Source organism: Tetrao urogallus, assembly GCF_951394365.1.
Source record: "Tetrao urogallus genome assembly, chromosome: 1".
Taxonomy (NCBI): Eukaryota; Metazoa; Chordata; class Aves; order Galliformes; family Phasianidae; genus Tetrao; species Tetrao urogallus.
Genome location: NC_136813.1, coordinates 116,259,238 through 116,403,416, shown reverse-complemented (window position 1 = coordinate 116,403,416; position 144,179 = coordinate 116,259,238). Strand labels below are relative to the sequence as shown.

Sequence of the window (144,179 nt, the reverse complement as noted above, 5' to 3'; positions counted from 1 at the left end):
ACAAAGGCTCTTCTGAAGCCTAGGTAAACTACAACAAGTCTTTCCTTCATCCACCAGGTAGGTCACTTGATCACAGGAGATCAGGTTGGTCAAGCAGGCTCTGCCTTTCATGAACCCATGCTGGCTGGGCTTGATCCCCTGGTTGTCCTGCAAATGCCATGTGATCCCATTCAAGATGTAACCCTCCCTGGCACGTAGATTCATCTGATAGGGCTATAGTTCCTTGGATCTCCTTATGACCCTTCTTGTAGATGGGAGTCATTTTGTCAAGCCTCCAGTCCTCTAGAACCTCTCTGGTTGACCAGGAACTGTGATGGTGGAAAGTGCCTTGACAATCACCTCTGCCTTCTCACTCAGCATACTCAAATGGATCCCTTTTAGCCCCATGGACTTGTGACAGTCCAGGTGGAGTAGTAGGTCTCTAAACGTTTCCATCTGAATGTTGGCTTATTCTGCTCTGCACCCCAGACTTCCAGATCAGAAGGATCCTTCCATCAGAATATCAGGATAACAAGATATCAGGATAAATGGTCCTACAATTAAAGACAGATGTAAAGAAGGCATTGAGAACCTCAGCCTTTCCCTTATCTTCAGTGGTCATGTTCCCTGCCACATCCAGTAAAGAATGGAGATTTTCCTCAGCCCTCCTCTTACAGTTAATATATTTATATTAAAAATTTTTTTTCTCTTATACTACAGTAGCTCAGCCTGCTCCTGCACCTCAAAGACTTTCTCCCTGTGGAGTGTTCAGCCTTCCTGGACCCTTTTCTGTTTGGGGCAAAGTCCCAAGGGGCCGTCTCTGTCAATATCCTGAATAGTTCCAAGTCCACCCTCCTGAAGGATAAGGTAGTAGTTTTTCTGACCCCCTTCCTGACTTCACCAAAATAGAATTTACCATTCCCTTCTAGCCATCTTAGAGCCCCTAAGATATCAATAGTGTACAGCACCACTTCGATAGGCAGTGGTACATTTTGCATTATTTTTAGGAAAAACAGGTTTCCAATATTTCATCCCCAGCTTCTCAAGCAGAATCAAGGATCAGGTTGACTGATTGCCCACGATCATGTCCAGATGGATTTTAATTGTCTCCAAGAATGGCAATTCCACTGCATCTCTGTGCAATCTACTCCAGTGTTCAGTCATAATTGCAAGAAAAAAAAGAACCTGTTTCCTGATACTCAGTATATCCTCCTGTGTTTCAGTTTGTGCCAATTTTCTCTTGTCCTGTCACTGGACACCACTGAAAACAGCCTGGTTCTGTCTTCTGCAAAACATTTCTCATATATTTTTGCACAAAAATAAGATACCTACTTGAGCCTTCTCCTTTCTAGACTAAAGTTCCAGCTCTCTCAGTCTTTCCATATAGGATAAATTCTCCAGTTCCTTAATCAACTCTGTGTTCCTTCACTGAACTCTCTCCAATATCTGCATATCTCTCCTGGTTGTAACCCAGAATTGAATACAACAGTCCAGATGTGGCCTTATCAAATCACCTCCTTCATCCTGATGGTAAGACTCCTAATGCAGTCCAGAAAATGATTATTTTTCTTTGCTACAGGGGTATGTTGCTGTGCATAAACTTGCAGTTTAAAGTCTGTCCAAGGGACAAGACCGAAGACATGAAAATCTACACTGTTCCTATGAGGGGTACATCTAGAAGACAAGCTATCAACATTGTAGGTACATAGTTCACTCAGAGTACATGACCAGAGACAAGACTGGATAGAGTTTCACCTACAACATAGCTCACACAAGAATTGAAGGCCTAGGTCTAATATTAAATAGATATCCTGGTCTCATGTACAGAGGGTGAAGGATTAGGTCCTAAGTTAAGGTGATCAGGTACACTGCACCTATTGGCACACTCAGACTCTGACAGAAAGCATCAATATGAATCCTGCCTAAAATTACCACTCAGATAAAATTTGGCTTTGACTACATTTGTCCTGTTCTTAGAGGACTGTAGACAGTACATACAGAGAACCAAAACACAGATCACAATTATAAGTAAGATTTTCAGGCTGCATCCACCAAAAATGTTAAAAAGTTTTCAGCCTAGTTACATACAACAGCGGGAAGCTGGAAATTAAATGTTACCTAGGTAAAAAATGTGAATTAGCTTCAGATATAGATAAAATCAAAGAGATCGATCCACTGAGACATGACTAAGAAGGTCGATGTTGACTTATGCCAGCCATCTAAGCCAGAGAAAACAGTTGAGACAAGAGTTCCTCCAGGTAAACACATTAATGAATATCCAATACTGTAAAAGACTGATCCTGAGTTGCGTGTTATAAACCAGGTGACCTCAAAGAACACAAAAACACCAGTGAGTGAGTGTTCTGTTCACCCAAGTCCAGGGTGCTGGCCACAACTTATACTGCAGAGTCTGACTGCTGGGTTTGCTGTACAGAGCATGTATATGCATGTGCATGTCAGAAACCTTAGGATAAAACCTTCTGTCCAGCTGTCACACTCATTTTAATATATTAGTAGATTTATTTTAGATACTATGTCACTTGATGATATTGTTTTCTTCTTGTGACTGCCTTGTCCCTGAATTACCCCATGACAGAAACTGTAATCATTTTTTTAGTGCACCTGTACTGTTTATCCTCTTACTGGTATTTAGCATCTGTTTGGTATGATCATACACATCTGTGTCTTTCTAGTTTTCAGTCTGTCACAGCCATCTTCCTGCTTCTTACCAGATATATATACAAGATCGGAGATTGGATTCCTGAGTGGCAATGTGTTGGAGGAGACAAATGGCACAGTGCAATTCAGCATGCAGAGATACAGAAGCATTTCTATTTCTATCCCAACAGTTGTCTTTGAAAGTCTTGACAGTCAAGACCATTAATTTTCCATAGTATAGTCAGTATAAGAACAGACTTATAAATATTTTCTGAAATTTGTTCTCAGCCTCTTAAGGTAGACTTGAAGAAAGCATTATGTTCAGTCATCATAAGAACACTGGCAGGAAAGTCTGATGCATTTCTTTGGAAGGCGTTAACAGAAACACTCCTTGAAAAGGGTAAACTGATGCTCCTGAGGAGTTCACTGAGCCAGAATGGATAGACAAAAGATAGAGATCTCTCTCCTCTTGGAGAGGTCGCGAACATGAAAATTCTTTGATCCCATGATAAAATCCTGGCGGTGTTCCTATTTTTCTTCACACAGGAAGATTTGTAGGCTAGACTTCATCGCAGTCCTTGTAAGTAGAAGAAATATTTTGCTTATTCCATCATTGATCTATAGATATTTCCACCATGAGAGGACACCATTCATACAGGAATCAGCTAGTTTCTGATCATTACTTAATGGCCACAGGGGAACCATACTGCTTCAAGCAGTATCTATCTGCTCCTGCACGGAGACCTTTGAGATTCTACCTGGCTGGTGCTTAAGGAGAGATGAATACAGTATTATCACATGAAAAGCAAAACAATTTTGACAGGTCTACAACACTGTTCTTGCCAGGAAAAAACAACTAAGTCAGATAAGTAACTTCTAGGAAGAGCTACAAGAATGCCATCTAACTCCCGCTCCCACACTATCCTTTAGAAAATACAACAGAATACTCCTTTGGATGTAGGATGGACTATTTTCTAGCAGAGTTTGATGCTGGACCCTAGCAGCAGTACCAGATGAGGAAAAGAAGGCTGTACTTTTAACAAATACATGGTTTGGGGGTTTTTTTGTTTGTTTTTGTTTATTTGTTTGTTTTTGTTTGTTTTGGTTTTTTTTTTGTAAAAGAGTATGAAAGGGCTGTACGAAAATTAGGCAGGAGGGAAGTTGAGGGAAATAAATGCAGGATGGGTGGATGGGTGAGTTTCAGAAATTCAAGTGTTTATTAGCAAAGCTTAGTGATGGCAGAAAGAGGAGAGATTCACTGCTTCTGCTTTTATTTACAAAAGATGCCTCAGGCTGAATTCTGAAACTAATGCTGAGAAGCAGGCTACAGAAATGAAAATAGTTACTTCCTGGATAGGCTGGGTTGGCTGGATACAGCACCTCCTGAAATCATATTCTATATATTTCTGCAAAAAAGTACATTTTTTTCTAATACAGATGAGAGCAGAAAGATTCCTTCTGTATGTGATCTAGTGGGAGATATGATGTATCCTGGTATCATAGAGGTTTTATGTGCTGTTGATAGTGGCAGCCAATTCTGGTACTTCTTCAAATGACTGTGCAAACACACCACTGAACTTTGGACAGGGCACCCATCTGACAGTGCTTGGTAAGTCTCCTTTGTATGTTTATTTGTTACTCTAGGATAAAACTGACTCATTTTTTTCCTGCTTTGTGCCTGTCATTTCCTTCACCTCCTCAAAATACTTTGCTTTGAAACAGGTGGGAATATCATACTGAAGAAATTCAGTTGGTGCTCTGATTATAGCTGTTACTTACGTAGTCTTATAGCTGGTTGAATCAAAAGGATGACTTGTCTTCAATAAACTCCTTTTCACAAGAATGCCTTTATGGGTCAAAGTTACAAGGCACGAAGAAAAGAGGCCTTTTTGAAATCACCTACTAAACAATTTAATGATCCTCTATAATTTACATAAAAATCTTAGCATTTTTTGTTCACCTAGGAAGGAAACTTGAATTGATTTCTCTTTCACATAAACTCGGACTATGAAAAGCATCACAGTAATTTGGATTTTGGCTTATAATATTTTAGAAACAAGTGTTTTCAAAAAATGTTAACAGTGCTTAAACACTGCCCTTTAAGTTTAGAGCAGATATCGAGAGGACTGTTACAAGACAGGAAATGCCATTTACAGTGTATATTTGAAATTAAAGAAAGACAGAAACACTACTTAGAAGAATTCTGTCTTCCAGCTGTTTTTGTTTCAACCACTATTTCCTACTTTAGTCAAGCATGTTTAAGTTATTCTCTGTACAGTGAGCAGGATGATCAATCGTACAGCTGCAGCTAATATTTTCAGAACTATTTTTTTGCTATACTTGCACTTATAATTGTAAAAGGTGTTCCTAGGTTTTTGGGTATTTTTTTCTTCTGAGAGTATCAAAGCTGTATGAAAAAATAAAGTAGGGGAAAAAAAGAAAAAGAGAAACACAAACAGGAAAGTATGTGTGAGAAAGCCCGTAGAAGAAAGAACAAGATGAGGAGAATTTATTGAGTTGTTCTGATTCTTGAAGTAAAACCCATTAACTGGAGATAAGGGCACTAATACTCTGTTCAGGAGTTGAAAGATAGATTAGTGATCTCCTGTGATCATATTTCAAAGATGTCAGAAGTTTCAGAGGGGAGAAGAAGAAATGGGAAGTTTATGGAGTCTTCTCTATTCTCAACTGTTCAAACTCTCACATTTCAATGGATGGTGCACACTGTCTTATTATATTTTCCCACTCAACTTCAGACAGTTCAACTTCAGACCTCAGTGATTACAATGAGTGATAAGTGGAGGCTGACAGCAAAACTGAGTGTGTCTGCTGTTTCTTTTTCACCCTACTTGACACAGGTTTTTGTTAACACATGCCATAGGTACTGATCTTTCTGTGAAAGCTACCTTTTGCACATTCAAAGAATCATTTCCCAAGGAACATGTGTGATACAATTTTTTTTCTGGTGGCTCTGACAAGACTTTACATTGAAAATTCCACATGGTTTTAGTTCATCATCACTTAAAGTATCGAAAGTCAGTGTTTTCATAAATCTCTTGCTTAAAAACAGGCTTTTTTGTATGTTCATGGAAAAGAGGATTCTTTAAAAGAAAAAATGCTTTTGTAGTTACACTTGAAAGAAAGAGGAGAAAATGTACTAAAGGTCTACAAGGAAAGGATGGACAGAATCTTCCCAATGGTCTGAATATTTCAATGCTCAAATATCATGCTTTATATCCTGCGGCTTGTGCATCTCCTTCAAAGGTAGCTCTTCTTTGTATGGGGGAACTACAATATAGAAAATTTGTGCCAACACGAAGGATGAAGACAAGGACCTCAGACATTTTCATGTGAAGGTCAGCAACAATACCATATTTTGAAAAAGAAATACGATTCACTTTTCTAGGTAAGAAAAAAATGTGCATTGGAAAATTTTATATTAGGAGTTTCAGGAAAGACAGACCAAGGAAGATGCAGTTAGCAGAGATTCCAAAGAAGAAGGGGACAAATTAAACAATTCATTTTACTAGATTTCCCATGGAAAAGGATGTTTTTATATTTAATCTGTTATGATAATAAATCTGTAGAAAGTAAGCAAGATTAATATAAGACATTGGAATCAGAATAGTGAGATGGCATCAAAGAAGAGAGCTGAAGCCAGATAAGATGTTCTGGAAGAATGCATATTTCATCTACAATGCAGAACCCCTAGAGACTTCACATAATATTCTGGTTGTCTTCTGCTAGAAATAAATGATACTCCTGACCAAATCTTTTCCCCAAATTAGATTGCCTCCAGAATGAACCAATCCTTCTTATTCCTATGTTATTCCTATCTCCCATTGTCATATCTGGATAGAATGTGTGTCCATGGGACTGGGAGCAGTGTACTTCTACGCAAAAGTAATTGGCAAAAGATACGGAGGCTGGAGGGAAAGAAAGAGAGAGCATGTCCAGAAGGTGTATGGATCTTACATTATGTACTTTTATTCCTAAAACATGTGAGGATATATCAGTGTCAAAATGCAGTGGTAGACAATGGAGTTTTTTATTGATGACAGACACATGAGTAGTCATTTTTACGCTTTCATCCAAATCATCATTAGAACAAAATGCAGAATATTTAATGATGAGGTACCAAAAAGATAGCTGATAGACCTTCTTTTCAGTACATCTTTGGGTACTACTTGACTACGGGACAAAAAGAAAAAAAGTCAAATTTGAAGTTTTAACATGTTGATCACTGGACAGGAGTGAGCAGTTTTGATATTACACTGTGAGGCTGTGTTCTGTTAATATCCAGTATTTTGGAGAAGGAACGAAAGTAATAGTTCTGGGTAAGTGGGACTCATGAGAAGTGTGTGTTTTGTTGTGCAAGGGGAAGGTTCTAGGGCTGTAACAGTGATAACTAAGGATCTCTCCTTACTTATTTATAATATATAATATTAATAATATATAATATTTAATTATTTAATTTAATATATAATATTGAATTATTTAATTATTTATTTATGATTTATGATATAATATCCTCTATAATATATATAATATATAATTCAGAGGATTCAGATGAAGGATCCTCTCTTCAGAATTTTTATTATTTATGCTCTATAGTTAGCAGAGACTAGAATGGAATATAAAAACTCAGTTGGTATGGAATACGAAGAGAATGCAGTATAAAAGTAATTCCAACTCTTTCTGGAACGCAGAAAGATGGATATGATATATAAGAACATTTGGTGAAAATGGCTGTATTTTATTAAGCTCACCAAAAATATCCTGATGAACCTTATGCTCACATATAAGCTTACAGAGTGGTTTTAGTGGACCTTGATTAGACTGAATAAGGGACATATTTTTGAGTGGGCATTTTAAAGTGTTAATTCTGGAGTAGTACTGCAGTTAAGAGTTTTGTGTAAGAAAGAAAGAAATATACCAAATACTAGAGAGTTCCTTTAAGATTCTGAAATGAAAAGTGGGAATTTTTGGTGGGAATTTAATCATCAAAATCTGGTGATCCTCACTTGGATTCCCTTGAAGAGCACAGAAAGAAAAGAGACAGGCAACACAACACGTTTAATAATAGGTAAGAAGAGGGGCATGACCGAATGAACCTACTGTGCTCTGGCTCTTCTAAAAGCACACTAAGAAAACCAGTTAAAAGATACAGGTAGTGTGCTAACTAGAAACAGTTTGAGAGAAAGTGACCTGCACGTTCACCTACAGGAAAACTGGGAAAATGCAATTTTTCTCAAATTAGGCAATCTAATGCTGACCCTGGACTGTACCATTTGATCCAGAGAACAAAAACAAGTATCCAAACATTGAAATGCTGCTTTCATTGAAATGAGTGATTAATCTTCAATAATTTTCACTATTTGCAATATTTCACTTCTTATTTTCAATCAGACATCTATTTGCACTACTTAGATTTGTTGATGTTATTTTTACAATGTCCGGCTGTCCATCTGCTGTCTGGCTATTAAGATTTCATAAGGATTCCTATCAGACAGATGGGGAAAGAGGAAAAAAGAAGAAAGAAATAGTTAAATGAATCTGAGAAAGTAAATCAGAAACAATTGAAAATGCTAAAAAGAGAGAGAGAGATAATTCTGTAATATCATCCACAGGGACATAAGAAAAGGTAAATGGTTTATGTCACAAAAAATTTCTACAGCAGGGGAAATTTTACATACATATACACACAAAACCAAAATCATCCAAGTATTTACACTTTCAGATACAGACAAGTAGACTTTGGGTTTACAATTTAACCCTGTTTTTCTCTGATCTGTATTCTTTTCCATACTGACATCAATTGCAAGGAAAAGTAAGAGAAAGTTTTAATAGAAAAGATGGAGCTGAGGAATCCTGTGAGATGGGAATGAGAAGCACAGTTAAAAGCTTATCGGCTTTTCTTCATGATATAACAAACTTCGATACATATATATACATTTGCATCTAATTAAGACACAAAGGATATAGTCCTCTTTTTTATTTCCAGGATGAGAGGAAGTACAATCACCATTGCAGAATTGAGCCTTCACAATTTAAATCCATATTTTACTCAGTAGATGGTAAAGGAAGATTTATTCATAGAATCATAGAATGTCTTGGGTTGGAAGGGTCCTCAAGGATCATTAGGTTCCAACCTGCCTGCCACAGGCAGGACTGTCAACCGCTAATCAAGTAGTAGATCAGGTGCCCAAGGTCCGATTTAATCTGGCCTTGAATGACTCCAGGGACAGGGCACCCACAGCCATTCTGGATAACCTGTTCCAGCACCTCACCAGCCTCTCTGACTTACCCCTGACATCTAATCTAAATCTTCCCTCCTTTCATTTAAAACCATTCCCCCTTGACCTATAACTATCTACCTGCCATCTTCTATGTCATTGATAAAAATGTTAAAGAGTACTGGTCCCAAGACAGACCCTGGGGAACATCATTTGTCACCAGCTTCCACCTCGACGTAAAGCCATTGACCACAACCTTCTGATTGAAACCTTCTAAACAATTTCGTATCCATCAAATAGCCCACCCTTCAAATCTATATCTCTACATTCTTTCATATTACATTTACTTTTTTTTTTTTTAAATATCACTGCATCTTGTTATTTTGCTCTACATATGAGCAATACTTTGTGACATAAATTAAACTGCCTGACATGCCTTTGACCAAAGAAAGAACCCCCTCTCCCCACCCCTCCACCCCTCCAAAAAAAACAACAATCACATTCACTCATGGATCTTCTGAGAAATTGTACTTTAAAACTAGGTAGATTATTGGTCTGTGGGACTCAATTCATTTGCTTGATTGTTTCTTTTTATTCTTAAAACTGTAGGACAAGGATGGCTTAAGGTGAAACCAGGCAAGACATTTCAGAAAAGTCTTCACTCAAAACCCAAGAAAAAGAGAATACACAGACATAAAAAGACTCAATACATGGTGAAATCAAAGGATGAGTTTGGATCCTACTCATCGTTTATCTTAGCGCAAAAGAAAAGAGAATTAAATTCTTTTTTTTTTTTTCCAATTAGCAGCTCAGCTTTATTAACTTTGGCAATCTGGACAGTATCCAGAAAAAAAGTTTCATACATGCTCTGCACATTAACATTTTGAATACTTGAGCCACATTCTATTCAAATTTTGTATTGATTTTCATTCAAATGGCACATATAGCACAGCGTATTTAGTATACACTATGCAAATATACTATAATCAAATGCATATATAACTGTCTTTCAGCCTGAAGTCCATGAACTTGCATACTCAGCTCTATAGTTCTTATTTAATCTTGAATTTGACGTCTAGCTTCCAGTAAAAATACTTCTGCAAAAACAAATTAACAAACAAAACCCACCATAGTTAGTTTTTTGTTAGTTAAATCATTAATGGAGGCTATGAGCTACAGTGCTTTCCATTTCAGGGAAGGATAATGAAAAAATCATACCACCGACTGTGGCCATCTTTTCACCGTCAAAGCAAGAGATTCAACAGAAGAAGAAGGCCACTCTGGTATGCCTGGCCTCCGGTTTCTACCCTGATCACCTCAATTTAGTCTGGAAGGTGAATGGCAACAAGAGGACAGAAGGAGTGGGAACAGATGAGATTTCCACATCAAATGGGAGCACTTACGCATTGACCAGCAGACTGAGAATCTCAGCCCAAGAGTGGTTCAACCCTCTGAACCGTTTTGAGTGTATTGCTGAATTTTTTCACGATGAACAGAAATCAATACATAAATTCATCCGTGGTGATACTGGTGAGTAAGACATATACAGAGTTCATTCTTTGTAGGCTCCTTCCTCCAGGGCAATTAGTCATTATTTCAAGTATGTTTCTTGGAAGTCTAGCACATTTAACTAGATCTGTCAGTAACTAAAAAATTGAGAGCAATCAACAGAATCTGATCATGTTTTTCTCCAAATTGGCTTAAAGCCCTATCACTCTCATTCCCTCACACACCCTCTATTATAAAAGGAATTGAATAAGCACAATGAAAGATGTTCTGTTTAATATCTGAACTCAATTAATAATTCCTCTTTCTTTCTTTCTGCATTTAGGCTGTTATATCTTCAGAGGTAAGTTAAGGCATTCATTTTTTTTCCCTTCTCGACAACTGATCTGTTCATTTATGCAAAAAATGCTCACTGAAAGATGAGTCTTCAGTACAAGTGTCTAGACAACTACTGTGCTTTTTTTCCCTGTCATATACTTCCATTTATACTTGTGCACACAGATGCAGGTACAAGTATATACATATACATTTATGTTCTTATGTATGAATGTGTGAACATTCAACTTTTGTCTGCTCTCATGAAACCTTCCATGAGACTGAAAGCCCAAACTGAACATTTTAGTGTAAAATATCACTGAGAGCAACAAAGTTATATATAACATGAAGATGAGTGCTGATTTTCTAGTGAGAATTAGGTCACCTGACTTAACTAAGTCATTCCGCAGCATGGTGTCTCCTTGGATATTTAGATACAGAATTAGAATAAATGATATTCCTATGTGAAAGACTCCAATCCAATTTCATTTGATGTCCCCGCCCAAATTCTCTTTATTTGGACAATTTCCCAATCAGTTCCACCACTATGAATGTAATAATAATAATAATAATAATAATAATAATAACAACAACAACAATATAGAATACAGTAATAACCTTGTCCAGGAAATTTCCCAAAGAAATGTTTACTCTTTATTTTTATTTTTCTCCATTTCAGAAAACTATCAAAGAAGTGCTACAGCTGGCAAGTTGTATACATAATGCTCATTTTCAAGAGCTTTTTGTATGGGATATTTGTAATGGGGATGATGCTTTGGTACAAGGTGAGGATAGAAGTTCTTCCACTCTGTACATATTTATCATAAATCATTCTAACTGTACCTGAGAAAACTTTGACAAAAGAGAGGTCTTGCAACTGATATTTATATAAATCTATCTTTCTCTCTTTAACACGATTGAATATCTCATTAATTTTAAAAGAAAAAGCTAGCAAGGATGAAGGGAAAGGGCTTAGGGCTTTAGGAAAAAATAAGGAAATACGACAGGGAGTTATTGCAAAAGACAATTAAGTATTATCAAAATGTATGGTCTCTTAAAAGACAAGAAAAAATGAAAAATAGAAATGTGAAACAACACTTAAGAAAAATAAGAAAGAAAAAAGAAAGGAAAAGAAAAGAAAAGAAAAGAAAAGAAAAGAAAAGAAAAGAAAAAGAAAAGAAAAGAAAAGAAAAGAAAAGAAAAGAAAGAAAAGAAAAGAAAGAAGAAAAGAAAAGAAAAGAAAAGAAAAGAAAAGAAAAGAAAAGAAAAGAAAAGAAAAGAAAAGAAAAAGAAAAGAAAAGAAAAGAAAGAAAAGAAAAGAAGAAAAGAAAGGAAAGGAAAGGAAAGGAAAGGAAAGGAAAGGAAAGGAAAGGAAAGGAAAGGAAAGGAAAGGAAAGGAATGGAAAGGAAAGGAAAGAAAGGAAAGGAAAGGAAAAGGATAAGGAAAAGGAAAGGAAAAGGAAAGGAAAGGAAAGGAAAGGAAAGGAAAGGAAAGGAAAGGAAAGGAAAGGAAAGGAAAGGAAAGGAAAGGAAAGGAAAGGAAAGGAAAGGAAAGGAAAGGAAAGGAAAAGGAAAGGAAAGGAAAGGAAAGAAAGGAAAGGAAAGGAAAGGAAAGGAAAGGAAGGAAAGGAAAAGGAAAGGAAAGGAAAGGGAAAGGAAAGGAAAGGAAAGGAAAGGAAAGGAAAGGAAAGGAAAGGAAAGGAAAGGAAAGGAAGAGGAAAGGAAAGGAAAGGAAAGGAAAAGCAGAAGAGAATTTAATTTATAAGGGAAGAAGAAGGGAAAATATAAGTGGTTCTCTAAAGCTATATTTATAAGCACCATTGATTTGTTGTTGGAATCAATTCTTTCCCTTCCCTTCCCTTCCCTTCCCTTCCCTTCCTTCCCTTCCCTTCCTTCCTTCCCTTCCCTTCCCTTCCCTTCCCTTCCCTTCCCTTCCCTTCCCTTCCTTCCCTTCCCTTCCCTTCCCTTCCCTCCTTCCCTTCCCTGCCCTGCCCTGCCCTGCCCTGCCCTGCCCTCCCCTTCCCTAAACCTGTTATATGAATACAGATGAAATAATCATCTTCCACCTAGATACGTTATGAATTCTAAATCCTTTTGGAAAAAATATTTTTGTTGCAAATAAAATATTCTAGTTCTTCTATTTGTAACAAGAATTGAAACACCAGTAGACTGACCTGTGGAAAAGTCATTTCTTCCTTTCTCACTCAAAGATTCACTTATATAACAAATCACTGCTTGTATTTCAGCGTTCTCAACGGCTTATCCTTAATTTCTTGTTCTTTTCCTTCTTTTTTCAGAAAATGTACTAGATACGCTTTGCCCTGAAGAGGAGGATAGATAATACGCAAGTAGAAAGCCTCAAGTCTTCATATAAACGTTCTGATTTGCTCAGGAACCAATAAAACTATATGGCAAATCTCAACCTATTAAGCTTCCTTTCAAATTATCTTCTGATAAAAGTCTATCCTTAATAAGGCTTTCTGTTTTTCCTATAAAAGCTATGATAGCACAACAGAAATGTTTGATTTCTGCTGTTCTCTAAGAACAGAATGGGTACAATTGACTCTACAATTGGTGGTGTATAAAAGCAGTACATCTGTGCTTTCAGAGATGAAAACTTGGTACTCCAACCAGGTCCTCATGACACATTTTAAAATGAATATGGCATTATAGAAGGAAAAGGAAATCTTCATATCCTCACTATGTGGAGGGAGAGAGAGAGGGTGCAGGGAGAAAGAAGTCAGATGGGGAGGGAGGAGGAGAGAAAAACAGGGAGGGAGAGGAAGAAGAAGGCAGAAGAAAGAGGTAAAGGGAGCAGGAAGAGAGAGAGATGAATGGGGATGGTGAGGGAGAGGGAGAGGGAGGGCGAGGAGGAGAGAGGAAGAGGAGGGAGAAAGGGGGAGAAGGATGGTAGGGCAGGGAGGGTTAAGAGAGAGATAGGTGGAAAGAAATGAAGAGGGAAGGGTGAGATGGATAGTAGAAGGGTGAGGGGAGTGGATGGAGAAGAAGGTTGAGAGTAAGAAAGTGAGTGCTGTCCCAAACAATAAATAATGAAAATAAGCAAGTATTATTTTCAAAGATAAACCACAATACCCTCCTCCCTTCCTGGACAGTATATAGACTTGCAAACATTTAAAAAATACTGTCTTTTCTAACGGCATTAAACATATCAAACCAAACCATTGTGCTGCACATTGTCACAGTGTGTACCTGTAGGAATGGAGAGAACAGAAAAATGGAAGTAGAACATAATTCTCAAGAATATGAGATTATTTTCCTTGAAAAAGTTAAATCATGTTTATTGTTTTTAAAATGAAAGACTGAAAGTAGGAGGAGAGGAGATTAAAATAACAACTGGGAAGACCTGTAGGTGTCAAGATTAAATTGGAAATATATGTCAAGGAGATTATTGCGAAGAATAAACAGTAAATCCAAGAGATTATTAATCTTTGAGAGTGCCTCTGCAGATCTTTCATCCACTTTGCATCTCATTAAAATATTAGCTTGTGGCACAACTTACACAATTAGTGATTCAGAAGAACCTCGCTTGGAAATAAATGGAAAACAATGATACATTTTATTCATAGATACGTCATAAATAGGTACAGGAGTAGTGCAGGCCAATAGATAGGAGTACTGGTAGAATTTTGGAAGCAGAACAATTGTGAAAGTAAAAGCGAGGCAAAATGTATAGGAGACAAAGAGATCCTGAGGGGATAGCCAGAGTCTTCAAGGAGAAAATATAGCCAGGTAAAGTATCTCTGAAGGCCTCTGCAGAAAATGTTGCTACAGGATCATCATAGAAGGGTTTGGATTGGAAAAGACCTTGAAGGTTGTATAGTTCTGATCCCTCCCTTTCATGCGTAGGTAGGGGTACCCTCAAATCTCAAAGCTCTGTTCAACCCAGAGATGAACAATTCCAGGGATGGAGAATCCACAACTTCTTTGAACAACATGTTCAAGTGCCTTACCATCTTCATAGTAAACAGTTTCTTGCTAACATCTAATCTAAATCTCCCCTCTTTTAGTTTAAAACCAATACCCTTTGTCCCATCGCTATCAGACAGTAAAAAGTCAGTCTCCCTCCTATTTATAATCTCCCTTCAAGTATCAGAAGGTCACTATGAAGTCTCCCAGGAGCCTTCTCTTCTCCAGGCTAAAAAAGCCCACCTCCCTCAGCCTGTCTTCATAAGTGAGGTGCTCCAGCCCTCTGACAATTTTTGTGACCTTCCCTTGGGGCCAACATCATGATGATCTTTTTATGTTGCGGTATGGAGTAGGGGGGAAGAATCCCCTCCTTCAACCTGCTAACTGCAGTTCTTCTGATACAACCCAGGATATGGCTGGTTTTCTGAGGTGTAAGAACATGTTGCCAGTTTACACTGAGTTTTTCATCAACCCACACCCACAAGTCCATCACCTCAGAGCAGATGGTTGTGCCTCAATGAGCTTGAAAACCTCTTTAAGTGAACAGCAGTTGAGTTTTAGCTAAAACAGGATGTGGTTTGACATTTACTCAAAAAGATACTTTGATAACTCATTGGCCTCTCTTACCACAGCAACACCCCAACCTCTCAGGATGAGGCATAAGGGAGCAGCTGTCAGTTCACCACATTACAGTTGAACAGAAATAGCGACGTATATGAGTCTTACGAAAGCCAATGGGGTTTTTTGTCTTGTTATCACACAATCTTGTTGTTGAAGTCTGCAGATGGCTTTTGCATGCGCAGCTGCTGTTCCTGTTGTGCAACAACCACAAAAAAACAAAGACTTGTGTTGCTGATCAGCTTTTTTTCTTTTTTTGATGTGATTTCTAGGTGTCTCAGAACAACAAAACAAGATAGACTTGATGAAAATTTTGATGGAAAAAGACTACAGGAGATGTTTCGATAAATATTACTGTTCAAAATTGATTTAATTCAAAAGTTATATCATATTCCTCAAGGCTTTGTCCAGGTGAATTCTGAATACCAAGGACAGAGATTTGGTGATGATCTCTCTGAGAAACTTCCTCCAGTGCTGAAGCACCATCGAGGGGAAATATTTTTTCCTTACATCTAATGAATTTCTCTTACAGCATGTTGTTCCTACTGCCCTTTCATTGTGTCCCTCCAAAACTTCAACTCTCTTTGTATTAAGGTCACAGTTAGCTACCCTTTAGTCTACTCCTCTCCAAGCTGACCAAAATTAACTGCCTAAGCATACCTTCTCATTCCTTGAGCATATCTTCTTTTCTAGCTCCTAGATCATTTTAGTTCAGGTGACCTCTCTTCAATTTGTTGATATTTCTCTTGTACTGGGACTGTGGCAGGGTAAGTTGGTGTACATGGAAAGTGGATATAGCTTTGAGATATATCTTGCAAATATCACATTGTGACAGTTGACAGATAATCGTTTGCCCTACAGCACTTACAGTATAATTTAACAAAATTCAGACTGATACAAGAACAACATCAGAATGTGGATGCTGTGTCTATATTTATTTAATGGCTGCATTCTACATAGGTCGTGCTGGAAATAATGCCATCTGTTTATTTCCAAGGAAATTACAACAAATACAAAAAGCACAATAACAATAATTCAGCTACAAAGCACTATTTTTCAGCAAAGACACCACCATCAGCTATGCATTTTCTCTGTGATAAAAAAGAGTTTGCATGCTTTACTTATATAAATCTGCACCAGCAGAGGTGACCCAATGTTTCACAGCTGTCACAAGGATATTGTTGCTAGCAAAAAGATCCCATGACAGTCCAACTTTCACTGTGTTAACATACACTGTTTGGTCTTCTTAATAGATTAATAGGTCCCTTCCAACCCAAACCAGTCTAGGACTCTATGAATGTTAACAGGTGCAATTTTTTTCCTAATGAAGGAATTCAGTTCCATACTGTTGCTTCATATGCAATTCCATGTCAGATATCATTTTGTCAGACTGCCCCTCTGCTGCCATTTGTGACAGGGAAAAAAATATAACAGAACATAGGCAGGAAGGTTTAACTTCCTAATTTTCACTCTGATGTAGTGGAACAACATATTAAAAAAGGAAAAATTATTTTCAGAGTAGTCATTGTACATCCTTTATTTAAGCCCTTCAAAAACTACAGACTGGAAAGAGAATATTCTTATTGTTTATTTCAGGACTATCAAATTATGCAGTTGGATTTTAAAGTATATCACAAGACCTTTGCTTGGTGCTTTCTTGCTTGTAAAAATTTAGGAATACATCATTGAACGCTTACACCTCAACAGCAATAAACAGCGTGAAGGACACAGGGAGAGGGGTACTGCTTTAGGATCCTTAACAAGAAAGACACTGATTGGTATTTGTGTGTGATTCTACATTGTGCATGTATGAAACATTCCATCAAGAAATCACACAGTAAATGAAATCACATTCTGCTTGCTCCTCCTTCTACTTTTTTTGTCTTCAAAATACAGATGTTTAAGACTTGCTCAAAATAAAAGAGAACTTTGAGAACTTGCGAGAGGAAACGTCACAAGGTTGCCAGAAATGTGCTCACAACTCATCCATGGATGGAAGGGGTAAACTAAATGGACAGAGATTGTCTTACAGCTTATCAGGCTGCAGCAAAGACATAGGTATGAGGCACAAACGGACAGATGTAGCATGTATAAAACTGATGCTTCATGCAGAAGAAGTCTGGACTGTGTAAGCAATTTCTGAATAAAAATATATATCAGTGCTTGATATCAGGACAACCTTTCCAGGCACAGTGAGTATCATTGTATGTCTGGATTTGATTGACAAACTTTAAGGGTTGTTACAACTAGTAGAGGATGAACTGCTGATCAGAAAAGAGGAATTCAGCAATGAAACGGAACCTGCTTGACCTCTCTTGGACCAGCTCCTCAGCAGCCTATGTTTTGTGAGTAGCCACTTGACCTACACACCATGACCCTGTGCTGAAGCTACTCCCTTCTGAGGGAAGGTACTGGAGAGGAGTTTATGTACAGAAAGCAAGTGACTTTGAAGTGTTGTGTCCAAACTTGAGGCACAGAAATAGGTAGCTGAATGGTTCTTCTTCACAGACATGATATCTAAACGAAAGTATTCCTGGCTTAACCGCTTAGCTTCGTATCCAGTGTGAATATCACCCTTATTTTCCTGATTTGGTCCGAACGAATAATAGATTAACTGCAGTCCCTTCCCTGGCTGCTGCAGATACCAGTACATATTATTGTGATTGTCATTTTGACTGCATCCCAGAGTAGCACTCTCATCCTCTTTCACAACCAGACTTGAGTTTTGTGTTATCTTAGCTCCTGAGAGACAAAGCAAAAGGAACACAAACAAAAGTTAGAAAGCAGACTACATTCTCCCCCCAGCAGAACAGGCATGATGTCTCAGCTGATGCCTTACTTGCTCCAAAGAAGTACAAGACCAAGCACCAAAATGTCCACGTTCTCATTTCTGACTGAGAAAGCAGAGAGCATGCCTCGGTAAGGAACTTACTTATGTAGGTCTGTTTCCATTTCCCTTAAGCCAATAGCAACGACCTCTGCAGCAGCCAGATCTGTGCTGAAAAGCAATCTTCTTCCTGTGTGAAATTTCAAGCAAACACTTGTTTTGTTTTGTTTTTAAATGCCTTTTGAAAATGTACAGAAACTTTCAAACTGACACAGATGGAAAATACTCAGACAGGATAGCATCAAACATGGAAACTACCTTTTCATTTAATCTTGTATATTTTATTTTTACTTTCTGGTATTTTCTTTCCAGAATTGAAATATTTTAGTGCAACCAGTTTAAGACTGTTGTTCTTTTACTGCTTGTATGTTTTTTTTTAATATACTGAGCAGTGCCCCAGCCATTTCTGTTGCTCTACGTTCTTATGGCTGTTTAATGCCATCTTCCTACAGATTCTGATGGACTTAAAGGAACAGCAAAATGTATTTTCAACATCCACTGAATATCTTGAGTACAGTATAGGAAAAAACAGCTATTTTATGTGCAGATTAAATACATATGCTACAATTACCAGAGATGGCAACCATGATCTTGTTTATGGATTGCTTTATAAGGACCCATTAGCAGCCTGGGCACACACTAAAAATGAAAGAAATTTAGGTTGTTCTTGAAGAAAACATCTGACAACTTCTTTTCCTTTAGTTGTCTTAGCATTATCAGTATTCACTATAAGCCTAACTCCTATGACTGTTGCACAGCGGCCTCTAACACAATCTTTTAACCTGGTTTAAGAAGACCAATCACAGTCTAATCTTGGTATTTTGGATCCATAGTGGAGTAATCACAGCGGTCCTATTTGCCATCTACGGCTGTAAAATGAGGCCCCAGAGACTAATGCCATAAGTAAATATCCTAACATTGAACTTTTTTTTTTTTTTTTTGTGAAAAGATACCATCTGGTGGAATTAATGGAAGTTCACAGTAATTCTTTTAAGCCATTTTTTCCTATTTTAGCATGGTCAGAACTACATGGAAAAGGAGCAGGGACTATTACACCAGACAGAAGCATCTTTAAACTTGCCACTATGAAATTTTGAAAGTCTGGACTCAAAAATACAAAAGTTCTCTTTCTCCATAGGATAAATCTCAGAGCTGATATTAAGAATCTGATTTCACAAAGTCACAGTAACACAGATGAGGGTGCTAGTGTGTGAAATAGCTGATGAGGTACCTGTCTTGTGGGGGGGAGATATGCTGTAAAAGCATCCTAAGGTCAAGATATCTAGCCTGGAAAGAGAAATCTCTTTGTACTCAGAATGTTGGTCTGAGTTTATGTGGGTCGGGAGCTAGAGTGGTGATTTGCAGAAATGTAACAGGTGAAATCCAAGGAGAATATCTAAATTCAAATACCACATTGTCATTCTTTCAAGCCACATTCTGAATCCAGATAACTTAACTCTCTAGTATGCTTTGTGTTGTAAGATACCCCAAAGAGACTAATGGCAAATGTTTTCCTGCTCTATAAAAAAATAGAAAAACTTAGAGTCTTGTCTTTTTACGACTCTACATAGCAGTAATACTTAAGTATTTAATAGAGAGTAAAAGAATTTTGAGAAAAATCTGATTCACAATACCCTGTCACATAACAGCAGGTGAATAAAGTGAACAAGGGGCAGAAACAAACCTCATTCACTAATTCTGCAGTGAGCATTTTTACTTCTAAGCCTTTAAGCATAAGTGTGGACTTTTGGAAGGAGAGACCTCGTCACCTAAGACCGGCAGAGTTTGTAGGAGGCTGACCCTCTTATGTCCCCCAAGAAACAAGACATCTACATGACAAATACAGCCAGTCTTAATACACAAAACTGCCTACCATTTTCAAGGCTTAGACTGTTCTGAGTATGGATATAGTCAAAAACATATTTGTCAGGATCTTCTTACCAGACTTAGGGAAATACGTCACGAAATAAGGATCAGGAAATCATCCATTTTAAGTAATCATTTTTTGTTTTTATTGCAAGCATGTTTTCAGTTCTATTTCAGGTAAAATCTACTCTTTTCAACTGAGGTAGCACCAAGAGTGTCTCACAATTGACGTTTGAACATTAACCTGCTCTACATGTGGAAACAGAGGCATTAGAAAAGCATCTAGGCAGAGAGGTGAATAAAGACCTTCCTGTGCACTGATTTCATGAGTCTTCAAGTATGAAGTGCTTTCTTATAGTGATATAAGTGTATTACTATGAGCCATTCTGAGACACAGTTGAAGTGCTTCTGACACTAAAATCCCTAACGACCTTAGGAATAGCGCATTGTTCAGAAGAGTCATAGAAGTACAGCAATGGGTGGTTGTGAACTTTCACATATTCTTGCTATTAGTAGTAGAGGTTTTAGGTCTTCAGCATTTTTAGTCAGGCCCACTCACAAAGGTATTTCACTGAGGGTTCTTCCAAACTAAAAAGGTTGAATGCAAATAGTTAGTAGCACAAACACGACAGGAAAAGAGTAGTGTAGCTTCCTAAGCCTGAGGTAGTGTTTATCTCAGGCATGTCGGATATAATAAGTAAGAGTATTCAGATTTTGCCAACTAAATGTAATTATATTTTAATAAATGACTGTGAATTTCAATAAATTTAATATTAAAATAATGTAGATTTCCTTTAATATATAACTACATACACCTGTCTACATACAAATACAAGCATAAATGTATGCTCAAATAAGAGATATATAAATTATTTTATTAAAAGGGAATAGACAAATTAACACATACTATCATTATACATTTTTATACTGTTTTTTACCTTATGAAGCAAAATTACATTCTTAGCACAGTGCCAAGTAACTGAAGTCCAAATCAGTGATACATATATAGGGGCATGACTCATTCACTTTAAGGCTCCTTCACAGCTTAGATAGGTTTGATCTGTCCTTCACCCACTAGTGATGCAAGGTTTCAAAGTTCTTTCCATTCCTATGAAGTAGAGACAATTAATTTCCATTTATTCTAGGACATATTTGCACTGTTAATGTTCAGTGATGACATCTAAATTTTGTACAATCCTTGATGCATCCCATAATAAGTCTCACACCCATTTAGGCCATAACATTCAGTCTACAAAGTGATCCAAAGAACCTATTTATTCATCTGAATGCCTTTCATTTCTGGACAGTTGTTTAACCACTCCCTTTTAAGGAGCAGCCAAATGAGATCGCTCTGATCTGCAGTAAGGTTTACTGTGTTTCCCCATGTTTCACTTTTCCTCTGCAATACGTGTTTGTGGAGATGAGCCTTTAATCACTATCATAAGAGCATCTATATAAACAAATAAAATTAGAACTTATATTTATAGATTGGGGTATTTTGTGTATTCTGCTGTCAACGGTTTATGGGCTGGTCCGGCCCAGTTCCGTGACCAGCAGGGCGGAGGGATCTGCGGATCCGCGCCTCTGGGAAAGGGGAAGCAGGGGACCCCAAAATACTTGAAAACAACAGCACTAATCTGAGGTGGAACAAATGATTTTACTAAATATAGTATTAGTAAAATACAATGAGAGAGAGAGAGAGAATCTGTTTGAATTGTATAGACCTCACCACAATGCTGGGGTGAGAAGTGCAGTCCAGTTGAGTGACTGAAGTACAGACGGCAAAGTGCAGATGGCGAAGCGCAGGCAGCGAAGCGCAGATAGCGAAGCGCAGACAGCGAAGCGCAGGCGAAGAAGAAGGATCAGGTGACCTTGCATGGAGTTATATCCCCTTGCTGACCGCAAAGCCTCCTGGGGAAATGCAGTTCTTCTCCGTCGGACGAACATTCGGCAGATATCAAACCCCACCCCCAGTGCATTACATGATGTTATGGTGTGGAATACTGATGACCAAAAATCATAAAACCATGACATTCCACCCCTTATTCTACATCACTACATCATGCTTAACACATGGGATTACAGACTGCACTCCCCCAACATCAAATTCCCTTGTGGTACACACTGAACATCCCCGTTTTTCTGCATCACCCACCAGGTGGACCCAGGTCCCTGGGCAAAGACAGTTCCGCGAAGAGGTTTGCCCTTCCCAGAAGCAGGAAAAACCCAAACTGCTTTTCCTAACATGTTCTTTACATGTACTACAGGGACCTTATCTCCCTCTACAATATGTAGGGAGCTGGATTGGGTAGGACCATCTCGACTGATTGATCCTCTGGTGTTAACCAGCCAGGTGGCTTCTGCCAAATGCTTCTCCCAGTGTTTAAATGTTCCGCCACCCATTGCTTTCAACATGGTTTTTAACAACCCGTTGTAGCGTTCGATCTTACCAGAGGCTGGTGCATGATAGGGGATATGATAAATCCACTCGATGCCATGTTCTCTGGCCCAAGTATCCACAAGTGAATTTTTAAAATGAGTCCCATTATCTGACTCAATTCTTTCCGGGGTGCCATGTCGCCACAGGATTTGCCTCTCCAGACCTAATATGGTGTTTCGGGCGGTAGCATGGGGTACTGCATATGTTTCGAGCCACCCGGTTGTTGCCTCCACCATGGTGAGCACATAATGCTTACCATTGCGAGATCGTGGCAAAGTGATATAATCAACCTGCCATGCCTCCCCATATTTGTACTTTTGCCATCGCCCTTCCTCCCAGAGAGGTTTCATCCTCTTAGCTTGTTTAATTGTGGCGCATGTATCACAGTCATGAATGATTTGTACAATGGCATCCATAGTTAAGTCCACCCCTCGGTCTCTGGCCCATTTGTATGTTGCGTCTCTCCCTTGATGACCTGAGGTCTCATGGGCCCACCGAGCTAAAAATAACTCACCCTTGTTCTGCCAGTCCAGGTCTATTTGAGCCACCTCAATTCTGGCAGCTTGGTCTACCTGATGGTTATTTCGCTGATCTTCTGTAGCTCTACTCTTGGGCACATGAGCATCTACATGACGCACCTTTATAACCATATTTTTTGTTCGGGTAGCAATATCTTTCCATAGGTCAGCAGCCCAAATAGGCTTGCCCTTTCTTTGCCAATTATTTTGCTCCCACTGCTGTAACCACCCCCATAAGGCATTTGCTACCATCCATGAATCAGTGTAGAGATAGAGCATTGGCCACCTCTCCCGTTCAGCGACATCTAAGGCCAGTTGGACAGCCTTTACCTCTGCAAATTGGCTTGATTCTCCTTTCCCTTCGGTGGCCTCTGCAACTTGTCGCGTGGGGCTCCACACAGCAGATTTCCATCTGCGATGCTTTCCCACAATACGACACGATCCATCTGTGAACAGGGCATATTTCTTTTCATTCTCTGGTAATTCATTGTATGGTGGGGCTTCTTTAGCACGAGATACATCTTCTGCTGGTGGTGTTCCAAACTTTTTACCTTCAGGCCAGTCCATGATGACTTCTAGGATTCCTGGACGGCTGAGGTTCCCCATCCGTGCTCGTTGTGTAATCAGTGCAACCCACTTACTCCAAGTGGCATCAGTAGCATGATGGGTGGAAGGAACCTTTCCCTTGAACATCCAGTTCAGCACTGGCAGTCGAGGTGCCAGAAGGAGCTGTGTTTCAGTACCGACTACTTCGGAAGCAGCCCGAACCCCTTCATACGCAGCTAAGATCTCCTTTTCAGTTGGAGTGTAGCCCTCCTCCGATCCCCTGTAGGCTCGACTCCAGAATCCCAAGGGTCGGCCTCGGGTCTCTCCTAAGGCTCTTTGCCACAAACTCCAAGTGGGGCCTTTCTCTCCAGCAGCAGTGTAGAGGATGTTCTTCACATCCTGTTCCATCCGTACTGGCCCCAGGGCCACAGCACGGGCTATCTCTTGTTTAATCTGCTCAAAAGCCTGCTGCTGCTCAGGACCCCACACAAAATCATTCTTCTTCCGTGTCACCTGATAAAGTGGGCTTACAATGAGGCTGTAGTTTGGAACATGCATTCTCCAAAAACCCACTACACCCAGAAACGATTGTGTCTCTTTCTTATTAGTGGGGGGAGACATGGCAGTGATTTTGTTGATCACATCTGTCGGGATGTGACGACGGCCATCTTGCCACTTTATGCCTAGGAACTGAATCTCCTGGGCAGATCCTTTCACTTTGCTTCGCTTAATAGCAAAACCAGCACGGAGAAGGATCTGGATTATTTGCTCTCCTTTCTCAAAAACTTCCTTTGCTGTGTTGCCCCACACAATGATGTCATCAATGTACTGTAAGTGCTCAGGAGCACCTCCCTGTTCCAGTGCAGCTTGGATCAACCCATGGCAAATGGTTGGACTATGTTTCCACCCCTGGGGCAAACGGTTCCAGGTATACTGAATGCCCCTCCATGTGAAAGCAAACTGTGGCCTACATTCTTTGGCCAAAGGAATGGAGAAAAAGGCGTTAGCAATGTCAATGGTGGCATACCACTTAGCTGCTTTTGACTCCAGTTCGTATTGGAGTTCTAACATATCTGGCACAGCAGCACTCAATGAGGGTGTAACTTCATTCAGGCCACGGTAGTCCACCGTCAGCCTCCATTCTCCACTGGCTTTACGCACTGGCCATATGGGGCTGTTAAAAGGCGAGTGAGTTTTGCTGATCACTCCCTGATTCTCTAATTGATGAATTAACTTCTGAATGGGGAGCAAGGAATCCCTGTTGGTGCGATACTGCCGTCTGTGCACCGTTTTTGTAGCTATCGGTACCTGTTGCTCTTCCACTTGTAGCAACCCCACAACAGATGGATCTTCTGATAGGCCAGGCAAAACAGATAACTGCTTAACACCTGTGTCTACAGCAGCTATTCCAAAGGCCCATTGATACCCTTTGGGATCCTTAAAATATCCCCTTCTGAGGTAATCAATACCAAGTATACATGGAGCCTCTGGGCCAGTCACAATAGGGTGCTTTTGCCAGTCTCTACCAGTGAGGCTGATTTCGGCCTCCAACATAGTCAGTTCTTGGGAACCTCCTGTCACCCCATGAATATAAATTGATTCTGTCCCTTGGTGACTCGAGGGCATTAGAGTGCACTGTGCACCAGTATCCACCAGGGCCCTATATTTTAGTGATTCTGATGTGCCAGGCCATCTAATCCACACAGTCCAATAAACTCTATTATCCCTTTCCCCCCCCTGGCTGGGGGCAGGGCCCCTCTATTTGTTACCTCCGTTGTCTGCAGCAACTGGAGCAATCACCTTTCTGGAGAAGTTCACCTTGGTGGTTGATTTGTCTTGTAATTCTTTTACCCGTGCTTGAAGTGCTGGAGTAGGTTGCTTATGCCACTTCTTCATATCTTCTCCATGGTTGCGTAGGTAATGCCACAAGGCAAAACGTGACGTGGTCTTACTGTTGTCACTTGTTCGAGCAGGAGGACGTCTTCTTTTGATAGCTGAGACGTTGGATGACACTGACTGGGAGGAAATCAAGTTGATTAGCCCCTCAAGTAGGCTGTTTTGGGAATTCTGTTCCTCATTGGATGTATCTGTTACCACCATGTATTCATCGGCATCAGGCACGATTGATAGTTTACCTATTATATCTTCTTGTTTGTTCTCCATTCTGTCCAGCTTTTCAGCTACTTTTTCAATGGCTGAAACACAAGCTCGTAGAGGGCTTAAATGTAACTCAAAGTCTTGAAGTTTATTAAGCAACTCATTTATAAGGGGTCTTCTTTCCCCTCTGCCATACATAGCTGCAAATGTACTGGCGTACCTTTCTGGTGCAGTCTTTGTGAATGTACGCCACATGTTTGGTGTACACCTGGCTCTCTCGGGATCATGCTCTTGGTCTGGCTCATCAGGAATGAAATCGGGGCTATGTAGTGTTTCCACCACAGCACATTCTCTCAAATAACGGATGCCTTCTTCCATATCAGCCCATTTCTTCTTCTCAGGCATCAGATCGTCTTTGAAGGGGTATCTTTCTTTTACAGCTAACAACATCCGCTTCCAGAGGGTGAAGGCCTGGTTCTGGCATGTACTAATACCTCTGTCAATGGCTGAGTCCCTAGCAATGCCACCCAGTTGGCGAGCTTCTCTACTATCTAGCCACACACTGTTGGCCCCATTGTCCCAGCATCGAAGTAACCAAGTAGCAATAGGCTCATTTGGGTGGCGTGAGAAGTCTTTTCTCAGACTTCGAATTTCATTCATTTTCAGAGATCGATCAACAAAGGTAACAATATCTTGCTCACCTCTTGCTCTTCCAGGACTTCTTGCCCTTGTAGGTGTTGGTGACCGTGGTCTTACTGAGGGCCCCTCCCCTGGACTCAGAGGTGCTTCTCTTGGCCCTCGGAGCCACTCCTCTGGACCTCTTTCCTCCTCTTTTTTCTCTTCTAACTGAGTCGAGATTCGCTTTGTTTTCCGTCCTCTTACAGGGGCAACTGACATCGATTGTGGTGCCTCCTGTGGTTGATCAGGTTGGTCAGTTCCAATGCTCTCATCCTCCAGTTCAGCTTGGAGCTTGTTTCGTTCGATTATGACAGTATCTAGCTCAGATTGGAGGGTGTGTTGTTGAGATTGAAGATTGTCGAGCTTGGATTGCAGGGAGTCTCTCTCAATTCGGAGGGCATCTCTCTCAGATCGGAGGTTTTTCCTCTGGAGCAGGAGACTCTCTCGCTCATTTTGAACTTTTTCCCTGAGACTCTCCCTTTCAATTTCAGAAGCTCTCTCTCTCTCCAGGATAGTATTGAATAAGGCCCGATAAGCATTAGCCAGGCCCCAAATCATATGTGCCTCCTCAGAACTGCCCAAGCCGCAACATTCCTGCCTTAAATAGCTGTTTAGACTCTCGGGGTCTTTCAGGTGTTCTGGAGTAAAGTTCCATGAGACTGAAGATTTCCATCTGTCTAAAGTCTTTCCCAGACCTCTCCACACTCCCTGCCACTCAGTATTCTCTGGTTTTGGGGAGGACATGCTCAAAATATAATAAATACTAATACTGAGCGAAATGATGAGCAATACATTCAGGGAGATTAGTAATGCGACTAGGTGTTCATTCAGAAACTGCATTACAGGCTGAAAGGTGAGACTGGAAACCTTAAAAAATCCCAGTCCTGTAAAATTGACAGCTGTCTCCGGAATTGTAAGCCACATTGTACGAACGTGCCAGGTCCATATTTCCACCCATGTTTTCAATTGATTGTATATGCCGATTGCTCCATAGAGCAAGGTGGCCAGCTTAATTAATGCCCAGTATGTTTTGAGCATTAGGAAAGAAGAGGCAGCAGCGTGCAGCCCTTTAAGAGTCAGTTTCACTACAGAAAGCATTTTTTTTTTTTTTTTTTTTTTTCTTTTTTTTACAGAGGCAAGATAGTAAAGCTCAGAGTTTACAAATATCCTACGATACTGGCAGTCCGCCTGGAGTTCTCAAGGTCACGTTTTCAGAGAGTAGTGGTAAAACAGATAAGCTTTCCCAACGGAACTCTCCGAGAGCAGAGAGTCTAAACAGCTAGAAAGCAACTGTTGCCCGCATTCTCCACCAAAAATGTCAACGGTTTATGGGCTGGTCCGGCCCAGTTCCGTGACCAGCAGGGCGGAGGGATCTGCGGATCCGCGCCTCTGGGAAAGGGGAAGCAGGGGACCCCAAAATACTTGAAAACAACAGCACTAATCTGAGGTGGAACAAATGATTTTACTAAATATAGTATTAGTAAAATACAATGAGAGAGAGAGAGAGAATCTGTTTGAATTGTATAGACCTCACCACAATGCTGGGGTGAGAAGTGCAGTCCAGTTGAGTGACTGAAGTACAGACGGCAAAGTGCAGATGGCGAAGCGCAGGCAGCGAAGCGCAGATAGCGAAGCGCAGACAGCGAAGCGCAGGCGAAGAAGAAGGATCAGGTGACCTTGCATGGAGTTATATCCCCTTGCTGACCGCAAAGCCTCCTGGGGAAATGCAGTTCTTCTCCGTCGGACGAACATTCGGCAGATATCAAACCCCACCCCCAGTGCATTACATGATGTTATGGTGTGGAATACTGATGACCAAAAATCATAAAACCATGACACTGCTATGCTGGTGTGGAAATGAAAATGCTATGCAAAGAATGAGTTTTATATCTTTGTTATCTATTCACAGATTAACCTAAAGACACAGTTCAGTGTTACAGTGACCTCTATCAAACCTTGCGCCATCACTGAATATGATATTTGCGCCATTCCCCCAGTAGCATTCTCTTCTATTGAAATAATCAGAATGTTACTTGGCTATACAAAGAGGCAGAACAATTTATTAACAATAGAAAACTGGCACACACAAACACAGCAAAGTTACTTGTTACCCATACCAGTAGCACAGCAATTTGACAGATCAGTACAATGGGAAATGGTGTTTCACCAGCAGTGTGATGACAAAGGATTGGCACAATAGAAAGGTGCTATAAAGGAAGGGAAAAAAACGCTTACCCACATCAGAAGATACCAGGTTTGCAGGAAAAAAACTCTACCATGAAAGGGTCTCTTTCTAAATGTGTTTCACATGTGTTCTCAGGGCTGACCTGGTCTTATCCCCAGGTTCTCAATCAGTGGTTCAGGCCATGATTCAACAGTTCCCATACAAGTAGGAAGAGGATCTGGGTCAGTCAGTAGCCCACTAATCATTAGGAATGAGACAAAGGAAGAGTGGGAATCTGTGATTGAAAGTGGTAGGAAAAAGGGTTCACTCCATTTGATGACACCTTCTCTGAAGTCTGTCCAGTTCTGCCATGAAACTATATTTTCAGTTCCTCGTGTGTTAGAATCACTATAGCTTGGAATGCAAGACACACAGTGTACACAGAATTTCACATTCTCCAATTACAAAACTTCAGGTATTCTTCCCTGTTCTTAGCATGGGTGATGTGGCTCCCATTCTCCTGGTCTTTCTCCTTCCCAACTGCATGAGACATCCAAACAGAAAGTGAAGGAAAAGTTACATTTAGTCTACTTGTAATACTACAGATTGATTCAGTAAAAATATCCGCATGTCTTTCACTTAAGCAATACCTAACATTCAGAAAATACTGATTTCAAGCATGTTTGCTATCACTGAAGTCAATGATAACTTCCATTGCAGTGGAAGCAATGGAAGCTTAATTCTTGTGTAAGTAAAGAAGTATGACACTATTCCCTCATCCAAGTCACTAATGAATATATTGAAGTGTATTGCTCCTGTACCAACCCTTGAAGGACTCCACTAGATACAGGCCTCCAACTAGACTCTCTCCCATTGATCACAACTCTCTGGCTTCTTTCTTTCAGCCAGTTCACAGTCCACCTCATTACCCCATTGTCCAGACCACAATTTCTCTGTTGAGCTGCAAGGATGCTGTGGGAGACAGTATCACTTGCTTTAATAAAATCAAGATAGACCACATCCACTGCTTCAACATCATCTATCCACATGATTACATCTTCATAAAAGGCTATCAGGTTTTCAAGCATGACTTCCCTTTGGTGAAGTAGTACTGCCCCTAATGACCCTCTTATCCTTGATATGCCTAGAAATAAGTTGTTTCATCACCTTTCCAGGGATGGAGGTGGGACTGACCAGCCTGTATTACCTGGGTCCTCCTTGTTGCCCTTTTTGAACACTGGAGTGTGCTTTTCTCCAGTCCTCAGGCACCTCTTCTGTTCCCTACAACTCACAAAAGATAATGGACAATGGCCTAGAAAGACTTCCAACAGTTCCCTCAGCACCTGCAGGTGCATCCCATCAGGACTCATGGATTTATGGATGGCCAGATTGCTTAATTTGTTCCTAACCCAGTCCTCATCAACCGAGGCAAACTCCTCCTTGATCCTGACTTCCTCCGGGGCCTCAGGGGAATGGGGCTCTTCAGAACAGCCTCTGGCAGTATAGACAAAGAAGGCATTCAATAACTCTGCCTTCTGTGTATCTTCTGTCACCAGGTCACCCACCTCATTCATCAGTAGGACTACACTGCCTCTAGCATTAGTTTTATCTGCAATATATTTGAAGAAGCCTTTTCAGTTGTCTTGGCCCCTCTTGCAAGGTTTAATTCTAAGGAGGACTTAGCTTTCCTACTGCCTCCCTACATCCTCTGACAACAGTCTTATATTCATCCCATGTGTCCAGCCCCTCCTTCCATGATCTGTAGGCTCTCCTCCTCTACTTGAGTTTGCCCAGAAGTTCCCTGTTTAATCATGGAGGTCTCCCGCTTCCAGAGTCTTAGTGCTCTGTAGTCATCCAGAAACAACACAAGTTGGCATTAAGAATAGAATCTAAGTCAGCTGTAGAAAAGGGGTCTCTTGGCCCATCTGGAAATACTTTGAAACTAAAATCCAGAATAAAGTCTACCAAGGCCCAAAGAAAAGTCTTCCATGGAGGCAAGAGGTGCCAACAGAAGCCACTCTGATCAGGCTCCTTTTCAGAAGGTAACTACTCTGTTCCTGAACAAATAAATGACTGCTAACCAAGAACCCCACTAAAGTTCATAGTTCCTCCAAAACTGCCAGCTCATCCTTCAGTAGTTGTCTGCTAATGTGTACAAACAACAGACCTGGAGGGAAGAAATACAAGACAAACAGATAAAGCACCATGTTCAAACATCCATTAAGACAAACAGGCTTATTAGACCATCAATTCTGTCTAGTATTCTTCTTTACAGCCTACCTGAGGAGGATTTTGGAGGAACTGGCTTTGGATATGTTCCAGGGCAGGTTAATAAACTTTCTGAACTTAGACATGCATCAGTCATGTAGAGCATTGCTGAAGGGCACAGTGTAGAGCAGCATGCTTCACTGCAGTCGCAGCTGTGCAAATTGTTCATCCGACAAGTAAGGGGAGGGTGCTAGTCCATTAGGCTCTGCTCCTATCTGTGAGCAAAACAACTGTAAAAGAGCAGAAGACACTGATGAAAGGATTTGGTCATGACGAAGTTTATCCCAGGCATTCATGGTAGGGGTTCACATACCTTTCCAAAATGCGTACCAACATCAGATCTAATGATCACTTGTTTGGCTTAGAGAACAGCAGTAGGAAACATGATAATGCAGACGTAATGTGTCTAGATAGAATGAGTCACTGCAAAAAAGAGAAGGCCATGACTATCTGCAAAATTTGCATTTTTATTGAGTTCTTACCAATGCAGATTGCTCAACACTACTGCCAGCTGGGCTAGAGACCATCTATTCATCCATAAGTTAGCAGTGATTGTGGAAAGACAATTTTGGGTTTCTCATTTCTCTCTTCAGCTCCTGAGCCTAAAAACTCCCCTACAAGATACCATTTTTTCTTTCCCGTACTCTATGCTCCATGAACTCATGTGTCATTCTTGCAGAAAGGCTATCAACATTTTCTCTGAGCATACCAGTATCATCACAAATGTTGCCAAAGCAAGCTTCAAAATTAGTAATGAAGACAACGTCCTCTTTGGGCACCTCAATACAGAAAGGACATTGAAGTGCTGAAGCAGGTCCAAAGAAGGTCCACAAGGCTTGTGAAGGGCTTGGAGAATATGCCCTATGAGGAGCAATGAAGGAACTGGGGCTGTTTAGTTGGTGGAAGAGAAAGCTGAGGGAAGACCTTAATTGCTCTCTTCCAATATCTGAAAGGTGCTGACAGCGAGAGTGGGATTGGTCTCTTCTCACTGGTGACAGGACGAGGGGAAATGGCCTCAAGTTGCACCAGGGAAGGTTTAGGTTGGATATCAGGAAAAACTTCTATATAGAAAGGGTTGTTAAGCACTGGAATAGGCTCCCCAGGGAGGTGGTTGAGCCATCATCCCTGAATGCATTTAAAAACTGCTTGGATGTGGTGCTCAGGGACATGACTTAGTGGAGAGTTGTTAGAGTTAGGGTAGTATGGTTAGGTTGTGGTTGGACTTGATGATCTTTAAGGTCTTTTCCAGCCTGAGCAATTCTATGAGTCTACACAACTTCTTCCCTGATTATTTTTTTTTCCTCCTGGTTTTTCTCATACAAAGCCTGGAAAAAAAACCCAAAACACTCACTAGCTCAATAGCCAGTTTAATACATGCTATAGAGGCACTTTTTCACTTCAAATACATTCTAGTGTTTCTGATACAGAGCTGTGTTATAGCTCTCTTGAATAAGAATGCCTCACACTGAAAGAAGTACACTTCACCCCACATGTTTGTTTTAGAACTGAACATCACCTTGCTCTTAGCCAACTCACATATTTTTTGGTTGTTGTTTAAAGCAGATATCTCTGCTATCTTACTGGATTTAGGAGTAGAATCCAGCTGCCCTTTGTTATGATAGAAGAGGAAAAATATGATGGTTCCAGCATTAGCTGAGTGCTTTAGATTATATGGCAGGGACATATAACAGATCAGATTTCTAGTCCTAGATCTCTTGGTTATTGAAATGCTTAGTCTAGAGTTCTTCACACCTTCCTTTAGCAATCTGTACACTACTTAGCTGAAAAGGCCAAATGCTAACATCATTACAATGTTTTAACATTTCACAGAATCAGAGAATATCCCAAGCTGGAAGAGGTCATTGAGTACAACTCCCAGTTCCACATAGGGCCACCCAAAAATCAACAGGAGGACACTGAATTATGAGAAATTTCTCATTTCTCAGTGGTCCTTGGCACGTTTAAATGCTAAGAAGCAATGTCACTTATTTCCACTGAGTGGCACTGTTAGGAAACAAAAACCAAAGCGAAGCCCTCTAGACACAACGCGTGATTTTCGAAAGCACTCCTTAAGTTACGTGTGATTTTACATCCACAGTGAACTAAAAGTCTACTTGAAGGAACTGGAAAGATCTTTTGAAGGAACAAGAAAATTTTAGATCTTCCCAGTATTATCTTTAGCCTCTCTGAAATGCAGACTTAAGCATAAGCAAAAAAAATATTACCCACTCTCAAAGAATTCTATTTGACATTATTTTCCTTGAGACCTAGCTCCAAAGTATGAGGGCTGAGCTAGAAGTAAAATAATAAAATATTTTATTATTTTGAGCCATGATATCAGAGGCAGATATCTGTGGTACAACTGTAGATTTTGAACCTTCCCATCAATATTCCATCACATTTTGCTGCTGTGCGGCAGACAGCAGCAGACACAGTGTGTCTGACACAAAAGTGCATATGAAACGAAGGTGTGTCATTGAATACCTCCATGTGGAAAAAACTGTACTCATTAACATTCATTGAAGCTTGTTAAACGTTTCTGGACACTTAACAGTGGGTGATAGTAAAATGAGGTAATGGGTAGTGTGTTTCAGCAGTGGCAACAGTGACATGTAAAACAAGCCATGTTCCAGACGGCCATGTACAGCTGGCACAGAGTTTAATGAGCACAGCATGCAGGCTCTTATCATCACAGATAAAAATGTATAGCTAGTATTGGTGAACATGTAGAAAAATAGTGTTTTGTAGCTGAGAATTTGCCCTACCAAACTGTATTATTGCACTCTTTTGTGCTGTTACAGTTTCCATCGAGGTATTTCTGTTGGAGTGATCCATGTATTCTCCCTTTGTTTGTCTTTAATTGTTTTTCCTATCTTTTATCACAGATCTGTGTTCTTTCTGATTACAGCCTGGACTCCTTTAGCAAGCACTCGGAAGATAAGCAGGAGATCTGACAAGATTACAATAGATAATTCCCCCAGCATGATGAACAGAGTTGGGTGTTCATTCCTACTGCTGCCTCCAGAATGCCTACCCACCTTCAGCAGTAGCACCACCTAATTTATAGGAGATTTGCTGCTGTTATTGCTGTTGTTTTCCATTTATACTTTGGTTAAAACTGGATTATATTTCTCCCCAGTGTTTAGCAGATTTAACAAACAATGAAATTTCAGCAATTTCTGCAAGTATTCTAAGCTGAGATTTACTTTCTTGGATTTCTGACTTTTTTTTTCCTACTTGTATTTTCAGTGGGAAGAGTACAGTTTTAGTCACAGACTGCAAGAACAAGACGTAGTGAAAATCCATAGTTATTATGAGATCCTCAATATTATATAACTCAGATAAATGATAAGGAGAGAAAAAAGGAGAAAAAAGGTTGTCTGTCTTGGCAGAAGCTTTGTACTCTTCTGCGGCTGAAATGTTTGTGGAGCCACAACCTTAAAAGCAGTTCCCATTTTGTACTAAGGTGATTTTAAACATCTTTTTAATAAACATAACATGGCTTCTGAGCATGCTCATCTTTTAATGGCATGTGGGATGAGTGAAGAGAGAAATTCACAATGTTTTCTGTCAAGATGTTTCCATGCCTTCCAATCAAATAGTCATTCAATGGGGAAGAAATTGGAACCAAGATGCAAGTGAGCAGACAAATTAGCAGGCTACACACTTGTACTATTCATAAAATAATTTGTCTATACTAGCTTTACGTATGTGACATACATTTCCTTCTCTGAAGGACTTCTGAAACAAATAAGCTAAATGGAGTGTCTCATGCTAAGCAAAATGAACTGTTTTAAGCTTAATATCTTCCTTTTTTTTTCTCTCAGGAAAATATATATATATATTCCAATACAAACTGGATTTGTGGTCCTCCATCCCTTTTCAGTTCTTCAGCCAAAAGTGAAACTGAGACTGTAGCCATTTATATAATTCCATACTGTAACTTGAAGCAGGCTCCAGAGACCTTGTACTGTGATGTAGATTTGCACAAGCTACATAGTTTGGGATCCAAAGAAAAGCAGTAATTTGGTACATTCTCTTACAGAGCATGAGTTCTATTGACCCTTCAGCTTCTTGAGAGTGTTAAGCTTTCTATGCTCAGACTCTCAACTCTAGTGATCTATTTTCCTTATTATGAACAGGGCTTCCAAGAAAATGTTCCATGTTATGGGACTTTTTCAGCTGGGCAATTTTGGTTAAATCCCAACACGTTTTAAAAAAGTGATTTTCCCATCTGTCTGTATATCTCTTTTTCCATTTGTTCTGCTTGAGCATAATCATGTGACAGAAGACAGAGCTTTTAGGTATCTCAGGCAGCTTTCTGGAGTCATTTTTCTTATTACTAACAACCTGAATCTAGCACAGATCAGTTCTAAGTATGAAATACTTCCAAACTTTGTCTATGCTATTTCAACCAGAATTTGTAGTCTCTATAATTCAGAAACTCAGCAGAAATTAGAAATCTCATGCTTGGTCAAGGATCAGGGACACCGTACACCTCCAAAGGGAAAACACAACTAAATCCAGCTGAACTTAGAAACATGCATCAACAGACAGAACATCAGCAGATAGAAAAGTCTAATCTCAACTGCTTGAGAGAATACAGAGAAGACTGCAGCTGCAGCAAATACTTCTTAAAATATATATCTATACATTCATATCTTCTAGGGAATTCATAAAGTGTCAGAGTTCGGCCTAGCCCAGCCCAATTCCTTGACTAATGGAGTGGAGACCTACACCCCAGGAGAAGGAGAAGGGAAAAAGGAGAAAAGGAGCCTAAAAACAAAACAGTGACAACAAGCTAAGGGAGAAAACTAATACTAAACTAAACTAAATACGATAGTAGAATGTAGAGATAACACAATATAATACAGTGTAATTGGAATTGAAGCTAATAAATCAAATGAGTGAGTGTCCAAAACCAAAGGTCTTACTCTAATGCTGAAAACAAGATGGGTAGGGAAAACACACCGCAGAGATAAGAAGTAAAAGAAGGGCAATCTTGTGACTCACAACAGTTTTATCTTTCTCTCCAAGTGGAAAACTGAAACAGAACTGCAGAGCAATGTAGTCTTTCTCTTCTGAGAACCAGGTACCCAGAAATACTGACCACCCATGGAACTGAAGCTTTAACTCATTCACTCCAATGCACTGCATGATGTTATGATGTGAAATACCAATAACAAAAATAAAACCATGACATGAGGCTTTAGTAGCAGCACGCACAAGCTATAGATAGATAGATAGACAGATAGATAGACAGATACATAGATAGATAGATCTGTCACACAACTGCATGTTTCTGTTCCTGAGCTATAACTGGTGGGCTTTTTAGTTATTTAATTATTTTCTTCCATTTTCAGCTTCAGAATCCCTGTAGAGTCTCATGTCCTTATGAACTTGAAATTAATTTACTAGGTCTGGGCATTCAAGTAAAAAGCCAGCAGGCAGTATTGAACTCACCCAGCTGGACTGAAAATCTATACAGAACTAAATAAGTATACCCGAAGTGCCCAGCCCTAGCACTGAACTAGGCTGATTGCATAATCAACCACTAGGTCTCAGTGGACAGGCATGAGTCTAGCTCTTTCTTCATCCTTGAGACTGATACATGTACTTAACAACAGTAGTAATAAAAAACACAAGCACATGCACATTTAGCTGATGTAGATTGTTGTTATTTTTTTCTTCCATCTCAAGTTTAACTTCACTTCCATTGAAGTTCAGGAAAAAATGCTCTAGGCAGAAATGAGTGACGGTAGAGAAGGATCAAAGCAGGGAACGTCTGCTCTGTAAGCAGAAACATGCCACTTCTTTCAAGGGAAAACTGAAACCCTTAAGATGTCTCCTTCTTCATAGAAAATCTCATAGTTTGTGATAAAAATTAAAAAAACATCGAAATTAATGCCTGACTACTAATGGCTATCAAGAGCCAGTATGATTCCAAAGCTGCAGCTTCTTCTCTTTTACACTTCATCTTCCAGTCTGCTTATACTTTTAAGCTTCTCTAAATTCTTTACTTGAGTACTATTAATTTTCTGTAAGTTTCCCTCCTTTCCACACTGGGCTTACTTAAGGAGAAAGTACATTTGTGCATCACCAAAGAAAGCAACAAACAAAACAAGGTCATAAATATATGATATCCAGAAAAATATAGTAAGGTTTAAGTTTACACCTACCAAATCTGATCTGTATGATTCTTTTTTAGAAATATGTGAAGGAAAATTGAGATATTTTAAAATCCTGATAAACCTGCCCCTGAAAACAACGTTCTTAAGGCAGAACTTATTCACTGAAAATAGTTCTGCTTCAAAACTGCTTATAAAATCTATTTTCTCATGTATCCTTCTTACTCTTTACTCTGCCTGCCCTTCTGTTTGCTGTTCCCAGCTCCTTCCTCTCCTCATTCCTTCCATTTCTTTCCCTGTCTTTTATGATTGCTCTGCATATATGTTGCGTTCTCTGTCTCTATCTTCCACCTCTCTCACTCTCATTCTCCTTTTTCTCCCTTTTTTCTTTTGAAAATCAATTCCCCATGAATTAGAGTCACCCCTCCCTTTTATCCTTCTCAGCTATTCAGCAAGGCTCTTTTTTATTTCTCTTTGGCTAATGAGATCTGCCCTGCACATTCCATCTCTTTTCAGGATTCAACATGTCTTGCACAGTGAGGAAATTATTTTGAGATGGAATGTGATTTTTTATTCTGACCATTGTTTTAATAAGTGCATCTTCTTATTTTGATATTATGATATCTGCTTTTCTGTCTGGATATTTATGTCTCAATATTTTGTGGAATTCTATGCCCATAGAATGAATGTCTGATTATTCACATGATTCTCTGTACTGTCACTCTCCAAAGATTTCTTATCATGTATCTCTATCAGAAAAAAACTGATCAGTAAAAAATGAGGATGTAGTTTTGAGCATCTGAATTTTATTTGTTTATAAATTATACACATGTACTATTGAAGTACTAACCTTTTCTTCCAGTATCTTGTGCAATCCCTGGGAAGCATGCATCCCTCTTTGGAGACTACAGGTCTGTGTTACACAGTCTCATAGTTGCAAAAGTTATGCTAGTTTTGTCACACTTAAGATTGAGCTGAGAATCTGAAAGACCTAAAGGGATGGAGAGCTTTTGTTTCTCTATTTCTGCCAGTGTCTGGACTGTGATCATTTACATTTTAGAGAAGAGTGGGCTGTTCAGGCTTTGTTGACGTGAGTTAATAATCTGCCCAGTAGAGGAAAGTTTAATAAGGTGGAAATGTTTTCAAACGTATAAATGTATGCACTGTAGCATCAAAGAGAAGATATTTATACACTTCCTTAAAGTTAATCCCTAGTAAAGGATGGGCTGTCATCTTCCCTTCCAGGAAATGAGATTTTAAACAGAATTACTGGCCATTTCATGTGTGTCTGTGCCTCTGTGGCACAGGAAACTTTGCTCAGACTTCACCACTCAGAACTTTTTCATGCTTGGCTTTCCTTTCAAAAGATGGGGGTTGAGGAAGGTGTGTGTGTGGGGGGGAATATTGCATTACTATAAAGGGGAGAAAGTGTTTCTGTGAACATAGTCAGTTGCCTATCTTCCTAACCCCAGTGCAATCTCACTGTTTCTTTCTAATGGATGGATACTACTCCTCATAGTACTAAAATAAGGAAGCTGTGAAAAAAATTACTATCAAACTGAGTAAAGGCCAGATTCTGAGAGGAGCTGATTACCTGTATTTACTCATGAAGTCAATTTCTTTTAGAATCTGGATGGGGGTGGGGAGTGGAGTTGGAAGTAAAAGGAAGTAGTAACTTGTGTCAAGAACCTCACTCCTCTTTCCTGCCCTCAAGAGCATTAAGAAAGAATAGTAGAATCATTGAATCATTAAGGTTGAAAAAAACCTCTAAGATCATCTAGTCCAATTATTAACCCATCACCACCATATCCACTAAGCCATGTCCCTCAGTAACAGATCTATACAATTACTGAATACCTCCTGGGACACTGACTCCACCACTGCTCTGAGCAGACTGTTCCAATAACTCACCACTCTTTCTGAGAAGAAAATTTTCCAAATATCCAATCTGAACCTCCCCTGGCACAACTTGATGCCATTCTCTCTTGTCCTGTCTCAAGTTGTCTGGGAAAAGAGGTGATCCCCACCTCACCACCACTTCCTTTCATGCAGTTGTAGGGAGCTATAAGGTTTCCCCTGAGCCTTCTCTTCCCCAGACAATCCCAGTTCCCTCACCAGCTTCACTGCTCTTCTCTCAACATGCTCCAGGACCTCAGTGTCTCTCTTGTAGTGAGCAGCCCAAAACTCAACACAGTACTCAAGGTTCTCAAGGTGTGGCCTTACTAGAGCTGATTACAGGGGTAGTAGTGCTGACTACATTATTTCTGATGGCAGCCAAGATGCCAATTGGCCTTCTTGGCCACCTGAGCACACTGCTGGATCATGTTTTGCTGACTGTCAACTAACAACACCAGATCCTTTTCCTTCATGCTGCTTGCCAGGCACTCTGCCCCTAACCTTCACGGGTTGGTTGTGACCAAAATGCATAACCTGGCACTTGGTCTTGTTAAAGCTTATACAACTGGCCTCACACTGATCCAGCCTATCCAGATCTCTCTGTACGGCCTTCCTATCATGAGGCGGATTGACACTTCCTCCTAGTTCCTTGTCACCTACAAACTTACTGAGGGTACACTCAATCCTTTCATCCAAATTATCAATAAAGATTAAAAAGAGTCAGCCCCAGAAACCACTAGTGACTAATTGCCAGCTGAATTTAACTCCACTCATCACCACCCTCTGGGCCTGGCCATTCAGCTAGTTTTTTACGCAGTGAGGAGTGAGCTCAAGCCACAGACTTCCAGCTTCTGCAGGAGAATACTGTGGGGAACAAAGTCAAATGCTTTACTAAAAAGATAGATAGAGTAGAAAGTAGTAGAAAGGTAGATTATACCCACAGGCTTTCTCTCATCTACCAGGCAGGTTACCTGGTCACAGAAGGAGATCAGTTTGGACAAATATGACCTGCCTTTCATAAACCCATATAGGCTAAGCCTGATCCCCTTGTTGTCCTGTACATGCCACATAATCACACTCAAGATGATACACTCCATGACCTTCCCCAATACAGAGGTCAGACTGACAGGTCTGTAATTTCCTGGATCCTCCTTCAGACCTATCTTGTAGATGTGTGTTACATTAGTAAGCACTGTCTGTGACCTCTCCAGTTAAGCAGGACCTCTGATAGATGGTGGAAAATGTCTTGGCTATCACTTTCACCAGCTTCCTCAGTACCCTCATGTGGATTCCATCTGGTCCCAGAGACTTGTGATGGTCTAGGTGCAGTAGAAGGCCATTAGCTGTTTTCTCCTGAATTGTGGGGGTTGATTTACCTCACCATCACTGTCTTCCATCTTAGGGGGCTGAGTAGCTTGAGGATAACTGGCCTGTCTATAAAAGACAGAAGTAAAGAAAGCATTGATGACTCCAGCCTTTTCCTCAGTGATAATATTCCCTGCCTCATTCAGAAATGACAAGAGCTTTTCCTTGGCCTTACTCTTTCTATTGACATTGTTATACTCTTTCTGGGTATCCTGACCCTTCTTCCAAAAACTGCAAATTCTTTTTTTTTTTTTTTCCCCAGGAGAAATTATACCAATCTATGATGATGTAGGTACTTATGCATATATTCCCATACATGAAACTGCTAGACAAGACTGCAAAGTGTAGAAACTCTCTAGTTTTTTGAAGAGAGAAATGTGGCACTATCTTCAGACAGTTTCCTTTCTAAGCAGAATCTTATATTTTTTTCCATTCAGCAGGGTGGCCAAAGTACTTTTGTATGCATCCCAGTGTTTTATACTTAAGAAAATGACATAATTGCTTGTATTGTGTCAGATTGTATTGTATGCAATATTTAAAATAGCCCATATTTCAAATAAAAAGGAATCTACTTTTGAAGAAGAACCACAAAATTCCACTCTGTTTTATCACAGAAAATCTGTGAAATTGTAAGGCTCAGATTTTTGTGGATTTTTCATTCAGTCTACACTTTCACTGTTGCTTATGACACTAAACTTCTGCCACTTTTTAACTTACTGTGAAAGTAACTCTAGGTACAAACAGAGGGTTTTACCCTGTTCCTGGTCCTCCAGTCTTTTTCCAGATTCAGCCCAGTGATCGAATGGTTGAACTTGATGTCCTTAGAGGTCTTAAACTAACCTAAGTGATTCTATGATACACAGTTCTGAATAGGTAGACGCTTGCTTATATTCTTGCACTAAAAGGAGGCAAGAGTGGCACAGAAAGTTGCTTCCAGTCTATTATTTTCATATTTAAAGCTGAGGTTCTGCCCGCTATTGGAGATATCCATTATTAAGGGCACAGCCAGAAATTAAACAGAATGGAGGCTTTTTAGTATCTAGAAATAAGGAAGCACTTAGCCTATGTGAAATTTGGTCTTTAGTGCTCAGAAACTCATTATAGTATGGAGATACATATAACTGTAAGCGAGGGCTCCATAGAACAACAGCAGATGCTATACTGCAACACTGATTTCAGCAAAGCCTTCAGCAACCAGCCACGAATCAGTAACTCATACTGCTACTTATGTTCTGCCTCAGTGTATCGTCCAGCACGAAGCTGGCATTCACACTGAGCAGCAAAGTTATCGCAACCTGGCATCCCCACGGAAAGCTTCACTGCAGAAAGACGCACAGTGGGAACGGCCCAGCCCGCAGCTCCGAGGCTCGGTGGAGGGAGGACCTATCCGGGGTCTGTCCGGAAGACGCCGGGTGAGGGGCCGAGGAAGGGTCCGCAAACAACCGCAGCATGAATCGAGGGTGGAACCCAGTGCCGCGGGTATGAAAGGAGAGTGGCTGAGCACCCTCGGAAGTCCTGGCTACAGGAGCACACTCGGGAGAGTCCGAGATGGCGGCAGTATGTGGGGGGGGACTGGTGGTGGCAGCGGTGCCGTGACAGTACCGGCTGCTGCCACCTCGGCGTACGCCGTCCCCCTTTACAATCGCGTAGCGCACTAAACTGGGCCTTCCCAAAGGAAGGCAGCTTGAGGGGGAAGAGCGCGGAGAGAGGAGGAGGGGCACGTCAGCGGTAGCCAGGAGAGGGCGGGGGTTGGGAAGGAGAGGCTGAATCTTGGAGAAAGGGAGAGCAGCGGATACTGGTAAGCAGGATAAAGACACAGAGGGAAAGGGAATCTGCGCGGGGAGAGGGAGAAGTATTCCCAGAGAAGGGCTAGGAGAAAGGCACAAGGATTGGGGCTGCTCGCAGGTGTCGGACTTCTTAAAAACATCTGTCGGCCGTGCCTGGGGCCAAGGGACAAAGCGGCAACGGGAGCGGAGCAGGAACAACCCAGTACCGGCCTACAGAGATGGTGTGATTTACACGGTGAAAATGGTCTTTGTCTAACTTTTCTGATGTCAGGAAGCAGCTCTTTACAGATCTGGCGGGAAGGGCTTCTGTGAAAACTGCTCGAGTAATCCTAGGGTGTAAAGAGGATGTCGCTGTAGTCCTACCGAGGATATTGTGGCGGGTGAGCAGGCCAGCGGCAAAGGACTTGAGATTGGCGGAAGAGATCGGAGGAAGAGAGCTGTATGGCCGGGTCTGTGCTGTTCGAGGGGGAGAAGGGGTGGGGTGAGAGAGCAAACGAGGTACTAAAGAATGTGATTAGAACTCCTAAAATTGTAAGGCTTTTTTTTCCTGGTATTTGCTTATTGAAAACTGTGTTACTGGAGCACGGATTGTCCAGAGAGACCCTCCCCCAAGCTCATTTCTCATGTCTGTTGCCGTGTGCAGGCAAGGAGAGAAAAGCTGGATGTTTCTGTGCTCACGGAAAGTGCTTTCAAAATCAGATACTTTTCAAACACGCATGGTTGATTTGGTCTCATTCTGCGTGGTTTTGTTGCTCTGGTTGTTTTCTCCTTCTCTATTTTGTTTAAGAGCCATAATTAAATTCTGCCTTAGAAGACTTTGAATCAGGGAGGCAGGGATAGATTTATACTGGTATAGATTTCTGATTATAGTGGATCAACATAGGGAAGGCTTTGTGGCCTTTTCTGTGGATAGCATTGTTTAATTATTCTTGTGGGAGACAATAGGCTGTTTGTGTCAGAGGAAAGCCATTCTACTCTATTCTTCAAGATGCTGAAAAGTTACTACTTCTCATATTAAACTGTGGTGTGGGAAGGACTGTTGCTGTGTTAGGTAATTTAAATTTGCCTTTTGTGAAATGATTTCACTGTCTCTGAAGTCTCATTTGCTGTTACCATACTCATTTGGTTGAAGAGAGGACTTAAATTTCACCTGCCTCCCCAACAAGTTACAGAAATAAGAAATTCAAGATGGTGAAGCATATCTCCCAAGGGGCACTGTCCATTAATAATGATATCAACTCACACAGATTGATAAGGAAGGAGAGTGGCAGGGTAAGTGGAAAGAACAAAATCAAGTCAGGGGAAAAGAATAGTTGCTACCAGGCATATTTGTTGCAGATAGAAGTGCTGCCTCAGCTGGGACATGCAAGGGAGATTCCCCTCTTCCTTGCAGTGTAGTTACTAATCATAAATACACAGTCTGGATTTGGATGCATGTCTTGTTTAGTCACAGCGGATCCACCTGCCCTGAGCCACTAATATAAGATCACATAACTGTTTTTAGGGCTTTCTTCATTCCCAGTTTGAGATCACTCCAATGCTGAGGTGTTTTGAAGTAAAAAAAAAAAAAAAAAAAAAAAAAAAAAAAATACAGCCCACATTGTCAGTTCAGTTTGTTTTGCTAGCCTCATGTAATTGCAGGTGACTGCATCCATTCCTGTATCATCTTTTGCATGTACATGCTCTTAGTCAAATTACGTGTGCAGATTCTTATTCCTTCTTATATATGGATAGCTCTATAATCCCTAGGTGTTCTTATCCTCTGTTCTGAGTTCTCTTTTATTTGACTTACTCTTTTAGTGGAACACAGAATATTAGGCATGGCTGTGTGTTTACTAGTAAAGACCACTACTCAAGGAACTGGAGCTTGTGTAAAGCAGGATTGTTTCCTCTCTAATCACTGAAACCATGCAGAAAGACTTGCTCTATTGCTTTGTTCTGAGGTCCTCAGCTCTTCCAAGCTATTAACTTCGATAAGAACACCTTGGGTTATAGAGACTGTTTTTAGAGGGGATTAGTTAAGGAATGTCTTTTCTTTTGCCCAAGGCTGTTACATTTTCAGCTTCTATATTTCACTTCCAGGCTGACCCACTGATATGGTATAAATGCTTTTTTGGGGAAAGGAAATTAGTGGTCCTAAGGAGACAGCAGCTTACTTACAGTATGCACTGCTTCTGGAAGCTGCCAGCATACATATCTAACAAGATAGCTGATACCTCAGCTGTCTGATAATTGTCTTACATAGGCATAAAGCCTATACAGATTCACTGTGTACATTTCACTGTGCTCAGGTGTACCTGTTTTCCTTCTTCTCTGCTGTGATACTACATATGCCATGTGGAGAATGAAAATCATATGAGATTGCTATGGTTTCTCCCCTCTCACCCCGTGTATGTCCATTAAGAAAGTGTTGCTTTGTGGCCAGCTCATCCTCCCTTGAATTTCTATGAGACTTACACATACTCTTCCCCTGGCCTCAGGAATGCTTCCCTCTGCAGGTCTGCTCCTGCTAAAACCTGCTTTTCCTTGTTAGGCATTTATTATTCCTTAGTAGCTCCTGTGGGAAAGATTCTCCTAAAGTCACTGAAAATCAGTGCAAAGAACCTTTGGCATACTGTTTACATTTCATGGTTTATTTCTCATTTCTATTGCCATATTTACATATGGTTATTGTACGCATATGCAATAGAAGATACAAGAAGTAGAAACTGGTAAGTATGGTCAAGCTAAATGTATATAGTGATTTAAGAACCAAAAAGGGTAACAATATATACATAACGGGCACTATTGTGAACAGTATTTGTGAAGAATATTCCAGAGAGGGTGCTTTCTTTCATAAACACATAATGAGGTTTTTTCTTTCTTTTTTTTTTTTTTTTTTTTTTTTTTTTTTTTTTTTTTTCCCAGAAATCCAAAAGATTTTTCTGTGAAGAAAAAAGCTGGTTAAAGCTTTAGGAAGAAACTGAGGAGTCTGCTATAATTTTGTCAGTATTTTCTTTTATATATTTTTCTTAAACATTCTTTAATATTATGCTACTATTATGTCTTACTGTTTCATGTCAGGAAGCTTTATATCACCTTACAGCAATGCAGCTAACATACTTTTCTAGCTGCTAACTCTACAAATTCAGCAAGTTTTCAAGTCTTTACAACCTTATTAACAAGCTTCTCCCTGTTGAGACTTGTGCCAGACATCCCTCTTCTCTCCGTATTTGTTCTCTTTGGCAGTGTCATGAACTTTGGGGGATCTGTAAGAGTATAAATTGGAAGAATTTAGCAAGTAATTCTGTAGATGTGCAGCAGAAAACTAGCTTTCTGCTAAGTGCTTACAATTGAGCAAGGTAAGCAGACTCTCAAAAGAATAAAAACTTAATTACGTCAAGCTACACGTGAGGAGTAAATCTGCTGAGTAAGAAAATGCCATTTTATATTACTACTCTTGTGTTCAATTTACACTTGGAATTTTATATTTAACAAAAAAACAAACTATGCTAGCACTTTCTTCTGAGAAACGTGTTGTGCTTTGAAATATTCTTCTGCCATCAGGAACAGAATTTTTTAAATGCACTACTGATGTTTTAAGTTACTTTGCCATTTTGGGTTTGGCTTTTGTTCATGTGTATTTTATTTTTAAAGTATTTATTTTATGAAGGGACTGGCACGTGGTTATTTGTGTGTGTGCTGATCATTTTTGTTTGTTTATTTGTTTATAATACAAAATGCTGTATTTTGTCCTAAGAAAAAAGAGAAGTATCCATGGAGCAGGCTAATGCTCCTGTCAGGAGCTGATATTTGATGACTGTTTGGGAGCTCTGGAGCTTCCCAAGCTTTTGAGCTTGGGAATCAAGCTTACTTTATAAGTTTTCCATGCTTCCAAAAGCTTCTGTATTATGCTACTCAGGGCTTATTTGCCAAGAAAATGGTTGTTCAGTTGTTTCATGTGCACATGTGTACACACATGCATATGTACATTTGCCCATGTGCATGCACATGCACAGCTGCGCTTAAGAGGAGAATAAAAGTGCTACCTTGGGACTAGAGAGGTTGCTGGATAGAGTCAGCCTCTGCAGTCTGAAAACTGATGCCTTACATATGAAGGCTAGATCCTTAAGGCCTTGATTCACCTTAGGATGGAAATTCTTGCCTGTCCAGACCTGTGGATCAAAGCATCCATGACTTCATTTTCAGACAGTCTTTATTTTGTTTTGTTTCCCCAGGCTTACCATGTTAATGATTCCTCTGCTGATTCTGGAGTTTCTAAGTGCAGCTTTTCTCTGTGTCACGTCTGTGGAAAATATTCTGTATGTTTAAATCATATAATTAAACCCTAGAAGGAGAGACAGAGGATTACTATCTTTTTTTTGTTTTAGTAAGCTTTTGATTTTTGAAAGGTAAAGCGTGGCATACTGGTGTACCTCCAAGTTCTGTAAAGCTTTCAAATCTCCCTAAATGACACAATTTCTCTCCCACTTAATATAAAACACACACACGATATGAATGTATTTGGCCCAGTTGACCACTTCAGAGGCACTGTGTAGGATGGAGATGCATGTGTGAGGCTCTTAGCATCACACAACAGGTTCTCACAGATCCTGAGGATTCCTACAAATGGAACCAGGTTTCCTTGGCAGAACTGTTTTTTTTTTTTTTTTGTCCTAATTGTTCTTTAAGAGGAAGATGGATTGTCACAAGGGATATCATTGCAGACATTTCTAGACAGATTTTGAATTGAAGTTATTCAATTTGGAAATTCAAGCTTTAGACTGTTTATAAAAACTGAAATTTCCAAATGTTCTTTTACTCACAGCTGAGCTCAGTTTAATCTCAATAAACGTTTCTTAGTACAGAAATACTTTGTACTAAGGAAGATACTTGGAATTACTTCTTTTGGGCTTTAAGCCAGGAAGGATTGCTGCTGGAAATACAGCAAGATTGGAATGCTTTCTTGCAGTTTTCTCCCAGATAATTCCTTCCCTTGCTCATGCCCGTTCTTTGAGCTAGTGCCAGCAGCAATGGGAATGCAAATGTACTGGCATTTTCACTTTTCAGTGACTTTACTAATCCCATTTGGAGCATGTGTTGCTCATAAAAGGGCCATCATTGTAGTATCAGGAATTTTGTTGAGGAATGTTTAATTATTTACTAGTACAGGAAGTACCTTGCTGGCCTTCTCCTCTAGTACCTCCCCAAACATACTTTGGGTCTTAGTAGTGTAGCATGATTTGATAACAAATTGTGTTGACCTAAGTATAAATTAGTGGTCTGTTCAGATCTAACTGATAAACAGAGACTTGACAGAGGGCATTTTCTGTAGTTTGCATGTGTCCTAGTGTTGTGTTCTGCTGGGGCATACAAATCTGGGAGTCGGATGCTGAAAAGTAATTAGTTTTCTTTTTGTGCCTTACTATAGCATCGTTTTGCTCAGGGCCTTAGGCTATTTACCAAGAAGCCGTTTTTTGAAACAGCATTATGGGAATGATGCATACCTTGTGCTCTTTGTTTCAGTCAAAAGTCCTTCAAAAGTTGACTGAATGAATTATGTTGACAGTTGCTTGTTTCTTACGGATAATTTTACTGAACTAGAATTTGCTCTGAATGCTGCAGGTTCCTGCAATTCAGGAACCAAAATAGTGGCTAAGTACGTACTGCTTGGAGAGACAGATTTAAGAATTGTTACCTATATACTTTTTATTTTAAAACCCTTATTACCCCTGCAAGAGTGTGTGTCAAGGTGAAGGTAAGGTGTAAAGCAAATTAATTAGTCTTTGGAAGCAGACTAAAAATAAAATATTCAATTATTTGAAAGAATTGAATTGCCCGAAGTAGGTGATTTAAGCTAAAGCATGTTTTTCTTCTATCTTTGTTAAAACAGCAGCTGAACAACCCTAATTGAAAGGGTCAGAATTGAGTTGTTACACCTGTCTTCTTTTCTAGGCTGATCGTGTATGCAGTGCACTGTATACAAAACTATAGTGTACAATAGCATTATAAAATATTGTAGGGAAATTAATAAGAGTGTTAAGGAGGAACTTGCCCTGAAACCTCAGAAAATTCTTTTAAATGAACCTTTAGAAGGTCATTTTAAAAAAAGCAATTCTTTTTGTCCTCCATATAGTAGGAGATCAGCCAAATGCTATTTTTCTGGTGCCTCTGAACCTGCGCAATTTGCATTTGATCGTTTGAACTTCTGTGCTAGGGCACTGATGAACTGCAAGCTCAGTGGAGAGCAACAGAAATGATTATACAACTGTAGGGATTTTTTTTTTCTACGTTATTAAAAAGTACTAGCTTAATGACTGGAAAGGTCTTGTTCCACTGTATCTGTAATACCTTAATACCTGGGAGATAACTTATAGGATCCCAGTATGATGGTAGAGTAATATGGCTCTCTCAAATTGCCCAAAGTAGATGATTTCTAGTTCAGTATTAAGGTATGTTTTCTTCCATCAGAGAAGTAGTTGAAGGCCTACTGCTTATGTCATTTAAAAACAAAACAAGAACAACCACTCCCCGCCCCCCCTCCACCCCCCCCCCCCAAAAAAAAAAAAAACAAAAAACAAACAAAACAAAACAAAAAACAAACAAAAAAAAAAAAAACAAAAAAAAACCCCAAACCATAACAAAGCTCAAATGTACACAAGGAACACACAGAAAAGAGTCTTGCTTTTGACTGTTGGCAGTAGACCAGAAGTCATAAAATAAAGATGCCCTTTCCCTCTGTTTGGTTATTCTTATCATAATCTCTCCAGCAATTGGAGAGGGAGACAGCCTTGCTGTCAAAAACGCATCTGGGATCTGCTGTTCTACAAGAGAGAACTTGAGACCAGTACCTGAGGAGAGGAAGTGGTGTATTGTCCTTGCTTCGTTTCAAGTGTAATCGTTTGGTTTTGATGTTGCACTTGATTGTATTAAGAGTAATGAGTCCTGATATCAATTTAAATAAGGCTTTGAGACAGAGAGGAGCCAGGATGAGCTCTGAGGTCTATATTTTACTCCTTTCTTCTCTGTCAGTAAAAATAGTACAGCCATGCCTTCCCTTTTCCTCTTATATTTTTTTTCTATTCTTGTGAGGTATTAGTGACACATAATGCTCCTGTTTCTTGAGGCTGGAAACAATGAACTGGAAATGTAGGATGGAGGAGGAGGAGAGAAGGACCTGACAATAGACTTTATTGCTCTGCCAGTGGCAAGTTTAGATTTTTGGTGGGGCTCTCTAACCTGCCTTCAAGGCACATCACTCCCTGTGGTGTTTCACTCAACTCAGCAAATTGTTCCACCCAGTCATTCACTTTCAGGTCATCTCCATCTTCTTTGCAACATAGATCTCTTCTTCAGGCTGCCACTTCTGCCTCACTGCCCTCTCATCTGTCTCCTAAACAAGAGCTGACTTTGGGCAACCAGATATATAAAATCAGAAAAGGAGCCTTGTCTGAGCCTTGAATTGTCATTAGTCTATACTGCTGTCCTGCAATAAATATCTGCATATCATTTACAGAAGATTTAATCTAAAAAAATAGTGTTAAAGTAAGATGTTTTTGAACTTAAATGGGACATCTATATTCTATGTTCTCTTTGCTGGTTTCAGTCATTTTAACATGTGAGACCAAAGTTACATGGGAGAAGTGAGGACAGAGTCTGAATGAACATTCTGGATAAGGGAGCTGGAACAGGAGAGAGAAAAACTGGAGAAATCAGCTATTTTCTTAGGCCCAGAATAAGTTCTAGTTTCATAATCCCTGACTTTGCGCTCTTATTTTGCCTACAGGGATTGCTACCAAGACAGCTTTTTGATTGCGTATTACATCCTCATCCAAAAATGGTTAGTTGTAGATTGAAGTTAGTCTTGGTGTGCAGTTCTGGGGACAATGTCCAGTATAACATAGGCTTACTGTGCAGTGTTTTGATTCCTAATAACAATGTGGAGCTATTCATACTACTGGTGGAAAAGACCAAATCCTGTCTTGGCAAATAGTGGTCATATACAAGCCATTTTCTCTCTGTGTGTTTCCTAGTTTTGTGTGTGTGTTTCCACATCCTACACTGTAATTCACATTCTGCAGCTAAAGCCTATGAATTGTATAGCCTGTTGTTGCAGAAAACAAAATGTAAGTGAATTAACATGAGTGAAGATAATATTTATTTCCTAGGTCCATGCTTACAGATCTAAAATTAGAGAACTTACCTTTGCAATAGGAGATGAAGGGGTATAATTGGATAAAAGCCAGACAGCAATTGCGTGGAGTGGGACTAGAGAGAGAGGTTTGGACTGTAAGATGAGAGCACCATAAAGAAAAAGTGATGTGAATATGTTTCACTGTTACTTGTGCCTTGCAGTGTTTTACAAAGGAGCATTCTGTGTTTACTTCTCCTAACAGGAATAAAACCAGTGATGATAAATAATGCTCATATTTAAATAATTTGTATAAGTAAAAGTAGCCTGTGTCTGGAAATGCTTGCAGACAACAGTTTGAGATCCAGGCTGTTTCACACCCCAAGGCCACAAGACAGATTAAAAAGAAAAAAAAAGTTACAGTTAACCCTTAAATCATAAAGTATGTTATCTGAAAACTCAAAGCTGCATTTTTGGAGCCAGAAGGGAGAGATTTCTAGGTTTATAGAAAGACCAGCACTTAGATGAGGATGTTTTAATATTAGTTATTTTTGTAGTCATTTTCGAAAGGCCGTTTTCTCTTGTGGAATGGACGTGAATTTCAATGTTCAGGAAATTCCCATAGAACTTGAACTCCCTTTTTTTTTTTTTTTTTTTTTTTTTTTTAGCACCTATCAGTGATGATGGTGTCTCCTAATGGACAACATACACTTGATTACTGCAGAAATGAATAGTGTGCATTTTCTGCCTATGCCAAATATCCTTGCTGTAAAGCCCTCATATATTGAAATCAGAGGTGAAAACAGTAAACACATTTTAAAATTATTTGCTGTAGATTTAAAATATATATATATATATATATATATAAAAATCTTTACTATTGAAAACTTTTGTCCACAAAGATTAGTTTGAGTAAAAAAAAAAAAAAAAAAAAAAATTCTCTGTTTGTTTGCTGTTTCCCTCCAGTATATATTTTAAATATGCATGCATAGATCTTGGTTTATATATAGCTTTATGTGGCATGCTTGGGAATATTCTTAACTGAAGATTGGAAAGAGCATTAAGATAAAATACCCGTTTTCTTAGTGTTGTAAGCTTTCATTGTCCATGTCTCACTTTCATAACACCACTATCTTCCCCTCACCCAACCCTTCAGGGCCTTGATTTCTTTTCCAGCATCATGACAGCGCCCTTAAGGCTCTTTTGCAGTTCTGTGCTTAGTTTGTCCATGCAGATTTGCAGATGATATCTCAGACTGGGCAGAAAGTGTCAAGGTTATTAGTCTGATTTGTGACATTGTTCATCTTGCCGCTACTAATGCTGTAGCTGGCATCTTTGTTATTTTTCCGTCCACTAGGAATCACAGCTTGGTATACACTAGAACATTAATTTCAGATGCAAATGAGACAAGATCGGAATTAATGAAAGGATGTGAACATGATTTTAGGGACATATTCTTCAAGTCAGACATCCTTTGCTTTAGTACTGCTCGTGATAAAGGTTTATTCTTGTTGGGAATTTTTTTTTGCTCAAATAGGCTTGCTCAATTATCTTTATCCCAAAAAGAGACAGTCTTTAGCTTACTTTATTTACATACAGGGAGAGTCTGCTGGGGGCATGTTCCCATATGATCTCTCAAACTGTCAGAGAATGCAGCCTTTTTATCCTTCCTCCTGTCCACATTATCCCTCCTCGCTTCTTCACCAACTGAAGTACTCAGAGGTTACAGACTTCTTGGTTTGCTTAATACAGGTTCCCCCTTGTATGTGACTCCCCTGTGTATCATACATCACCTGTATAATTAACTCCAATTTTACATCACCTGGGGCGAAGAAGTTAATATTAATTAACCTGTTAAGCCTGTGTAGTAAGTCCAAGTTTGTAAATTCAGGTTGTCAATCGGCCTTCATATCTGAAGCTTTATTGGGTCAGAGTATAAATACATCAAGTGAAGAGGAATTTGTAAGCTTCTGCCCAACTTGCAAGAAAGGATACCTTGTTTACAAACCCCTTTTATCTCATTTTCCATGTCTTTTTTTTTTTTCTTTGCCAAAATTATATGCAACTTTTTCTTTGATTTTTTTTTTTTTCAAGTTTGTCCTTATAAATTGTAGGTGTCACTTCTTTGAAATGATTGTGAAACCTGAAGAATTTACTTAAAATTATTTTTCTGTCAGTTGTACAAGAGAAAGAAACACTGATTATTTTTTTTTTTATTATTTTTATTTTTATTTTATTTTTTTTTTTTCAAAGAATTTGAACTATTACAGATTTTTTTCATCTGGAAGTTTTTGATACGGCCACTCTCACGGATACCCAAAGTCAAATCTCTTAAACCTAAAATTCTTTGCTTAGGATTTTGGAAAGAAAATCTTGCACACAGTGCCACAAAAAGGTTTTATTCTATTCCTGAGAAGCTGAAAATGATCTATTTTTTGTCTCTTCAAAATTGTGTATGCTTGTAAAAGAATACCTGTGAAAGCTAACAACTGAAACTGGATGATAATGCGGTATGTACACATACTTAGAAATGCACTGCGAAGAACTAAGGGAAGTACTAAGGGAAGTTTCCTGAGAAACATTAGAGTAAAGCTGATGATAAGAGCACAGTAGAATCATACTTACTTATTTTGCTGTTCTCTCGTCTTTCAGCAATCTCTTACTGTGTGAAAGTTCAACTAAAATAACCTCTGTGCCATTCCAGTTCCTATTATTTTTAGGAAAGTTTATATCAGACAAGTGATTGGTCATATATACATTCTATAATGTGTTTAATAGAATAAATCTAAGGTTTTGTATCCAGGTGCTAACGTTAGAAACTTGAGTATAATTAACAATATTTCTTTGAAAACTCGATTGGTATGAGATACTTATGAATCATTATAAAAACTGTCAAGTCAGATCCTGGGAGGTGCTAAGAGAACTTATGCAGAAGCTGCAACATACATTCTGTGGCTCTTGCTACACATTTTAATTCAAGTACCTAACCAGCAAAGAAAGGATCTTTAATTTGTATCTTTAATTTTAAGTCTGACTACTGTTTTTTCTTAATTGCAATAATAACAAAATGGATACTAACCTTTTGATAAGCATAGTAGAAATATGGTGGAAAGGAATGGGAAGAGTCGAAGGAGACTCAGGGCAAAGGCAAACAATTTGTGGTAAGGAAGGTAAACTGGGGTGACAAGTAAAGCTGTGACATATAGCCAGGTAATGAGAAGAGAAATTTAAAGGAAAACACTGTGGTTAGCTAAAATGGTGCAAGTTCTGAGTATGGGACAGGCTGAAAGACTGCATGCACAGACAATTCCTCTGATATCTTTAGGCTGCATGGCATACCAGGAGGAGTTTACTGGTCCATAGTTCTTCTTTTTTACACAGTTAAACATTTCTCTGTGCTGCTGTATGTTCTCTGGTGATTAATTTTGTAGAAAATCACATTAACTTCGTGATTTTAAAACCCTTAGTGGTAAGTTATGTGCTGTTCTACCCTCGTTTGCTTCCTGTTTGAGGTATAGAAAGATTTCGGTGAGTAATGGTTAATGTAACTATGCTTAAAAAAGAAGGTAGGCGGTATTATGTCATGTACGAAGTGCTGCAGACATTGAGTGACAGCTTTTTGCATCAGCACTGTAAGCTGAGTGGATAAGCTTTATCCTAGTAAGGTGCATGATCATAGTTGCAAGGGTATCTCACTGTAAAAGAAGTAGAAGAAACCTGAGGGAGTAAAAGGCCTCTGATTTGATGTATGGCACCATCATGATTTCCCATTTAACATGAATGGGAAGGAAGTATTAACTCCTAAACATGATGAATCAGTGTGCAAACTGTAAATTAATTGATGAAGTAGTTTATTCACTCTCCTGTAGGTTGTGCTCATTTATCTCCACAGAGGGATAATACACATTTAGAAGTCACAGTGCAAAATGTGAAAAAGGAGGAAAGATTATACTAGCGCAGATGTTGTGCATTTATTTTGCATATAGATGCTTTGTATGAGGAAGAAGTATAATAAATATGAGGGACATTTGTTAAGTGTACAATAGGGAAGCTCATGTACAGGCCAAGAGGAGCCAATTAACAAAAAAAAAAAAAAAAAAAAAAGGAAAAAGAAGCATTCTTTCAGTGGGACAAAACAAGATGATCTGGAAAAGTTCTTAGATTTGATAAAGTTTTTTTAAGTATCCTGTGTGGGGAAGTTGTACGCAAACATTGGATTTGGAGGAAAGGATAGAGGCTTCTATAGCAAGGACAGGTAATCTGAAAGCAGTTTTGGAAGAAATAGTAAGCTGAGAAGGTCACGGAAAGGGACTTACATGCACAGCAGAATTGGGCAGTGTAGAAGTTGAGATAGTTTGAGGTTTCTGTTTAAGTAGTTTGTTGTAAGGAAGGAACAGTAGGGGAACTGAAGAATTTTAGATGAGTGTCTTTGAGCGCAGTCAAATTCTGCATGCATCAAGTGCTGGCAGGAAAGGCACAGCAGAAGTTAGCAGTGTGCAGGCCGGGCAGTCACTATTTCAGGGAGGCCAGAACTTTTCTCCAACTCCTCTATGTGCTTTGTTGATATTCTCCTTTACCCTTCATTGTGGTAAAGCCATTTATTCATCAGGCTGTAGAAGAGGCAGAATCCAAAAATCTGACAGATTTACCTTTTTAACTGCTAAAATAAATCTAGCTTTTTCCTTAGCCACAATTAATTTTGGGGAAAAATAACTTTTGAGTATAGTCCAGACAGAAGCCATATGGTGCATTATAAAGAGTCCCAAAATTTATGGGACACAGGACCTAGTAAAGTAAATTGGACACGTGTTGAAAGAGGCATAGATGCACAAGCAGGGAGGAAAGGAGAAACAAAAGATCTCTTTGGGGACAGAATTATTTCCATGGCTTCATGGTGGAAGACTTGCTTAGTTGTTTTGCAGTAGCAATCTGATTTGCTCTTTACATATTGCACAGTAATTTCACAACTAGGATAAAATACCTGTAGCCAGAGCAAATTTATGTTCTGTTTCCTGCTTTGTCATTCAGAAGTAGTGTAACTGAAATAGTCTGAACAGTGGACTGCTTCCATCCCACTAATGGAAATGAAAAGATATTTCTTCAATTTTTGATTTTTATTTCTGTATTTATCTGTTTTCAAAATGAATGTTTAAAAGTCCCTATATCGTAAAATTTGTCTGGCCTGAAAAAGGCCTTTTGGGTATTAGAATATTGGAGATTAGCTGGGAGGCAGAAGCTGAGTATTAATATTTGCACTAGAGCAGTCAGACAGGCAGTCTTGTTTCAGATGGCTCAAGAAATAGTCTGCAACCCTTTTTTTGGAAGACACTGCTATGTGCTAGCAATACAGGTTGATTTGTTTAGCAATAGGGATTAGTACATCAGTTTAAGAACCGACATATTTGTTTGGTGAAAGGAATCCATAAGTGATATTATGAAACATTTCATTTCAGCTTTAGTGAGTGATCAGCCTTGTTTTTCCTCCATAATTTTGCACTGGGGTCATTATAGAATACTTTTATCTTCTGTCTCAATGATTTTGTCTCACAAGATGTATTGGAGTCACAATAGAATACTTCTATCTTTTACCTGAAAATGTGCAGGGACATTTTCCTTGGGTTCCACGTACACTGTTTTTCAAAAATTAGCTCACTATGGCCTACTAAGCAATTTTCCATACTGGGGAAAAGTGGATGAAAGCAAGTCAGAGGTTTCAGTGACGAAGCTGATGGTGAAAAAAGGAGAAGAAGTAGGTGGCCACTCGACTACCCTCAGTACAACTGAGCATGCCCAAAGAGACATTATCACATATCTGCGGGACCTTGGAAAAGTGAATATGTACACCAGTGTACTGCATATGTATGTCTTAACTGTTGAAACCTAGAACCTGAACTCTGAGAGGGTGCGCTTGCTCCTCAAGTCACCTGGTGTGTGTGCATCTTGAGGAATAAAGGAAGGCCGCTTTCTAACACCACATAGGAGTTGCAGTTTTCTTCCCAGATTTCAGATGACACAGGAGGGTTTTCTGATCATTCTGCCTGAAATTTTTCTCCTTTTTAGTTTTGTATTGTGATATTTTTCTCCTGTGGTATTTACAAGATTCTTAAACTAATATATAGCACCTACATTACCTCCATCTCATTGTGTAATCTTCACTTTTACTCAGTCATGTGTAACTGATTTTCTTTTCTTCATAAATAACTTCCTTGAATCAAAGTTTTCTCTTCCCTTCAGTTTTATACATCTTTTTTTCTGGTGTTCAGGATGCTTCTGGTTTGGTATTTTGAATTCTCAGTAGGAGTAATGCAGGAGAGAACTATCCCATTTCATATGGTAATTTCTGTTCATCTTTAACAAAGCAGATCAAATTCCACTCCACTGCCTGATCTCATACTTTCCAGGCTGCTGCTTCTCTTCCACTTGAAAATTGTTCAGTCTCCCCTTGGCAGGGTTTTCAGATAATTTCATTGAGCCTACCCTTTTTTAATTACAACTCTTCCCTTCCCTATCTCAGCTGAGCTACTAGACCGTTTCTTATTTATATTGCTTGATATATATATATATATATATATATATATATATATATATATATATATATATATATATATATATTTCTTCAGCCATGCTTCCCTGTCTTCCCTGTTTTCAGTGAATTGGGCAGATAGGGCCAGAAACACTTTCCTTAGTAAAATTGTTGTACTGGGTTGATGTAATGCAGTCTTGGATTAGGCTCCACGCTTTCCCTCGCTGTGAGAGCAGCCTTGATGTCAGGTACTTAATAGCAGTGTTGTCATGGGCTTTTTTGTTTACCTGTTTTTTACTAATATAATAAATTTGGATTTGTAGTCTTTTCTTGGCTGTGATGCAGGCTCGCTGTTTGACCTAAAAATCATTTGTGCTTGCTTCCTGACTAATGACACATTTATAGGAAAAAAATGCTGTCCATCTTCAGTACTGTTGTGTAGCAAGATGTTTACATGGACATATTCATGCTTTTGAAATGTAGTTATTTTTACAGTGAAATATGTCAACAATGCAGATTTGTATTATCAGAAACGATGAAAACTTTTCTGTCGTGGTTACTGCCAAAGACAAAGTGTAATTACAGGTGGTGGAATTTAGAAACAATGCAGAGGAATTGGAATGGAAACCTTTTACAGTACATTGCCAAAGATACAAATAAATAGTTAAGACTCAAGAATACACTGTATATCATCTAGGAAATCCACTCTTGCTGATGCCATGAATGTCTCAGAATCTGTGTTTATTGGCAGCATACAAAACAACTGAGAATGAAGGGTGATGGGTGGGAGGTATGGGAATATAGTATGTACTGGGTCTTTGCCACTCTCTTACCTGTAGCTCAGTAGTAAATTATACAGTAAGTCTATAAATGTCAGGTCTGTATTATTGTGACTTGACTTCTGTTTCCATCTCTGTCTTTCCTTAACCAGTATTTCAGTGTGAATATCTCTGCTTTGACTTGATGTCAACGGTTTACGGGCTGGTTCCAAAACACTCAAAGGTACCAAAGCACTCCAAGCAACCTCTGAACAATTCAAGCGAGTCGTGTGTGTTTATTTGATATGTTGGAGTCTACAGAGAATCTTCATGGATTCTAATGCTGACATCAGTGCAAGAAGAGTGTCAGGAATGGATTGGCTCTGGATGGTCTGCTTCTTTCATCTAGTCACTTCGCTAGAAGGTAAGAATCAATTTCATGTAATTCTTAAGAGAATTTTCTTTAGAGGAAAAAAGTGTTTTCAGGATGCTTTTTCTACTAAAGATGATCATTAAACAAATGTCTTTCTTGGTTATGATGGTGATCACTAACTCCTGAGATGTAGAAAAGTATTCATATTGATTCTAGAGGAAAGGGCAGTATTGTATCTAGAGAGAACATCACTCATATGAAAAACTAGAAATATTCATTAGTGAGACTACTGGCTACCTCACAAGTGAAGGTCTTAAATAATAAACCTACTTGCCCCAGGAATAAGCTGATTGTTCATGCTTTGCATGTGTTTGGTTCTTGTGTTCCTGTTCTTGCTGCATATTGGTGAAGTAGTCTCTAAAGATTTATACTGTTCTACAGATGTCACAGAATTGTCTCTAGATCTGTCTGTGTCCATGATGGGGACAGCAGGCCCACAGGCCTAGAAAAGAAAAAGAAAAGTGTCAGTGGTTCACAGGCTGGTCTGGCTTGGTCCTGTGACTAATGAGACAGAGGACCCACAAACCCATACTCTGGAAAGGGGAAAAGGGGGAAGGGCAGGGAGATAGTAAATGGGTCTAATGGGTCTAAAAACAGCAGTGGCAATGATCTGAGGAATTTTAACTTACTAAACATGATGTCAGAATGCAAAATAACACAATAGAACACAATTTAATTGGAACTGAAGCCAACAAATCAAACAAAATGAGAGAGAGTGTCCAAACCGAAGACCTTACTCTAAAGCTGCAGGCAAAAAGCAGCAAGGCAGCACGCACTTCTCTGCAGCAAACAAAGAGAGAGGCTCCTGAGCTGCCAGGAGCTCCACCTCTCTTCCTCTGGGCGCAAAGTCCTCTGGGGAATGCAGCCCCTTCCCTCCCCCTCTGAGAACTAAGCACCCAGAAACAGTGGTCCACGGAACTGGAACATTAACTCTTTAACTCCCAGTGCTTTGCATGATGTTATGATGTGAAATACTGACAACAAAAAAATAATAATATCACAAAGCCACAACAACAGGGCAACATCCAGAGGGCTGAAATCAGGAATTTTTGCCCCTCCATCTGAATCATTTGTCTCAAAAAATAGACAGGGAGAGAATGCTTTGCATTAAGAGGAGGTAGCTGTGTTAAACCAGCAGAAAAGGAGACAAAAGGAAAAAAGAGTGACGAGAAGACAGAAAATTTAGGAAAGGGGGGAAAAAAACTAAGAAAAGAGGAGAAGAAAGAATAGATGATAGGAGGGAGGATTGTGAGCACAGGATATGAGATGGCAGCTATGGGAGTAAGATGTAGAAAATCAGAGGTATTTTTGAAAAAATCCTATTTGTTTGAAGAAGTATCCTTGCAGCTGCATGTGCTCACTGAACTGCACTACATTGTGATGAATGCTCATCTCTCTCACACATGAAAGCTTCCGAAAAAGGAGAAGAATCAAAGGGGGACAAGGAAGGAAAGCCCTGGAGGGACAGAAAGGGGAGCAGTGGTGATCTAAGAAACAGCCAGTAAAGAATGGATAGAAAAAGTGTTTTGTTTTGTTTTTTTTTCTTACAGTGAAGAGGAAATCTTGCTAAATTATTTCTTCACTTAATAGAAGCAGAGGGGAACAAGGGGGAAGTTCAGAGAGGAAATAACAATATAACAAATCCTTAAATATTTGAAACTGTTCATTACTGATTTTTTATTTTTATTTTTATTTTTTACATTATTTTAAAAAGTACAGTAGGTGTTATATGCTTGTGTAACTGGTAGAGGGAACTGAGATGCAGAAAGCAGGGAAAATGTCTAAGTATGAAGTAATTCAGTGGTGCCTGCAAGAACATTTTTATAATCTCTCCTGTAATCTTACAGTCATGACAGACTTTAGGAAAATATTGTGTGATACAGCTTCACAGATAACATGTATGATAGAATAGGGCAGTTAAGAAGTGTGGCTGTCCATAAGCTGAAGTACAATCCTCAACTCAGTCAGGGAAGACAGAATCTTACGTTTTGATAGTATTACGTCATCCTGGGTTCACACTCCAAAACTCATTTGAATCACAGATGTATTTCTGTTGTTGTCAAAAGGCAAATAACAATTATGCATTAGTGGAAGGAAAGTAAATGATGATTACCATGTAAAAAAAAATACCATTGGTTTATTACAGTTATCTATAAGAAAGAAACAAGGGCCATAGACATTCTGTTAACTTGCGATCATATGTAGTAAAAACTTGAAAATTCAGACTAGAGATTTAAGTTGAGAAATATAAAGAATATTCAGTTTGGTCTTCAAGAAATCTTACGAAAATATTTTAGTGTCTAAAATACTCTAAAATACCAATATTCTTAGTGACTGGAAAAAAAGACAACATCACATCCATTTTTAAGATGGGTAAAAAGGGTGATCCCAGGAACTATCAACCTGTCAGTCTCACATCTACTGGGAGAAATCATGGAGCAGATCCTCCTGGAAGTTATGCTAAAGCATGTGGAAGACAGTGAGGTGATATGAGAGAACTAGCGTGGCTTCACCAAGGGCAAATCCTGCTTGATCAACGTAATGGCCTTTTATGATAGTGTAACAGCACCAATGGACAAGGGAAGAGCCACTGATGTCATCTATCTGGATGTCAGTAAGGCCTTTGACAGTACCTTACAACATCCTCCTCTCCAAATTGAAAAGATACGGATCTGATGAGTGGACTGTTCAGTAGACAAATAATTGGCTGCAGGATTGAATCCGGAGAGTGGTGTTCAATGGCTCAATGACTGCATGGATACTGGTGATGAGTTTAACCCAGAGGTTAGTGCTGAGACTGATACTCTAATATCTTCATTAATGACATTGACAGTGGGATTGGGTGCACTCTCAGCAAGTCTGCTGATAACAGTAAGCTGTAGGGTGCAGTCAACACAGTAGAGAGACAGGCTGCCATCCAGAGGAACTTATACAAGCTTGAGCAGTGGGCCCAGGTAAAACTCTGGATTTACTGAATCTCACAATGCAAGGTTTTGCACCTGGATTAAGGCAACATCCACTACCAATACAAGCTAGAGAATGAAATGACTGAGCACAGCTCTGCCAAAAAAGACCTGGGGGTACTGGTGGATGACAAGCTGGACATGAGCTAGCAGCTTGTCCTCACAGCCCTGAAAGCCATCTGTATCCTGGGCTGCATCAAAAGAAGTATGGTCAGCAGGTTAAGATAGGTGATCCTGCCCCTCTGCTCTGCAGTGATGAGACTTCACCCGAAGTACTGTGTTCAGATGTGGAGTCCTCAATACAGGGGAGGCACAGATCTGTCAGAGCATGTCTAGAAAATGATTCAAGGAACACCTCTCTTGTAAGGACAGACTGAAAGAGTTAAGGCTGTTCAGTCTGAAGAAGAGAAGGCTCTAAGGTGACCTGATAGTGGCTTTTCAGTATCTAAAGGGAACCTACAGAAAAGAAGGAAACAGACTCTTTAGTAGGATCTGTTGTGATAGAACAAGGGGAAATGGTTTCAAGCTCAATGAAGGTAGTTTTAAGTTAGATATTGTAACAATCAGAAGGATTAATGTGATAGGATGGTGATACAAGACGTGTAATGACAAACAGACTAATACAATAGAATGATGTTATAAGGGAAGGAAAAAAGGACTGTTCACCCATCTCTGAAGATGTAGGCTCACAGGAGGAATCTCCAGAAGGAGACTCTTTCCTAGTGGCAGTCAGCCCTTAAAAGGTGCAGCCAGGCTCCATCCCTTCCAGTTGCACAGGTGAAGGCAATTCACCTGTGCTCCCAGGACTGACCTGGTCCTTTCCCCAGTGCTCAAATAGTGGTTCAGGCCATGACTCAACAGTTACCGTATAGATATAAGAGAAAAGTCTTTTACAGCAAGAGCGGTGAGGTATTGGAGCAGGTTACCCAGAGATGTTGTGGGTGTCTTGTCCTTGGAGACTTCAGAGGTGAGGCTGGACCAGGTGCTGGGCAACCTGATCTTGCTGTGGGTGTCCCTATTCGTTGTGGGGAATTCGGACTAGGTGGCCTTTAAAAATCTCTTCCAACTGTAAGGTTTCTATCATTGTGAAACACGTCTCAACACTAGCAGAAGAAAATTGACTGCATGGGTAAAATCAATCGAGACAGTATTTTTTCCAAGATTTTCTGAGTCATTTTTTTTCTCAAACAAAACTTTGAAACTTTCTATCAATGGAAAAACAATATTGCTAAAAACTTAATACAAGTAGTTAAGGAACAGAAGGAGAAGCTAGAGAATGGAACAGAAAAATAGACAAAATATTCTAACCAGCCTTCTATACATTCTTAAGAGTTATATATGCAGAATGCTTTTCAAACATAATGAATGCAGTACCCTTTTATGGTACCTATGCGAACTTTAAACTCCTCAGAACTAAAGAAGTTCTTGTGTGCTCTTAAAAATATTGTTTGCTGTTGTCAGTGATAAATTTTTTATGTCTAAAAAGAAGTCATTAGGCTGAATTGATTTGATACAGTTCTAGAATGGAAAGTATCTATCCAAAATTTTCCAGACATGATTTGTAGAGTAAAAAATGATTTGAATGGCAAGTATGAGGTAAAACTGCTTTGGAAACCAAAGACATTTGTGAACTTGCTATTCTAACTTTATACGACAAAAGATTGCTCAGTGTTTCTCATTAAGATTGCACTTTACAGAGTCTGTGGCTTTTCAAGAGTTTCTGAGATTTTAATTTTGGGAGCGTTATTTTTCTAACTTCATACTGGGTGATAAAAATGCAGACATTGTTTTTCCTTGTTTTTGAAAAATTATGAAATAAAAATGTATAGAAATATTATTTCTGTGAGTAGCTACTCCTGTATGCTTGGTATTTCTCTTTACAGTTTGTCATTTAATATTTCTGGTAAATTAACCCTCCTAATCATAAGAGCTAGGGAAACACAGAATTTAAAAATCGTTGATGAGCTACAGTCAAAATATTGGATAGTGAATTAATAATAACTCATTAATTAAGTAGCTCTTATTAAGGCCAACAATTGAATTTTCTGTGAAATATTAGTTTTGATTTGATTTATAAATGTTTACAACTGTAAACACAAGCAGAATTCATTTTGCAGTACCAAAGAAGTGATGTATTCTGTATGTGAGTAACTGCGTTTATTTTACAACAAATGATCCAGATTGCTGAAAGATTGGACAGACTTTCTAAATGTCTTCTGGAAGTTTAAGATATAGAGAGGATAATACTGCTTTGGTAACTTCTTATATTAATGTGCCTCCTTAGTAAAAGGGAAATATGGACACAAAAGTTAATCTTCTGAGTAAAAATGCTTGAGAGAGATAGAATCCACCTCACAAAGCAAGGCAAAGATGTTTTTGTCAATTGGATGGCTAACCTCATGTGGGGGGCTTTATAATGATATAGGGGAGAGAGAAAGTAAATAGCAGCCTTGTGAAGAAGCGATTATCAGAGAATAAAAGGCATAGGGTGATGTGATTGAGAAGGTGTCACAAAATCAACAAAATAGGGTGTAAGCAATGTCACCTTCTGCACTTGCTCGTAGGCAAGGAAATTCCTATAAGGCATTGATACGGAGAAACCCCCCCAACCTTTTCTTGGAACACAGCACACTGGGGTGTCCCTGTTAATTGCCTGTGTACTAATGCACATATTATCTTGAATTAACAAGATTGAGTTAGATATGTGTTGCAGGGCTATGAACTTGTTGGAATCACAAAGAGATGGTGAGGTGTTTCCTGTGACTGAAGTATTGCAATGGAGGGATACAGTCTCTCCAGGAAGGATAGGTTGGGAAGACAAGTAGTGGCTGTTGCTTTTCGTGTGAGGGGAAAAAAGCTGGAGTACTTAGAACTCTACCTGGGGATGGATGAGGAGCCAGTTAAGGGTTAGGATTAAAAGGAAGACAAGCGTAGTGTTTTTCTTTTTTGTTTTTTGCTGCTAGCCATCTGACCAGGAAGAAAAGTAAGTGAAGCCCTCAACAGACAGATAACTCATGAGGCTCTGATCCTCATGGGGAACTTTAAACTTTAAAATTTGTTGGAGGGACAACACAACAAGACAAGCAATCTGGGAGGCTGCAGGAGTGCATTCATGATAAATTCTTCCTGGAAGTGACAGGAATCAATGAGGAAAGCTGTTAGGCTCATATTTGCCAAAAAGGAAGTGTGAAGGTCAAAGACAGCCTTGTCTGCAATTATCATGAGATGGAGGAGTTCAGTATCCTGGGGGTATGCAGAATGGTGAAAATCAAGCTCATAACTCTGGATCTCAGAACAGTAAACTTTGATCTCTTCAAAGATCTTCTTGGAAGAATCCTGTTGAATAGGGACCTGCAGGGAGGAAGAGCCCAGGAAAGCTGGTTAATATTCAGGGATCACCTCCTCCAAGCTCAAAAGCAGTCCCTTCCAATGAATAGGAGACTGGGCAGAAACACTAGGAGACCAGCATGGATATGAACAAGGAACTCCTGACCAAGCTTGAGCACATGAAGAAAATCTACAGAGTGGAAGGAAGAATGGGTAACCTACAAGGAGTACAGAGACATTGTCAAAGGAGAAAGCTAGGAAAGCTAAAGACTTAACAGAATTGAATCTGGCCAAGGGTGTCAGACAACAAAAAAGGCTTGTGTAAGAACACTGGTGACTAAATGAAGACTAACACAGATCTGGGCTTTTTGCTGAATGAGTTGAAAGCACAAGACATGGAAAATGTTCAGGCACTTAATTCATTCTTTGCTTCAGTCTGTGCTAGCAAGATTAGCCTTCATGAGACCCAGAGACCAGGGAGAAAGACTGGAGAAAGGATATAACCTTAGTGGAAGAAAGTCAGGTTAGGAAATACTTAGGCAAAGTTGACATACTGAAGTCTAAGAGTGATGATGGAATGCACCCATGAGTGCTGAGGGATCTCGCAGATGTAGTTGTGAGGCCACTCTTGATAATCTTTGATCAATCATGATAATGGAGAGAAATGCTGGAATACTGGAGGGAAGAAAATGTCACTCATGTCTTTGAGAAGGGCAAGAGGAAGGACCTTAGAAACTGTATCGTATACTTGGGAATATGATGGAGATGTTAATCCTGGAAATCATTTCAAGCTATGTGAAAGGGAAGAAAATTGTCAGAAGTAGATAGTGTGGCTTCATCAAGGGAAAGTCACATTTGAGCAACAAGATAAGCTGCTGTGATTAAGTGACTAACCTCGTAGATGAGGAGAAGGTCATGGATATTATCTTCCTGGACTTTCTTTGACACTGTCTCCTGTATGATTCTCATAGAAAAGATCTGCATAGATAGACTGGATGGGCAGATAAGTTAGGTTGATTGAAAACTAGTTGAATGTTCTGGACCAGAGGGCTGTGATCAGTGGCACAAAATCTAGACAGAGACCAGTAACTAGTAGCATACTAGCAGCATATGTGATGTACTGCATCTGGGGAGGGACAGCTCTGGGCACCAGTATACATGCTGAGGGCTGACCGTTTATCTGGAAAACAGCCTTGTTTTAAACACCTTAGGATTTTTGGTGGTCAACAAGTTGAACATATATAAACAGTGAGCCGTTGTTGCAAGGAAAGGGCTGTATTGGGCAAAGTATTGTCAGCAGGTTGAGGAAAGTGATCCCCCACTTCTCAGCAATGGTGAGGCCACACCTGGAGTACTATGTTCAGTTCTGGGATCTCCCAGCACAAAGAATGATACGAAGCTTCTGGAGAAGCTTTCCCATCCCAGTTGAGAGCCATGAAGGTGATTAAGGGGACTGAAACACCTATGGGAAAAGGCTGAGAGAGTTGGGAGTTTTTAGCTTAGAGAAGGCTCACGGAGATCTTATGAATGTATGTAAGTACCTGAGATGCAAAGAGGACAGGCTTTCTTCAGTTGTGTTAGGTGACAAGACTGGAGATAGTGGTTACAAACTGAAACATGGTAGGTTCTGTCCCAACATCAGGAAACATCTGTTTAGCAGTAGCTGAGCAAAATAATATGTTACTCAGAGAAGCTGTGTGGTCCCCTTCCCTGGAAATATGAAAGGTTGTCCTAACGTAGATCTGTGCAACCTGTTTGAGGAGAGAGTTGGGTGAGATGGCTCCCAGATGTCCCTTCCATCTGGGAAATGAAATGAAATAGCATTTACTTTTGTTATATACAAAGGAAGTTTGAAATGATATCAGTTTATTTGAAGGGGAAAAAAAAGTGAAATTACTTTTTTTCTCATAGAATCACCAAGATTGGGAAAGACTTCCAAGATCATCCAATTCAACTGTCCACCTACCACCAATATCTCCCCAGAATACCATGTTCCTTAGTACAACATCTAAATGTTTTTTGAACACCTCCAGGGGCGGTGATTTAACCACCTCCCTGTACAGCCTGTTCCAGTGTCTGACCGCTCTTTTCGAGAATATATTTTTTTCTAATATCCAACATCAACCTCTACATGAGGCCATTCCCTCTAGTCCTGTCACTACTTACATAGGAGAAGAGGCTGACCCCGACCTCACCACAACCTTCTTTGAAGGTCTCCCCAAGCCTTCTCTTCTCCTGACTAAACAATTGCAGTTCCCTCAGTTGTTGCTCATAAGATTTGTGCTGCAAATTCCTCACCAGCTTCATTGGCCTTCTCTGGACATGCTGCAGGGTCTCTGTCTTTCTTGTAGTAAGAGGCTCTAAACTCAACATAATACTTGAGGTTGCGGCCTCACCAGAGCTGAGTACAGGGAGACAATCACTTCCCTGCTCCTGCTGGCTACACTATTTCTGATGCGTGCCAGGATGCCATTGGCCTTGGCTATCTGGGCACACCGCTGCCTCACATTTAGCTGAGTGTCAACCAACACAGTCAGGTCCACTTCTTCCACACAGTCTTCCAGCTAATCTGCCCCACATCTGTAGCACTGTGTGGGTTTGTTGCAGCCAAACAATTGGAAGAATCCACAGAGGGTGTGCCTGTGCATTTATTTTGTATGTGTATGTATGCTTATCAGCGAGCAAGAGTGTCTGAATAGAAGCAGCTGGAGTGGGGAATGCAAGATTTAGGTGCTCATACATTCAGGTGCCAGCAAATGGACAAAACATATACCTAGAGTTCAGTTACTGAGCGGTCGATGTTTGAGGACAGTTATTTCAGGGATCTGTACAGTATATAAATACATATATATATTTCCCACTAACAGACCTGCATCCTGACCAACCAGAAAGGTGAGCAGGATGAGGCCATTGGTGGTGCTGTCATGACTGGTGAGTGTTTCTGTCTGTGCTGATCTTCTTGGCTAGACATATATATATATATGTGTAATGCCTACATGTTTGTGTGTATGTGCCTATTGAGAATTCACACTCAGCCTTGCTACTGGTTGGACCCGGGGAACGTTCAACAACTGGGTTAAACTTGGGCACACTGAGCTGCATCAGACTTGCTTCTGACAGATGACTGGATTAAGCAGAACCTAACAACATGTTTTTAGACAAGACCAGAAAATGGTTTCCCTTTCCAGAACTCTCAGAATATTCACAGTCTCTCCCCTTTTTCATGTTTAGACATGGTCATGAAAGGAAGAAAACGCCCAGTAATATTTCAGTTATTTTCAAGAAGTATGTGAATCCAGAGAGCTGTGCTGCTTAGGCATTCAGTGGCACAGCAAAGCAAATTTCCTGAAGGCTATATTTTATGTTAGTACCCTTTGCCTTATTTACCAATGTAAACTTGGAAATACTCAGAATTCAACTGGATGAGGCCTAGAGCAATCTACTGTAATCTAGCCTGGTCTTGAGAGGGATACTGGACAATATGACTTGTACACCTCTGTTCCATCTTGTTTCATTCTGTGATTCTATGGTTTGATCATTCTTAGCACCACCTTCTAAAACCACAGGTAAAGGAACTGTTTCTTTGTCTTCTTAAGACCAGATTTAATCTCTGGCTATGGATTGGCCTAAAGTTGGGTTGTATAACTCCCCCTTGCACCACTCTACTGTTCAAATGCTGAGGACAAGTGTGTTTCAGTCCAGAAAGCTATTAGGCCACCTCTGCCTTCGAGGATGTTGTCCCAGAGTCAGTCATCCTTGGGTGAACTGTCATCTTTTTGCACCAGGGCAATATTTTGCCTATAACGCAGGCAATATATTTCAGTGTCTTGCTGAAAGCACTGAATAACCTGAACACTGAAGAAGATTATTAATATGCCTATTATCATCAGTAGTAGTGGCTTCCAGTCTCTGCCAAGTTGAGCTTGATATTGACATCATCATACAATGCAAATGAAGAGATTGGTTTGTGTTTTAAGAATAGGCTGCTGCCTGTACTAATCTTTGGGATTTTTTACCCTTTCTAGCCTGTAAGAGCAGGAAACACTGAAATGCATATATAGTTAATTCTGAACTTGCCTTAGGAAGACTACTGTTTGATTGTTGTATTAAAGATCATATTTTTTCTTAATTTAGGGAACAGAAATGTAGGAGAATCTCTCCTCAGCTGTTTTTATTTTCTTTAAACTAAAATAACAGTCTCCATAAGAAACTGGAATCTCATACTTGCTAGAAATAGTAAGATTAAAGCAGAAGTCAAGGGAGAATTTTCATCACCTCTTGTGAAAAACTCCAGATTACTCAGATATCCTGATTATTCCTCAATTTTAATCCAGTGTGGAATATCATTACTTTGGTGCTCTGAGGTTACCTAATTAAATGTCCTTAGTATCATGGACTGTCCTGGTCCTGGGAGTGATTTGCTGATTACAAGACCCTTGGTTTTGAATGAGATAGAAATGGTGCAAGCTAATTTTTTTTGTTTGTTTGCTTGCATGTTCTTGTTTGTTTCTTTGTTGTTTTTTCCAGACCAATAAATTCAACTGAACAGATCATTGCTGAGTGTGCTGAAGCACAGCAGAATACTAATTGGGCTTGGCACATTGAGAATATGGACTAATACATCAGTACTAATGAACTGGCATAGTGAAAGCTTACACCTGTACGCTGGCATGTAATCATCTATTCTGTTAAAATACTGTAACAGTCCCTTGTCATGGCCTTGTCCCATGCCACCTAATCTTCTCCTAAACCCTAGCAGACAGACTGCATACAATCATATGGTTCTGTAAGTGCAGGGTTTTTAGCCATGTAAACATGACCTGTACTGTGTCAGTTGTTTTCAGAATTAAACAGCTTGTTAGATTTATGAGTGTGTACAGCCAGTGGAGCTGGGGAGTTGATTTGAGGCATATAACCAGTAGGAGAAGAGGAAACACAAAGGGACTTTTGTGCACTTTTTTTTTAAATGATTCCTAACAAAATATTTACTGTGAGATGTACAGTTACGTGCTTCAGGCAGCCTCTGTATGTGGAATATTCACATACCTTGCTTACTAATGAGAAGCCATCTGGAAAATATGCTTTCCACTAGTCATGACAGAACCCAAGCTACTGAGCAGGTATTTTCAGTTTTCTCTCTTTTCCTGACTTTTTTTACTTTTTATCTATCTTTCCCTGTATTGATATTTTTTCCTTTTGTTTTCTCCCAGATTTTCCACAGTATAGTTACATTACACTTTGGTAAAACAGATGCACTCAGAAATGATTAGGAAAAAAAAAAATCATTCTTTGTTTAAAAATGACCTCATGTTATTTCAGCATGTCAAAGACATGCCTGGGAACCCAGTGGTGAAGGATTGACAAGACATGACATGCAGTCCCTCAGTCTGTGCAGTTCAGTCAGTAGTGTTCATTGGGGAATGTGAAGTCCTCCTGCTGGGACAAGGGACTCCTCCCTCTGGACAGGGACTATGCTTCAAGAAGGCATAGGCATTTCTCAGATATTTTCTCCTCAAATGTGCTATCTTAGCTTGAGTAATAAGGTGCACAGCATTTCATGAAGTCTATTAGGTAATTGTAGTGAGGTCTGGCTTAGCAATAAGCAGTAGCTCTTTCCATTTCTGGCAAGCCGGCTGGGATGTTTTACACTGCTTTTGAAGCTGAGAACTGCAGTTGCTCCTCAGAAAATCCTAAGAAATAATTCATGTAGGAAACATAAGTGCTAGGACTTGCTGAAAGCTGAGGTCTGGATAAACACAGACAGTTGTTGATGTTTTCCTTAGAATGGCTCTACTCTATTCTTTCTGCTGATTTCTCCCTTTTTGAAGGAGGACCATTCCATTAGCCAAGGGGGAAGACTCACAGTACATATAACCCAGCAGCTAGGAGTGTCATAAGCATCTGCACTGCTCAAGGGCTCTCATCCAATCTAACACTCAAGGCAGAATGGTGGGCACTTTTCTGAGAGCAAAGAATGCAGCTCTGGGTGGGAGATCTGCACTATTTACTTCATTGCAATGCAGTCCTCAGATTGCAGAAAGTACCTAGACCTTTCTCCTGAGCCAGGTAGCTGATTACACCTGCAAAAGGTGTGCCAAAGTAGAGAATATCCTGCAAACAAGTGCTTGCACCAGGAGGTGGTGAGGAGGCTGCAAGACATTAGGGAATCTAAGAAGGAGGTAGATAGCCTGTGCCAAATGCATTCTGCAATGGATCCACATTTCATGGCCAAACAACCAAAAATTCCCCCACTGGCACACAGCAGACAGGGGGGCCAATAACATGGAGGGATGGAAGCTTGGGACAGCAGGGCCTAGCAGGAAGAAGATACTTCCCCTGAGGCTTGAGGTGCCATTGCAGATCTGCTTTACCACTGCAGCCTGAAGAGGAAAGACTCTCAACTCTCATATCAGGAGAGATGCTGGAGGTCACTAGTACAGTCCAGTCCACTCCTAGGTTGACAAGTACAACTAAGAAAAGGCAACAGGTGATAGTGGTAGGCAACTTTCTTCAGAGATATTGAGGCACTCATTTACCAACTTGATGCACTATCTAAAGAAGTATTTTTTATTACTGGAAGCTCGTATTGGGATTGTAACTGAGAAATGCCTCATGCACCCACTGTTATCCACTGCTGTTTTTTCACGTGGGCATTGGTGATACAGCCAGGAGCAGTCTGAAGAATATCATGAAGGATTACACAGCCATAAGGGCTGCAGTTAAGGGACTCTGGAGTGTGGGTAGTTCTTTCATCAGTCTTCCTGGTCAGAGAAAAGGAATATTAAAACAGGGAGCTGAATTTAGCGAATCAACAGATGGTTACAGAATTGATGCTACCGTCTGGGCTTCAGCTGCTTGAACTGTGAGACTTGCTTTGAGAGAAACCTGGTCTACTGGCCCATGTAAGCCTTTCTTTGAAGGAAATGGGTGGCTTGATGATTTGAGATATGGAGAAGGCTGAAGTACTTGTTGACTTTTTTGTTGCCTCAACATTCACTGGCAAGTGCTCTAGCCACATTTCCCAACACATTGAATGCAGAGGCAGGGACTGGGAGAAGTAAGAATCACCCACTGGAAGAAAGCAGATTCAAGGCGTGAGGAGATACAAGCCATCTGATTTCTCCTCTGTTCCTGGTAAGATCATGGAGCAGATCCTCCTGGAAACTATACTAAGGCACATGGAAAACAAAGAGGTGATTGGTAACAACCACCATTGCTTGACAAATTTAGTGACCAACAAGATTAGAGTACTGATGGATGGTGGATGAGGGACAAGCAACTGACACCATCTACCTTGACTTGTGCAAAGCACTTGCCATTGTCCTACACAGTATCTTTGTCTACAAATTGAATTGAGTTTGGCAGATGGACCACTTTGTGAGTAAGGAATTGTCTGGATGGTCACACTGAAAAGGTTGCTATCAATAGCTTGATGTTCCAGTGCAGACCTGCGACTAGTGGTGTTCCTCAGGGGTCAATATTGGGATTAGTGCTATTTAACATCTTTGCTGGTGACATGGACTGTGGGATTGAGTGTACCCTCAGCAAGTTTACTGATGACACCAGGCTGTGTGTTGTAGTTGTCATGCTGGAAGGGGGATACCATCCAGAGGAACCTTGACAGTCTTGAGCTGTGAACCTTACTAAGTTCAACAAGGCCGAGTGCTAGGTGGTGTACCTGGGCTGGGGCAATCCCAAGCTCAAATACAGGATGGATGGAGAATAGATTGAAGGCAACTCTGATTAAAAGAACTTGGGATATTGGTTGGTAAGTTCAACCAATGAGCTGACAGTAGTTAAAAGGGGGCCAATAAGAAAGGCAGGGAAAAAACACATTATTCTGGAATGTAGTGATAAATTGAAGAGTAATAGCTTTAAACTAAAGGAGGGTAGATTTAGATTAGATATTAGGATGGAATTATTCACTATGAGGTTTGTGAGGCTCTGAAACAGGTTGCCCTGAGAAGTTGTTGTGAACTTTTAAGTCTCTTCCAACCCCAACCATTCTGTGGCTAATGTGGATCAGATCTCAAGGATCACAGATAGTGAAACTTGCAATCCATAATCTGAAAATAGAAGTCTGAATAAAAGATGAGGTAGTCATGTCCTTAAAAAACACTTATGAGATAATTAATAAATACCATATGTAAATAAACTGGATGTTGCAGTTGTTTCTCATTTCCAGTATTTTCTGGGTTTTTTCTTTTACGCAAAATAGAAAGACAGAAAATTTGAAATTTAAGTAAGTGAAGGAAAAGGGAGTGACTTTCCAGAACTTAGGGGAAAAAAAAAAGTTGACTTGTACAGTGTATATCAACACATGTCAATGTCTATTTGACTGATTTTTTTTTCTTCCATGTCTCACTGTAAGTGTACACAGAAAATTACACATGCTTGCCTAACAGTATTTTCCAGGGCATTTACAGACCTGATATAAACTGCTGGAGAATACTGAATATATAGCTTGCACAGTTACGATCTGTTCTGTATTGCTTTGCTCCTGAACAGAGAACACCATCTCCAAGAACAGTGCAATCTAGTACCTGTCTCCAGTGGTAGATTGATATTCAATGGAAATGCAGACTAGTTCAGGGAATAAGTTAGGCCTGTGAAATTTTGCATGTACTCTACTCTTGAGCAAATAATGCAAGAGGCTGTTTAATACTGAGCTTCTGATGAAGCTGGACTTGTGGCCTAATGCCCTGTTCCAGAACAAAGTGAATACATTACAGATTCAGTTATCATCCTAAACTCCCACCACAGAAATTTTATTCCAGAGCTGGAAACAAACATGTTTTGGCTTAGTGTCCATATTTATGTACGCACAACCATGGTCCTATGGAAAGCCTGGCATATGTTCATGTAATTAGCCTTTCTGCTCTGCTATTTCCTTTCGAAAAGGAGAGTGTTCTCCCCTGTACTGCTCATTACAATAACTATTCTATAATGTGATTGTGCTTCACTTTGCCTGGTAGAGATTTTGTGTGGCCAGAATATTTCCAAACAACCTAGTAACCATGGTATAGGCATGATCACGTGCCCCATGCTTCTGTGTTGGGCATGCTTAATTTCCTAATATAGATGTAAGCTATTGTATTTAATCTCAAAATATGAATGTATATTCTGGGTGTGTAGAAGCTCTCTACAAGAGATGGCTTCTTTGATTTTAATTGTTAAAGACAATTTGTGAGGGACAGATAAGATGCTAGACTGACTAAAGCATAACATACTTTTTTATTTAATGTTTTTTAATATAAACAGAAATACTTCTGGATACAACTGGAGAAACCTCAGAGATTGGCTGGACCTCTCACCCTCCTGATGGGGTAAGCATTTCCTTTGCCCTTTTCATGACTTTATCTCTGCTGGGAAGGTGTGCATGTAGCTGATGAAGAAAGGGAGACTAGAATAAACAAGACTTGTTTTATGGTTTCATTTACTTAGGAAGAACTTTAACATATTTTGTTCAAACCACATTACTAAAAGAAGATGATACTGGGTATGATACTATTGCCTTTCTCTCTGCTTCTAAAATACTTAATGGGTCTCTATCTAACCTTCCGCTCAGACCAACTAATGGAGTTGGGTAGGAGAGACTGATGCATTAATGTTTTCTCCATAGTGATCTCGTTTCTCTGTCTTGTCTGTGTTATGCATGTATGTAGAGATAGGGAAGTAGTGGTGAAAGATGCGACTCTCTGATTTTAAGATTCTCAACACCACATGACAATTTTTCATGAGTTTTGTTTCAAAACAGTTTTTTCCTAAATGCTTTAACAGTTCTTCTTTACCAGGTCATACTCAGTCCTGCGTAGTGTGTTGTTTCGCATATGACAGCAGCAGGTTCAAATCTTACCATAAACACAGCAAGAAGAAAGAAAGGGGAGAAGGCCTGTCCTGTATTTCTGACATAGTTGAACGCTGAATTCCTTTTTAAATTTTACATATCATTTCTTCTTTTTCTCTTTATAGTGGGAAGAAGTAAGTGTCCGGGATGATAAGGAGCGCCAGATCCGAACCTTTCAAGTTTGTAACATGGATGAACCAGGTCAAAATAACTGGTTGCGTACGCATTTCATAGAGCGACGTGGAGCCCACCGAGTCCACGTCCGCCTACATTTCTCAGTGAGAGACTGTGCCAGCATGCGTACTGTGGCCTCTACTTGCAAAGAGACTTTCACACTGTACTACCACCAGTCAAATGTCGACATAGCCTCTCAGGAACTGCCAGAGTGGCACGAAGGCCCCTGGACCAAAGTGGATACTATTGCAGCTGATGAAAGCTTTTCCCAGGTGGACAGAACTGGGAAGGTGGTAAGGATGAACGTTAAAGTACGTAGCTTTGGGCCACTCACAAAGCATGGCTTCTACCTGGCCTTCCAGGACTCAGGAGCCTGTATGTCCTTGGTGGCAGTCCAGGTCTTTTTCTACAAGTGTCCAGCTGTGGTGAAAGGATTTGCCTCCTTCCCTGAAACTTTTGCTGGAGGAGAAAAGACCTCACTGGTGGAGTCACCAGGGACATGTGTAGCGAATGCTGAAGAGGCAAGCACAACTGGGTCTTCAGGTGTTCGGTTGCACTGCAATGGAGAAGGAGAGTGGATGGTGGCCACTGGACGATGCTCTTGCAAGGCTGGTTACCAATCTGTTAACAGTGAACAAGCTTGTCAAGGTAAGATGCCATTCCCCCCCCCCTTATGTAGGCACTTTTTTATTCTTTCCCTGTGATAACGTTTGTCAGAAGTTCACAATCATGTCTCACAGAGAATGAATGATTACTAGCAGCTTCTTCTCCTTGTGATTCCAGTTCCTCAGACTCAGGGACCATGTCCTGGAACCAGGAACACAGTTGGAAACTCCATTCAGGCCAAGTTTAAACTGCAACCAGAGAGAGTTTGTTGGGCTATATTTCCAGAATGAGAAGTTGTAACTAGACGGTTCTAATGTGGTTACACTTCTTTATGAATATGCAACAATATTGCAGTAGAAGTGTCACATGGAGCAGAGCTGAGGTCAAATCTAACATAACCTACCATCCTAACTATCTTGGGCCCTTTTGTTAGTGCTATTGAAACCAGTGGTTAAAAAAAGAAAGGGGAAGTGGCAGCATCCTGATCATGCAACAATGGATCAGAGATCTGTGAGCCTGACTTGGTAAGGAACAGTGATAACTGTTTTATTATTAGATCTCTAATGTACTCTGCCCTGAGGCTGATGGTACATTGTGTGAAATGTTTCTAAAAGTAAGTAGAATAAATTGGCTATCTCTAAGTAATGGTATTTGGCCAAAACCTGACTACCCAGTCTAATATGTTGACTGTTTTTCCCATTTCAATCTCAAGTCAATCCATTAGACCAAACTGTGGCTTATCTTGCTTGTATATTATGTATAATGTCATTTTCATCCTTCCTTGGTTTTGATATGTATCTACTCAGCATCTCAGCAATATATAATGTTGCTACACCACAGTTAGTACTCTAAAACATTAAATCTAATGTGGAGCTTGTTTTCAGCTTGTTTTCAGACACGATTTTTTAGTTGGACTGTAATTTATTCAAATAAGAGTTTGACTGGGACGTACATTGAGAGTACAAGTATTCTGGTTAACACAAAGTTCAAATCCAATAGATTGTTAATGGTTGTCAATATATTATTCACTTTCTGTTTTTTTGAAGTGTTGGGGTTATGCAACATGACATTATTAAAACACAGTTCATTGTGCTGAAGATTTATGAAAGGAATTAAAGTTAGTTAGTACTGCTTATTTGTTTATTCTTTGAGAACAATTAAAATGTGTGTCTCTTTTTATCTTGCTCCTGAAAGCTACATTCATACAGTATTGCTCTTAAAAGAGAAAACTCAGTCAGTCATATAGTGGTTCTAAATAGCACTAGCATTGTTGTCTTTATCAGTACTGCGACTAATCCAAAATCCAGGTAAACCAGTCAAAAATTTAGTATCAAGTAGTAGTTGTAAGCACTCAAACATTATGGAAATTAGAATAGGCAAGGAAAAATGAGGATTTAAAAAAAATTTTTTAAGATTTTCAAACATTCTGGCTTTTGTAGGCTTCAAAACACAGACACTCCCCTGCAGTCCCACTACTGCAGGAGCTGGGCATAGAGAAGAATAGTCAAATATATTAAGTATTACAGTTTTTCAAACTCAGAACGCTACTCCTACTAATTGCTTCCTGAGCATAGAATAAGCAAACAAAAAGCAACCAACTAGTAATCCTTAATGTTAGATGATTTTTCTCCTCACGTTTTTTGTAAACTCTTGAGGACCTAAAGTCTTGTGCTAAAAATATATTGCTGTCCTGTCAGAAAGAAAAAAAACATTCAGCTAGTTCAATTTGTCCTCTTGTTTATACTTTCTAAAGTGTCTTTCCCAGTACTTCTCCTCTTCGTATATTCTCACTTCTTCCTAAGAACTAAAGGATTAGATATGTGATTATGTAGTGTTCTGTGTGAAATAACAGAGCAAAAGCAGTAGTCTAAGAGCAGACCTCTACTGAATGTCCTGCATAGAGGTCTCTTTATCAGGACCAAAGAGTGAACTAGGGATAGGAAGGAGAAGCAAATTCCATAATAAAGTCTCTTTAGTAGAAGAGTGTGGGCACTGCCTTCTTCCTCACCATATGGAAGTCCATGGAGTCCTTCCTGGAACAACTGTTGCCTGTTTATTTAGTACTAAGAATCTGGCAAGAAGCATTTAGAGTAGATAGAAAGCCCTTCTCTGCTTCCTACCATCAGTTAAGATATTCTTTCATTAGTTTCTTAAGAGTGCCTGATGATTCTTACTATATGGCAAATTTCTCCAGCTAAACAGAATGGTGAAAAGACATCTAAGATAAGTCAGCCCTCAAGCTGATATGGTGTGGGCCAGCTTCACTTTTCACTTTATCCAAGTAGAATTTCTTCTTTTGCAAAACAATCAGAGAGGAGAATGGCAGGATACAGAAGAGAAGGGAAAGTTGGAATCTTGTTTTATTTTCTTCCTGGAGAGCTCCTCAAGAGTTGGTACTGGGATCAGTACTCTTCAATACATTTATCAATGACTTGGATGAGGAAATAGAGTGCACTGTCAGCAGGCTTGCTGATGACACAAAACTGGGAGAAGTGGCTGACACACCAGAAGTCTGTGCTGCCATCCAGCGAGACCTGGGCAGGGTGTTGAGTTGGATGGGGAGACACTTAATGAATTATAACAAGGGCAAGCGTAGAGTCTTGCATTTTGTGTATAGGTTGGGAACTGACCTATTGGAGAGCAGCGTAAGGGAATGGAACCTGGGGGCCCTGGTGGACTGCAGAATGACTATGAGCCAGCACTGCACTCTTGTGGCCAAGAATGCCATTGGCATTCTCCGGTGTATTACAAGGGGCGTGGTTAGTAGGTCGAGAGAGGTTCTCCTCCCCCTCTACTCTGCCCTGGTGAAGCTGCATCTGGAATATTGTGTCCAGTTCTGGGTCCATCAGTTCAAGAAGGACAGGGAACTGTTTGAGAGAGTCCAGCACAGAGCTACAAAGATGAGTAAGGGAGTGGAGCATCTCCCTTATGAGGAAAGGCTGAGGGAGCTGGGTCTCTAGGTGTCTAGCTTGGAGGAGACTGAGGGGTGACATAATTAATGCTTATAAATATGTAAAGGGTGAGTGTCAGGAAAATGGAGCCAGGCTCTTCTCAGTGACATCCAGTGATAGGACAAGGGGCATTAGGTGCAAGCTGTAACATAGGAAGTTCCACAAAAGTAGGAGAAAAAAACTTCCTTACAGTGAGGGTGGTAGAACATTGGAACAGGCTGCCCAGAGAGTTTGTGGGATCTCCTTTGGAGATATTCAGAACCCACCTGGACACATTCCTGGGTGACCTAATCTAGATGTTCCTGCTCCAGCAGGGGGATAGGACTTGATGATATTTCAAGATCCCTTCCAATACCTGACAATCTATAATTCTTTGATTCTGTGATTCTTGTCTTGTGGGGTTTTCTGCATCTCTAAGGGTTTTTCCTCACAGAGAGTCTGGAATAGAAATTTCTGAGTGATTAGGTCATCTTAGATTATTGGCTCCCATATTACTCATTGGTAAATCTCAAATTGATAGATTCATTTATGGAAGCAGTTGCTCCTGGATTTCATTCCCACAAATCAGTTTACAGTGTGATGTGCTTCTTGGCATTCACTGCCCACTGTTTATCATGGACTCTTAGCTGAAAGTCCCATGGGTTATCAGATGCTTTTGCAAATAGTATTTAGAATTAATGACTAAAACATCATTTAGAAAATATTTCAATAATGAGAATGTTGGGGGGAAAGAGAAGAAATGACTATTTGATAAAGTGCTAAGCTGACACTTTCTTATGAAGGAGTAAGGTGATCTTTGAACTTGAAAAGTCATTAAAATAAGGCTATTAATTTAATGATGTTTCTCTTTTTCCCTCTGAAGTCCAGAATACAAACTAACTCCAGAGCAGTCCTGTCACTCAAGCTTTATATCTGTTTTTCTTCTGTCTCATACTAGTATCCAATACAGTGTTTGCCCCATATCATTGAAAATGTGCCATTACTGCATCTGTGTTTTTCTGCATCGGCAATTGCCCACCAGCTACCCTGCTGCTTATGTATCTCAGAGAATCAGCTTTTCTTCTTTTATCCACTTCGATCTCTGAGGGAAAAGATCATAGAAGTGTTGGAAAGAACACAAATCGAACCATACTTTGAAAGGGATGGGGAGTGGTGGGAGCTACTTAGATCGTGAGATCATGAGGTATAGATATGCTTACTGAAGTCTCCTGGTTAGAGTTAGACTGCTTTGCCCTCTTGTTGGGTATCACAACATATGCAATTTCTGTGATAAGGATTTAGTAATGGTGGAGAATGAAGGGGCAGCCTCTGTTAGAAGGGGTTAGGGGCTTTCCTGTGCCAGACACAACTGTTTCCAGATAATTCTGCAACAGCCCAAGGACAGGACACAGCTGAACTGATCAGACATATGGCATTTCTAGGCAAGCATGTTTAAAGGAAAAAATACTAGACAAAGAGAGGAAGAGAATAAAAAGACTGAGAAACAGCAGAGAGAATGATAGTCAGAGCAGAAGGAAGTATTCCAGCCACCAGACTAGCAACAGCTCCTGACATATACCACCCTTTATTGTTGTTATCTATTTTTATATATTGATCTTCTCTTCATGAATCAAACAGTTTTGTTAATCTAGTACCTGTACTATTTCTCTTCCTACACTTGCAGTCAGAGCAAATATATCCCAGATGTGTCTTGTTTCAGAGTTGATCAGTCACACAATTGCCATATTTTAAAATGGAAACATGAATTTTTCCTAAGCAATTGCAGGAAAGGAATTTTCCCCAGAGCTCTTATCACTGTCTCAGTCAAAAGGAGAATGATGTTTTGCTCTTCTAAGTGTCTTCCTAAGTCCTAGCTCAGATCCAAAGCAAGACTGGGTAAAATAGTCAAAACATGTAACTGTGTGCCCTAAAAATGGCACTGCAGATACATGTATGTCTATTGATATTTCTGTCTATTTTTCTTGATCCTTCTCCTTACTCTATTTTGTTTGCTCTCAGAAGCTTTCCTGTCTGTGCTTATTGCTGAAGTGGGCTTTTCATTATGCCTCTTCTTCTCTCTTGCTTTCTTTAGTTCTGTCCTCTTCTATTCATGATCCCAAGACTCTTCTCTGCTGTTTATGATATGCTAGTCCTCTGTCAGAAAATGCTTCTCTAGCCTCTCTGAGGAACTTTTCCTCAGAGCATTCAGATATATGCAGACAACACAGCAGGGAGTATTCTAGGGAGGAGCTAAGGAAAATTGGGTCAGTGTCTCTGAGATGAGCTGTGCCCAACTAAACTGTTGTGGCATTCTGGAACTGGGCCAAGATGCAAAAATGACTGAGATATGCTGGGAGAAAAAGCACCTGCGCATGCCAGAGTCAGCCTTCTGCTATCATAGCCTTGATTAATGGGAAATGGCAGCTTACTGCATCCCTTGAGGTGCTAGCTCTGCTAGCTTCTGTCCTTGCATTAGATTTCCTCAATTGATGAGGCCTAACTCTGTGTTTTATTGGTAAGTACTGGTCCTGGGGGATGATCCAGTGACAAGGCCTGTGGCTTAATTTCTATTGATGTTTTTTTTTTGTGAGGTTATTCTATAGGCAAATGGTGGAAGTGTTTCAGGAGAAGCTGTTCTTGCTCAGGCTTTCTCCAGTATGGTCCTAAGATGGTGATTTTCACTAAGGCAATACGTGTTAGTCCTAGTGATGGTGGGCTCCTTTCAGCTTGGGTATTCGTTATTGACTGTTTCCAGTGAACACAGTAGACATCTGCAGAGACTGTAAGATCACAGAAAGTGAACATAATGCCATGATCTGCATTAAGAAGGGAATGTAAGGCACACAAAAACTGATAGTGTAAAGAAGGGAATCCTGCAGAAATGAGTGAGAGCTAGACACTATGGAAAGATGGTCCTAGGCTCACTACAACTGCTGGACTAAAAGGAGGTAGCTTTAGCATATTTAGGTTGCCAGGGAAGTTTTTCTCTTTCCTTCTGAGTTAATCTTTGATACCTTATTTATAGAGTGACTGGACTGAGGCAATGTTAGGAAGAACCTCATGTCATGGGAACGATTATTGGTGCCCTCTGTGAGTAGTAAGCTATCATATTTTAGGCAACTTTTGGAAAGGGATAAAGATGCTCACAAATGTGTTCAGCTGTCTGACTGAATACAGAAGCTGAATTCGCATGGAAGTAGAGGGTGTGTGACAGCTGCGGTCCTTGACCATGCAGGATAGTCTTCAGCTACATGAAGGTCAATTAGTCTCTACTATAGTCAGTCCACATATATTGGACAAAACTGCAAATGAAGAATGCAGTTAACTAGAATTTTAGGTCATAGTCTGTTTTCTATTTTTTTTTTCCCCCAAAGTTTTCATTAGGAAGGTGAGGGAGATGTGAATTTAATCTCTACAAATCAGCTTAGCTTCTAATATGCTATGTGATTTCAGTTTGCTGGTTATTTTTTTCCTTGACATAGGAAGTAGAAATAACTAGGGGTGACAGAAATGAAAATTTGGAAGTGTGATCCTTGCTCTGTATCTGCCATTTCTTCTGGAAATACAAGCATCTAATTACTATCATTCACCATTATTGAAGTCCCTATTACAGTCTGACTCTTCCAGGACTTACCAATCTAGCACAACACATGTGGACGTTATGCTGTAGCCAGAAGACTGCAAACAGAGAAGGTGATACTAGAGACGTAAAGCTCATAGGACTTCATGGATATTATTGACTGCTGTGTCTGTAATGTGGCTGTATACAGGCCCAAAAGTATACATCAGAAATCCCCAACGTAGTTAGAAAACTCAAAGCAATAGGAATTGAATGCATATGAAAAGGAGGATCAGTAAGTGAGATACTCTTATTTTTCTGAAGTTACTTGTTAAGAAAAATGCATAAATGGTCACTTAGAACCTAAGTGAGTTAGAAATAATTTCTAAAGTTTGTTATTGTTCCTTTGTTATTGTTATTGGAGGTGGAAGCCCACTTTCCTTTAGCGTAGTAAGTAATTACCAGGTGAGTTAATTCTTCAGTGTCTGGTGTGGTGTTCCATTTCAGAACACTCATTAGATGTCCTGACTTCATATTAACAGTTGCATACAGTGTTCTTCTCTTACACAGTTCTCTTTGATATATAACATTTTTGGTATTCTCAGTCTTTTGGATTCTTCTGCTTATGGTAATCACTTGGAGAGTTTTTCTCTTGAATGTAGAAAGCAGCATTCCCATCGGTCTTCTGAAATCAAAAACACATTTGGGATCTATATGAAAGCTTCTCCTTCCCTAGAAATGTTCTTTATTGTGAAACTAACTAAACGAATGTCAGTCCATGAATGAACTTTCACCACAGCTAATTAGTTGGTAACATCTAAAAATTCTGTGTCTATTTATATAGAAAAGCAGCTTTAAAAGCATGCATAAAACTTGCATTAAAATTATAAAAGCTGTGTCCTAATATTTCGGCAAAGATCCAAGTACTTTCTGCTAGGTAATTCAGTACAGCATCTTTGCTGACCCTAGAATGTGTTATACTCCCATATTCATAATAATTTATTATATTTTTCATTTTCTTTCTTGTGCAAAGGATTTTCATCCTTGTTTCAGCTTTTTCCATAGGCATGTTCCTGTAAATTTTCAGATTGAACTTGACCAACTTAAGAGGCTTCTAGCCGTGCCTGGGAAGTTTCCGGAACTACAGAAAAACAGTTAGGATTGCCTTTATGAGTTCTGGCTTCAATTTGATGCAAAATCAGCCATGGTAGCTTATATTACTTTATGCAATAAAACTGTCTAAAACAGCTTTTAAAAAAAGCAATTTTTTCTGCTATGCCAGCTGAGAGAAAGTAGATGTGCATTGTTAATGGCTATTTTCAAACAGATCACATGACTACACTCTTTTCCTTCCCCTGTGCTAATGCTCTTTAGGTGAGTAAAGAGAAGACAGTTATATCTGATGGCCAAAGCTGTTCCTGGCCTGATTCTCTTTCATCTGATGACGAATTAATTTAAGTATCTATTTTACAGAAAAAAATAAACTGTGTAAAAATTGCACCTTAAACAATGCTCAAGTTCAGAGCTGATATTTTTTGTACTGCCATAAAATAATAACCTGCTGTAGCTAGTAACAAGTTTTCCCAACACCAGCAGCACGAGTTAAATATAAATAAGGTTGCATTGTTTCTGGTATCTGAATTAATGAGTTTCCTGTTCTTTTCTGTCTTATTTTCCTCTCCTTAGCCTGTCCCATTGGTTCCTTTAAAGCATCTGTGGGAGATGACCCTTGCCTTCTCTGCCCTGCCCACAGCCACGCTCCACTGCCAGGTTCCATTGAATGTGTGTGTCAAAATCACTACTACCGATCTGCTTCTGACAATTCTGATGCTCCATGCACTGGTAAGTATTTGAAAGGAGTATTTGAAAGTAGGAAGAAGGGCAGTTAATGAGAGACAACTTGTCTGAATGATTCATGGAAGTTCCAACTCATCTCTTCTCATAATCAACTGAAACAGTCCAAAATGACCCTGGGCTTCCTTCTCTTGATGACTGTAGATAAGAAGGGAGAAGTGTTCCTACATGCTATTTACAAAGTTGGTACACCAGAGGAATTGTGTGTTTAGAATATTGGGATGCTGCAATATCAGATACTTAGAATGAAGATATGCCAGATTTAACTCGTGCAACGTTAAATAATAATAATAATCCCAGATCACATCCTTATTTCTGAGTTAAAAGACATAGATTTGAAAGCTGGACTATTCATTGGATTAAAAATAAGTCAGATGGTCATAGCCAGAGAGTTGTTATCCAGGTGGAGGCTGGTGATGAGTGGTGTCCCCCAGGGGTCTGTCATGGGATTGGTACTCTTTAACATCTTTATCAGTGACATAGATGATGGAATTGAGTGCACCCTTAGCAAGTTTGCAGGTGACACTAAGCTAACTGTAGTTGACACCACAGAAGGAAGGCATGTTATCCAAAGCAATCTGGACAGGCTTGAAAAGTAGATCCATGAGAACCTAATGAAGTTCAGTAACTCCTTACGCTTGAGTTCAGGGCAATCCCAGATATGTTTACAGACTGGGAGAACTCCTTGAGAGCAGCCCCACAGACAAAGACTTGGTGGTTCTGGTGGACAAAAAGCTGGACATGAGCAAGCACTGTGCACATCAGAAGAGGTGTGGCCAACAGAGAGAGATTGTACCCCTCCACTCTGCCCTTGTAAGGCCCCTCTGGAGTACTGCATCCAGGTCTGGGGCTCTCAGCATAAGAAAGATCTTGAACCATTGAAAAGGGTCCGTAAAAGGTCCATGAGGATGATCAGAGGGCTGGAGAACCTCTGCTATGAAAAAAGGTAAGGGAGTTGGACTTGTTTAGTTTGGAGAAGAGAAGGCTCCAGGGAGACCTCATTGCAGCCTCCCAGTACCTGAAGAGAGCTTATGAGCAAGCAGGGAAGCAATTTTGTATATGGTCTAATAGTGATAAGACACAGGGGAATGGCTTTAAACTAAAAAAGAGGAAATTTATGTTAGATGTTAGGAAAAAGTTCTTTACTCAGAAATGATGAACCACTGGGACAGGTTGCCCAGAAAAGCTGTGGATGTTTTTATCTCTGGAGGCATTCAAGGCCAGACTGGATGGGGCCCTGGGCAGACCAATCTAGCATCTGGCAACCTTCCCCATGGCAGGGGGGTTGGAACTTGATGATTGCTAAGCTTCACCCTAAGACATTCTTTAATTCGATAATTATGAACGTTAATAGATCAAGAAAGTAATTAACCCCAGGAAAGGAATTTGAGTTGGTGATGAGCTCTCAACAGTCTAGTTTAAGTAACACGTCAAGAATCACTCATGAATTTTATGGCAGTGATGGAAGTAATTCATGTCCCAAAGCAACTTAGAATTTCTCTATGGCTATGAAGTTAAACACTCAGATATTAGGAAATGTGTTTTGTTTTGTTTTTTTTCTTCTGTATTCTCTTGCTATATATACTGCACGGACTCTATCTGCAACAACATCAAGCAATTTCTACTTCACAGGGATTTATTTCCTGAGCAATTGTCTATCCTTTTGCACTGGCTGCAATAATAATCCTCAGGGAAAGCTAGTATGTGATTATACTATTAAATACTATATCACAATACAAGTACAATACAAATACATTACAGATACAAAGTGGCAAAGTTAACAAAATCAAATTTAGTTCTTATATTTCTTGACATTCTAATCCTTCATCTTACCTCCAATATATTTTAACCAGTCTTCTGCATGCAATTTTTATTTTGTTCATAACTCTGGAATCCCCTAGGTACATGTATCTATCTACAGGATATGTTCAAATGCTCCAGCACTGAACGAGACTGTAGATCAAGAGATTCCCCACAAAAACCTCATCCAGCTGTTATAATAAATAATACAATCCTTTACATTAATCAAGAGCAAATGTACAAAAGACTATCAGCAAGTATCTATGAAACCTACAGGTAGATAATAGAAGAATAGTGAGAATGAGAATTCTTGGTTCTTGTTCAAGCCTTATGGAAGGATGTGTTCTGTAATTCTTTTTTCCCTTACTCCTCCCTGTTATTGAGCTCAGCCACTCTGTCCCTGCCTTTTCTGTCTCCATGTCCAGATTTAGAAGTGCGACTCTGCTTCTTATATTTACTTTTCTTACAGCTTTGTCTAGCCTTCAGTGTCTTGTCCCATTCATATCCCCAAGCTGTCTTCTCATCCTCTGCATTTTATACCTTCAGTTTACTGCCTCTGATAGGGCAAGTGGTGTGCTGTACTTTAACCCAGCAGGTGGCTGAGTACTACACAGTCATTCACTCACTCCCCTTACTTCCCAGTGGGATAGAAAAGAAATTTAAGAAAAGCAAAGTAGAACTTGTGGGTTGAGATAAAACTATTTTCTAAGACAGAGAAAAAGAAGAGAAAAATAATTATGACATATATAAAAATATATAAAAATATATAATATGTCTGTATGTATGTAAGGTGTAATGCACGAGCAATTGCTCAGCATCCCACATCCAGTGCCCAGCTAGCCCCAAACAGGGGAAGAAAGCTAGATGAACTTCCACCCTCTTCAAAACTCATTCAGCTTGATGTCAAATGGTATAAAATATACCTCTGGGCAATTTAAGTCAGCAGTCTTAATTCTGTTCCCTCCCAGTTCATTGGGCCCTTCACTGAGAATGGCCCTGGCTCTGTACAGTGGTTTTTAGCATGCAGCTATAAACTTCAGCATGTTAATCTACATTGTTTTTCTCCTAGAAACAAAACATAGCATACCAGACACTGAAGAAAACAGTTTCATCCCAGATGAAACTAAGATAATATCGACCCTTTATCCCATAGCATTTACATCATGCTCAAGTGTCACAGGTTCTACACATCCTAACAAATCCTATAGTCTATGGGCCTTTAATGTAGATTGTCTATGGTATTCATTTTAGTTCATAACTTTGGGCTTCATCTGTTGTTAACAGTCCTCCAGTGCAGGAAGAATGATTCACAGTGTTGGATTCCTGCATCCAGAAACTAATTCTGCTTCCACTGAAGTTTTTTTGTTCTTTAACCTGGGAAATTCTTATTGTACTACTGTTAACAATTCTTACAATAACTGTAATAAAATGGCATGCAGCGTTATGTAGTAATTTAACATCATACAATTTAAATTATTGGCTGTTCTCACCCAGCATCAAATCACCTTAAGGTATATAATGGACATCCCCATCCTTCCACATTACCCACAATGTGCACCCAGGTCCTTGAACAAAAGCAGTCCCATGAATAGGCTTGCCTTTGCCCAAGGCAAGAATAACCCAGGCTGTCTTGCCCCACATGGAAGATGTGTAAATATGTGCACCACTGGCATTTTATCCCCTTCTGCAGTATGTAGGAGATTTGATTGGGCAGAACTAGCTCAATTGGCAGATCACTGAATGTTGATTAACCAGGTGTGTCCCAGTGTTTGTATGTCCCAGTGTTGTCAATGTATTGCAGGTGTTCAGGATCTGTCTTAATTCTGTTCCCTCCTAGCTCCTTTGGCCCTTTGCTGTGAATGGTCTTGGCTTGGTACAGCATTGCTTAGTAGGCAACTATAAACATTGGTATATTTTCAACATTTTTTTTTTCTCCTAGAACCAAAGCATGGCATCATACCGGGCATTGAAAAAAACCCAGTTCTGTCCCAGATGAAACTAAGACATGGTGGAGGCACAGAATGGGCTGTTTTTAATGCTGTCAGAATGCCATTTGAGAATCCTCCTGCAGCAGGAATAATTGTAGGGCAAGTGCTGTTCAGCTGTTGCAATATATGGAGAAGGCAAACTAAAATCTGAGAGAATTCAGAGGTATTAGGTGCCAAAGGAGAGATCTAGAGGCCTCAGTGGAGACAAGTCTTCACTAAGCTTGTATAGAATTTAGTATTTCAAAGGTTAGAGACTTTTCTAAACACTGGATGTTCTTTTGGGGAAAAATATAAGTCATGCCCTTGGTACAAAGACCTTTTTAGTCAATTTTCTATCCCTAAAATATGATTGTGTAGTTACTCCCTTTGTATATAAATGTATGTCTGATATAGAAAAGAGCACATTTTTTTAATCTTATCCAGAGAAACATCTAGAAAAGAGTAAGAATGAGAAGAAAAAGCATCTTAATTTTTAATCTTCCATTTTTTTCCCTACTTCACTGTCTTATTCGCTCCTCTACCTCTTTTCCATTCTTTTGTAAGATTTTTGTCTTTCATACTGTCTTCTAGGCATCCCTTCTGCTCCCCGTGACCTCAGCTACGAAATTGTTGGATCCAGCGTGCTCCTGACCTGGCGCCTCCCCAAGGACTTGGGTGGCCGCAAGGATGTTTTCTTCAATGTCATCTGCAAAGAATGCCCAACAAGGTCAGCAGGGACATGTGTGCGCTGTGGGGACAATGTACAATTTGAGCCACGCCAAGTGGGCCTGACAGAAAGTCGTGTTCAAGTCTCCAACCTACTGGCCCGTGTGCAGTACACTTTTGAAATCCAGGCTGTCAATTTGGTGACTGAGTTGAGTTCAGAAGCACCCCAGTATGCTACCATCAACGTTAGCACCAGCCAGTCAGGTGAGAAGCCTCCTGCATCGGAGTCACAAAATTTCTATGTCTGTCTCTCATTTGATTTGCTTCAATGGACCAGAAGCTTTTTTTTTTTTTTTTTTTTTTTCCCCTTTTTTATCTTTCTCTGTCAATTGCTTGATTTCACCTCGTCTTTCTATTTCCTGATTTCTCTTGAATGGCTTTTTTTCTTCCCCTTTTCAAAAAAAACCCAAACAACAACAACAAACAAACAAACAAAAAAGAGTTTATCAGTTGATGTTCTTGTACATGGTGAGTAGATGTTGAGGACAAACTGCCCTAGAGTATATAGCAATGGGAAATGTTGCTCCATGGGTCAGACAAAGCATTTTTCTTTGTTTCCTGCTAGGGTTTGATAAGAATTTTGTCAGCATCAGCTTCCCACAGCAGCTCAAAGAAAGCATTTCTTTTTTTTTTTTTTTTTTTTTTGTTCGCTTTGTCTATTTCCTATTTTTATCTTAGAATCCATTCTAAAATAAAATTCCATTTTGTCATAGAATCATTAGTGTTAGAATGGATGTTTAGACATCAACTAGTTTAACTCCCCTGCAATGAACAGGGACAGGCACAGCTAAAACAAGTTGCCCAGGGCTTGATCCAGCCTCACATTGAATGTCTCCAGGGATGGGGCATCTGCCACATCTCTAGGCAGCGTGTTCCAGTGCCTCACCACACTCACTGTAAAAGATTTTTTCCTTTCATCCAACCTAATTCTATCCTTTTTGAGTTTGAGACCATTTCGCCTTGTTCTGTCACCAGAGACCCTGATAAAGAGCCTGTCCCCTTCTTTCCTGTAGATCCTCTTTAAATATTGAAAAGCTGATATCAGGTCAACTCAGAGCCGTCTGTTCTCCAGGCTGTACAGCCACAGCTCTCAGCCTGTCCTCTTAGGAGAAGTGTTCGATCCCTTATCTTCTTATACTTCATTGATGTACATTCATTCATATATGTATCTAGAATTTTTCACCTCTTCAATTTTAATTTCAAAGTTAGTGTTTTTCCACCCTCTATTGTTCCAGTGCATCAACTTCCAATCCCCCGATTTCAGTTCCTACCTTGATGCACTTTAACAAATATTGTTGAGTGTTTTGTCAAATCTGTTCGCCTTTTGCCTTGTTACTTAATAAAGTAAGAAGGTAGAAAATTGAGAAAGACATTATGTAAAGGTAAAGAATACTGATAGGAACTGTATAACAGTAGAACAGGCCATAACAGAAAGAACGTACTCAATTACATTTACTAATCACCTACATATAAACAATATGAAAATCACAGTTTTTACTGTTCTTGGGGAAGCATTAAACTGAATTTTGGCAAAACATCCAGAAGCAGAGTCACCGTTGCTATTTTATTTGAGTTGCGCTCCATTATTTACACATCTTGTTTTTACTGGTACTTTGCTCTTACCTTTTTATCCTTGTTTTGATAAATGATTTTGGAATGTTATTCTCTTGTCAGTAAAGAACAGATTTTTTTTGCCTTTTACCATGATAGAACTTTTAAAATATCTTACATTTTTCACAAAGCTGTTGTGATCCTTGTAGCTAGGGTCTGAACAAGAGAGAGATGACTAGGAACTAATTATACTTCATGATAATCACTAAAATACAAATGATTTATGTGGGCAGTCAGAGAAAAAAGTAAAAAAAGAGGTAAAAGTGTTGAAGGGGAAGTCAAATTGATGTATAAAGAAGTTGTGTATCTGGAAGAAAGAACAGTGAATTTTGTATTTCTGTGAACATCCTGCACAAGGACTTAATTACAGAAGCAGCTGGAGAGAGCATGTATACAGTTCTGCTAAATGTTAGCAATTAGAGATTGGGTGTGTATTGTTCTTTATAAGCATGTATAAGCAGGTATGGAGAGGAACTGTACACAGCTTGGTTGAGAAGGTACGGAGAGGAATAGTATGATAAGGAGGAGAGTTAGGGGGAACAATTTAAACTGAGCAACATAAAATGTCTGTAAACATTTAGAGATGTGTAAATGTTTACACAATTGGATTTCATACTGTAGTTGCAGAAAGCAGTGGGGGAAAAAAATCAGTAAAGCTCAAAAAGATAAAAGTGATGTGAGATATGAAGTTGGTTAAATCACATCTTTTGATTTCTGCTTCTTCTGTGCCTTCAGAAGGAAGGGAACACATATACAACCCAAGCAACTTCCTACTTTTAGCAAATGCCAGAGGTTTTGAACTACTTTCTCAAAGACATCGAGTAGCAGACCGTATACAGGGATACCTGGTCCTCTTAGGAGTCTGGCTGCAAGTGGGTGGTCAGTTTTTGTTAACAGTGAAAGGCCTGGCTGGATAATTCATTTGGTAATTTCAGGCAAATCCTTTGACTTCTACCGAATATAGGCAGGTATTCTATTAATATCCTAAAGAATTCTCTTTCTTCCTGCTGCTCCTCAGCCTTCCTCATTCAATGTAATTTACATGAACAGCTGCTTTCTCCTTCTGCCTAAAACCAGTCTGCTTTTTTGCTTTTGACTTTTCTCACCACTCCTATTCTCATTGGTGTCTCTTAGCATGTCTGGGCATGTTGGGTTTCTTGGATGTCTCTCTCCAAAGTGGTCTCTCATGCAGTAATGCAGTCTTCAATGAGAGAAGGTGGGATTCCTGAAACAGTGTATTTTGAGCTGGTTGATTTTGTGTTCCCATTTTTTCTCTTGCTCTTTGGTGACTTTGCTAGGAGTGAGCTTGAAATGAGCCATCCTGGATTCAAGGTGATAGCTCTGCTGTGACAAAACCCTGCTTCCTCCATTATACAGCCTGTATTATGCATGTCCCCCTCCCTTCAATGCAGTTTTTCACATTAGTTTAGCTTACTATTGTTATTATTATTATTTTAGCAATTATTATTACATGGCAAAGGTGGATATTTCAGGTTGTTCTGTTCTTAAAGAAACAAGGAGGGGACAGGAAGACATGAAGAGCATAAAAATCTAAATTGGGAAAAGATGAGCTGTCTGAGTGAATAGACATATCAGAAATTTTGTTTCCATTGAATTAAAAGTGACAAAAGAAATACCCTTTAGTACTGATAGCTTCTGAATATTCTGCTTATTCATGCATTAGAGTTTTCTGACTTCCTTCATTTGCTGATGCAAAAAAAAAAACTCCTTCCCACAGTCTGTCTCTTTATTAAAGATGTCATAGGTGGTATTCTGTCCTGGCACAGTTCTACTTTTTTTTCTTTTTCGTTTTTTTTTCCGTGCTATCTATTTGCTCTTCATCTTTGTCTCCAGAACACTGTTCATCTAAGGGTTTGCTTATCCCTTACAGTCTGATAACCTAATTCAAAGTATGGTAGGATCCTCTATTTACACAATCACATTTTATATATGATAGCATGATTATGATATTCCTAGCCTTCAGTGACTGTGTTTTTAGAGTTAGAATAAGAAGGACTAGCATAGAGAAACTTTCTTTAATATTAGACTTAACTTTTTAAATAAGAATTAATCTTTTATAGCAAAAAACATTTGTAATATTTTTGGATAGTAATAATGTGATATAAAATGAGGCATTATGTGACTCTGAGGCAAGGCACCAGGAGGAAGAACTGTCCCAGAGGAGAGACAAGAGAAAAGGGAATTGCTGAAGTGATAAGGATGAATAGCTAAAGAAGTATCGGGATATGTAGGAGGATGTTAGGAGGCCATTCCAGATTGCATGAATTGCATGAAGAAAGGCTACTATTTAATTTTAACGTGATTATTCTTCTTCAGACAGGAGAGAGCCAGGCACAGAGTGAACACAGAACTTAAAAACCAATCATCATATTATTGGAAAAAAAAAAAAAAATCTAATTAAAATTTTAGTAATTATTTTAACAATATTTCTTCTCTGCCTCAGGGCAGAAGTCAGGCTTTCATTTTAGGGACACTGAAAAAACTCTCTGTGCACAGCTGTAAACTGCCTATCCATTACTTCTTTTTCCTACAGTTTCCACTGTGGCATGAAATAATACTGAGTTGTATTATTGAGTTGTATTATTCAGAACTTACTCATTCTGAAACTTGTTGCATTCCTAGTCAGTAGAGAAAGAGAGAAAGCAGAGAGAAAGACGCAAATTTTGGAGCAAGTCCCTGCAGAGTTTTAAAAGCAACTAGAGTTTTTTAGCTGAATCCAGATATTAGGATAGCTAACACAGGACAAAGGTGATGTGACCAGATTGCTTTGTACCTGTGGAAAGATATGTAGCAGCCTTCTGCATCAGCTGGGTTAAGACCAGAGGGACCTGGCAATATCAAAGAAGCACAGAAATGCAGAAATAAAAGCTGGAGAGGCTGAAGGCTTGTGTAGGAGGTTGGGTGAAAACGATAGTTATGGATAATACCACGAAATTTCAAAGGATCCGATAAAAGATTTTCAGGTGGAAAGGAGGAAAAGGCTTAAATTCCAAGTATGATCTGAGTTTGTAAAGGCAAATGGATGAATCAGTCAGAAAAAATAAGAAAAATTTTCTTGAAGATGTTTGCTCTTTCAAAAAGAAATCTAAGTGCTGTATTTACCTAGCGGTTAGACTACTTAACATCTTTCATTAGGTGTTACGTGTGACACTTGTGCAAGAATTTTCCATACCTTTGCTATTTTATAAATATTTTAATAAAAAACAGTCTTTTCAAACTTTCTTAAAACATGCAGGCCTCATATCTCACAATATGCTGTTTGCATTCAATGAATAGTTAGTGGAGCTACAAAGTGCTTCACTGTATACATGAAAGAAGCTTTGAAAGCAATGTTCTGTTACACAAATTGTTGAAGATCAGAATGCATACAAAGGAAAACATGCTCTTAGCACTTTGGTGGCACAAGAGGCAAGGTAGCATAGGTGTTTTCTTACAATAGCAAACTTTGAACTTTGTATTCCCTAATTTACTAACACTGGGAAAAGACCTTTGTCAGTAAGCTTCTGACAGCAAATACGAACTTATTTTACACCGATCCATTCACGTTTCACATCACCTTTTCATTTATATGAGGTGTTTCAAAGGAGAAATCTAGAAAACTCTTACTTGAAATGTGGGAAAGTTCTCTGGCTGTGTTTAATGTGTTGACCTTATATAAGAGAGAAACTTGAATATAAAAATCTGAACTCAGAATGCTGGTCAGAAGTCCATTCAAACTGGACCACAGGGATACTGGGAGTCTTAAACACAACAGTTGTTTTGCTATCTGGATTACAGCTTTATTAAGGGCTGGTCTGAGATTTAGGAGCTACTCTGAACAGTAGGCTGCAGATGAGGCTATGAAAATGAGATGCTTTCATTCTCTATCATCTGCAACTGATCTGGGACCACTGAATGGAGGAATACTTCAAAGTCTGTCCCTTAATTCATTTGTGTCCTCCAGTGTCAATCTTCTAGTTTGCAACAGAGATGTGTAAGTGAGAGAACTCTGTTATTTTGGGAGCTCATTGTTGGTGTTTTGTTTTGGTTTTCCCCAGACAAAGAATTATACTGTAGGGGAGAAGCTTTAGAGAATAGTGTGCTCTCCTTTTGCTCTTATCATATTGTATGTCCAAGCATGACCCTAGAACAAGGAAGTACACTCTGTCAGTGTACTTTCATTTTGTGTGTAAAAATTTAAAGTTTGAAGCCCAAAATAATTTTAGCTACAGTATATATATTTTCAGTACTCCTGTGCGTGATCAGTTAAATGTCTGTCCCAATTTTCAGTGACTATATCTCTACTCCCAGTAGAGTAGAATTGTACATGGTTTCTGGTTGTTTTACATAGTAAAAAGGGAAATTAAGGAAGGGAGTGACCTAACCTTTTAATTTTTCATAACAAATATTCAACTATAGGACTTGGTTAATCTTTTCACTTTGCAGTCACTCTTCTCTTTTATTCCAGTGCCCTCCTCAATCCCTATGATGCATCAGGTGAGTCGTGCTACCAGTAGCATCACACTGTCTTGGCCTCAACCAGACCAGCCCAATGGGGTTATCCTGGATTACCAGCTACGGTACTTTGACAAGGTGAGAAGAGAGTGATGCAGTGCAGATTGCTGTATAGCTATTATGCAGAAGAGAATGGGGAAGTCTTCTGTCTGGAAGATTCACCCTTGGATCAGGTTGGATGAGGCTGAGAAAAATGATCCAATTATGAAGGAAGATTAAACTGTAGTAAGCATCAGAGTTATGCTTCATCTAACATCTGTCCATCTGCATTTCCCAGCTTGAAACCATCTAGAAATGATGTTAAAAAGGGAAAAGACGCTTGTAGCTAAGGTAAAAAACTGTGAGTGAAATAACTGAATAAATTTAGCATTATCTGATACAGGAAACAGTGGAAGAAGCTCAAGTTTCCAAGAGTCCATATTAGAAATGGACTCACTGCAACTGTCCTGTGTCTCCATTTATGCCTCAATGGACACCTCTAAGAAATTCTGGCAAAAAGAATGCTCTCTTTTATTTACTAGCTGGCAGATCCCAGTTACATGTTTATGTGCTGAAATGACAAGGTGACACATACAAAATCATTCTCCATTCACTTCTTTCACAACTCCTAATCTTGAGGGGAAGAGGTCCATAGGTCCATTGTTCAGACAAGTTGCCATTCTCTATATTTGATCTCTTACTTAAATATGTGCAGAATCTGTAGGGCTACTGTTTCTTCTAGCAGCAAAGGGGCCTGCTGTTTGTAACAACCTGCCTGTTAGCTTCTTGGATATATTTTCACTCAGAATTCTCCAATGAGAATCACATGAGTCTAATAGAATATCCTGAGTTGGAAAAGATTCACAAGGGTCACTGAGAGCTTTATGGGGAACCCAGGCATAAGGGAATGAAAAGTAGCCATGAGAAGTGACATTGATGCTGGGGGGCTCTGTAACAAATTCAAAAAATATTACATCCACATGGAAACTATCATTCCTTGATATGAAGAGCCAGCCATATTGACAGAAGTCTCACTTTTTTTTTCTTTTTTTTTTTTTTTTTTTTTTTTGTTTTGGTCACTGACATTCACAGGCAGAAGATGAGGATAATTCATTTACTTTGACTAGTGAAACTAACATGGCCACTATATTAAATCTGAGTCCAGGCAAGATCTATGTCTTCCAAGTACGAGCTAGAACAGCAGTAGGTTATGGCCCATACAGTGGAAAGATGTATTTCCAGACTTTAACGGGAGGTAGGTGCTACCATTTTGTATTCACATCTGCACATGCCCATCTTTTATTTGTGTGTCACTCTTTTAATTAGCTTATCCTCTGGAGAATGCTATAAGACACTGCTACTCAACTTGTATATTGCAATTTGCATATGCAGATTGTTTTCACTCTGAGGAAATTCATGTTGTCAGAGCATGTTGTTTGCACTCCCTTAGCTTTGACTACCTTCCTATTATCCATTCCTACTCCTTGATTTCATATACCTTTCAGCAGGAGCAGTGTGTGTCAATAGAACTCTCCTTAGGAGCATAGCACAATATGCAGTTGTTTGGTCTTCACTTGTGACAGGGCATCTTATTTCTGAATGCTCTGTGAAAGTCTTAAGACAAGTGGGACAAAGGACACATACACAGAACCTTACCTTCTAGCAGTATTACCATCCACTCGTGCAGAGGGTAATGTACTGCATTGTGATGCCCTTTACTCTTGATCAAAGGTACATGTGTCTACAAGCTAAAATAATAGTATGAAATGGGATCAAAGCCCTGGTTTAGAGCCAGCCAATGCTTAAATGGCTAGTCAGATGTTGGTGAACTAGGAAAAGGAAGAATGAACTGGGAGGGAGTACTGGCTTTCAAAAATAGGAAGGAAAGCACTGGAGCAGCAAGGCTGAAGGGGTAAAAGGATAACTGAGGCAAGCATTTGCTAAATGATCAGGTTTAGCCTGGGAGGTAGAAGGCTGATAGGAATAGAATTATGGCTGAAATCTAGATGAACAGATGGGAAACTCTAATTGTACTTGTTCTGTACATTTGCATGTGTGTGTATTCTTTTCTAGGAGAGCACTCGGAGATGGCACAGGACCGACTGCCACTTATTGTGGGCTCAGCACTTGGTGGTCTAGCTTTCTTGGTAATTGCTGCCATTGCCATTCTTGCCATCATCTTCAAGAGGTGAATTCTTTGACTTGCTTATGTCCCAGTGCCTGCACCCTAGACAGTGAAACTTTCTTACCCCTGCTACATAACACAATCCCCAGAGCAGCTGCCTGATCTACAGTTAGCTGTAGCCAGTTTGCTGAAGGATAAAAGCTATACATCCCAGATCATTCCACGGAACACAGATTCATAAAACATAGGGTAAAAAAGCAAGTATCACTTTCAATTTTGGAAAAGAAAAAATGTTAACTCAATGTAGAGATAGTCTGATATGGTAAAAGAGCAGGGCAGGAATCTTAGAAAGGAAGAAAAGTGAGGGTCGCTGGAAGAGCTCTATAGAGGTATAAAAGTAAACAGTGGAGGAGGGCTTAAGAAAAAAACAGTCATCACCTGCTCCTTCAATGTAAGGGTTTGAACTTAATTCCCTAGACTGTCAGTAATGAATTCATGGATCTTTTCTCCACTCTGCCACTGAACAAAATGACCTTTTTAACTTTCTTTGTTGAATTATAGAACTATATAAATCTATTTTTAGGAAGTAACACCTAGTTTTAGCTCTTTTTTGTTGTTGTTGTTCTCTTTTTTTTTTATTTATTTAATTTCTTTTCTTCATCAGTGTGTATTCACTTTTAATATTTTTATTTCTGGGAAGTAAAGAATGGAATATTGTTATATTTACAATGCTGTCTCCTTTTGTAGATTTGAACTCTTAAAATACAATTTCTTATTACAGATGGAAATCTGACGTTATGTGTGCAAGTCAATAAAGGGTATATTTAAAAAAAAAAAAATCCAAAACCAGAGTAAATTAATATTACCAAATCTGAGTAGGGGAAAGATTTTTTTTTTTTTTTTTTTTTTGGTAAATGTAAACATGTAAAAAGAAATGTCATGAAAATAGATACATTTATACATGAAGAATCATGTAGTAGTGGCTCAGAGAAAGTGAAGAAATAACATGGCTATTTTTAATTTGTCCTTGATAAGGAAAATGAATTTGATGATATAGGAAAACCACATGAAAATCTTTAAAAGGCCAAATATACATGGAGACAAATACAATAATTTTAAGTTAGTTTTGCAAATTTTGACACATCTCGTCCTGCTAATACACAGTACACAAAATATTAATATGTCAAATGACCTATAAAAAATCTGAATGCTGACCTGACTTTCACATCCAATAACAGAGTTAGAATTTGTAGGTATGAGTCCCCAGTGAAGCCATTTTTTCCCCCAACAGAAAGAACAGACTTTGAAGAAGGAAATATCTGTGGTTTTGGAATCTTAGCAGAATTTTAAGAAATAAGCTTCATAAGTATGAATAATCCACATTTCCTGTTAGAATGATAGAACAATAGTAAAGGAAAGTAATATTATGTTTCACAAAGCTCTGACTTCAGATGTTATTGAATCAGATAGGTCTTGTGTTAAAACAACAAAGTCGATGAGTTGATAAAGCTTCTTGTATATAGCAGTGATTCTATAGGAAACACAGATTTGATTTACAATCTAGTATAATTAATATGATTTAGAAAAGGTAGTAAACCACTATGTACATCTTCAGGGGGAAATAAAACTATAACCATTGCTGGGATGCAAAGAAGGTTACTGGAAAAATGGAAAATATTAAGATCAAACCATAACTGGGTAATACTTGAAAAACAGCTAGATTATGTGATAAAAATGGCTTGAATAAAACACATTTGAAATTATATTGAAATCTGAGAAGCACCTATGCTGAGAATAACCTATGCATACTGGAATTTGGATTCTTATTTGCAATAAGTATTACAGTAAAAGACTGTTTTAAGCTGCACATATGGAGAGCACATAATGGAACAGATGCCCATCCATCTTTTTCTTTGTGATTATTTTTCGGTACCATACTGAAAGAGCAGTCAAAGTATGTGCTGTTAAAGGAGAAGTATGAGAAGCAAACAATGGAATTTATATACATCAATGATTTGTAATTTGAGTAGATTGCTCTTAGAATGTCTTTGAATGTTTTTTCACAGGAGATGGACTAGATTGTTATTGAAAATAATAATTTGTTGTAATTGAATAAAATTAAAATGTAAATTAACAAGAATACAAAGAAAACTTGCAAGACAGTAAAGTTAAAATGCAATTTTCTTTTTCAGTAGACTGCTGGATTCCATCTCATTTCTCATGTCTAAAGTGGGGTTGCACACAATAGTGTAAAAACTACCAAGTAGAGAACAAGCTAGGTTACCAAGAGATCTGCAGGATCTTAACAGTATCATATATACCTAAATTCAAGGACTCAAGTCTTTCACTGAGAAGCTTACCGCAATATATGGGGCAGACTTCTGCATGTTTTGACTTTCCTTTCCTTTACGTCCTGCAGTAAGAGACAAGAGACACCATACACAGACCGCCTGCAGCAGTATATCAGTACACGAGGTAAGTGTTCTTAAGCAGCAAATGACAAAGACGTATCTCTTCAGGACTCAGTAGAACCCATCTTCCTCAGGGGCGGATTCTGGTGATGTTTTGGACTGTCTCCTCCACTGCAGGACTTGGAGTGAAGTATTACATTGATCCTTCCACGTATGAAGATCCCAACGAAGCTATTCGGGAGTTTGCCAAGGAGATTGATGTGTCCTTCATCAAAATTGAGGAAGTCATTGGATCAGGTAGTATGAGAAGCTTTGGAATTTGAACTTTCTTACCATAACTTAGCACACTAGTGGCCTGAAGTGGACCAAATACTGACACATCAAGTCTCTCTCTCTCCAAACCAAGTTTAAAGCACCCTTTGAAGATTCATTTGACTTCCTCATATGACTCTGAACAAGTAGTCCCCAACCTGACTGAATTCAGAGCCTTCATCAAGAACTTTACCTTGACCTAAATGGTCTTAAGTAACGTTGTTTCCAAGCAGTTTCAGAGATCTTCCATATAGGAATGTTTGAATGCACCTGACTAAACACTTTTCTGTGTTTCCTTACTTGAAGTGTGTTTCATCCCTTCCTAACAGGAGAATTTGGAGAGGTGTGCTTTGGGCGCCTAAAACACCCAGGGAAACGTGAATACACAGTAGCTATTAAAACCCTGAAGTCAGGTTATACTGATGAACAGCGTCGAGAGTTCCTGAGTGAGGCCAGCATCATGGGGCAATTTGAGCATCCCAATGTCATCCACCTGGAGGGTGTGGTCACCAAAAGCCGACCAGTCATGATTGTCACAGAGTTCATGGAGAATGGATCGCTGGATTCCTTCCTCAGGGTACCATAACTGGAATCTCCCACAACTGTTACCTCTTAGTCTTCTACATGCCATTCTCAGACCTGATAATTGCCTATCCTTCCTCTTCCCCTTGTCTCCACAAGTCCTCGATAGCCCTCTGTGCACAATATGAGTATGTGCAATAGGAATAACAGCAAATCAGGCTGTCAGTTTTTAAAGCCCATATTACAAAAGTTCACCTATCATCTATGCGTTGTTTTAGACCTCTCAAACTCAACAATATGAAATTATTCCCTTTATACGTGGCCTTTCACTTACTATGGACATACTCTAAATTTGTCTTTTAAATAATGCTGTTCAGAGTTAATTCCACTGAATGTTTTCAAGTAACTTCCAATAATTAAATTTGTTACTATTTTTGGACTCAAGAATCTCCAGTGTTTTTTTCCAATAATTAAATAAAAATAGAGATATTTCTGTACTACAGATGCTTCTTTGTTCATTGATGCAGATTATAATTCAACCCAGCCACTTCAGCAGGTGCATTTTGAAAAGCACGGGAAACCATTGTATAGAATTGAATAGAACTCATTGTAAAAATCTCAGAACATTAAGAGTGGATTTTATGTTTCCCTTCACTTAGACATCTTAGTAATTAATGGGAGCATAGACATAGGATGCTAAAAAAGGATACAACCACAATATGAGATTTATCTTCAGAAGTACATCATCAAAGTCTGACTTCATTTGAGATTCAGCCCTTTAGGCCCAGTTTCCTTTCTTATTTGCTGTTCATGAGGCCTTAGAGTTCAGCTGAAATTAAGACGTTTTCTAACTTCATAAATCTACCTTATTAACTTTCTCTTTGATAGTCTTCCCTATAGGCTTAATTTCCTGTGGTCATAAAAGCCTGTGTTTGCCTCTTCACTTGCAGCAGAAGGAGGGACAGTTCAGTGTGTTACAGCTGGTGGGAATGCTACGAGGGATTGCAGCAGGCATGCGCTACCTTTCAGACATGAGCTATGTGCATCGTGATCTCGCAGCCCGTAACATCTTAGTCAATAGTAACCTTGTATGCAAGGTCTCAGACTTTGGTTTGTCCCGCTTTCTTGAAGATGATGCTTCAAATCCCACTTACACTGGAGCTCTGGTGAGTTACCACTGTGGAGTGATTTACTGCAATGCTACCCACTATAAATTTGTTCTCTGTGCACCCTTTTTAGCCCATCTTGAAACCTGTGTGACCAGTCGGGTGAGGGTGAAGCCTCTACCTTGCAAGGTACCTTGCCTGTCTATTTCAAACAAAGAAAGAATGATAACTTGAGTATCTGATTCCCTCTGCCATGTGGAATTGAGTCTAAGTGAAGTTCTTTGTGGGTTGATGGGGAATAGGACAAAAAGAAGACAGGCTTCATAAATTAGCATAGATGCTAAGGGGTATGTGCAACAAAGCAGACGCTGTCATAGATTTCTATCATAGTTCACGCAGCCAGAATGGCTGATTAGTTATTTAATAGACAATTAAGGAAAATCTCTGAATTGGTAGTCCCTGTACTTTTGGGAGATTCTAACTTCTCTGATATTAACAGGGAACATCATACTGTAGTGACAAGTAAGTCTGGGAAATTACTGAAGTATGTCAAAGATAACTTCTTGTCACAGATACTTAGTTTACTAACCAGGAAAGGTATGTTCCTATACTTGTTCATGAGTACAGAGGGCATCATGGAAGATGAGACTGTTGCTGACTGTCTTAGCCAAAGTGGTCATGAAATGTTTTAATTTAACATTTTAATGAAATAAGAAAAATGGTCAGCAAAGTTGTCATTCTTGATTTTAGAAGAGCAAACTTAAATACTCAGGGAGTTAGCAGAATTCCCTGTGAATCTTCCTCTAAGGGCCTGGGGGTCTACAAGAACTGATTACTTTTTAAAGAACCCCTTTTAAAAGCACAGAAGCAGGCAAATCCACTGTGTCGTAAATCAAGTAAGCAGGGCAGAAGACCAGCTTGGCTGAATAAGGAACTCTTCTTGGAATTCAAGTAGAAAAAGGAAGCAGCATGATCTCTCTAGGCAAGGTCAGGCCATACAGGAAGACTGGCTGGAGAGCAGTGCTGCAAGAAGGGATGTGGGGAAGCTGGCTGGTATGTTCAGTATGAGCCATCAATGTACCCTGGCAGCTAAGAAGACAAAACGTGTTCTGGGATGCTTTAAACACAGCATAGCTGGCCAGTCAAAAGAGGTAATTATCCTATCACATACAGCATTGGTCCAAATTCTCTTGGAATACTGCATGCAGTTCCGAGTTACACAGTTTAGAAAGGATGTTAAGATACTTGAGTGCATCCAGAGGATTGCAAGAAAGCTGGTTAAAACTTTGGGAAGCATGTCCTCTGAGGAGTCGGTGAGAGTACTTGATTTGTCTAGTTTGGAGAAAAGAAGGCTTAAAGGGATTTTGTTGCTCTTTACAATTTCCTGAGTACAATTAGTAGAGAGTTGCTCATCTTTTATCCCATTTCTTTTAACAGGACACGTGGCAATAGCTCAGAGCTGTTTGTGAAGGTTCAGACTAGACCATAGGAGAAATTTCCAGTTAGTCACTGGAACAGTGATTGATATCTTGTGAGTCTCTCTTTTTAAGAGGCATTTGGATAATGTAGTTGGACTCCATCATTGTAACTCCCTTCCAGCTGAACTATTCTGTTCAACTATTCTATTCTATTCTGCATGGCTTTCAATTTCGAAATTGTTGAGACTTTTAGGAGGATTTGACTGTCTGCTACCTCTTAAATGCTGCACAGAAGAGCTATAAAACTTAAATTCCATTATGTTAAGGATTTGTAGCAGCAAGGGGACATGAGTCTATGTTGTTTGTTTTTTTGTTTTGTTTAACTTGTATGTTTCAGTAGAACGAGGTGGAAACTTTTAACATATTTGGAATTTAAACCACCAATGTGTACAAGACAGCATTAACTGAACTGGCACATCATTTCAGAGTTGTGTCATTCTGCTGGCATCTGACCTGGTCAATGTTGTCATTTTCCCAAGTAGTCCTTATCTCACTAACATTCTGATTACTCTCTGATACTTTCTAGGGTTGCAAAATCCCCATCCGTTGGACTGCCCCTGAAGCTGTCCAGTATCGCAAGTTCACTTCCTCCAGTGATGTCTGGAGCTATGGCATTGTCATGTGGGAGGTGATGTCCTATGGTGAGAGACCTTACTGGGACATGTCCAACCAGGATGTAAGTTGGGGAAGTGGTGGGAATGTACATCTGCCTTTCTGCTCTGCGTCTTCAAGCAGAAGAAAGTCATACACTGCCAAATGACTGAAGCTTGCCTTTTGCTTTCCTAGCTGTGATAACACTTTATTCTACTTTTTTTGGCAGGTAATTAATGCCATTGACCAGGACTATCGCCTACCACCACCCCCAGACTGCCCAACTGTTTTGCATCTGCTGATGCTTGACTGCTGGCAGAAGGAACGAGTCCAGAGACCAAAATTTGAACAAATAGTCAGTGCGCTAGATAAAATGATCCGCAAGCCATCTGCTCTCAAAGCCACTGGCACTGGGAGCAGCAGGTGAGATGAGGCTTTAATGCAAAATAATACAGCTGGTATCTGGGTAGACATCATAAGGAAAAGAAGGCAGTAACTCAGTCTATATACTGTTTTTCCAGTTCTCTCCTCCAAAACTGAGACCAATTAATAAATAAAAAATGGAGTAGACAGTAGGAAGAGATGTATATCCTGATTCAGTTTGTGAGTGATGAGGATGAATTAGGAGTCATGAGTGCTGAATGTGACAAGAAAGAGATCTTGACGAGTTGAGAGACCTTTGGGAATGTGAGTAGGGACAGATCTGGTGCAGCTATACAAGGTACTATGTGATCACATAAAACTCTGTGACAACAAGAGGTGTTAAAGGAAGAAAAGACCATAGCTTGTGGAGTGAAGGAATTCTGTAGCTAAAACTAATCAGAATTGCAGCTTACATCTCATATTTTCCCATCTCTATTTTGCTACCTGATAGAACCAGAGGGAGGAGGTTAGCAAGGGAGAGGTCTCCAGAGGGAGGTAAATGGAGCTAAGATTAGAAAGCTGATAGGCTGATAATAGAATTACATCCTGCTGATATGGAGGATTTTGCTGCAGTTATAGACTCTGCTCAGTGCAATGTACTGCAAAGCTTGGAGCGAGGAGGAAAATGAAGTAATGCCCAATTTACTAAAAAACAGCATAGAATTGCTCTGGACACATTCAGATGCCAGGAAAAACATAACATGGCATTCATAAACAGTGTTTTCTTTGACTTTTTATTGCTTTCTTCTGTCTGATGTGTGTTGAAACCCAAATTACACACTATCTTATAGGGTTCTTTGTGATCCAAAAAAAGCCAACATCCTCGAGAAGCAGAGCTGTTCACAAAGGTAAAAAGGTACAAGGTCTCATCTCTGTGCCTTGGAAACTGCAGCTCTTAATTCAGATGATAGGTTTAGACCCAGAAAGTGGAAAGATCTGGGATAAGAGGAGATCGTTCTTGAGGGAGTATAAAATGGGAAGAAAGGATCAACGGCTTAGGTTGGGTAGATAGTTTTTAGGCAGAAGGAAGACATAATCTAGAAAAAGACATCAAGGTGGGGCTTTGTGAATCAGATCATGAAGAACGAATGTAATTGTTTAGTCCATGCTGTGCTGTTCTCTCTCTCTCTTGTAAGTGGCCTTAACATGGTCACCTGATGCTGATAATTGAAAATTTTAGAAGCTGACTCTTTTGCAGACCATCTCAACCTCTCCTGAGCAACTCCCCTCCAGATTTTCCTTCACTCAGCAATGCCCATGAGTGGTTGGATGCCATCAAGATGGGTCGTTACAAGGAGAATTTTGACCAGGCTGGTCTGAATACATTTGATGTCGTATCACACATGACTCTGGAGTAAGTATAGAGACAAAGAGCATAGTATGCAATGCAGAAAGTGAGAGATGCAAAGTAAGAGCTATATGGAGAATATATATGCATAAAACAGGAAAAAGAATCTAGAGCAAAGTAGCTACTCTGTCTTACATCTTTATTAGGACTTCTGGTTGCCCTCCATACCATTATATATATATATATATATATATATTCTATTTCTGTAAGCATTAATACATAAGCACTAACTGATGTACAATACAAAACATATTGTCAGTGTTACAGAGAGAATGTTAATTAGAAAGTTTGTGACACCTGGCACAAACAGGAATCACTTAAGGGGGTTGTGTAGAACCAGCCACGCTATATACTAAGTATATACAGCTTGCTGAGGTGATCAACTCCAGTATAGGCATGTTCTGCAGTGAAACAGAGGATCAAGGTGTGCAGCGATGTTCCTATGATTGAAGATACTCTGGGGAAGTGGAGAGAGCTACCAGACATTGTGAGAGTGGCTGACGAGTCATGGGCAAGATCAGGAACAGAAGCAGTACATTTAAACACAGCATAACTACCATTAACTTGCCGGGGCAATCAGCTGAAATCCAGGTGGAGAGGCCACAACCTTCCTGTGCAGACCCACATATCCAAACAGACCTCCAAAGGGCTGAAAGAGCTGCTCAGACCTTCATTTTCAAGGAATTACAGATTTTGGACATCTCCCTAGAGCCTGAGGGCAGAAGTGGGTGTCATAGGCGCAAATGTGTCCACCTGGATGAATGTTTTTGAGCAAGTTGCCAGGTTGCACGAAGAAATCATCAGGCAGTGTAGTAGTCCATGCTGTGCTGTTCTCTCTCTCTCTTGTAGTGTAGTAACCAGGAATCCGAGAAGAGATTGATGCCTGGTATTGTGTACTGACCAAGTGACAGTCATGCTTAAATTCCTGAGAGGGGAAAGCTGACTAGTTTCCAAACCTGAGGTGATGGACTGCACTGACACACAGGACAAGTGAGACTGGACAGACATCTCTGCTAAGAGCAGAAGGAGACACTACCCTCTTGCCTCTGATGTGCTTCCAGGACTCTGGGGCTGAAAAAAGAAAACTGCATAAGTAATGATCAAGACCCAGGAAAGGGCAACTGCATAAAGTTGGTCCAACCAACCACCTGTATTAGAATCAGTGATTTTATGTTCCTCAGAAAAATGTTGAAGGGATTGAGAGCAGAAGTGGCGTTATCCTCTGTCCTCCCAGTTGGAGAAGGAGGCAAATGGATTGAGTGAATGACTGGATGCAGGGTTGCTATCATGCTCAGGGATATTGGTTGTGTGATCTTGGACACACCTTTGAGAAACTGGATATAATGATACCAGATGGGACACAGCTGACTAGTTCAGACAAGAATGTTCTGGGCAGCAAGATGGCTGGACTTAGTAGCAGAGTTTTAAATTAGATTCAGTGGGGTAAAGGGATGCACTTCTGAGTAACAGAGAAGATCCAGGGAATCACCAACACTTTAGGAAGCAGCAGTGAAAAAGATGTGAATTATCCCCCCAAAATTAGGAAGGGCTCCTCTAAGAAGGTAATGCAGCCAACAGCCTGGCTGAAGTGCCTCTACACCATGCATGCAGAAAGGGAAATAAGCAGGAGAGGCTGGAAATCATAGTGCTATTGAGAAACTATGATGTCATGTCTTTCAAGAAGATATAGTGGGTAGAATCGTACAACTGGAATTTTATGATCGAGGACTACAAGATTTTCAGAGAAGGAGAGGTGAGAATGTTGCCCACTATGTAAAGAAATTGACAGATTGCAGAAAGCTGCCTCTGAGAAACAGCCATGATCAGGCTGAGAACTTGTGGTTAAACATCAAGGACTGGACCAATAAAGAACATGTGGTGGTCAGGATCTACTGCACACCTGATCAAGGAGAGCCTGTTGACGAGACCTTGCTTCAGCTACAAGAGGCCTTGCGTTTGCAGACTGCTCATCAATGCAGAGAAGATCATTAAAGGAGAGGTGGACTGGAGGTGGTCTGGGCTTCAGTGACCATGTTTTATTTATGTTCGTGCTCTTGAGGAACAGGAACTCAACAAAGAGCAAAGACACGGATCCTGAACTTTAGAAAAGAAAACTAGAAAATGTTCTCTGTCCTTGGAGACGAAGGAATTGAGCAAATCTAGCAACTCTTTAAGGAAACCTTTCTTGGGAGTGCAAGAACTCTCTGTTTCCATGTGTAAGAAATGAAGCAGGGAAGGCAGGAAATTGGTATGGCCAAGCAAGGAGCAGCTAGTCAAATTGAGATTTAAGGCAGGAAAATCACAGGCAGTGGAAGCAAAATATGTGGCTTGGAAAGAGAACAGGGTTGCCATCAGAATATGTAAGAATGGCATTGGATCAGGATAGCCAAGGCACATACGGAACTGAGCTTGGCAAGGGATGCAAAGAATAACAAGAAGGAATTTGGTAGGTAGATTGATCAGAAAAGAAAGGCCCTCTGAGAAATGAGAAGAGAGAACCAGCTACAACAGACATGGAGAAGACTGAGGCACTCTACTATTTCTGTGCCTCAGTCTTCATTAGCAGTCAAGCTTTCCACATTTCTAAAGTCCCTGAATTTCTGAGTGGAGACTGAGGAAGCAACATCCTTCATACTGTAAGCAAATAACAGGTTCAGTGAAATTGAATGTGTGTAAGATATGGGGCCCAACCCCAGTGTACTGAGGAAACTGGCTGGTGTAGTTGCCATGCCATCACATTTGAGAAGTCTAGACTATCGGAAGTCTCTGGTGACTGGAAAAACCAAACCATTATCCCACCTTTAAGAAGGACTGAAAGGAAGACTTGGGGAACTAAGGCTGGTGAAATTCTCCTCTGTGCCTGGGAACATCCTGGAGCAGATTCTTCTGGAAGCACTGTTAAGGCACACGCAAGACAAAGATGTGATCTGAGACAATCAGCATAGCTTCACCAGGGACAAATGATGCCTGACCAATCTAATAGCCTTCTATGGTGGAATGATTGTGTCAGTTGACAAGAGAAGACTGAACAATGTCATCTACCTGAATTTCTGTAAGACCTTTGATGAGGTCCCGCAGAACATCCATGTAACTAAATTGGACAGAAATGGATTGAATGGGTGGGCTATTCAGTGGATAAGGAGTTGACTGGATGGCTGCAGCTGAAATCATGGTCAGTGGCTCGATGTCAACATGAAGGCCAGTGGCGGGCAGTGTTCTTCAGGGATCTGTCTTGGGACTGATGCTTCTTATCTTTATTATTTACATAGCCAGTGAGATCAAATTGACCCTGAGCAAGTTTGCAGATGACACCAAGCTGAGTAGTGCAGTTGATACTGCAGAAGGAAGGGTTGCAATCCAAAGAGACCTAGATAAGTATGAGATGTATGCCCGCATGAACCCAACGAGGTTCAACAAAGCCAAATGCAAGGTGCAGCTCTTTGTTCAGGCCAATCCCAAATACGTGTACAGACTTAGAGAAGAATTCATTGAAAGCAGTCCTGCAGAGAAGGATTTTATTATTCTGGTGGATGAAAAGCCAGAGGTGTGTGCTTACAGCCTGTAAGGCCAACTGTGTGCTGGTCTGCATCAAAAGAGGGGTGGCCAGCAGGGAGAGGGAGGGGGTGATCCCAATTCTACTCCTCATGAGACCTAATCTGGTGTACATTGTCCAGATCTGGGGCTATCAGCACAGGAAACACACAGAGCTGTTGGAGTGAGAGGAGATCACAAAGATGATTAGAAGGTTGGACCACCTCTGCTATGAAGAAAGGCTGAGGGAGTTGGGTTTATTTGGTCTGAAGAAGAGAAGGCATCAGGAAGGCCTTACTGCAGCATTTCAGTACATAAAGGGAGTTTATTAAAAAAATCCAGAATGACTTTTTACATGATCTGATAGCGATAGGTTTTAAGCTAAAAGAGGGAGATTTAAGCTAAAAGAGGGAGATTTATGTTAGATATTGGAATGAGATGATCTTAAAGGTCCCCTCCAACCCAAACCATTCCGTGATTCTATGATGATTCTATGCTAGGACGATATATTTTTTACTCCAAGAGTGGTGAGGTACTGAAACAGGTTGCTCAGAGAAATTGTTGAATGCCCCATCCCAGGAGGTATTCAAAACCAGGCTAGATGTGACAGTTGACATCTTGATCTAGTTGGTAGCAACCCTACCCGTATCAGCTGGGTTGGGACTAGATTATCTTTACGGTCTCTTTCAACTCAAGCCATTCTAAGATTCTGTGATTCTATGAAGTGTTACATAGAGCACAGGAGCCAGGAAAATATTTCTTTTTTAAATCATAATCTATGAAGTTCTGCCCACACCTCCTCTACCCAAACATTTGCCAAGCAAAAGCAGAAACCTTTTAAACTGTTTCGCAGACATGGATAACCACATATATCAATATGGAGTAACAGGGAAAGGAATTGGGACTGTTCAGAATAATAAAACCATTTAAACATTTTCTACACCTTCTATTCTTTTGCAGAGATCTCCAGCGTATTGGAATCACCCTGGTTGGTCACCAGAAAAAAATTCTAAACAGCATCCAGCTCATGAAAGTTCATTTGAATCAGCTTGAACCAGTTGAAGTGTGATGCTTTAATTCTTTATTTCACCAGACTCAAATTCTGAGAGGATTCAGAGGGATTGTCACTGTAAGAAAAGGAAATGGCAAGATGCTCCTTGAAGACTTATTGCACCTAGAGAGTAGACATTACGTGTCCCATTTCATCAGCAAAATGAGAATCTTGCCATGATTCAAAAGCAGAGCTTTTAGCTCTGCTAGCTGGTGGTGTTTAAATATGGCTGGCATACACTAGGAGTAGGTCAGGGGAGGGAAGGTTATAGTAATGCAGGGGGAGCTGGTATAATAGTTTGGACAGATCACAAGCACCTGCTAGCTCTTCTCCACTAACTAAAAATATCAGACAATTCTCCAAACATCATCAGCAGGCTTTATCTGTGACTGGGAACTCAACAAAGTGGTAAAGACATAAAAGCCACAAAGAAATCAGAATTTTTCCAGAAGAATATCAGCATATTGTGAGAGATTATCACTCAGTTGGAAATGGACATTGCTTCCATCTGCGGTATGCCAGAATAGTGAGAAAGTGGAGTTCCACTTAATACATAGTATTGGTAAACAATGAGATACATCACCTGGTAATTTTTCACAGAGGTTAAGAGTAAAGGGGTTGAAATTCTGTGCTATAACATATGCAGTTCTTGGGTCTGTCCCATGATCCAGAAGGGAAACTTATTAATCCATTGTTCTGAGGCAAGGAACAACAAGACTTAGATGCATAGCATCTATCTATGGGAGTGTAAACAGAATAAAAAATAATGGTTCATAAAATCCATCCTGCTGAATTTTCAATTGGAGAGCCCATTCTTGAGAAGGAAGGTGCAAGTTGCACTCAATTCTGGTTTCATTCTTTTCTAACTCTCCTCCAGTCCCTCCCCTCTACCCAGATATGCAGATATGGAAGGGAGTAACAGAAATAAATCTGAAGTCCTTTGCAATTGAAAAATGTTTTCTCCTTTTCTCACCCTGACAAGTCATAGCAGTCCACACTAATACTGATTGAAAACTGTTTCTGAGGAAAATGCAGATCTGCAGTAGTCAATTCCAAATAGACAACTGGATCAAAGGATATGAAACTCCTTCACAAATTCTTGTCAGAGAACGGTACCAGTCGCAGCAGTATCTTCAGTCTCTAAAATAAGAATAACTATGTTCTCGGGATCAATCATACTGCCTGGTCAGTAGTGCATGAGAATGACCAGAGGAGTCAGATTCTCTCTCCCCTTTTAGATAGACTGCCTAAGAAAAGATCTCTTTGTGGAGGGGAAGAGCTTCAAGACTTAGGATGTATCCCAGTGTCTGTCACTGAGCAGAAGCAGCAAAACAAGAAGCTCAGCGTGAAAGTAAAATTCAACCAATACACTTGTTCACCTCATCAAGACATAAGAAAGGAAATGGAAATAGCCTTGCTAAGCAAGACCACAATTAAGACACTGCATAAAAAGATACATTCTTCATGTCTGGAGTGACTCACCGTTCTGGTCTGTGAATGATTTGGTTCACCATGAGCTAGTCATCAATCACTGTATTTTTCCAGCTGTCAGGGTTAGAGTTGCACTTCAGCAGTACTAATTCCTGTATAGTTTTAAGAGTTTCCCCCAGCAATTAAAAGATATAAATCACTTTTTTCACTTATGAATCTCATTATACAATAGGAGGTGCACCAGAATAGTTGTGCTCTAATAGCCAACACAGTTCAGATTATTACAACATAAGAGCAACATATGCTAACATTTTCAGTTGGAAGAGTAAGAGTACATTTTTTCAAGAAATAAAAAGTCAATCCAAAAACAATCCAAAGGAATAAGAACAAAACATTCATAGCAGTACAATGAGAACGTGAAGATTTTTTAAAAATGAACAAATCTAGAAGTGGTCCACCTGTAAAAAGCAAGATTCTATAACTTTTAAAAGAATTTCTAGCATCTTGTAATGCTCAGAAATCCAAGGTTTTGTGTATGCTGACTATCAGTTACACCCACAGCGTATGAGACTGAGCAAGAGTTGCTCTCTTCAGAAAGGCTACTGAGCAGAAAGTGTTGAGGGGAATCTAGGGTTTCTAGCACCTTCCACAGAGGGCACAAACACGTGTACATGCATTCACATATGAGTATGTTTTAACAGTTCTGCAGGCCATTTGGAGAAACAGCAGGCTATGTTTTTCATACACAGTGGTCCCTTTTAGTGGTCAAGATTAGTGGAGAAATTAATGATCTAGTTCAAATTCTGTCTCTTTTTAGTCCAGTGGAAACTTAATCCTACGTGCTTTTTCAGCACTTAATTTTTCTGCAGTAGGAAACAAAATAGGAGCCTTGTCTTACACTCAGACTAGTGACAGTGAGGTTTAATAGCCTTCTATGGGGATCTGCAATGAATTTATCTGCTTGGTGAGAATGCAGGCAATAGTACATTTACTGTTGCATACCAAGTCTATGATAAAGTTGTTTACACATATAAAGGATAATGATTTACTTGCTTGTTGTAGCTTAACCTGGCAGCTAAATACCACACAGTTATTTGCTCACTCTCCCACCTACCCCCCTATATAGAATGAGAGAGAGAATCTGTAATAAAATAGAACTCATGGGTTGAGATAAAAAAAGTATTTACTAAGGCAGAAGAGGAAAACGGAAACAGAAAAGCAATTATAGAATATATATAGCCACAAGGCAATTATTCAGCAATAAATACAACATCGCACCAGCAATGCAAGGTCTCCTTCACACTGATTAGTGCTCCCACAACCCTGGAGCAGCAACTGTTCTCTGGCCAACTCCCCATAGCATTATGGCCTTCCCCGTGGTGTCATTAGTAAGGCACCTGTCCTGGCTCTGTCCCATCCCCTGCACCATCATGGCATCTGCTGTTCTCCACACTCCATTGCTCAGGAACAACCAAACATCCATCCAATGCCATTGGCACTGTTTCATCTGAAATCAGGACACTGCTATACCAAGATAGGTAAGTAGTGATAAGACATCATAAATCTCCCTGTTCTTGAGTTTGGTTGAAATATTCCTACAACTGGCCAAAGGGGTCAGTATTCAAGATGTCCTGTTGTAGCTAGAGTTGTGCAGAGAGAGGTTTGAGGTAGCAGATGGAATGTAAAAGGGCAACTGTCTTCTGTAAGAAGTCCCTTTATATATTCTCAGGGGATCCCTATTTTTCCTCGTAACTTGGGGTGCAAAGACTGTTGTGTTTAATATATCTTGTGTGATTTGTCATCATGTCACTCCTCAACTTCGCAAATATGAAGGAAAGGTAATCCTGTACTAGTGAATAAGCAAAAGACAAGATGGAAAAAAAAGCACTAGAAATAATATCCTGATCTCACTTTACTCAACCCTATGTGAAAATAGAAATCTCACTTTCTGTTCCAACAGACATCGGTGGGGATCTTCTGCAATATATGAGCACCCTTAACAAGTAGGAATGAGAATCAGAAGGGAAAACAGTGGGATCCACCTAGACATCTGCTATCTGTAATTACTAGAAAAAAAGACAAACAATACAATAAAGTTTTACAGACCCATATTATCTACTGGAGAGTCAGCTGGGAGATTAACAAGTTATTATATGGAGTAAATGTGGATAATATCTGTAATGTGTATAATAGGCATTACAGGATGCAGAAGCAGAAGAAATAAAGAATATCCATGGCTTCCATGAGACCAGCGTAACAAATACAAAAGTCACATTTTTCTAATCACCTTGAAATTCATTAATGACTTTATGATTTTTGTTATTGGTATTCCACATCACATAGCTGTAATTATCACTTAGTCTCACCTCTGCTTGTAAGTGTTCAGTTTTTTCCTCCATAAGAAAATCCACAACTCTTATGAACTGAACTGTCCACATGTCTTTGAGACACAAGTTCTATCTCTTCCGAAACTGGAAAGCGGTCTGTCCTTTCCATCAGATTCATCACAATTCAAAAGAGGGAATTATGTAACTGAACTGTTCTCTTACCTGCATTTTCCAAAGTTCATCCTGCTTGTAAGCCACTCTCCACAGGGTGGCATCCATCACAGCAAGCTGAGCACAAAGAGAGCGGCAGAAGCAGTGAAGGTTAAATATCTGATGCAATACATGAGGGGTAGGTCTATTTCACTGGTGGCAGGTCCATTCATCTTGGTAAAGAACTCGTAAGTACTGAAAAGCTGTTTAATGTAGTTGTGAAAGTGGCCATCAGGATCTTGGGTCTGGAAGATGGTTTAAAAAGCTAGCAAAGAAAACAAAGGACGAAAAATACAAAAAAGAAGAAAACTGAAGGCCACTGTCGTGGCCCTTGCCAGCATAATCTGATAATCTGTAAACTATAGCATCGGATTTTAGCCCAAACATCTATGTCATCCTGGTCTCTCCTATGTATCCTAGTTTCAGTTGGGGCAGTTAATTTTCTTCCTGGTAGCTGGTATGATGTTGTGTTTTGGATTTAGGATCAGAACAACGTTGATCACATACCAACATCCTCGTTGCTGAGTAGCATTTACACTAGGTCAAGGACTTGTCAGTTTCACATGTTGTCCTGACAGCAAGGAAGTCAGAGGTGCACCGGGAGCTGAGAGAGGGCCGAACCAGAATAGCTGATCCAGAATGGCCAGAGGTATTTTCCATACTACATGACATCATGCTGAACAATAAAACTGCAGTAGTTGGCCAGGGGATGCTTTTGCTGCTGGGGAACTGGAAGTGAATTTGTATTGCCTCTGAAAAAAAAAAAAAACCAAAAAAACGAGAAGAGTGTAGATACTCTCTTACTAGCAATACTGGAATTTTTCCAGAGTTCAATCAAATTCCAGTTGTTTTCTTCTTCTGAGTTCACAGAATTTGGGATTTGGGTCCTTTAAATAACTTTTCTTTTAATGGAACTAAGTCAAAGCAACTTTTCTGCTAAGATATATCAGGTCATCTATGACAGAAGGGACTGCATGAGTAGGAGAGCACAGAAAAATGAGAAAGGAAAAAAAAAAGTAGAAGACTGAAGAAAAAGAAAAGAAATAACAGAGTAGGCATTTGTACATATTCACAGTATGTATAGAAGATTTATAGCCATACCTGCGTGTCCTAACTTGACTTACACAAGTACTGAAAAACCACATACAAATATTCTGTAGAATTTTGTTGGTGAATATTTAAAATATGCTGGTTTTGGAAAATTATTTTGGCCTTTTAATCTCTACCAGCTTGTTTGTGGCGTCTTGTTGGCTAACATATGCTTACTCACGTGATGCAAAACCAAAGATCACATCACCATGAACCAGCTGAGCCACATGAGGTCCCGAAACACCACCTTGACACACTCCATTCTCCAGTTTATTTCACCCTATGAGAAGACAGTGACTATGGCGCACTTCACTGACACACACCAGGTGCACCAAAACAATTCAAATTTTACTGTCCCATCTTGCTCCCTGGTTTGTTTTGCTCAGTCACATCTGATGACTATGGCACACTTCGCTGACACAGATCAGGTGCACAAAAACAAATATATTCCGAGCAATCTGTTTGCATGTATGATCACATGTATTCTAAGCAAATAGTGTGTTAGCCTATGACTAATCAGTATTCTAGGGACAGGAAGTTAGGGTAGAGAAGGGTAAATTAGGTTGAGTGAAGTTATACAAATTTTGGGAAAGGTAAATTAGGGCAGAAAAGGTTATACAACCTGTTTCATTAATACATCCGTCGTGGGATGGGGTCCAAGGATGGGGCGTGCTTGCAGGCTGGAGGAGTTTCAGGCTGGCTGAGTGAAACTCTGAAAATTGTCCTCCAGCGTCCTGACTTTATACCCCTTTTACACACGGTTTGCCATGATAAGCAAGGGACAGGGGGCAAACTGTTACAAGGTATGCAGGTTAAGATATAGATAGGGGTATGACCGCAGAAAAGCAGACAAACTTCCATTCATACCATAAGACCTTGTTTTCAGATCCCAAAAATGTGAGGGATTACCGATGTATTAATTATCACACAGTTTTATGGTCTCCGTATTTTTGCCAAAGGCAGTACTTTTTCTTTTCCCTGAGAACTTCTGGTCATAACTCAGTCCCTTGACACGTGTACTGGACTGCATGGTATTAGACAAGGAGAGTGACAGAGGCATAACTGTGGCCTTTTATCTGACCTGCATGGCTAGGGGCAGTTCTTGTTATCAGCTAGAGGACAGCTACTGGACCTACGCCCCATCTTGTTCTTTGATCTTGCATGAACTCTCTTCAGCAGGCTCTGCTTGGGCTACCTTCCACATATCTGCAGCTTAGGCAAAGTACAAGTAAAAAGACTAAATTGTTTCACAAAAAAAGCCAAGAGCTTGTTACCATGAAAGTTAAGGCAGAAGAGGAAACACTGATCATCTAATCTGATTTCCTTTACTCCTCAGTACTTTACTTTTCACCCTTCTACTCACTGTTAAGTTTAATTTTTACTTGAATGAAGGATATTAGCTAGAAAGACATCTAATTTTGATTAATTCAGGAATAACGAATCTACCAGACACCTTGATTCGTTTCCCACAAGGCTACACAATCCTTAATTGCAGTTTGCCTTATACTTTTTTTGCTGTACCAAATGAGAATAAAGAGTTGTTTGTAACATGATACTTCTAAGTTTCCCACCACAATCAGGTTCCATCTTCACTTCTCTATATTCTAAAAAATTGAAATATTTAAATATCTCTTGTCACACCTCTCATATTGCCTTCATACTATTGTTATGGTTCATTGCTTCGTCGCATTTTTGGCCATTGTTTTTAAGTGAATATCAAGACAGACACCATTAGCCTAACTAATACCATACATGGACAGAAAAATCAGGCTCCCACACTGACTCTGCTGTTGATCCAACCACAGACCACAGGAAGCCTTTTGTGATGGAATTCATTGACCAGTAGAACACACGGTTCATTCTCAGTTCTACGTTTTTTAGGAAATTCGTTCTACATAGAAAGAATATTTCCTAGCTTTTATTTCCCTAGCTGTCAAGAACTAGCCTTAGATGAAAGTTTTTCAGAAATGTCTTAATATTAGTATTTTAAAATGCTAATCAATCTTTAATCGGCATTGCCAATCTCTTCCACAAAATAATAATCACCTATACTCACATTTGAACATTTTATGAGAGCTTTGCTATCCAAATAATATACAAGAACAATCTGAATTAAAATGCAGTAGTGTCTGCCACACCTTCACTAGATGCAGCTTTTTATGCTTGCTCAGTACCCCCTTGTCAGAAGAATCAGTCATCTAATTATTCTGAAACTGTAAATCCTTCTTAAACACAGTGAGTTTTGACCCTGTAGCTCCCATTTTATGAAACAAGGGCAGGGATTTACAAAATCTTGGGTCTTATCACTAATGCATTTTGTATATTACATTTAAGGCTTTATGAAGTTATAAAATCTTTCTCTCCATTGCCGAAAAATTGAATAGCCTCATAAAAGGTAGACAATACCACATCACAAATGTTTGCTCATAACTGCTCATTTATGGTTTTTTTCCTAAGCAATTTTTGTTACAACAGTTTCGATTTCTTAGTTACAACGAGAAAGCATCTATCAGCTCAGAGCAGAGATAAACACCGAGTCACATGTGTGATCTGATAGGTAAGCGCAGCAGCGAACTAGGACTTAAACTCAGAAAACAAAGTCTTAAACTACTTCTTCATATAGGTCCAGCAGGGCAACTGTGGATGTCAGGCCAGGGCATTTAGATGTTAAAATTTGTTAGTGCATCTGGATATTAATACTGTAAAAATATCTTGTCTTTTATTATAGTCATAACCGAATACAACCCTTTGATCTCTGCCGTTCAAACAATTCATCAACTAGCATAACATAAACCTGTTCAGCTCAGTATTGGAGAATTTGTCCAAAAGGATGCTGTTAGGAATGGTATCAAAGACCTTACTAAAACTCGAAAGGATTACATCCACCGCCTTCTCTTCCGACCTTATCATAGAGGGAGATTAAATTACTAACGCCAGTTTATTCCTCATATTGAATTTGTACACGAGCATTTCAGATGTGCCCCTGAATTCTCAGTGCTCCTCATAGCAGAGTATATACCTTGCCAATTAGCCTCACCACTCTCAAGTTGTGCCATACAACCTCCTGGCTTAACATTAGGGTTCCTACTGGTATCCTTCTGTCATCAATCCTAGCTTAAAGCTCTCTCAATCAGTCATGCCAAGTTATGGTCCAAGAAATTTTTCCCACTTCAAGTGGAGGTCCTAAGAGGCTCCAGCTGAACTCATCTTAAAGACTCTTCAATCATTATAAAACTCAAAATTATTGTGGAGGCACCTTTATTGGAGCTTATAGCTCAACTGTTTCTGTCCCTGTCTCTCTTCATTACTGAGAAGATTGATGAAAACACTACCTGTGCTCTAAAACATAAGAAACAAACATTTTGAAATAGCGTGGAGCAAATGCAGGGGAAAAAAATGTAAAACTAAGCAACAGCTTTGGACCTAAAGTTTCTAAAAGGCTGAAAATGCAGCAAACACATGGAGAACAGGGGTAACTGGATTCTACAGCCTCTTTGAGCAACCTGTGCCAGTGTTCAGCACCCTCACACTAGAAGATTTTCTTGATGTTCAGACAGAACCTCCTGTATTTCAGTTTGTGCCCCTTGCCTCTTATTCCAATCACTGGACATCACTGAGAAGAGCATATCTCAGTTTTGTTGTTGTTGTTGTTCTTGGTGTTTTACAACATCTCTTCATGTTTTTGCACTTGTTGAACTGTCACAGCACCCTCAGCCTTTACTCATGTGAGAGAAGGTAAAGTATCCTGATTGTCTTTGTGGCCATTTGTTAGACTCTCTCTAGAAGAGCCATCTCTCTCTTGTACTAGATGACCCAGAACTGGACACAGTATCCCAGACATGGGCTGCCAGAAGTGAGTAGAGGGGAAGGATCATCACCTTAGACCTGCTGACAATACTTTAATGAATCAGACCAAGATGCATTAGCTTTCTTAGAAGCAAAGGTACATTGCTGGCTCATGGTTGACCTAGTGACCACCAGGAAGCCCTGGTATTTTTCTCAAAAGTCACAGAGCCAAAGGCAGGTATTTTTACATGCTTTCATTTTGGTGTAGGAATCCTCCTTTGGTCTTACAGAATGGGGAGAAAGGACAATTCAAATAAGTATGAACTGACACATAACAAAGAAAATACTTAGTTTTCTAGATTACTTATAAGCATCAGAAGATCAAAAAAAGAAGGAAGGTAAATGGTTTTTATTAACCTTATCTTCTGTTCACAGTCTTATTTGCTACATGTAATTACTGTTAACAGAGCAAAATAGAACATGAGTGGATGTACCTATTCAGCATTTGTATGAGTGAGAAGACAGCCCTGATCTCCTATCTATTATTTACTTAAAACTACTGGGCATATCCTGAGTGTTTGGTTTGATAGCAAGGAGGAGACTTTAGCAGATACAAAAGGCACTGACTGATTGATGTCACCATAGGCAGCTTTTCTGAAGCCCTTCTCCCAGTTTGTAAAACTGTGTATCCCATTTTTTTTAATACTGGTTCAACCACAAACCAGTATTTGAAACTCTGGGTTTTTGTTTGTTTGCTTTGTTAACTGGGGGATAAAAAACACAAATACAAAGCAAAACAAAATGAAAACAAATCACCTATTTTTGAGAATAGCTTCAAGGAAAAAAGAATTTTATCTTGTCAGAATTTAATATTTTGTCTGGAAGAAACCTTTGGAGGTGTCTTCTCTGGGATTTTCTACTTAAAATGCCTGCTCACCAGGTTCTTCAAGTGAATTCTGAACATCTCCAAAAATTTAGGTTCTTCAGGCTGGAAACTCTGGGAAGTTTTTCCCATGCTGAGCCTGAACTACCATCAGGGGAATAATTTTTTCCTTAAATTCCATCAGAACTTTCCATAATGCAATCTGTTTCAGTTGCCTCTCTCTTTCACTGTGTTATTCTAAGAAGAGTGGGATGTCTCCTTTTTCAATTACCCTCCTCCAGCACTCTAAATATTACACTGATCCTTAACTGTACTCATTTCTGTACTGCAGATCTCAGCCCAGGATTTTTGCTAAATGCAGTCTCATCTATGCTGAAGTAAATAATCACTTCTCTGCTTTGTTGACTACGCTTTTTCTAGCACATCACAGCAAGAAGTTAAAGGCATTACCTCAAAGGCACAATTCTTACACATTTTCTTCTTGGTGTTCGGAATTTCATTTCTGCCAGGCCATCCTCTCGTTACTTTGTCCCTGGCCTGTACTGAGTCATGCAATTAGTTCCATTTCAGAAGCAGGACTTGGCTCTGAATTACATAATGGCAAAGTTTCAGCTTTCTTTCCATTCTTTTTACAATCTATTATTCAGATGTGTGACTACAGGAAGAAAATAGTTCTTCACACCTTTTTAACTTCATTGAGCAAGTGGATATTTTCTATCTAATAAAAACATAAGATAAAATGTCATTCAAGCCTGTGGTTTTCTTTCTTTGCATCTGAAGATTACCTCAACAAATACAGTGGTATTTAGGTCTGTTTGGCCAGTAAGCCTTTCTGGAGAGATAGACCACCGTGCCAAAGAGAATAAACATTTGTGAAAACTGAGTACTTGATAGATAAGAAATAAACATGACAGTTGTTTTCATAACATATATATTTGTTAGAAGTGGAAGCAGCAAGAAATCCTGCCATCAAAAGAACAGCTTTTTTGAACAGTTGCGTTACAAATGATTGATCAAATCAAATTTTCTTGCTCACTGAAAAATGAAAATTCTCACCAGTGTTTCTGCTGCTTCTAGAATGATGGTGGGAATAGAAACACTCATAAACCATGTGTTTTGCCAAGCACTGGCTTCTATTTTTCAGTGGATAGAAAAATCTCTTTGGAGCAAACTTTAGCATGAACAGATAGTGGGTGTAAGACAGAAATAATCATCTGCAAAGAATTTGCTAATCTAAAAACGTGTAGCATCACTCAGACCTCAAAGTGTACCTCAAATGACTACTACAAGTACTTCTCCGGGCTTGAAAATATCCATTTTGGATTGTTAGTGTACGATGTAATACAAATCTGATATCCACTCTGATGTAATGAAACTATATGACCACAAGGTGGCAGCAGAGACCTGAGTGGAACATAGAAGTGGCTTAAGGAACTCCTATGTTTGAAATCTATTTGTTTTTCTGGGAGGAATTACGTAACTCGGTATATGAGTACAAGTACGCTGTTCAAAAAACCGCCAGTTCGCAGACCTGGAAACTGATGTAAAAGCTAAGTTTTAATGACAGAAAAGTAGGGGAGTTCTCAGATGTATTCAGAATACAAAACAACTGTATCAGGTTGGCAGTTAGGTGGGTTTTTATTTGTAAATAGACCTGCCGTGATCCCTGAGAACAACAATGATTTTTACAGTGACATTTAGATAATTATGTTAACTGCATCTTGGATACCCAGAAACACTTTTTGATTTGCCTAAAGCTGTTTCTAGAAATTTAACTTGCATTCACCAAGACTACTATAGTATTATCCACACATATTTGGAGAGGCTTAATAAAGCTAGCACATAATCACACTTTAAAGAGTAAAAATGTATGTTTATGTTTAGAGAAGATCGACGTGAAACAACTTCAAGTATATACAAAGCATTTGAATTAGGTTTCGGTTTTTAAACTTGCTGCTATAAACTAACTCGGTATGAAGTCTGATCTTTATTGTCATGTGAGATTAAGACAACTCTTCTTCCTGAATAAATAGACACCCTGCTTTGGAAGTGTGCACATAGTTTGATAAGAAAAGGAGCCTTTCAAGAATTAAGTGCGGAGCACATTATTCATTAGTGTTTATTTTAACTGCCTTCCCTGCAAGGACAAATTGTTAGTTCATTCTTGCAGCTCCTAAGGAACAAAGTACCCAGCCATATCATATCTACTTGATTTTTTTCACCATCCTCACCTCCACCTGAGCAGAAATTAGAATCACCCACACACTATATTCAGTGTGTTATTGGAAACAATACATCTGGGCAATTCTTTAGGGATATGTCAGTAAACCTTGAAAATGAAACCTTTGTTTCAAAATAATAGCCAGAGATTAAGAGATCATTTTTTCAGAGTTATTAACTTTGACTATTCTTATGGCATGCAACAGAGATTGAATCACATATTAGAAAAGTCTCAGGTCAGAAAATGCATTAATTTTACTTCAATTTTGTCAAGATCCAACTGTACAATTGTGTATCGTTTGGCCAGGTGCCTACTGTTCCTTTATTCTTCGTGCGACGTTAAAAAAATAACGAAAAATATAAAACCAAGTAGAATATGTCTACATTTAGAAGGGATTTGCCCTCCTGAAATTACACAGGTAAAATATTCTTACAGTATCTGGAGATAAAAATTACATTGATGACAATGACATCTTTACTGAAGGGGAAAATGTGAAATAAATGAACCTCAATTTTCATGCAGTTAGAAGAAAAAAAAAGATGCTTAGACATCATTCAAATAGACCAAAGTGTCATTTATTTTCCTACTATATTGCTGTTGTGGGTACAATTATTTTGAAATCATACCGGTCAGATTTCTGTATTTTTACTTCTGCTGCTTCCATTCTTCAGTATTCCAGGGATAGTTCTCTTTATATTGAAATGGAAAAAAAAGCTGAAACGTTTCTGAAAGCTATTTAGATTCACGCCATCTTAAAGTAAGTCATGCTAGCTTTGAGACTGCAGTGAACCATCTTTCTGCTTCTTGAGGTATAAAATTTTATATTCATTTTTGTGTTGCTGTTTTCATCTGATTATCTCAAATCTTTTTCAGAACACAGCTATGGGTTTTGTTTTGTTTTTTTTTCTATTTATTACGCAGATGAGGAAACTGAGATGTTGAAAGTGATGAAAGTGTTGTCAAATTCACAAAGCCAGTCAAAATGAAAATGCCCAACTCTAAGGTATCGTGTCATTCAGTTCCCTGATGTAACCACTAAGCCCTACTGTCAGATACCAGGGAGAAAATTTGCCGCTTAATCTTCAAACAGATAAAACCCAACCTTAAAACCATTCAAATATTTATTACTTCAGATCCACTTCATGAAAAGAATTGTAAACAAAAATATCACAAGTTATTAATATTCCTTTACTATGGTTATCAAGTTTAGAAGTCTGGTAAGTTCCAAACAAAATAAATCTTTTCCTTACTAGAGTTCTATTCCAAAGGTTAGTCTAGAAACATATCTACTGCTCCATCCTAGGCATAGGTAACTCAGGACATAAGGATTTTCTCTCCCCTGGAAGATCATATCACCCTGGAGATCATCACATATATTTCCATTTTAAAAGCCTTAGGGCTCAAGTTCTTTAAGAACTGTACTAAAGAGGAGTAGTGTTCTATTAGAAGGAATATGGATTGCATGACATCATGAAGTGCTGGTATCTTTTAAGTCTCTAAATACTGTATTTTGCCCAGAATATGGAGCTGAATTTTGAGAATATTGAGAATTACCTTCATTCTGAAATTCTGATATAAAACGCAACAAAGAAGTGGAGATTCTATTTAAGCTATTTTGACTAAATAAAGTATATGTGAATATGTCTGTGGAGTAAATGACTATAAAAATATTGGTGTGACAATTGAGATGTTTGATTTGGAGTACTGGAGAAGTCATTCTTTTTTAAGAATAAAACTTGCTTAGTTTAGGTTAAGATCAGAACATAATTCTCTTTAAATTAGGGCTCAGAATTACGTTAATTTTGGCCACGCAGTGAATTAGAGAGAAGTTGGTGCAATGTCACTTCAAGATCATAGATCACCTTTGTCCTTTGTAAATGAAGAGAATATCATTGCAATTTTCTGTGAAATCCTTTTGTAGAACTTTTTGACTAAGGTGAAGCCTGGGCGCATCAAACTACTCCAAATCTCTTAGAACTAAAATGCTGTAAATATCTAAACATCCGTACTTGAATTTACTCTACTAAAGCTAATGTACTTGATGATTTGCTGGTGCTGGTTTTGCAGTTTTTGGCAAATACTTTATCCGCATGAAAATTACGTTTGGAACCAATTTTACAACTACCTTCTAACCAAAAAGTATGAATAACTTACCCTATCAGATTGAGGCAAATATAAACAGAACTATCATATACAGGATTTAAAGGAAAGGGAAAGTGACACCCTACTGTGCCTTTCAACTCATTTACCTATGCTATGGCAGCACTGAATTTAAATCCATACAATACATAATACAAAGCAGAATTTAATTCAGAGTCTTAGGAAAAGGCTCACACCAGACTCCTGCAAGGAATTGTAAAAGAAGATTTCCTCTTCTTTTGGATTAATTATATGGAAATGGTAAAAAGATTGGAAACCATTAAATCTGTTAAAATCCCGTTGTTCTTTAGTGCAAGAAAAGACACATCCCTGCCTTTAATCATGATAGGATAATTAATATCAACTCTTTGAAAGGGTAGATAGTGGCAGGACAAGGGGACATTTTTTTAAGTTGAGGGAGGGAAGATTTAGGATGGATGTCAGGGGGAAGTTCTTTACAGAGAGAGTGGTGAGGTGCTGGAACAGGCTGCCCAGAGAGGTTTCGGATGCTCCAAGAGGTGTTCAAGGCCAGGTTGGATGGGGCCCTGGGCAGCCTGGTCTAGTATTAAATGGGGAGGTTGGTGGCCCTGCATGTGGCAGGGGGGTTGGAGATTCATGATCCTTGAGGTCCCTTCCAACCCAGGCCATTCTGTGATTCTGTAATATTAGAAACAATGTTTCTCACATCATTGTGGCAGACCATCTTCATGGTGCTCATGTAGCTCTCACTCGGCTTTTGTTATGCAAGTAAACCTGCTAAAGATATCAGTTACAGAAAGTAAAACATGGAATTTTTTTTAACTGTTTAAATTGTTTAAACAAATTTGTCTCCAACACACGCAATTTTTTTTTCAATTAATTGTACTTACTACACATTTCTATTTGCCAGGTGCAATTAAATAATTAAAAAAAAAAATTCAAACTGGATTTCAGATATGAAAATCCTTCGACTATTTGTGTAGCTTTGCGAGATAACATAGGTAGAAGGACTATTGGTCAAAAGGTCATACACTCTTGGACCCACTTGGACAGGCTAGCTGAGGTCAGTGGGGTTGGAGAGTGTCACTGACAGTAAGAATTAGCTCATAAAAATGCAATGGCTCTAGGCTGTTTGTGTTACATAATAAACTTTTAGATAAACCTTTTAGAAAAAGTCATTCTTTTATGGTAATGACTACGTTGCTAATATTCTGTTAGCAGGGCTGCATTCCTTGGCATGTTATCTATGTAATCATCTAAAAGAATGCCCAGACAGTTCTACATGAAATTCCAGTTCTTGCTAGGTAGTGGGGCACTTCTTAGACATCTGACTAAACAAAGATGATTTAACATGAAACATGCGCACACCAACGATAGTTTTTGGCTTTACCTATGCCAGGAATGCATGTAGTGTCAAAAAATTCTATGCATATTCCAAAAATATATCTATAATTTAATGATATATAATCATTTAAAATGCATAATCAAATGGTATATACAGATTTTAAGAAATAGAAATCTTTGCAAGATCAACCCCTTCATATTTTTAATGTAACCAAGATGTTACTCTCTATGATACAGTCAAAATTTTTAATCAACGTTGACCTGCTTTAAAATGCGAATTAATCAGAGGAAGTTATTCATGGCGATGAGCTGCAATTAAAATTCAAGATTAAGTTGCACTTGTGCAACACAAATTTGCTTTCAGATAAGAAATATTGTGAAACTAAGGTAATAGTCTAGTCCTCACTATTATCTTGACTACTAAGAAAATATAGTCTTCCCCATACTGTGACACTGTTGCAGCTCACTAATCCAGTGTTCTGTTAGAGAATGTGGCCAATGTCATATATGATGGAGAAAGATGCCAGAGGTTTTTTAGAGGCCAATACCTGGATCAGATCCACTCATTAAATATATGAGGCAGTTCATGCTGTGGGATATGTAATGTAAGCTAGCATAATAGCATTGAGGATGGGAGCACCTGCAGGACATTTAACTGTCTCTTTCCTGGTAGAGCTTCACCATTAAAAAGTCTCCTGGATCTCTGACTGTATTCTGGTAAACAACAGCTTTATGCCAGTAACTATGAATTTAGTCTACCTTAAAAACAAACAAACAAAACCCTCTATATTCTCTATGCTTTTGTGTGTGTGTGTGTGCTCCGCTTTTTACTTCACTATATCCTGTTCCAGAAGTTGGTTACATTTTCTCTAAAAACAATTTTTGCAGTTAACAGCATGTCATATTTCTTCCCTATAAGAAGGATAGGGCCATCTTTCTTTACTCCATTGATTATCTTAGAGCATCTTCCCTCTGTGTACACAGATTCCCACTTACTCATCTACTCTCTAAACCAAACAATTTCAGCTCCTTCTTACATCATAGTTTCTTCATGCTTTCAATAAGCTTTTGTGCACATTCACACATTACCCTCTTTCCCTCTTCTTCTTTTTTTTTTTTCTTTCAGATAGGATGATAAGGTATCCTGAACACATGATTACAGCAGAAAATTTTCTCACTCATTTACAGAAGCAAATTTTTGGAGAGATGGTGACTATGACTGTTCTCTCATTCAGCTTATAGTTGCCTATAGCCCTAAGCATTAGCATTTTCTCATTCTCTACCTACCCATTCTCTACCTAGTCTAAAATTTAAAAAGTAAACCAGTAAGAAATGAAATGTTTTAATGCCTAACAGTTTTCCCACTTACAAATATATTCCACTAATTTCATTATTTGCTTTAAACAGTTGGTGAAATCAGTGGTGGTGATCATTGTTAAGTAATGGAGTAGGAGGGCTTAGAAGAGAGGTTTACAGTTACTTCTAGTTACTATATAATTACTGGCCCTCTGTACTTCAGTTCTCAGGTCAAGTTTTATTGCCATCATGTTCAGAATTTCCTTAGGTGCAAGTCATCATGGTTGAGACAAACAGAATTAAATGCATGCACCCTAAGACTTAATAGCATAAACAACCAATCAAGCCAGTCCTATGAGTCACCTATTTGGCCACCCAGAGGAAATTATCATCTGCAGCACAACACTCAATTTTCTCCAAATACCTCACAGGAAAAGAGTCTACAGCAGCTACTATGCTTACATTGTGAAAAAATTCCTATAATAACAAAAGGGTTTTATTTCCCTCACTGCATTCAACCTGGTAGAGCAGCAGGTCACCCAGAGCATGCTCCCCCTCTCCTAAATATCATTTAAGTAACACTGATGCTTTGTCTCCTTAAAATTTATAACAATGATGGTTTTATAGCTCCCTGCAAGGAAGAATGAGGTACTTCTCAGCTAAAACTCAAAAATCCTACTCATTCAGCAAGCACACCAAGGGCTGAAGGGGTAGTTTTTGCAGCCTAGTTTCAGACAGTTGGCTATCCCCCACTACAATTCACAACACCATCACAGGAGGAGGATGTTAAGCAAGTTGTGTTTAAGGTCGCTGCTGCACAGCCATTTTGAGTGTGGGGGGTGGAGGGGGGGGGGGGAACAAGGAAAACAGTCTTATCATTTTCTCTGCTTCTGCCTTCTTTTGCATGTGTCAGTGATAGTTCAGTTCTCAGCAAACACTAAAAGAATTGAAACAGCTAAAAACAAACCCTCTCCACAGATTTGTAGACTGCAGCAATTGCATTTCTCTGCTGCAAGTTGGAGCACGGATACATTATCATCAGTGTTTTCACAAGTAAGGAAAGAGGGAGAGGGATCTTCTCTTTTCAGTGGCAGCCAAAGCACAAGATGTCAAATACTGTGGCCACATAAATTCAGCCTAACTGAACGGGCACTTTCTAATTGGCTGATTTTCTTCCCCTAGGACTTTGTATGTAGATGGTAGAAGATATCTGTGAGTCTCTGTTACATTCTTATCCACAGTCAGGAGAAAGTACAAATGCTTTAAAAATGTGTCTCTCTCCACAAATATTTCAGCAGAAAGGAGACATAACAGAGAAGATAACAGAGGATGGGTGTGACACATCAGATTTCTGGTTGCAATTGGGCTAAAGGTTGGAGTATGTCTCTTTCAAGACCACAGATGACTAAAGATGGCGAAAGATTACTAAGGTCTGTTACTCTTTCCCTAAAAATTTGGACCTACTGAAGTCAAATCATCTATATATTTTTGTTGCAGTGCCCTTCAGTTAGTCCTTAGGAGGTTTGCCCTTCTGAAATGCCCATTTTACCAACCAGTGATATATGAAAAGAACTATTTCCAAGCCACCTGAAAGACAGCAATAATTTTTTGCCTATGGCAGAAAACAAATACAAGGTGGGAACAGCAGACAAGACAAAGATCTGCAGTAAAAAGCAGTGAGGAATGGAAGCTCTTAGCCATAGCTTTTTTGCTGCAATAGGTTGATTTCGTCCAGGAACTTGGCCTGAACTCTTTCACCCTACGAACTGTGGCAAGAGCCAGTGGAGCAACCCATGATTCTCAGACAGGGCCATCTCCATGGTTCTGTGCTCTTTCTCCCCATCTGAACTCAAACTGTTACCTTCATCTTTTTCTCTTTCTAATGTAATGGCCACCTACATGTCTTTCTCCCTCTAATGTGTGCCTGTGAACAGCATTTTCTCTCCGTATTTCACCTGAAATAAACAACCCAAGAGGGAAGCGGGTTCTTCTATGGAAAAGGTCATGACAGAAGATCAACAAATGTTGCAACACTTGTCTGAAGGTAACTTTCAGAGAAAGCCTGCTGGAGAGTTGCTTAGTGAAAGGTAGCACACACTTTTCTTCCATACCACTTTCTGATTTTCAGAGAGAAGGCTCTGTTCTCTCTAAAAAAGCACAATTTTTTTTTGTAAAAGCTATGTGAAATCTTTGTATTCTGATTATGTCCCACACAGAGCTTCCAGAACAGATTTCCAAGTACAGATTTTAAGAGAAACAGCAGCGAATACCAAAGGTTGTCACCAGCTGCATTTCCTTCCTTTTCACTTTCTTTCTTTTTCTGTCACATTTTGCCCCTTGTTTCAGAAGAAACCCAAAGATTTGCTTGAAGATTTCCTGTGTTATGTTTGAGGAAAACTTCTCATGTCTCTATCCATGATGAGCAAATCCTGATGCATTTGCTTACAGCTCAGTCTCTGGGAAACAACTATGTATGCCTTTCACCTACTCTAAGCCATTTTTCCTCCCTTCTGGGAGTCATTAAACCAAAAACATATCAGCAAAGGGTCTGCAAAGACTCATCTCCATAAGTTCCCTTTCATGTAGACACCTGTTGCACCTATAAAAATAGCTCTGCAGTTATTTTTTTTCTCTTGCATTATTTAATCAAAGAAGTATGAAAATTGAAGTGTGAGGGTGAGATATGTAACAGGTTTCTTGCTAAATGAATTAGGTAATTGATCTCTTGTTAAATAGACATAATTATCACAGAATGGCTTGGGTTGGGAGGGACTTCAAAGATCATCTAGTTCCAACTCCGCTGCTATGGGCAGGGTTGCTATCCACTAGATCAAGTTGCACATGGCCACATCCAACCTGGCCTTGAAAACCTTCAGGAATGGGGCATCCGCAGCTTCTCTGGGCAGCCTGTTCCAGTGCCACACCACTCAAGTAAAAAAATTCCTTCTAATATCTAGCCTGTCTTATTTAGTGTAAAACCATTTCTCTCTTTTCCTATCACTACAAGAACATGTAAAATTCTCTCTCCATCTTTTTTTTTTTAATTTTTATGCCCCTTTAATTACTGAAAGGTTGTCATGAGACCTCTGAGCCTTCTTTTCTCCAGACCAAACAAGCCCAATTCCCTCACCCTTTCTTCATAGGAGAGGTTCTCCAGCCCTCTGATCATGGACCTCCTCTGGACTTAGATGTATTATTCCATCTGGGTCCTCACAAGGACAGAGAGCCAAGGAGTCACTTCCCTAACCATGCTGGCCCCTCTATGGTGCAGGCCAGGATACAGATGGTTTTCCAAGATGCTGGCTTATGTTCATCAGAACCTCCCAGTCCTCCTCTGCAGGGCTGCTCTCAATATCCATACTCATGCCTGTGAGTGCCCTGATCTTCAATCTCATTAGGTCCACATGGGTCCACTTCTCAAACTTGTCCAGGTCCCTTTGGATGGCATTTTCCAGTCATTGTGGACTTCTCCTGACAACCATAACTTTTAAAATATGATGGAGAGTGACTTGGAAACTACATCAGCCAGTTCCTTGAGGACCCTGGGATTCATGTTGTCCAGCCCGATAGACATATACATGTTCAACTGCAGTTTCATCAAGCAATCTCAAACTTGCTCTTGGCTTACTGCACAAGGGATTTTTCTCTGCCTAGAGGTTCAGGGACTTGAGGGAAGTGGGAAGCCTGACTGTCAATGAAGACTGAGACAAATAAATTGTTGAGTACCTCAGCCTTCTCCATGTCTGTTTTAGCCTGCTCTCCATTCTCATTTATCAGAGAGGATACACTCTCCTCAGCCTTTTCCAATCACATTGGATGCCCTAGTGTTCACAGTACACAAAGCAAAGGGAAATTCCTACAGACCACAATGATACTGAAACAAGTTTTCTCCAGATAGAAAGACTGTATAGCAAATGTTTAGGAAACTACTTGATTGACTGATTTTCCTAAAGTTGATGAGCAAAATATATGGAATATTAAAACATTTTTAGTGTTAAAATAGATTCAGTGTTCTCAAAAAACCATTACAATCATTTGAGTTCAGGATATCTTTTGTTATTAACATTTTTAATTAATCTTCTTCTTCCCTCAGATTTTAGAGCATCTTGATACACTTGAAAGCTTACTTTTATTTCTGGCAGCTATATCTCATCCTACAAAATTCAGCTTTGCAGCAGACTAATACATTGATCTAACTGGGTGAGGAGGCATTCTTTTCAATGACAATTTCTAAGTTTGGAATGAAGTCTTAACGGAAATAAAATCAAGCTGCAGAATACTAGTGAAATAAGATGACATATCTCTGTAGAATACTATTGCTGGACATCTAAAATATGTTTTCCCTCACACCTATGCATCTCAGAAGTATTAGATAGTTGGGATGGACTTCTGATTCATAACAGGTTGAATTTAAGTGCTGAAATTTTTATTGTGTCTTTAACACAATACATACTGTGTATATAGGGAAAGAGGAGTTGAAGGAAAGATGTTTCTTTTACTCAATACCCACAGCGCTATATTTAGTGTAAAATTTCAGATGTTTTAATGAAGAGTTTAACATTAGTATTACAGAATCATAGAATGGCTTGGGTTGGAAAAGACCTCAAAGGTCACCTAGTTACAACCCCCTGCTGTGGGCAGGGTTGCCAACCAATAAATTAGGCATTGGAACAGGTTACCCAGGGCCCCATTCAACCTGGCTTTGAATACCTCCAGGGATGTGGCATCCACAGCCTTCCTGGGCAGCCTGTGCCAGTGCTCCACCACCCCCACCTCTCATTGAAAAAATTTTCCTATCTAACCTAAATCTCCTATCTCTTCATTTAAAATCATTCCCCATTGTCCTGTGACTATATACCCATGTAAAAAGTTGGTTTCCATCCTGCTTAGAAGCTCCCTTGAAGTACTGGAAAGCTGCAATGAGGTCTCTCCTGACCCTTCTCTTCTCCAGGGTAAACAACTCCTTCAACCTGCCACTGCAGGAGAAGTGCTCCAGCCCTCTGATCATCTTCAAAGCCCTCCTATGGACTCATTCGAAAAACTCCTCGTCCTTCCTGTACTGGGGCCCCAGGCCTGGGTGTGGTACTCCAGATGAGGCCTCACAAGAGCAGAATAGAGATGGACAATCACCTCCCTTTCTCTGCTGGCTACTTACTTACTTACTCCTCTTTAGATGCATCCCAGCATACTGTTGGCCTTCCAGGCTACTAGCACATGCTGCTGGCTTGTTAAGTTCTTCATTCAGCAGGAAACCTCAGTCCTTCTTAGCAGGGCTGCTCTCAAGGAGTTCTTCTTCCAGACTGTACTCCTATCTGGGATTTCCCTGACACACCTTGCACTTGGCCTTGTTGAGCCTCATTAAGATCACATGCGTTAATTTCTCAAGCCTGTCCAGGTTCGTCTGGATGGCATCCCTTCTGTCTGTCATAACAACTGCACTCAGCTTTGTATTGTCCACAGACTTACTGTGGGTGTCTAGATCCTGTGATCTACGTCACTGAAAAAGATGTTAAAATGTGCTGATCCCAAAATGGACTCCTGGCAGACATCACTCATCACCGGTTTCCACCTGAACATAGATCCGTTGACTACAACCATCTGGCTATGACCAATTCTTTATTCACTGATTAGTCCGCCCTTCAAATCCATATCTCTCCAAGTTAGAGATAAAAATGTCATGCAGGACAATGTAAAAGGCCGTGCACAAGTCCAGGTAGGCAACATCAGTTCTGTTGTCCGCCAGAGCTGTCACTCCATCATAGAAGGCCACCAGACTGGTCAGGCATAATCTGCCCATGGTGAATCCATGCTATCTGTCTCATATCACCTCCTCATCCCTCATGTGTCTTAACATATCTTTCGGAAGTATCTGTTCCATGATTTTTCCAGGCACAGACGTGAGGCTTGTCAGCATGTAATTCTCCAGGTCTTCCTTTCTCCTTTCTTGAAAATTGGAGTGATGTTTCCCTTTTCCAGTCACTGGGGACTTCACCTGATAGCCACAATAATTCAAATATGTTGGAGAGTGGCTTGACAACCACATCAGCCAACTCCTTCAAGACTCTGGGATGCATGCCATTGGGCCCAGTGGACTTATATACATTCATTGTCATGAGGTGGTTTTGAACTTGCTCTTGTCTTACTGTTGGGAGAGATTTTCTTCCCCAGTCCCCACCCAGAGGTTCAGGTGTGTGAGGTTCTGGGATGTGAGAGAGTGAGAAGCCTGGCTGCCAGTGAAGACTAAGACAAAGAACCACTGAGTACTTCAGCCTTCTCCACGACTCTTGAAACTGTTTTCCCCTTCTAACCCATGATAAGGAGTACCCTTGCAATCTTAATCTCTTTAATGAGCTCCACTGTGTTGGTGAACATCAGGTCCAGAAACACTTCTCTGGTCAGTTTATCTAATATCTAGACCATGAAATTATCTTCAACACACTCCAGGAGTCTCCTGGATTGCTTCCAGTCTGTCGTGTTACCTTCTCAGGAGACATCCAGGTGACTGAAAACACCCTGTGATCATGACACTTCTTGTAAGATGAAGCAAAAAGGCCTCAACCACTGGCTTCCCTCAGTCAAGCAGCTTGAAATATACTCTGTCGACTAGACGCCCTTTGTTGGTCCAGTTCCTGATTTCCACCCACAAACTTTCAGCCTGACCATAGCTGTTTCTCAGGGACAGCTCTTTGCACTCTATCCAAGTCTTAATGTAAAGGGCAACTTCCCCTCCCCCTTCCCTGCCCATCTCTTCTGAAAAGCTTGTGGCCCTCATTCATCATGCTTCAGTCATGTGAATCACCGTGCCATGTCTCTGTAATCACAATTTGGTCACAGTTTTCTAATTGCGCTATGGCTTCCAACTCTTCCTGCTTATTTCCCAGGCTGTGTGCAGTGGTGTGAAGAAATACACAATATAAAAACTATTGTGCTACCAAATGCGTCTATTCCCTTGGACACTTGAACTCTCCATCATGGTTTCATGATATGTAAAATAGGAACATAATACCAAATGTAATTCATCTTAGTATAAAAAGCTAGCTCCCAATTTTCATTGATAATTTCCCATACCACTGTGGTAAGTAGCTTTTAAGTTCCTAACATCTGTAATTTCTTTGATACTAGGAAAGACTAAGAATTGTTGCATAATGCACAGAAAGATTGTAAATAATTACGTGCTGAATTTGCTGTTCTGATGGTAAGAACTACTACAGTGAGTAGTGTTTTGCCAGTGAAAAGAGGTCAGCACAAAGGTCAAGTTAAAGGAATGCATTTATCTTTACTTAAGTTTAAAGCAATGAGAAAATAAGTGAAGCTGCAAGAATAATACAGAACAAGGCAATGCATCTACGTGAAGATAGTGATAGCGATTAAGAAAGATATATCACAAATTGCCCTAATACTTTATCATCATCCAGATCTGCAGACACTGGGGAGTCCTGGTAGCAGTGAGGATGTGAAGAACCTTTCCCAGCAATTGGGAAGTTCTATGCAGTGCATCCACTTGTAGATGAGGCCTCCAACTTTGCTGCAAGAGGATCCATATGTTGTTGAATAAACACATTTACATGAGAATTATGGTTTCATATGCCCAGGGAGGTGGTGGAATCACCGACCCTGGGGGTGTTCAAGGAAAGACTGGATGTTGCGTTGAGGGACATGGTTTAGTAGGAGCTATTGGGAATAGGTGAACGGTTGGACTGGGTGATCTTTTAGGTCTTTTCCAACCTTAGTGATTCTATGATTCTATGATTCTATGATTCATTCTCCCTTTGGATTCCACCTCAAGCCTGGAGAGGGTTCAAGGAGGAGCCAAGGAAGTTTGTGTACTAGTAGGCCTTGACGCTATGCTTCCAAACAAGAAGAGGTTAAAACATTCTCATAACACTTTCTCTAAGCTACATCTCTTGATAATGAGATGTTTTGTCCAAGATACGTATTTTGCTAACGATCGTATGATCATTACAGATGCTGATTACATATTTTGCTGATGATTGGATACTGATGATATATAGCTTCTGATTCAGTCACTTTGAAATGTAACTCATCTTTGAGAAACTAATCTTAAAGATGGAGCCAACCCATAAATGCTTATCATCATCTCCTCTTTGGTATTACAGTCTTAGATTCATTTTTTTTTATTTGAAAATTAAACATGTCTGACTCTATATAAACCATAAATTTTACAACTTCAGACTAGATGCTAAGAGGCAAGCAGTATTTTTTATTGTTTTCCAATTTTAATCATCTTACAAAATCAAAAGTTGCAGAGCATGGTAGGTTTTAAAGAAGTAATGTCATACAGCAGTACATGATGACAACTCTGACAACTCTGACATGTTAATACAATAATTTTGTCTGGAAGAAAATAAATAAATTCAGTCATGGTGGGTTTCAAAATTGTAGTAATGGCTCTGCTTCCTCATTAGGTTCCTGAAATTTTTTATTTATTGCCAAAGCATGGCAATAATACAAGCTTCAAAATAGAAGAGCCTTTGCACTTTTTTTTGTATCCTAGCATACATATCCTAATAAACATTTATGAATATAAAAAACATTTTAATTAAAAAAACAAACAAAACAAAAAAGGAGTCCAGGAATAGTAATTAAGTGAGAGATATGATGTTCACAAATCCTTCTCTGCAGAATTCAGATATTTCGAGGTATGTTATTCAACAGTTTGAATAGTATCACTAAGTTATATATTACCAGACTCTCAAAAGAAGTAAAGTATAAGCCATATTGGTAAGTGCAATTACCTCTGCAAGTCTTGCTATTCCCTGAAGGGGAGGATGCAGAAAATAAGTTAAAGTAATGCTTCATAGTGAGTTGAGGATAAAGACTGAGCTGCTATATGCACATTTCTAGTACGACTTCTCAGCTGGTTAAAAATCCCTACTGTTAATATGATTTAAAAATGGCACTAATTTCAAGATTTTGAAGCAGTTTGCTCTTAATATAAATGAAGCTACGTAAATAAAAGCAGAAAGCAGATCTCCAAAGATGCTGAGACAAGACACAGAATTGAGTTTCTTTTGTTCTCTACAGTTACAAATTTTGTGAAGTGTAAGCATGAAATAAATGGCAACTTTCAGTACAATTCCAAAAAGAAGCAAAGCGATACATGTTGAGTTGCATTTTCAGTTAGAAAGGAGAAATGCTAGCAACATCTCTGCAGGGAAACTGTGAAAGGAAAAACATGAAAGTCAAAAATTTATCCAGTCTCTCAGTACTGTTGTATTTCTGGTTCAAATGCAGCTGTATATTATCTAAATATAGAGAAGACTTGTAGAAAACATAAATAATCATTAAGCTGCCAAAAACAAGGTTACATACACATGCACTTTGATGACATTACAGCTGCTGAAGGAGTATCTTCTAGATCTTCTGTGTCACTTGAATTTTTAATAGTATCCCCAACACCATGAATCCTAACTTGATTTCATTGAAAGGGAAAAGAAGGAAAGAAAGGTGAAAAATGGATTGTGGGTGGGGTTTTTTTTTGCTTTGCTTTTGGTGCTGTTGCTGTGATTTTTACTGGAAGGGGGGAAGATTAACGGGAAATTAAAAAGAAAACTGAGCAACAGTGATTGATTCATTCGAAGTTTAAGGAGAGCTATTTGACCTGCTTCAGAAGCAACTTTGCAGATGACTTGTGTCACCACAACATTATGGAGAAAGAACAGATTGAAAGTCTGGAGAAGAAATGTACATCATCTTCTAGTTAACTCATACAACAACACGTAATAGGAAATGCAGCAACCAATTTTTGATGTAGAAGTGCAAATTACATTTCCTCCTAACATCTGAACTTTCCATCTTTCACTTTAAAACCATCGCCATTGTACTATTACTGTAAGACAGTTTAAAAAGTCAGTAAGCTCCTTTTAAGTGCTTGCATACATATCTAGGATCTCCGCAACCTAAGTGCAGCATCTTGTTGGGTCTCATTAGATTCTCATAGGCCCTCTTTCCAAGCTTGTTTGGATTCCTCTGGATGTCATTCCTTCCTTTTACTTTATACAGTATCACCTGCAATACTCAGCTCAATGTCATCAGCAAACTTGCTTATATTAAGGAAGGAGACACACTTTTTATATGACCTGATAGCGATAGGATAAGAGTGAGTGGTTTAAAACTAAAAGAGGAGATATTTAGATTAGATATCAGAGGAAAATTTTTCACTGAGAGAGTGGTGAGGTGCTGGAACAGGCTGCCCTGAGAAGCTGTGGATGCCACATCCCTGTATGTTCATAGCCACATCAGACAGGGTTGGGCAACCCAATCTGGTTTCTGATTTAGTGGTTGGCAGCCCTGCCTGGGGTAGGAGCATCAGAACTAGATGATATTTGAGATCCTTTCCAATCCATATTCTCTTAACACTGGTTATTGCTGGAAGTCTTTGGCACTAAAGTAATTCCAACTAAATTTACAATGTCGGTACCAAAGTTAATCAAGAATGAAGTTTGTCTTTGCAGTGTAATGAATCCAGATGACTCTTTCACAAGCAGAAAATATGAGAACAGATAATAATTCTGTGACAACTTATTCTGGCACAGAAAAAAGTCACTGTACTCCATGGATAACCTGTTTATGTCATTCAATTAAGCTTCTAACCTTTATTATCATCTGCATTTTACTCCAGCCCTGTTTATGTGGCTTTTCACCTGGATCCACAACATATTCACAACAGATTCAGGAGGTAGTGGCTTTAAGTTGTGTCAGGGGGGATTCAGGTTGGATGCTAGGAAAAATTTCTTCTCAGAAAGAGTAGTGAGGTACTGGAACAGGCAGCCAGGGAGGCGGTGGAGTCACCATCCCTGGAGGTGTTCAGTAAAAAGATAGATGTCACACTGAGTGACATGGGTTAGTGGGCATAGTGGTGATGGGTTGACAGTTGGACTACATGATCTTAGTGGTCTCTTCCAATCTTAACAATTCAATGGTGATTCCCTATCCAGATTTTGTGACTCCCCATTCCTGGAGGTGTTTAAGATGTGTGGGCATGGTACCAAGGGATGTGATTTAGTGACAGGACCTAGTAGATCAGGTTGATGGTTGGACTCTGTGATCTTGGAGGTCTTTTCCAACCTAAACAATTCTATGATTCTAAAAGTTTCTTTTACTTTTTACTTTTGATTTCATACAAATCAAGAGATTTATTTGTGTCTTTTATTGGCACCAAAGAAGCCATTTCTTCAGAGACATTATATTCAGTATCAATACCTCTAATGAAAATGGCATATTGAGCCATATCAGTAGCATCGGTACTTTCATCTATCACCAGGGCATTACATTTGAAATTAGCAGTTTTACTCTCCAAATTTCTTTTGAAAGATTTCCTATGTCTTCATTTTGTCTGGATACAGTCTGGTGAGTTGAACTGATTTTTAAAAAATCCATTTTTTATCAGGACAAGTTATATCAGCCATGCTTTTCCATACATTGCTTAATAAATTCATCATCAGAAAAATGGTTTTGATTTTTTTTTGCAATTAGATTTGCTACAACATAGCTAGATTTTATAGCAGAGTCTGTTTAATTTTGAACTTTTTAAAAAAGATTTTATTGGGATGAAAGACTGTTTTTCAGTTTTGCTATTTTGTATTTATGAAGCATTCCTTGATATTCATTGAATTTGGCAGCATGTTTCTTCACATAATGTATTTTCAAATTGTAATCTTTGGAAACTGACACAATTTCCTTACAAATTAAGCACAGTATCATATTATTTGTCTTGAAAAGAAAACACTCACCTGTCCATTTTTCTTTGAACACCCTTCATTCACAATTATTCTTTTTTGGGGCTCTGTTTTCTTTTGAGATGGCATTAGGTAGGTTGAAGGATTAGTATCAGCAATCACTGCATTTTACTCAGCCAGCAGCACAAGGCACGTGTAATACGCACAAGTTTCAGTGCAACCAAATGTGTGCAAGAGGTGTGAGAGGAAGTCAGCACTGCAGCGCAGCCTCCGTTTGCCTTGGTTTCAGCCCAGACAGTGCCAATTGCACACCAACATTTGGTTGTTGCTGAGCAATTGGTCTTTGCCTGGGGCTGTGCCAGGCCACTCAGTGGGAAGAGACGCTGCCATGATGATATGGGTCAGGACGGGTTGTGCTGTGCCACATGTGGCCTGTGGGTAGGGCATTTCTGGGTTAATGATTTTAAGCCAGAGGAGAACAGGTTTACACAAGACATAAGGAAGAAATTCTTTACTGAGACAATGGTTAGGTACTGGAACAGGTTGCCCAGAGAAGTTGTTTATGTCCCATCACTGGAAGTGTCCAAGGTCGTGTCTGATGTGACTGTGACCAGCCTGATTTAGTGCAACTTGTCCTTGCCCGAAGCATGGAGTTTGGATGAGAAGGTTTTTAAATGCCCCTTCCAACCCAAATGATCATGTGATTGTATGAATTAGGAAAGGTTAAATTGCACAGTGCCTCTTATGCTCAGTTGAGTTCAAGAATAAACTGCAGTTCCTGAGAAAAAAAATGCATTGATTCAACAGATCTTAGGTACAGATGCTTTGCGAAAGTGATAGTATGTACAGATAGACATTTTATGGATTTCAGTAATCAGGATTATTTAGGGATGATCACGAATAACTATTCTGTAAATGGTTAAGTAATCTCATTTTTCACCCTCAGCCATTTCACTCCGAATGGCAATTGCATTATGAGATGAGAAGGGATGGGGTTTCTTTTTTCCCTATTGCTGTGGAAAATAATAAATTGTGCCTTCTCATGCATCTAGTCTTTTTAAAATTATTATGCACACTCAGCACTATAAAAGGTGCAGTTTTCTTCCTTTTTTCAGTTTTATTAATTATATTCCCTTGTTTTTATCATGAGCCCATATGAATATACTAGTATGTACATTATTTTTGTAGGGATCAGTGCGTAAGTGAAGATGGACAACAAACAAATGCAATTCTAGGCTGACTAGAAGGGTATCTGGTCAAGGCCCTTTTCCAAGACAACAAGAGATATTAATTAAGGGGGGTAGTGACGGGAATCAAGTCTCATCATTCTATGAGCAGGTGGAAAAGTAGAAATGTTTTTACCAGCAGGGTTACCTGATTGAGGACTTCTAAGGTGGAAGATAATCACAAGAAACAAACCTCTTGGTCATACCAGTTGATGGGCTCACAAGCTACAGGTACCACTCTGAGGAAGGATTAACCTTGCAACCAGTAAGATTGTTCACAGACAGACCCTGGGCTGAGAGTGTTCTGAAAACTCTAGAGCTCTATACATCTAAGGGGGAAGAGAGGTGAAGTGTGGGGAGAAAGAGAAGCAGGAGGAGAAGAGAGGGGATATAGGTAGAAAAGGGTATAAAAGGGAATAATTTCTGGCTATAATTTATCACTTCAGTCAGAAATTATATATTCTCTGGAGAATACCTCTTCTAAAAATGGACATTACTGATGTTTTCCAAAGAACTAAATAAAGACCCAAGTGTTCCTTACTCGGAAAATGCCTTTACTTCTCACTATTCATATCCACCCATGTTTAAATAGGTCACCTGTGTTCTGTATTGTGAGGAGGTAGTTTGGACGCAAGGTCATTCGTTATGTACTGGTTTTTCTGTCAATAAAGAAGCACCATTGTGGCTACATTTGTGTTTTCCTCACATTCTCGTAGCACCCAATTCACTGACTACAGGTATTGCAAAGCCCTTGTAACACTCTTTAAAATACTCAGCAATCACATTCAGTTACGTTTGCTACAAATCAAATATTCATAAAGAGAAAACACTGAAGAAAGCCATAAATGGCAACTCCTGCATGGAGTGGCAAAGAGTGGGAAAGGCAATTCTAATTGAATTGAATTCTAATTTGAAAAACATTTCAAAATGTCCCAACTTCGTGCTTCACGGAGAAGGGGAGGAAAACATCTGTGCTTGTGAAAAGGTGGTGGCTAAAGATCTTAGCACATCCTAACAGCCTGGACTGACCACATGTTTTCTTTCAGTTTGGATTCTATCAGTGCATGAGTCTGGTGAAACTGTTTGGCTATAAATCCATCTGGGTTTGCCATATGCAAGCTAGTGAGCCACTGCTTCCAACAACCCCTCCCTAGTGAGATTAGTATTTGTTAAAGGTCACATGTTTTTGAATTGTGATCAACATCCAGATATGTGTGTGCAGCCTACCCACGGCCAGTGTTGTCTGTTAACATAATGCCATGAAAGTGACCTTTTGCACATTGACATTTATGATCCATTCCTAATCATTTCATATGTGGAGTATTATGCAGTCTTGCCAATGGGAGTTGGTGAGGCACATCCCAAGTGTTGAGACATAAGAAAAACGAGCACACGAGTGCCCTCAAGAATTTCAGCTACATCCCTGCTGCACTGCATTAAAGCAAGAAAACCTAGTCTAGGGTACTTTTCCTAGGAGACGAATCAAGCTAACAGTACTATGACATAGCCTTAATAAGGAACTAACTCATATCTGAATCAATTAGGTTGTTTCTTGTCACTTGTAAATAATAATGTTTGGAAGTAGCATGCAGCATGCCCACCTATGGGCAGACGTTGTAACAACTGACTTCTGGAAAAAATATGAGCAGCTATGATCTCTTTTCGGTGTAAAAACAAAGACAGTATCTTAGTTCAAATCTCTTCTGCTTGCATCTGCATCATTCCTACTCAAAATTATTCTTGCCATTCCATCTTCCGGTTCAGTGGCAAGACAACAAATTATATCCCACTTAGTCTTTTCATCTTTGAAATGTTTTTTTGTCACTTTTAGTTCAAGCTACAGTATTTCCTATCGAAGTCATCACCATGTGCAACTAAAACCTTATAGCAGAATTCTTCAGAAACCTAGGCAGAACACACAGTTTATAAGCAGTTTAAAAATATGATTTATATTTCTCATTCATTTAGTGAAAAAAATTGCTTCAGAAATTGAACAGCTGTAATCCTTTTTTCCTTTTCAAAGCCTTTCTCTAATGAGAGAACAAAAACCCTTTAAGGAGTTGTGGAAATTTTTTGTAGAAGAAAAACAGTCCCATGTGACCTGTACTCCTTTCTCCCAACTCCTGACAATATGGTTAGCATAACCAATGATAAGGCAAACATCCATAATATGTAAGAGTGCTGTTCATGCATACCTCTTCTCCCTTCTCTCCAATACCTCTCTGGCCCAAGGATGTGGAGGCACTCAGAGATAAGGACATCAGCATTATCAAGACCCAAGTGGTGTGTTAACCAGAAGGTGTGGGGGGCCCATTCACAAGGTGATTAAGACCATCAGCATTATCAATTCTCAGGTGCTGGGTTACCAGGATATGGGGAAACCTGTCCTGAAAGAGGGAGACACAGCAGCACAGTGAGCACTATCAATAAAATCAAGCAGTTACTTAGACCAGAACTGCTGCTGAATGGCAAAATATTTGATCCCCTGTTGAACAGAAACACCTCTGTTAAGTGAGGTAAAAAAGAGCAATAAGAGCTAATATGGTTGCCTTCCCAAGCCACTCAGACCCAACTTTGCTTCTGTACAGCCACTGGAGCCCAGCCCAGTGTCCAGGAAACCAGTGTGACAGCCCAGCCTGGGAGAAATGGCTGCTGCAGCTACAGCCAGTAGCAAAGCAGAGCACATATCCCAGAGACACACGGTCAATGTCAGGTCACTGACACAGTTGGCCACAATGGCTGCCCCAGCCAAAGGCTGTCTTGAACAACACTTACACACAAGACTCACATAAAACATGGGCACAGATCACTGAGACCCTCTCATCCTCCCTGGCTGGCTAGAAGAGATAGAAGTTCACTACTGAAGGCAGACACTCAGCACCCTCTATGTTAGCAAGCATGCACGCATTTCCAGCTTCAAGTATCTGACTCAGATATACTGTCCAAGACCCTTGCCCAGATCCTGGGCCCTTTTAGCACTGGCTAGTCTAGCTTGAAGTTCACTGCAAACACATGTACTCATCCCTCATTCACAAGTCCCACTGGGAATAGCAGCAAGGCCCCATCACCTGCATGTCACTTCAACACGACCCCAAAACCTCTCATTGCTCACTGCTCAAGCTGGTCCAGCTTAAACTTCGCTAGTGAATACGTACATACAGCCCTCACTCACCAGATTGGGAAGATACAGAAACTCTCCCTATTGCTCCCCACAACAGCAGCCAGAACCATGCACATAAACTGTCACCGACACCTTGCTCCAGCAAGAGTATTGCACATACCTCGTTCACATCCCCCCCCCCAGTAGCTGGTTTGGTAACACACATACCATTCCCACACCAGTGACTGGGAGTAGAAGATCTGCACACACTCCAATAGCTAATGCTAGGACCATTTCAGTAGCTGGCACCATACCATGGGGGCCTGTATCCCCAGTCTAACTCCAGTAGCAGGCACCCAGTCCACTCACAACAATCCCCCCAGTAACCAGTATTCTGTGCTCAGAATGCTATGGAGCTTCCTGAGCCCTAAAGAGGATCCTTAAGCTATTAACATTAAGACCCCCATTTGCCCTTGTAGCTAGCACCTGTAGTTCACAGACCAATACCCCACTCTGATTCCACTAGCTGGCAACAAGTTCATTCACACTTTTTCAGTGTAGCTGGCAGTATTTTGTCTCAGAGTACATGGGGCCCTTCCTAGGTCAAGAAATTACCTCCAGCCTCTCCTGAAGTAGACACTAAAGGCTGTTGGTACATAAACCCTCAGCTTAACTCCAGTAGCTGACGCTAAATTCATTTACATTGCCTCTCAAAGTAGCTAGCACTCATCACTTCACCAGCCCTGTCATTCCAATTCCACCTTCTGGAAGCTGGTTTTGGAAGACACATTTCTCCCAGTGGCTGGGAGAAGGGATCCACTACACCCCTCTTGCTACAGTAGCTTGCACTGAATCTCTCCTTCTAACTCGTTGCAGTAACTGACTCCACAGGCCAGGGGCAACTACACCTCTGGTCTGACTCTAGTAGCTGGCATCCAGTTCATTCACACTGGTCCTCCCAGCAGCTGGTAGCCCAAGCTCAAATCTGCCCTTTCAGATCCAGGTTGCTGTGGACCTTCTAATTATTGACACTGGGGCTCCCACTCTACCCAGTAACAGACACTACAGTCCATGGGTGCATATAGCCTGACTAGTTGCTTGCACCTGTTGCACTCATAAACATGCACTTACCCCACCAGTGTCTGGTGCTGAGTTCACCACTCTCCCTCTACTGGATAACACTACAGGCCAGAGTGACTGTTTTTCTACATGACTCCAGTAGCTGGATCTCTGACGGAGATCTCTGACTCTTCAACTTTTCCTTCTTCATCCAGCTGGGCTAGAATAGATGCACAGAATGATTTTGACCAAACAAACAAACAAACAAACAAATAAAATCCCACATGTCATTCTCTCTTTATTTTACCAATTCTATAACTGATCAGGTTGTGCTGCAAATATTGTCCTCCTAGGAACCTGAATTAATATTGTACACTAAAATTCTTAGATCAGCTTAGAACTTCTATGTGGGTTTTTATTTGTTTGTTTGTTTGTGTGTTTTAATCATTCATTCTAACCATAGGCTGGTTAAGCTTCTTTCTGAGATGCGCTAAAGTTCTTTTTGTTGTAATTAATTAACTGATATGGTATTTTATTAATGACTAGGTATGTGTTCTATGAACAACTTTTTCATGTATGCATAGGGGTGATGCAAAGCAGAGATAAAGCAGAATTCACATGGCTTGCAATTGTCAATATATTATAAAACAATAGCAAGACCAGAGGCTTATATATGGTCTGTTTTAAAGACTCTTGATGATAGCATCACAGGTTTATTTTCTGAATTACATTGCAGTCTTTCTCAAGGCAAACTCAAAGCTCTTGCAGAAGAGTTCTTTGTGCACAAGCTGTCTCTCAACATCAAATTTAGGGAGATATGTAAGCAAAACTGGGTTGTCTGCATCTTTTTTGGGGTTTTGTTTATTTGTTGCATGTATACTACGGAGAAAACCCCCCATGTCTCCCCACGTGTTTTTTACTGCAAACAGCTATAGCAAGGACTCACAGCTGGAAGTATGTCCTTTCAAAAACGTGAAGATCTAGCTTATTCTCCAAAGAGCTTCTACTGCCGTTTTCACTAACCACTCAATGAGTAAAAAGAAAAGGGGGAGGCAAGGGGATGTTGATAGTTCCTACTTTGCACTGAAAATCAGTATTTGGAACTCTATACAGATATTGTATAAATGAATTTCCAAAATGGATTGTTCTGGGAAAACAGATTTTATTCTAAAAATTTAACCAAAAAAAGTGACCCAAATATTTTGTCAGTTCATGTCCACGACCATTACTAGAGAAACTAACACAGAAATTATCCCATTGTATTTATTTTAAACACAAAAAAGTAGACAAGACAGTCCACATATTTAAGATTTTTATTGTCAGCTAAATACTTCACATTTTACTACACGCAGGTGGATAAAAACATTTTTTCTTGATGCATTATCACAAACTCAGAAGTCACTTCAGTGTCTTAAAATATATTTTGAGATTGGCAGAGTCAAGAAAGGCAGGAATATTTGTTTTGAAATTGTTGCAATATTGTTAGAAGGGAGAGGAAAGATTGCAACAGTAAGAAGGAGCAATACTAATTTATAATTTTAGGATATATCTACATCATGAAATACAAAACACTGAAGCAAATCATGGAGCAATATATTTATGCAGAATATTACAGCAAAAGTGCTTTACCTTTTGTGCTATTGCAAATATTGCTGTTTCCCAGCCTGAGTCAGATTTCATTAAGCCAGATGAAATGTTTCTCAGGTTTGTCAACCTTAACCTTGTCCTGAGGTTCACATGGGCATGGCAAATGTGCCCATTTTAAATTAAATTCGCTTTAATTTACAAGACAAATTTAATATATTTCTCTTTTGCTGGACCTGTTATTTCTGCTGACCTTTGTCACCTGAATTTTTTTTCTATAACAGCTGATTCTCCAGACAAAAACGAATGTTTAAAATGGGCTGCACAGCTCCACATGAAAAAAAAAA

The 144,179-nt window shown here is 39.5% G+C and overlaps 1 protein-coding gene across 1 annotated transcript; it reads left to right on the top strand.

Annotated features, from left to right (window-relative positions):
- Positions 1 to 57,600: 57,600 nt before the first annotated feature.
- LOC306950945 (ephrin type-B receptor 5) lies at positions 57,601 to 108,477 on the top strand (the record flags this gene model as incomplete). Its single annotated transcript, XM_079541339.1, has 16 exons — positions 57,601 to 57,694; positions 73,255 to 73,319; positions 73,966 to 74,662; positions 82,796 to 82,951; positions 87,322 to 87,660; positions 93,536 to 93,660; positions 94,654 to 94,816; positions 95,635 to 95,749; positions 98,106 to 98,161; positions 98,275 to 98,394; positions 98,739 to 98,986; positions 99,882 to 100,097; positions 102,042 to 102,191; positions 102,336 to 102,529; positions 103,728 to 103,883; positions 108,369 to 108,477. 16 exons carry the CDS (start codon positions 57,601 to 57,603, stop codon positions 108,475 to 108,477), a joined length of 3,003 nt encoding a protein of 1,000 aa, XP_079397465.1.
- Positions 108,478 to 144,179: the final 35,702 nt, after the last annotated feature.